This window comes from Arvicola amphibius, chromosome 2 (genome assembly GCF_903992535.2).
Source record: "Arvicola amphibius chromosome 2, mArvAmp1.2, whole genome shotgun sequence".
Classification (NCBI taxonomy): domain Eukaryota; kingdom Metazoa; phylum Chordata; class Mammalia; order Rodentia; family Cricetidae; genus Arvicola; species Arvicola amphibius.
In genome coordinates this window covers 12,793,154-12,937,332 of record NC_052048.2, presented here as the reverse complement: position 1 = coordinate 12,937,332, position 144,179 = coordinate 12,793,154, and the positions used below count along the sequence as shown (strand labels likewise).

Sequence of the window (144,179 nt, the reverse complement as noted above, 5' to 3'; positions counted from 1 at the left end):
GGCCTTAGCCAAAGTTGGTTGCCTCAACATTGCAAAACGAAACTTTGGGTGACTGCCCAGGTAGTTAGTTGTCTCTGTCATTTGTTGCACATTTTGGAAGTTTCTTGTTTGTACTTCCTGGTTGCTTAAGTAATATTACTTCCCTTCTCAGATCTTTGATGGGGTTGAAGATTAGATAATTGTAGTTACCCTCTACATTATTTAGACTCCTTGAAATAGAATGCTTAGTAAAACTTTTGTTATATGTTTCTTCTTAATATTGCTTGTAATTTTATATTTATTATTTGTTCCTATTGAATATAGTTGTATTTGGTTTGGTTCTGTCTTATTTAGACAAAAGGGGGAGATGAAGGGGAAGCCTAGCCCAAAACCTTGTTTTGTAAGGCGTGTCCCCCTTGGTTTAAAGGCGTGTCCCCCTTGGTCTAAAGGCGTGTCCCTCTTAGGCGTGTCCCTCTTAGGCGTGTCCCCCTTAGGCTAATATTGACTTATAAAATCTTGCGGGCCTGCGGCCCGCTCTCTCTTTTTGTTTTCCTGCCCTCCTCGCTGGAACCTTGGATTTGTAAGTTCCCTTTCCTTTCCTTTATTAAAACTGACATATATATATTAAAGCTTGTCTGGTGAATCATAACTGCCGATCAACCACGCACCTTCAAGGCCCAGAGTCATTCTATTCTTTCTGCCTGGTCCAGATGTAGAATTCTAGGCTTCTTCTGCAGTACCATGTCTGCCTGTGTGCCACCATGCTTCCCCCCATGATGACAATGGACTAAACCTCTGATATAAGCCAGCTTCAATTAAATATTTTTCTTTATAAGCATTGCTGTGGTCATGTTGTCTCTTCTCAGCAAGAGGAACCCTAACGAAGACACTTTCCGAACAGTTGATAATCCTGTGAGACTTCAGGAATATTCAGTGGTCATACCCACGAACACATCCTTTCAGAGGCATCTGGGAATCGCCGTGGCACGATGAGCGCCATGAAGACACTTCTCAGACGCACACCTTGCTTCCTACCCTCTTCTGGTTAGAACGACCCCTTAGGTTTCTGCCAGTACGGAACTGTGCACATAGCAGGAGGATAACCGTGAACGAGGGCTGAATCACTCCTGTTAGACTAAGTAGTTATGTGACTATTGCCTGAAAGCCTCAACGCCTAAGTCACCAACCCAAGTGAAAAAGAATTCCAGAGTGAAGGGAATTTCTGCCACGTTCTACGTGGCATCCGGGCCTAATTAGGTAGAAGTAGTTGAGATAGTATCAGTAAACAAGGAGTGTTTATTTAAAAATTCATTTCAATTCTAGTCATTCCAACTATTTTTCATTGTACATTTAAAAATTTTTCTGAATGTAAACAATGCATTATAAATTGTTAGTAAAAAATTGAAATATTTGTATAAATGTACAATGCCTTAGCAAATTATTGTATAGTAGGTGTTGAAAGATCGCCATCTAGTGGCTTAGGGAAAATTCAGTTTTGTTCCTGTAAAGTTTTAGTTCTCGGTATTGGAATTTCTCTCGATGCATTAACTAATCAAAAATTTCAGGAATCAAGTGAATTCGGATGTAGTAATACATGGTGTTTTAAAAATGGTCAAATAGTTTACATGTGATATGCGTTGGTGTAGAAAAGGTCTAAAGTATGGAAAAATACAGAAACAAATGTGTAACCCTCTCACCTAGATAGTCACATACAGCTAATTAAGTCTCTCAGCCTTTTTCATATGAATTCACATTTCATTTAATTGATATCAGAAAATTTTTAGTTTTAAGTAATGTTTTAAAGTTTTAATGGTGCTGGGCCGTGATGACGAACGCCTTTTATCCCAGCGCTTGGGAGGCAAAGGCAGGTGGATCTCAATGAGTTTGAGGCCAGCCTGGTCTGGTCTATAAAGCAAGTTCCAGGACAGCCATGGCTATGCAGAGAAACTCTGCCTCAAAAAACTAGAAATATAAAATAAAATTAAAATTAAAATATAAAATACAATTCAATAAACAATTCCACACTAGAGCATGGACTGAAACAATAGCTGTTGAATCTCGTTACACTCTTGAACAGCTTCAGGGGGTTAAACACACTCTTTCTGGGCTATTGGTATGTATTTTTAATTCTAGGACTTGGCAGGGGTGGGGGGCTAGGGGGTTGGGTGCAGCGCTGCTCTAAGTCTGAGGGCTGCCTGTTCAAGATCGTGAGTTCTAAGCCAGACAGGGACATAGGGAGATTCTGTCTCAAGACTATTTACCAGCACAAACCAGTTCAATCAAGATCTTGGGAATGGGCCGTCTGCAAGTGTTCCTCATATGCTGCAGTTACTTCTCCTGATGTGAACACCCCAGATTACGGAGAGATGAAACTCGAGGCGGAAATACCATTGAGAAGAGTGTAGCACTGCTCACCCAGGAAACGATGGGGCCAGTGAGGCGTGCGTATCGTAGCTACTTAATGACTGTGACTGACACAGGCTGGCAATTAATCCAACAGAGGGTTTGAAAAAGAAAAAAAAAAATCAAGGTTTACTCTCTCATGGTGCCTTGATAGAGGATGATGGTGCAGGCAGAAAGGCATCTGGGGGAGCTAGGCAGCCTGCTAAGCTGGCTGTGTGTGGGAGGCAGGAATGCGCAATAATTACAAAGCTGCTGTTTTCCTTTAGATCCATGCCAGTGGTGCAAACCGGCATGGATGTTTTCCCTTTGCGCCTTTGTAAACACCTGCAATAGGTGGAATTGTGGGCGAATCGCCCCACTTCACCCTCCTTTTCTCTGCGATGAAGTAGGCGGGACACTGCAAACCGTGCGAGCGTGCGTGCATGCGTGTGTGCGTAGGCAAGGGGTCAACCTTTTGCTGCTCTTCAGGGGCCGTCCACCTTATTTTTATGGAATTTATCAATTAGTCTATGCTGACGAATCCTAGGGGTCTGATTATCTGCTCCTTGCAGACCCTGGGATTCTCAGGCACACCTCAGCACACCAGTTATTTAAGATGGGCTCTGGCCCTCAAACTCAGGCCTCTGGCTCGTAGGCAAGTGCTCTACTGATGGAGCCGTCTCCCCAGCCCTGCAGACCTCCTTTGCCTCCTCTGGTTGTTCTGTTAGTCTCATAGAAGGTAGTATGCGGAAGAGGGACTTGTGATTTGCTTCCCGTGGCATCCTGTTTCCTTGTGTTCTACCCCAAATCCTTCAGGCCACCCTTTTTAAATCCCTGTAGCAGTTAAAACCAGTTTCCAGGTTTTTGTTCTTCCCCCCAACAGGTGCAGAAACAGCCCTCTCAACACCCTTCATAACACCCCACCAATTGTCTGTTTCACTCTGGGCTACAGACCCTTCCCAGTTCCTAATGGTTTTCTCCTCGTCGGGGGTAGGCACAGATCTGCTTACCTAAAGTTGGCATTTCCTCCACTCAAGGCCTCTTCTTCCATGTTTAGTAGCATTACCACCTGTGTGACTCTTGTCTGTATGAAATAGTCTCTTTTCAAAGCTTCCTGATCGGACCTCCAGGTCCACCGGTGACGGGCAGGGCCTTTCCGGTCCTATTTTAACTGACTGCCTCTCTGAGGAGTATGGCTCCATCTCTAGAAATAAAACCAGGGGTCACAATGGCAGGTTAAGAGTTGTTTCTACCCCAGGCTAAATAATCATTCTCAATTAGTATCAAGCACCTATGGTGGAATTTGCTTTCTTGTGGCTGCCATAAGACACTGACCAATACCAACTTAGGGATGAAAGGGTTCCGACCAACCCTCTGGGGAAGCCAAGGTTGGAGGCTGAAGGCAGGAACCATGGAAGAATGCTGCTAACTGGTTGCTCCCCTGGCTTGCTCAGCTACCTCTCTTTTATAACCCAGGTCCAGAGATGGCACAGCACACAATGGGCTGGGCCCTTCTACCTCAGTCAACAATAAAGACAATGCCCCACAGACATGCCAACAGGCCAGTCTGCTGGACATAGTTCCTCAGTTGAGAGTCCCTCTTCCCAGGTTTATCTAGGTTTGTGTCAAGTTGACAAAAGCTACATATAACAGCCTGGGAGTGGTGACTTCGCCTGGCTGTTTCTTTCTCTGTTTCTTCATGCTTTGCTGAGGTCACATACAGTAAGGGATGTATGCTAGGAAGAGTTCTACCACAGGCTTTGTTTCCAGTTCCTTTTGATTGGAGCCCTTCGTTTACTGCTCCTAAAGTCATCTTCTCACACCCTAAATTCCTGGGACCCTGCTGGGTGTCTACTCTTCAGGGCCCTACCGGTTTCCTCAGGCAAACTTCTTCTCACATAGAGAAAAGATAAATCACTCCACGTGACTAATTGAAGTGGCTTTATCCTTGGCCCCTGGATTACCTGAGAAGTTCTTGAGTTTGCCGGGGGATCCTTACTGGCTCTGCCTCTTCACTTGCTGAGCATTCTACCTAGATACTGGTCTCTTGCTTAGTGAAGCCTGCTTCTATTCCCACCTGACTTGTCGGAGTATCATAACTGTTAGGACTAATGAATCCTGGCCTTCAGCTGCTTTTCCTTCCTAGAACCTTCTAATTGAAGTTACTAAAAGCTGTACCTAGTTTAGAGGATCAGAGGATGGGATTTTTACCTGTTGGCCATTGACTGAAGTGTATTTAAGCCTTCATGGTGTTAATAAAGGGGGGCTTTGATATCAGTGTTTGAAGGTCTGTGTGTTGGTCTGTCTCTGCGTGTGTATTCTCAACTTCCAGCCCCTTGCCCAAAGCTCACGATCGGGATTCTAGCGCATAGAGTGCAGACACAGGGGCGCGGTGAGCGGCACAGAACAGTTTACCACCACAAATAATAATTTTCTTTCCAAAACATAGTCCAACCGTAACACATGGAAGGGGGTATAATGTTTATATGAATGACTTTGTTTCTCAAAGGCCATCCATGGAATGCTTGAGTAAGGCCCTCTTCTTCTCCTGAGCACATCTATATTATACAGACCGTCACTATGGTTAGAAATCACGCCTGTGAATCTTTCAGAAAAAGTAGTACAGGCCTCATGTGGATTCTTCCTGGAGATGTATTATTCCCTCTGTTACCCTTTTGCTGACCTTCCCTGTCATGTGGGCACCCTGTCCCTTTAAGAGACAAACTCCACCCACTCCCAACCTCTCCCCTTCTTCTGAGGCAAGCAGATACCTCCACCTCCTCTTCAGCCTGTTCTCTCTCTTTCTGTCCCTCTTCTGAAGAGATAACTACTGCCCCTCTCCCTTTTTCCCCTTCCTTTTCCCCTCTATAACCCACTAAATAAACTCTATACCCAAACTCTCTGTTTGTCTCTCACCTGCCATGGTCTCCCACCCACCAAGGGGACCCATAGAGGCCTCAGATGACCTGCTGCTGCCCAGCTAAGGCATTGGGTGGCCCACCACTGCCCCTGTGGGACCCATCCCCCACCATATGTTTATAAATAATAACATTGGTGCATGACTCCGCCAGGCTCTCTCCATGTTCCCTCCCACCCACCAGTAGGCTGGCTGAGGACATGTAGGGACCCTGGACTTGGACCACTTTCCAACATCCCATGCCTGCTCCATCACTGTAAATGCTAAGGTCCCCTTCTCCAAGTCAGCTTTCTCTCACATTCACCTCTGGTTGCTCCCCACAGCTAAAAACAGATTCAGTGCCACCGCTGTTCGGATCACTTGAAAGTCGTCCTGTGATTGCTGTTTGGGTTTTTTTTTCTTTTTTCTTTTTTTCTCTGGCCACTCAGAAGTGGTCCTATCACTGCCACCTCCATTTGGGCTGCTCAGAGCAGTCCTGTCTGGCCCCTGATTCCTGTGCCAATGGGTGTGAAATTGGCCTGGCCTAGTTCCTAACCAATGCGCTATTCCTGAGACGTCCCATTAGTTGCCTTGGGTTTTCACCATTCTCACATTTTTTTAACCATGGAAAACAAACTCTCAAAAACTATCTGTCCAACCTCCCCCCCTCCCGGTATGTCTTTTACAGACCCTAAACTCTCTGCCTTACTTACAGATTCCTAACCTTACCCACCTTTGCACTAATATGATGTGGGAGGTCCTTCTGTCCTGGGTAATGAATAAAGAAACTGCCTTGGCCTGTTGATAGGGCAGAACTTAGGTAGGTGGGGAAGATGGAACTAAATGCTGGGAAGAAGAAGGGCGGAGTCAAGAGACACCATAGATCCTCTGCCTGAGAAAGATGCTGTTTAGAATCTTTGCCAGTAAGCCACTGCCACGGGGACATATACAAATTAATAGAAATGGGTTAAATTAATAAAAGAGTTAGCCAATAAGAAGCTAGAGCTAATGGGCTAAGCAGCGATTTAATGACTACAATTTCTGTAATACTTCGGGGCTAAGCTAGCCGGGTGGCTGGGACGAACAAGTGGGCCCTCTCCTTGTAACACTAACAAATGGCCTATGTACCCTTAAATAACAGCCTAAAGTGGGATCCATCTACTAGCAAACAGGACTGCCGTGTACTGCTGACTCTGCTTTTCCTTTCCCTGGGCAGCCCCATGCCCACCCACCCATAAATGCTCCTTTTCTCACTAGTATTCCTTCTCTAGCCCCTATTCCTTCTATTCTATCTCTGCCACGACTACTGCTCATCAGGCAGAAACTGGCAAGATTAGTCAGATCCACGAGGCAGCTGTTTCCAGTTCCAGCCCTCTCTCCCCACCATGGCTGGTGGCGGCGACTCAGCGACATGGCAGCTCACAGTGCTGAGTAATTTTCCTGTTTCATGTATAAAAGAATGTGTGAATGGTGTGGCCACATGGATGTAACTCTGTCTTAAATGTATGCTCAACATGGTCTCCATGTCACTCTTATTATTTACATTTGTTTACATTTCTCTAAAAACGTGGTTTCTCCATACTACACATGGTTGCTACTATTTTGAATGAGGGCAGGTCAGATGACCTCACCACCATCTTGATTAAGGGCAGGTCAGATGACCTCATCACCATCTTGAGTAAGGGCAGGTTAGCTGACCAAGTCCCACTGTCTTTACTGAATTATTCCTTGCCCAGTCTCACAATTTACTTATGTTTTTGTCTCTAAATTCCTCTTACTGACTCTGTTGTTACATGTGAGTTTTGCACAGTGGCATGCTTTTGGTAGTGCCCACTAAAAGCACCCACTTCACCCAACTCCCATTTCATGGAGGCGGGTCTTCTATCAATCTGTTGATTTCATTGGTTAATTAATAAAGAAAACTGCTTGGTCTAATAGGTTAGAAAATAGGTGGGTGGAGTAGACAGAACAGGAAGAAGGAAGTGAGGTAGATGGCTCAGACAATTGCCCTGCCTCTACAACCAGATGCCATGAAGCCAGCCACCAGGACAGACATGCTGAATCTTTCCTGGTAAGACACCACTCGTGGTGTTACACAGATTATTAGAAATGGGTTAAAGCAAGAGATGTGAGAATTAGCTAATAAGAGGCTGGAACTAAGGGCCAGGCTGTGTTTAAAAGAATACAGTTTCCGTGTAATTATTTCGGGGATAAAGCTAGTCGGGCGCCACGGGAGCCAGGCAGGAATGCAGCCCACCGCTCCCATCACTACACCCATTTAATGTATATGTGTGCATACATGTGACTTGAGTTAACTATGTATAAACATAAGTTAGCTTTAAGTCTGTGTGCATGTGTATAAAACTTGGGTTCAACTGGGTGTGAATGTATATATATTTACTGTTAAATGTTATTTTTATGATTTAAAAGATACTGGTGGGTCCCCCACAGCTGGTGGTGGGAAATGCTGATGGGTCCCTGGTGCAGGTAGGCCCACAGAACAGCCAGTCCCAGGCAGAGATTCACGGGTCCCGGGAGAGCCACCCAAGCGGGCGGGTGTGAGCAGGCGGCGAGCTCACAGAGCAGAGGGTTGCTCGCCATGAGGTGAGCAACTGAGCTGGTTCCCAATGGCGAGCTGGGGGCGTGGGTAGGGACATGTAACAGACACATCGTATGGATCAGTACTGGACATTTATTACTTAGAGGAGAGAGAAAGAGGAGAGAGAGAGAGTAGGGAAAGAAGGAGAAGAGAAAGGAGAGAGACAGAGAGAAGGGCCAGAGAGACAGAGAGACATGCATGCTCGCACGCCAAGAGGGGACAGAGAGAAATCCAAATGGCAACGAGAGGTCAGGGGTTGCTGGGAGTGGGCGTGGCTTGCCTCTTAAAGGGACCAAGGACCAAAACCATAACATTTATAATTGTCTGTTCATTGTATCTCATTCCAGACTGGGAGAGCACAGGGTTCTCATGTTTTGGATTGGTTTGTGCTTCTGGGTCTCTTATGGGAATGCTGTACATGTGATCCAACCCTGCTTTAGGATGTGTTAAGCTCTTCTCCACTATTGTCAGTCCTACCATTGAGCTTCTATTGCAAAGAGTTTTTTCTTCTTTGTCTTTCACAAGACTAAATCTCACCTGTTAAGTCAATCTTACAGTCAAGCTTGGACCCAGCTCTCCAGGCAGATGCTACACTGTAGTCATCACTTTAAATATATACCCGATAAACAGCCCTCAAGTGCTAAGACATCTTGGGAATATGGCATTAAATGTTTAATTATTAAAATATTTTTCATATCAGAGAGACGGGTTGGCTCCCAGCAGCAGCACTCTATTTCCTCCAAAGAAGACAGAACACAGGTGGGCGCAGAACGATGTCCATCCAAAATTCACTTCATCAGGTGAAAGCACTAACCACTGGGTAAAACTGCCTTTTATCTGAACTGAAGATCTCCAGACGGTGGATAGACAGCCTGCCTGCTCGAGTCAAGGTACACTTATCTTCCTACAGATTTTCTAACACACAGGATCTTCTGGAGTCTGGCAGGCCCTGCTTCTAACAACAAAAGGCAAATATGACCCTCAATGACCATGGAGGACCCTGAGGAGGGGCTCTGGGTAGACAACTGAGGAAGTTCTGTCATTACTAATCAATCACTCAAGTAAAATTTTATCCTTCTCAAAGATCTCTGATGCAGTTTGGCAGCTGAGCAGTTTTATCAGTTTAAAAGGACAAACTCACCAAACAAATTTCTGTATAACTTCTTAGCATGTTCTAAATAAAGGATGTTTTAAAATATACAAATGCAAGTTATTAAGGTGTGTGACTGCAAGTTATAAAAGTGTGAGGACAAATACAAGTTATCGAAATTCTCTCTCACACTGCATTTCATAGTCTCAAAAATACTTTTCATTGTGCAAAAACATCTGTCACAGTCATTCTGATATAAATATGCTTCGGTTTATACAATGTATGTGTCTAAAACTTATGTTTACACAAACTTAAAAAATTCTTGTGAGTTCCAGGGAGCCTAATTGAAGGATCTACCTTAAACAGGTCAGATACACCCCTCTCAATTCCCTGGTCCTGAAAATATTTTCTTTGCTAGAGAGAGGCCACTCGTTCATTCCTGGTTGCCCAGACCACGAAATAATCACACTGAAACTATATTAATTAAAACACTGCTTGGCCAATCAATTAAGCATATTCCTAACTAGCTCTTATATTCTTGGTTAACCCATTTCTGGCTCATGACCTACCAGCAAGGTTCTGGCTGGTGACCTGCGTATTTCTCCTCTGGTGGCTCCATGGCTTCTCCCTGACTCTGCCTACTCTCTCTATATATCTCTTTCAACCTGGCTTTACCCTGTTAAGCCATTGTCCAAAAGCAGCTTCTTTGTTAACCAATGGCGATAGAACATATTCACTGCATACATCACCTCCCACATCATTTCTTCCTAAACTTAACTTTGTCCTCTGTTCTGCCAACACCTTGCCAGGTCCAAGAGACACTGGACAGTTCCATACTACAAACCTTGGACAGGAGTAAAGCAACCAGCTACCCCAGGATGTGACCAGCACCCAGCTTTCTCAGGCCCCTTCTCCCAAGATGACTCCCACAAATAAGCAGGAAGCAGTCTTGAGAATTCACCGTCCCAAGTCCCTCAATCTGCCATGCCTAACTCCTACCTTTTTATTATAAGAGAAAGATGGAAATGTTATCATTTTGCTGACCTTCCCTGTCACCTGGGTACCCTGTCCCTTTAAGAGACAAGTTCTGCCCACTCCCAACACCCCACCACTCCCCCCTTCTGTTGAGGCAATGGATCCACCCCCCTGCTTCCTCTCCAGCCGGCTCTCTTCCTGCCCCTCTTTTGAAGAGGTAACTACTGCCCCCTCCCTTCTTCCCCCTTATTTACCCTTGTCCCCTTTACCCCTTCTTTTTCCCCTCCATAACCCACTAAATAAACTCTATACCCAAACTCTCTCTCTGCATGATGTATCTGTCTGTCTCTCACCTGCCATGTCTCCCATCTGCCAAAGGGACCCACTGAGGCCTTGGGTGACCCGCAACTGCTCCACTGCTGCCCCTCGTGGTACTGCGCCCTACCATATGTTTACAAACAATAACACTCTCTCTCAGGAACATGTGAGGAATGCTGGTGAAAGGAAATCATGTTTAATCCCACAGTCTCTATTTCTGTCTCCATTATTTCCACAAAAACAAAAATGAGAGCTCATTTTTTTTTTTTTATCAAAGACACCCCATTGACTTCAGAAGTGGGTCAATAGGAATTTAATGGTGTTATGAGCTGGGGGACTTCAGCTCCAGGTTCTTTTCGAGTAATATCTATGAGGACTCTGTGCCCTTCTCCCCAGAGAGCGATGAGTGACCAGATCAAGCAAAAGAATTGTTTTTATAATGATTCTTTGCTAGCAACTTCAATATCCAATGCCTCAATGGGGTTTACAATCTTAATAGGCATGGGGGATTTATAATGGGCAACACACAAGCAATTCAATATCACAATTATTAATCCTACTAAACCTAATACATAAAACCAATTCATAACCTTAATCTAACTTATCATTTATTCATAAAACACTTCTTAACCTTAATACAACTTATCTACTACTTATCTATAAAACACTTCTTAACCTTAACTTATCTATTAACATTTCCTAATCTTATTAATTATCCATAAGATATCTTAACATTTCACATATGTATTAATACGTCTATGCTCTTCTCTTAACATCTCATACATAAATGAAATAGCATCATACGACCTGGTATTCCCTGGCTTAAAAGGGGCTTTTTGAATTTCTTCAAGCTGGGCTCTTGTCCGCACTGGGGGCTGGGTAGTGTAGATCGACTCTTGACCCCATAGTCTGTGCTCGGGAGATAAGGTTCCTATGTCCAGGCTGGTATCGGGTACTGGATCAGTTCTTGACCACGTCGTCTATGGCCTATCTCAGAATGTAGGGCCTTCAAAAAGATGAATTTGGTATATACTCACTCATAAGTGGATTTTAGACATAAATAAAGGTTAGTGAGCCTATAATTCCTGATCCTAGAGAAGCTAAATAAGAAGGTGAACCCAAAGAAAAACATATAGTAATCTTCCTGGATATTGGACGTAGAATAGATTGCCAGGCAAAAATTGGGATCTTGGGGTGGGGGTGGGGTGGCGGTAAGGGGTGATGGGGAGATGTGGAGAGAAAAGTGAGGAGGGGAGAATGGGGGGACCCTGGTGGAATGGGATGGTTGGGATGGAAAAAGGGTGGATGGGGTACAGAGAAGAAGATATCTTAATTAAGGAAGCCATTTTAGGGTTAGCAAGAGACTTCACTCTAGAGGCGTTCCCAGGTATCCATGGAGATGTCCCCAGCTAGTTCCTTGGGCAGCTGAGGAGAGGGAGCCTGAAATGGCCCTTTCCTATAGCCATACTGATGAATATCTTGCATATCACCATAGAAGCTTCATCTGGTGATGGATGGAGATAGAGACAGAGACCCACATTGGAGCGCAGGACTGAGCTCCCAAGGCCCAAATGAGGAGCTGAAGGAGGGAGAACATGAGCAAGGAAGTCAGGACCGCAAGGAGTGCGCCCACCCACTGAGACTGCGGGGCTGGTCTAATGGGAGCTCACCAAGGCCAGCTCGAATGGGACTGAAAAAGCATGGGATGAAACCGGACTCTCTGAATGTGGTGGACAATGAGGGCTGACTGAGAAGCCAAGGACAATGGCACTGGGTTTTGATCCTACTGCATGTACTGGCTTTGGGGGAACCTAGTCTGTTTAGATGCGCACCTTCCTAGACCTGGATGGAGGGGGGGTGGAGACCTTGGACTTCCCACAGGGCAGGGAACCCTGAATACTCCTTGGACTGGAATGGGAGGGGGAAGGAAGGGGAGGGGAGAGGAGGGAAATGGGAGGTGGGGAGGAGGCAGAAAATTTTAATAATAATAATAATAATAATAATAATAATAATAATAATAATAATAAAAGATCAAAAAAGAAAAAAAAGAAAAAAAAGAAAGTAGGGCCTTTGGACTCGGCTTTTCGGGTGACCGAGTCTTGGGAGACAAGGCTTTTAGTTCTCTACTCTCGAAGATGAAGCTTTGTTCTCGGGATGGTAAAGCATTCTGTCTGCTCAGAAGACAAAGTTTTGCTTTCTGGATGGCAAAGCAACCTGAAAGGCAGAGTATCTTGTCTGTTTTCGGGAGACAGACCTTCAATGTCCACTCCCAGGAAATGAGGCTTTGCATTAGGGATACAAGGCGTTAAATGTCTGTTTTCAGGAGATGAAGCTCTGTACTCGGGAGACAGAGCATTAAACGTTTAGGCAAGGCGTTTAATATTTCTGCTTTTCGGGAGGCAGGCTAGGAGGATCTCTTTCCAGGAAGGCCTGATGCCAGAGCCGTTGTGAGAAGTGAGATGACCGTCCTGCTTCAGCCCTCTCTTTTAAGTCAGTTTGAAACTGCCCCTAATTTGATCCTTCCGATAACCAGATGTCCTGGGTTATCAGTATCAACTGACCACAGAAGGGTGGGGGTCCCTCTTGTGTGGCAAGATTACTTTGTTACCACGGTTGTTGGGTGCAGCCCATGTTCTCTTAATATTTCACCTTAATAATTTTCCACACCACACACAAGAAGAAATGCTTTTACATTACACCAAGTTGCATTCATTCTTATTTTATAAATTTCCTGCTCTATCTACACTACAGATTCCCCTTTATTTATTCATTCAGAGGAATCTGTTTCCATGCTCATTACAAAAGGCCAACCTCAGTTACTCAAAAATCACATTTTTGACTCAAAGTTTAAAGTAAAAATTACACTAAACAATCAAAGATAAGAAGGACAAGGATGTACTATAATGGGCACAGCCTTTACCTGGCATGGATGAGGCCCAGGGTTCCTTCTCCAGATACTGCATAAACTGGAGGTGTTGAAGAACACCTGTGATTCTACACCTGGGAGGAAGAAATAGGAGGGTCTGAAGTTCAAGATCATCTTCACCATAGCATGTTTGAGTCAAAGCCCATGTACATGAGAACTTGTCTAGAAATCTAAGAATCTAGAAAGGGCTGGCAATATGACTCAGTGGGTGAGGGCACTTGCCACCAAGGATATGGCCGAGTTTGTTCTTTGCAAATGGTTGAAGGAGAGAACTGACTCCCTTAAGTTCTCCTCTGACCTCCCCATTAGTGTACATGCACACATTTACACACTAAATAAATGCAAAATATTTTAAAATTAAAAGATAATCCACTGAAGTTTAGAAAGAATACCTAAAAGGTCTATATTAGATTGTAGGGCCTATGGTTCTACCTCTGCTCCTGGGTTTCATCTTGAGGACAGTTTCTTACCAGCCAGCTAAACATCCTATTTGTTCCTGTGCTCCCTCTGCCCTGCCTAATGGTTAGCTATAGGGCCACTGTTTACTCCACCTTGGGCGTGGTAATTTCCCACCTGCCTGGTGTAACCCCGCTTGGCGGGTCAGCTATTCAGGGTCCTCTGAAGGGGTGCTACCTGAAAGACATGGGCTGGAGAGAGAAAGGAGAACGAAAAAGATTCTATTTGTCAAGGAATCATTTATTAGGGTGAAGGTTACAGCTTATATATCCCTTGAATGAGGAACTTGGCATGGGGTGGGGGTAGGGGTAGGAACTTCTGCCGGGGTAGTGAGTCATCAGTCAGTACCCCTGGTGTAAGCCGAAACATGTGATTCCATTAACATTTTTCAAGATAGTTGGAATATGGGGCGGGTTCTGTAAACAACTAGTTCTCAAGATAGTTGGGATGTGGTGAGGGTTTTCGCAAACATTCTTAGGGCAATGACCTCTGCTATCCTTTAGGACAATGGTCCCCGACAGCCTGGGGGGAATTCCATTGTGCAGCAGCTAGGTATATAAGCTTCTTTCTAAGCTTGAATAGATGGCCTTCAGCTGATCTCCTTTCCATTGCCCCAGGTATCTTGTGTGTTCTTTCTATCTCCAGGCCCTTGCCCAGCTTATGAATGGCATGCGAACTGTAGGTAGGTTTTTTCACTTCACTTGACAAGTAACTTGGAATTTTCCACAACAAAAGTAACATATTTGCAGCCACCATCATAGATGTGAATTCATTTTCCTAGGTGAAGTTATAAAGATATAGCCAAAACAATCCCAATGAGGCAGGGAAAAGAAAGCACACACTGTTCTGCTCCTGCATCAGTAATGGAGCAAACGGAGAGAACTGCTACAATCTAAGATGACTGGCATAGAAAACAGCCCAGTGATTTAGAGAACACCAGTGGGCATGGTGGCTCACACCTGAAATCCCAGAGTTCAGAATTCAGAAGGCTGAGGCAGGAGGATCGGTTCGAGTTAGTGACTAGCCTGGACTATATCTTGGGTTCCAAGCTAGCTGCCAGCCCAGGCTACAGAGTGAGCCACACATGCCACTACAGGGAGCTTCTACACTGGAGCCGGAAGAGCAGTGATTGGTCAGCTAATAACTGTTTACTGATGAGACACACCACTACATTGCTGGCTGATACAGTAGTAGTATGACGTTTTATTCTTTTTGGAGGGCCCACCACCCAGCTCCCAAATAAATCACATGAAGGCTTATTCTTAGTTATAAATGCCCGGTTTAGCTTAGCTTGTTTCTTGCCATCTTTTCTTAACTTATATTATCCTGTCTACCTTTTGCCTCTGTGCTTTTCCCATTCTCTTACTTCTGTAAATCTTACTCTTACTCCATGAATTGCTGTGTATCTGGATGGCTGGCCCCTGAAGTCCTCCTCCTTCTCTGGCTACTTCTCCTGTCCTCCCAGATTTCTCCTATATATTCTTTCTGCCTGGCAGCCCAACTAGCCTTTCTCCTTGCTACTGGCCATTCAGATCTTTATTAGACCATCAGGTATTCTAGACAAGCAAAGTACCACAGCTACACAGAGTTAAACAAATGCAACAAAAACAAAAGTAACACACCTTAGTATAATATTCTCCAACAGATTGAGGCAAATAAAAGAAAACCAAGAAAGCATAATTGCATCGGGGATGTTTTTACTGCAGTGACTTTAATTGTATCACACACATGTATTATGTTTTTCATGACTATCTTAATGTTTTTTTAGAATCACTTATTTCATGTGCCTCAATATTTTCCCTGCATGTATGTCCATGTGAAGTTGTAGGATCTTGGAGTTACAGACATTTGTGAACTGTCATGTGGGTGCTGAGAACTGAACTCAGGTCCTCTAGAACAACCAGTGCTCTCAACTGCTGAGCCATCTTTCCAGTCCCACTATCTTTAACTTTTAAAACGGTTTTCTTTCCATGTTTCTCCTTCCTTCCTCCCTCTTTTTCTTTCTTTTTCTTCTTTTGGATAGGGTCCCACCCAATATTGCTGGCTAGCCTGGAATTCACTAGGTAAACCAGGCTGACCTCAAACACTGAGATCCATCTGCTTTTGTCTTCTAAGTACTGGGATTAAAGGTGTGCACCACCACTCCCTGTGATTTAATTCGAATCATGTACTTGCTTGTGTCTGTATGTAGATGTGTGTACCTGAGTGCAGCTGCCCAGAGGCCAGAAGAGGGTATCTGATCCCTTGGATCTGGAATTACAGGTAGTTGTGAGGAGCCTGATATGAGTGTTGGCCGCCGAATTTAGGTCCTCTGCAAGAGCATCCTCAATTATCCCCGATGTTCAGTGTTTGCATGGTGGGGGCTATTCCTGTGATCGGACATAGATCCATGTCACAGGCCCCAGAGGGATTTTTCTGCTGTCCTAGAGTAGGAAGCTGCCATGTTGTGAGGTTCAACAAGTTTTTTTTTTCTTTTTTATCCAAATCTAGCCAGCACAATAAAAAATGTGTGGAGCTTATACTGTCATAAAAGTTATCAGAGGGATCTCTTACACTCCCCTGATCTATTTCAGGGGCATGCTGCTAAGGATCCAAAGACTTACTAGGTCTATTCCTTCATTTCTATCTCTTCCCCACACTACCACCTGCAGACAGCATTCAATCACAAGGCACCCCTAGAAGACACTAATGTCAGAGACAATGGTTATGCTCTGGGTTGATCTCTGATCAAAATATCACTGCATTCTATAATTGTGTGCAATGATTACATATCAAGAAAACAATGAAAAAGTAAAATAAAACAAAGGTTTTAAAGAAGACCCTAGCAGACTCCTAAGTCCTAAACATATGACTAACAATAATCAGAATAAAATCTCAAAACTTCATATTTCATGTAGTGAAGTAGGTATCGACTTTATTCAGTTGTCAAAGGAATAGCCTATTTGTGTAATCTCTTTCCATGCTGATCCACAGAGCATCTTTGTCACCAATGGATTTCTTCATTTAGAGATGATTAATTCTGGTTTCTTGTTCATTTGTTTATCCCCATGTCACTTGCAAATCTATTATAATGCCAACATATGTTTGATATCTATTTTAAAAGTAGTGTGTGCAATGCAGAAGTCAATCTTAGGTATTGTATCTCAGGAGCCACCCACTGTTTGGAGCCAGGCTGATTGATCCAAGGCTCTTCTGAGGCCCAAAAAAGGAGAAAGCGAATGCTAATTCTGTCTTTGCCCAGGGGCAGACTTGACAAGTTCCCATCTGAGGCCCAGGGTCTCCAAAGAGTTAAGGTTTCAGTTTCTGGGAAACTGACTTTTCTCCCACGAAGACACTGGAGTTAGTAGTCCCAAAGCCAGTGTGTGCTTGGTCTGTCCCACACATGAACTATATTCTGTGTTCCCTTTGTGCAACATTGCTTGACCAGCTTCCATGGTCTACCAGTTGACTCTGTTCTATCTCCACCCCTCTCACAGTGTACAAGGTGCTGTACTTCTTAATAAACTTGCTTGGCGTAAGACATAGCTACCTCCTAACCCCAACTTTCCTGTCTTTATTTACGATCCCCGGGTCCTTCCTCTTGGTAACCTGTCACTAAAGAATGACCTACTGGTCCAGATCCATCCATCTTGTCTTTTTCATTCTTTCTTCTTCCTTCCTTCCTTCTTTCTTTTTTTGAGACAGGACTTCTCACTGGTTCCTTGAACCCATTGATCATGCTAGACTTTCTGGCTAGCAAGCCCCAAGGATCTCTTGGCTCATTTTCAGTGCTGGATCGTAAGCATTCACCACCATACACAGTTTTCTCTCCCTCTCTTTCTCTGAAGTGGGTGTTGGGGATCAAACTCAGGTCTTTAAACTTGCACGGTAAGAACATTGCCTCAGTAGACTGAGGTCTCTCCCCAGCCAGTGATGGTCATTAGAGCCAGCGAAAGGGCTCCAGTTATCAGTTACATTCTCAGCAACACGCAGTGAGCACTGAATGAACCTATTTCCAAACTTAACTACCTGTGGTGCTGTTTTAACTTAGTATGTCTTTTATTTTCCTCAGCCAGCAATGCAGCAATTCCTCTCACTGGTTAATAACCATTTTCTTTTTTTTTTTTTTGGTTTTTCGAGACAGGGTTTCTCTGCAGCTTTTTTAGAGCCTGTCCTGGAACTAGCTCTTGTAGACCAGTCTGGCCTCGAACTCACAGAGATCCGCCTGCCTCTGCCTCCCGAGTGCTGGGATTAAAGGCATGCGCCACCACAGCCCGGCAAATAATAACCATTTTCTGACCACACACCAAATGCCAGTTACATGTTGGACACCAGGGTATAAATGTGGAAGGCCCAAGTTTTTCTAAGGGACTCATGACTGTGTGAGTTGTGGTGGTGGTGTGTGTAGAGAGAGATGTTCTGTAGTGGAGTGAGAGAGAATGAAGTGGGGTTGTTACTGGGTAGATGGTTAGATGTGACTAAACTATGGAACTATGGAAAAGTACGGCTGTATCTTGGTGGCAGTGACTCCCGAGGTCAGAGGCCCCTTTGTGCAGATCAAGAACTCCTAACTATATCAGAAGCTAAGACCCCAAAGCACTTCCCCAGCTCGCACGCAGAAAGCATGCTCTAGAGACCCCTACTTTATTAAAATGACGCTTACATGGTTTTGTTTCTCGACCCACCTGTTTTAGCCTCGTTCAGAGATTGAAAGACCCCCAGTGTGGGGAAGGCTCTCACTCAAGTCTCGGGATAACATGACCCCCCCCCCCCCCACCAGTAACTCACGAGAGACTGTCCTTGCTGCAATCACATGAGGTTTAATGAGATGAGATGGGAACCAGGGCACTAGGGCCGAGACTCATAACCCACACAGGGGAAGAGTTCGATGACAAGTGGCTGGGAGGAGTTTTTAAGGAAAGAAACCACAGCCCAGTGATCCAAAGGGGCAGGGAGGGTGTAGAATATTCCGAGAATACCAGTGATGATCACAAGGGGGCAACTCCCTGCCTCTCAAGACCACTCCCAAGGTCATAATCAGCTAGTTCCTAAAACACAGTATTCCAAAATATCAATGATAATCACAAGGGGGGAACTCCCTGTTTCTCAAGATTACAATCTAACTTTATCTTCAGCTAGTTCCTGAAACACAGTCACTGAACTGGCTAATCCTAGATTTCTGATTCTTCTCTTCCTGCTTAGATTTTTGGCTATTTTCTTCCTGCCGGGGTTTGGATTTATCCAGGGCTTTCTTTGGGGAGATCTGGATTTATCCAGGTCTTTCAAAATCAATGGGAGGAGTAGTGGCCAGAAAAGGGAGAGTGGATCCTCCATGATTTGTGAGAGCAAATGAATACCCACCACTTATGAGGTGGGTACCAAGAATGCTACCCACCACGTAAGGATTCCTTAAGGGTCTTTAGAATCCACAACACTGAAGCCTGCTGACTACTCCCAACCCCTCCTTCAGGGCGTCACACTCCACTCCCTTCACACTCCACTCCCTTTGGTGTTTACGCTTCGCTTTGCGAAACTTGGGCTTAAACTCTTCATTCAATTCTAAAGTCACGAACCTGGAGACCCGCCCCCACCATAAAAAAAAAAAAACCCATATACAGTAACTGCTGAGTTATAAACGAATAAAGAAGCGTGAAAGACGGGGCTGGAGAGCAGAGGCCACAGCCGCCAAGCCGGACAACAGAAGTTCGATTCCCGCGTTCCTCAGTTGTCTTCTCCGTCTTCCAGCTCCACACAGGACGGCGAGGGATGGGCGGGACACAGCTCCGGGTCACGTGGCCGCTCGCGGACTGCTGTCGCGCGAACATCCTTCGGACCCTGCACACCGAAAAGGAACAGCAAGAGTGGCTGCCAATTTGCTCCGGAGCAGTCTACAACTGGACACCGCGCAGCCGGCAACACTGGCTGGACCAGGACGCAGCGCGCGTAACGTCAGCACCGCCAGCCGCTCAGTCCCGGGGCTCGCGCCTGCGCACTCCGCTCCTCGCGGCTGCTCCCGGCGGTCCCGCCTTCCCGCCGCGCGTCACTTCCGTAGGACGCGGCGCGTCGGCGCTCCGTAACTTCCTGCCGCTACCGGTGTGGACGGTGGGTGGCGGCAGGCCGGCTCCGCGGCGTTCCCCTCCCCTCTTCCCTCTCTCCCTATCCCTCCCTCGGCGGCCGCGAGTCGCGGGAACTCCCGAGCCGGCCTCGGTCTGAGTGCGGGGCGCCGCGGCGGGCTGAGGAGAAGGACACCCGCGGTCCGCTCTTCGCGTCACCCCGCTCGCCGCCGCCATGGCCATGAGGCAAACGCCGCTCACCTGCTCCGGACACACGCGGCCCGTGGTGGACTTGGCCTTCAGCGGCATCACGCCTTACGGCTACTTTCTGATCAGCGCCTGCAAAGGTGAGCTGAGCCCGGCGCGGCCGCGGCTCGCGGTTGCCGAGCGGTGGGGGCGAGGGAATCGTCGCTGCCGGTTAGAGCGAGAGAGAGCTGGCCCCTCCGCTCGGCCCTGGTCAGGCTGTATGTCCCACCCTCCCTCCTCCCCGGTTTTAGTGCTCGTTCGGAGGACCGTGCACTGCGCCTTCGACACACAGAACTGCCCTGTTTCTCCGAGGGGTTTACTGGAAGAGGAAATTAGGCCAGGCCGAGAGGAGTGCCTTTTATGCCTTCGCACTCATCCCGCTGTTCATCCTTTGTGGTGGGAGCCTCTTTTCTCCCCAGAGGAAAATGTAATTAAGGCTTAGTTGGTTCAAAGTCACAAATGCCTGTCTAGATGGTTTTGACATAAGTCAGTGACTTCCAGCCTTCCGTTCATGTGTATCCGTGTGTTGTCTGCGTACTTGCTTGGACATGTGTGAAGGGGCACCCAAAGAGGTTCGAAGAGGGCGTTGGGCTCCCCAGAGCTGGTGGTCCAGGGAATCGGAATCGGGTCCTGGAAAGCGCTTCTCCGTACAATTGTTTCGTAATCGGAGTTTGCTAAGGTGAGGGAGGCGTCTGATCCAGTCCCAGAATCATTTATGCTTCCCAAGAAGAGGGACCAAAATTCCTTAGTCCAGTTATGAGGACCAGACCCATGCATCAGGGCTCCACAATGGGACCCCACTTCCCCCAGGTTGTTATTCAATATTCGATGTTATGTTGCAGGCATCTAAATCACATGTCTTAAAATGTTTTCTAGATGGCAAACCTATGCTCCGCCAGGGAGATACAGGAGACTGGATTGGAACATTTTTGGGTCATAAAGGTGCTGTTTGGGGTGCAACATTGAATAAAGATGCCACCAAAGCTGCCACAGCAGCTGCAGATTTCACGGCGTAAGTGTAACAAAGATGGCTAACTTGATTCTCTCTGACTTGTGACAGCGTCAGAATCTGCGACTCAGCTGGTGCCATAGAAAACACATGGTATTTGATCACCAAGATCCCATCCTGGTTCCCCAGACTTGAAGGTTTAAATGACTTACCTCTGTGTCTTTGATTGAGCCCAGGATTCTTTTATGATGCCTCCTGGATAATGGATGTTGGTGATGTCCTTTACAGATGTTTCTCTAAATTGAGTACTATATAGTGCTACCTACAGGTGCTTTTTCACTCAGTTTGATTAAGGGCTCTAGATACATTTAAAATTGGGTCTCATACTTAACTCTTCGTTTCCTATGGTTTTAAAGATGGCAGTCTGAAAGATGCTTGATCTTCCTTAAGTCCTCATTATCACCAGTTTTTGATTCTACTGGTAGTCGCTGTGTTTGCCACTGCCTTAGTTCATGCTCATCTTAGCTCCGCACTGCTGAGAATTTCTTCTCTGTTATTTCTATTTCTATTGCTGCCACTCTGTCAGTTAAATCATGTCACTGCTCTTCTGAGGATTTGGTCTCTCTTTACAGTTTTACTTTTACCTTGGGTGGACAGGAGCATAGTCTGGAGAGTGTCCGTGTCGTCCCCCCCCCGGAGAGTTTTTTTTTAAAAATATTCAAGTCTGTTCTATTTTGTCGGTCGGGGGATTAAGTCCTGTCCTTTTTGCTCAGGTAATGCTCTCTGGGTGACCTGCAGTCTCTGAACCACTGGAGAAATCGCCTCATTCTAGTTCACTGTGTCTTTTGGTACAGGTTTTGCTAAACCATTGCCACAACACACTTCACCTGTTTTTACTTGGGAATTGCATGTATTAGCAAACTGCGATTCTCTGCACTTTAGAAGCATGTGTTGCAGTGTATATACAATTTTGGTGTATAGTTACACTAGTGTTTGCAGTCACCTTTGTTTTTAAACCAATAAAGGCAGCTTTATTTGCTGTTGTTTGTGCAGGCATGTGCATGCCGTGGTGGGTGTGTGGAGGTCAGATAGTCTGGGAGTTGAGGTTCAGGGATCAGATTCAGGTTGTCAGGTTTGTGCCTACCGAGCCATCTTCCTGGCCCAAAGACAGTGTTAAGAGCTGCATTGTAGACAAGAACCTGGAGAGTAAAACTGATCTGTTGATTTCTTGTTTAAAAGGATTTCATACTAAGGAGCAATTCTAAATTGTGTTGCCATCTTTGCCTTAAGCATATTAAAACTATTAAGTTTTTTAAAAAGACAGCTTATAGCATATTACCATATACCCTTGTTGAAACCTAGACCTTTCTATACAGCCCAGTGAATTTTACTGTATGTACATTTGAAAATAAGCGGAGTTTTAAAGGACTTTCTGTGCCTTTGAGGACTCAGTTGCTGTTACAGCATTGTGTGTAACCATCATAAAGCTTTGTGTGCTGCCCTGTTAGATTGTTGCTGCATAAATCTGATTTTAAAATCTGCTATGAGTCCTGTGTTAATGTTTCTAGGCCAAAAATTGCCTTAGATGTCAGCTGCATACTAACTCACAATATACAACACTCTGTTATATAGCCCAGACTGGCGTCATACTTATCGTACATGTATAGCTAAGGATGTCTTTGCATTTCTGGTCCTCAGCCTCCTTCATTTGAGTTAAGCTGTCACAGGTGAGCTGAGAACCGCCACACTGGTTTTATGTGTGTTAGTAGGCAAGCATTCTGTCAGCTGAGATACATCCACAGTCCTGACAGAGCGCTCTGATGAGGTGAAAATGGGAAAAAGAGTAATGCTCAGATATGGAAGAGTCACAGTGGACTCCTGGAGAGCAAAGGGAAGCTACCTACCTGTTGTCTTGTTTGTGCACGAACTGTAGTACTTATCGTAACTAATGTACCTCTTAAGGTTGAGGCCATGTTTTTTTTTTGTTTTTTTTTTTTCCAGAAACTAAGCTCAGAGACACTTTTTTTTTTTTTTTTTTTTGGTTTTTCGAGACAGGGTTTCTCTGTAGCTTTGGAGCCTGTCCTGGAACTAGCTCTTGTAGACCAGGCTAGTCTCGAACTCACAGAGATCCGCCTGCCTCTGCCTTACGAGTGCTGGGATTAAAGGCGTGCGCCACCGCCGCCCGGCGAGGCCATGTTTTATATTCCTTTCTTTTTTATGATTTATTTTTATTTTATGTGCATTGGTGTTTTGCCTACATGTATGTCTGTGTGAGGGTGTCAGATCCCCTAGAAGGAGAGGTACAGATAATTGTGAGCTGCTGTAGGTTTCTCTTTTTTTCCTAGTAAAGTTTATTTTTCACTAAGTTCATTAAGAACATTGTCATTGGAGGTGAAATTTATTGATTTTTTTTAAATAATTGGTGTAGAATATTTGATCGGTGTTGTACAGCTAGGTATTTAAGAGGGAGGGGGCTTTATTTTCAGCTCTTGAAATTGAACCCAGGCTCTTTGTCAAGCACTGCACCACTGAGTTAAAGCCTCAGCCCCTTTTAAATTTCATTTTGCTAAGTTGCCCATCCGACTTAACTATATAGCCAGGGTGGTGGGAAATGTATAGCCTTCCTGTTTCAACTTCCCATGCAACTAGGATTGATGGGTGCATACCACAGCTTACTTGGAAGGTAGGCCTGGTGTGGGCACACATTCCTAAGATCACAAGTTCAAGGCAAGCCTGGAGTACACAGAATTCCGGCCAGGTGGGCTTTATGGTTAGACCCTTATCCCCAGCCCCCAATTTCATTGTGGCAATTAGGTCGCAATCTTTTGACAGTAAGCTAATGGTTAATAAAATAATAGTTTAGATCAAATATAATCTAATTAAACTTATAATTATGTATTATATATTGTATTATAATGTTATTTATACTATATTTAAACTAAATATAAATGTAAGATAATAAAGTTGTAAGTGTTGATATTGTGGACATTAGCATTCTCAAGGATGAGCTTTTAGATTGCAGTTTAAAGATACATTTCTGTTAACTTTGATTTTGCCATAACTAGGCCTTATCGTCAATTAAAGCAGACTGCTTTGCCGCTTACTGCTTTTGGTCTTATACTGGTTTTCTGGGCAGTTACGGAGGATCCTGTATTGTAGTGAAAGCTATGATGAATCTTACCAAATTCTATGCTAGCCCTCAGGAAAATAAATAAAAAGTGTACAAGAGTCCTCCTCATGTGGGAACTATTTTGAAATGGAGAGAAAATAGTGATAAATGTTTTGAAAACCCTGGTTTTGGATTTTTCTGCTGATGCAATAAAAGCCAAATCCTGCCTAAACCAGGTTTAATTAAACCAGGTTTAATAAACTGAGCAAAGCAACTCCGGGGTGATTCTCAGAGGGAAGAAAGCAGGAAAGAAATCACATGGCAGTTCTAGCTAGGGACCAGGCCTTAAGTACCCTGTAGATGTGGTCCCTAGCATCTCATGGGGAGGAACAGCTTCCTGAAGGTGAGGTCTGGAGAGAGGTAGATGGGGTTCAAACAGGAGGTCCCAGCTAAACATCTGGGCGGGGTTGGAATGGGGAGGGATACCTGAGCAGAGATTCTCAACAAACAGGTATGAAAAGTGTGTGGGCCACCCTCTCCCATCATTGAACTGACCCTGAGCATAGCCAAGGTTTTATCTTGCTGCAGGCCCTGTGTCTAGGTCATTTGGAGTATTGCTGACTAAAAGGACTATAGGCTTGAGGACGTGCCTATGCATAGTTGTATTAGTCAGGGTTCTCTAGAGGAACAGAACTTAGAGAATGAATCTCTCTGCATTAAAGGGTATTATTTGAATGGCTTACAGACTGTAATCCAGCTAATCCAACAGTGGCTACCTTTGAACAGAAGTTCCAAGTATCCATTCTGTCAATGAAGCTGGATGTCCCAGCTGGTCTTTCCACTTCAAATAAGGTGTGCCCAGTTATTGGAGTTTTAGTAAACTCTGGATGTAATCAAGGTCACAACCAAGAATAGCCTATACAATAGTGTTGATGCTTTCCTAACATTTCAGGTCCCAATATTTGCACTTGTAATTGATGGTAGGTGTGTGAACACAGTCAGGTGTCCTGGATTTGAGTCCTGATCAAAAGTTTCTGTGACCGCAGGTACTTTGACATCTGATCCTGTGTTTCTCAGTCCATCAAAGTTAGAGTAGTAGTAGCAAGCTTGCTGATAGCTCTGGTTAGTATTATTATGGTCTTCAGTGAATGTGTAGCATACATCGCAGTAAGATTTTGTTGTTAGTAGAGTATTTGACTTTTTTTTTTTTTTTTTTTTTTTTTTTTTTTTGGTTTTTCGAGACAGGGTTTCTCTGTGGCTTTAGAGCCTGTCCTGGAGCTAGCTCTTGTAGACCAGGCTGGTCTCGAACTCACAGAGATCCGCCTGCCTCTGCCTTCCGAGTGCTGGGATTAAAGGCGTGCGCCACTACCGCCCGGCAGTATTTGACATTTTTAAATTAACATTTCGAAGGGCATTAGAGATGGAGGATAACTCAGTCATAGAGTGCTTGCTTATCATGCAAGGATCTGTGTTCAGTCCTATGTATGACCCAAACAAAAAAAAGATTAAGATGGACATTACCCAGAGTTCTCTTGACACTCGTAAAATTAGGTAGATACATCAGGTGTTTTGACAGTGTGTTGCTTCTGATCCTAATCCATGTGAACTCATAGCTAGATAACCCTTCTCTGGCTAAGAATGAGCATGTATAAACAAAACCAAGGCAGAATCCAGTGCCATGGTCCTTGAAAGCTGAACTCTGGAAGAACTGAAACAAATGGTTGCTGGGTGTGGTGGCACACACCTTTCCAGTACTTGGGAGCTGAAGGCAGGAGGAGCTTGAGTTGGAGACTAGTTTGGGAATGTGTCAGCTCAACGCCAGAACTACATAGAGAGATCTTGCCTCCCCCAAAAGAAGAATTATTAATTATTGAATGAGAAGATCTAGTGGAGATCAGTGTTTGAAATGAGGATGCAAAGAACTTTGAGCATACAGATATGAGCAGGGTGTGGGAGCTGAAGAAAATATATGGGTCACAGTTATGATCTTGGGAGCCTAGGATCAGAAATAAAAGGAAGTTGGGGCAGAGTTAAACTAGAATCAGGAGCCGGGCGGTGGTGGCGCACGCCTTTAATCCCAGCACTCGGGAGGCAGAGGCAGGCGGATCTCTGAGTTCGAGGCCAGCCTGGTCTACAAGAGCTAGTTCCAGGACAGGCTCTAGAAACTACAGGGAAACCCTGTCTCAAAAAACCAAAAAAAAAAAAAAAAAAACTAGAATCAGATACTGGAGTGTATAAGAGAAATCACGGTGACATTTCTTGACATATTTTACAGCCATTCATAGAACTCCAAGTTTGTATGTGTAAGCTTGGATGTTATATCACTAATTCCTATTTCTTACTTTTGTACATTTTATCTAATGCTGTTGATTTAGAATGTTTTGTGCTCTTGGTTCCTGGTGTAGTTCTGTTTGCTTCTTAGGACCTCTAGCTCTCCTTGGAATCTCTAGACTTTGCATGTACCTTGCGTGCTTAGAGCAGGGAGAGTGACTGCTTGGTTTTATTTTTTTTCTACTTATGTTTGTGTTTTAAGAAAGATCTCAATGTGTAATTAAGACTAACCTAAATGCAGAATCCTCCTGCCTCAGCATCATAAAGTGAGTGTATAGGTGTACCTAGTAACACCTAGCCCTCTACCATCTTAATTTAAACTTGATCTGATCTGTATCAAGGTCTAACATTGTACAATTTTGAAGTAGTTAAATTCACAGAAGTGCTATGTAGTTTTCTCTGGCATGTGAGTAGACAAAAGGATGATCTGATGAACTGAATTGGTTAAAATATTCTTCAGGCTTGGTAAAAACAAATATGGGTATAAGCTGTTGGAGACCAGCCTGGACAAAAATACCACTTGCCAGGATAGAGGTGTGGGGGTTAGAAATATAAGTAAAAAGTACGAAGATGCGAAAATAATAAAGCAGAAACCATAGGAGAGTGCCGGGAAGGAGTTCTAGTGAATACTAAAATCTCCTGAGTTTAATTTTCCATATGGTTTTATGCCCTAACACAAAAAGGGGGGAGGGGAGAAGGCAGCAAAAGACTTAACTCAATACAAAGGACATCTCAGACAGTTAATTGCTTTAACACTTTGAGACCTCAAGGTCACCAGCATTCTGTTTAGGCACTGAAACCATTCTAGACCTAGCACCTTGAAGGCAATCATTCCCCAGGTAATCTCATATTACAGAAGAAGGAGCAGAAGTACACTTCCATGTCCTGACCCATCTGTCAGGATGGAATGGATCTGCTTGTTTGAGCCATCTTACTGTTAAAAGAACCTGAGTCAGGATATGTAGCTACGCTTGTTGCCAACAATTTTGAGCAACCTCCAAACTCTCTGACCATCAGACAAGGTAGAAATAGGCTCACATTTTTTGGCCTCCACATAAGCTAAAAAGTAGGCTGGGTTAATTTGTAATTCTTGAATAAATTACTCATTTCCAGTGTTAAAGAAAATTAAAAGTTGAAAAGTCCTATGGAAAAATTGCCTTTTTTAAAAAATTGCCTTTTTTTTAGATAAATCAAGTATCAAATTAAGTATCATAATAATGAGTACTTAGAGAGATACATGATACAATTACAAAAATATTATGTGTGTCATTATTTTGTATTGATTAAAATTACCATTATACTTTACCTTGTATTGATGTTGTGGAATATTTGTTTATGTTCCTTTTTTAGCAAAGTGTGGGATGCTGTCACAGGAGATGAATTGATGACCCTGGCTCATAAGCACATTGTCAAGACTGTGGATTTCACACAGGTGTGAGAAAATGAAATTCTGGCTAAGGATGTAGTTCAGTGTTGCATACTGTTTGCATAGCATGTGAATGAGGTTCTGAGTTACATTTGAGTTAAGTGTTACTCAGGTGCAGAGTGACAGTTTCTGTGCTATGGCGGGAGTGGGAGGGGGCAGCAGCAGAATGGCAGTTCTTGTGGTACAGTTTAGTATGTTTGAGAGGGAAACTTGAGCTTGGCCATTCGAAGTTTATAGTGTTCTCCTAGAAGTAGTTGGCTACAATTTCATCTTTGTTGGTGATTATATTTAATTAACTGTTAAAGTGGTTAATCATTTTTCTTTTTTGTTTTCAGGATAGCAACTACCTGTTAACAGGGGGGCAGGATAAACTGCTGCGCATATATGACTTGAACAAACCTGAGGCAGGTAAGCATAACTGTGTCTCACTTTCTGCTTTTCTATAAAAAAACTGATTAAAGAACCACAAACATTTGAAAGTTAAGATCAGTACCAGAAAGAAACATTCATTATCTCTTCTCCTTTGTTAAAATCTTAATTTTTGTTACAATATATTCTGTCAAGTTGTTTTCTTTCCTATGCCAATTTTATTTTACTTTTGTCTTAGTATACCTCATACAGCCTCCGGGCAATGTAAAATTTCATTATAGTAAAGTGTTGTGTGATGTTTTACTCTTGGCTTTATTGGGGCCCACTACTCAGCTCCCAAATAAATCACACAGAGGTTTATTATTACTTATGAATGCCCAGCCTTAGTTTGGCTTATTTCTTGCCAGCTTTTCTTCACCTAAATTACCCTGATTATCTTTTGCTTCTGGATGTAGGCCGAGGCTGCTTGTTTGTTTCCTGGCCATCCAGACCCGAAATGATCACACAGAAACTATATTAATTCAAGACTGTTTGGTCGATAGCTTAATCATGTTTCTAGCTAACTCTTCTGTCTTAAATTAACCCATTTAATTTATCACCATGTGTATCACCATGTAGTTAATGGTACACCATGTGTATCACCACGAGGTTGTGGCCTACCAGTAGGTAAGGTTCTGGGGTGTTTGTCTCCTTCAGCAGCTACATGTGTCTCTTTGAGAAGGTTTTAACATTAACATAGTAAAATTACACGTAACAGTAGTTATCGAACAAGAATTATAGTTACAATATTTAGTCTATTTACATTTGACAAATTAAGGAAAATATCCTATCTTTGTGAGTCTAAGGTTTTACAACTAATCTATCTTTTATAATTATAACTTACTTCAACTCCATCAGACTCCAGAACGATACAACATACCTAAGTAAACAGGAAATACATTGTAAACAACTTCCAAAACGCTAGAATTGATAGAGACACCTCGCTGCCTGAGCAGTCACCCATAGTTCTTCTGTAACATTGGGGCATCCGTCTTCAGCCTACAGGCCTTTAGTATCTGGCAGTTTTTTTCATGAAACAGGGAATATCAAAGACAGTTCTGCCTATATTGGCAGTTTGTCAGTTATGTAGAATGTCTGTCAGGTCCTTCCATGAAGCAGGAACCTTGAAGGACTGTCTCACTTCTTTAGGCAACTTCAGCAGTCATTGTTCTCTTTTCTGTGTGTCCAGTTTATATAGCATACCATCAAGCAGTCCAGGCAAGAGCAATTTCTTGCCCAAATTGCTAGCCAACTCCATAAAGAGCCTCTTTGATGCCTATCATCCTTTTGAAGTAGATAGGTGTTACCAGGAGCAGATGTATCTCATTGTCATGAAAAGTCTTAAAACATTTTAAATGCCCTATTCTCTTAGTCTTTGAAATATTTGAAGAATACCTACCTACCTGAAATAAATCTCTGTATATGTAGGAAACATGACTACAAGCATGACTTATAGATGACTATTAATCTGTATATTTTAATTATACATTACATTTTTATATGAGCTGCACAAACACAGTACCTTATTCAAGAGCAAAATTATACATATAACAAAATTGATCTTAGATTTGTATCAATAGACCAAGATCCATACCAATGCAAAGTATTCATCTCTATATCATATCTCCCTTCAAATGTAAACACACATTTATAAACAATATTTGGGAATTTGGGTGTAGTTCTCTCTAAACTGCTTCCTGCTGTTTTTTTGGGCAAAGTATTTTTTGGGGGGGGGTTCATGGAGACCTTTCCGGGGGGTCTTGTTCCATAAAACCACATTAGTATGGAAGGAATCCACAGGTTCTCATCCTCTGGAAAGAAAAGCAGAACCTATATTCATGTAAAAACCTAAGAGAGCTCTGGCTCTTCTTTTGGGGCTGATGCCCACCACCCACTTGGGGTCTGGATGCTTATGTGCTCACTCAGGGTCAGGAGGAAAGTAGCTGAGCCCATGGCTCAGCATTGCCCGCCTCCGCAAGTGGTGGGATTGGGTCTGCTAGGTGTGCACAGGCAGGAGGGCACGGTGGATTCCCACCGCCATACAGAGATATTTCTAGGCTGTGCACTGTGCTGCATGACAGATTGGGCTTTTACTCAGATAAAAAGGGTTTATGTGCTGTATGCTCCTTCTCAAGAGTTAAAGTGGTGAGCACAGCTCCTACTGGGCTGTCCCAGAGCTGGTAGTAACGGTACCTCTGCCATATTGAAAGGCAGAGAGAGCAGAGCCAGCATCCAGGGCTGCTGCAACCATACTGCTTACCATTTTAAAGTGCTCTTGGTCAGAAAATTATTACAGATATGCAATAAAGACAGATTCAGATAAAAAAAGACCTCTAAATGGATCACAGTGTTGGATAAATGTACGTAGGCTTGGGAGAGAAGAAAAAGTATAGACAATTATAGAAAGAAACAGTTTTAACATAGAGTAGGGAACCCCGATGGCTCCTTGGCCTGAAGAGGGAGGAAGGGGGGGTATGGGTGGAGGGGGGGAGGGAAGGGGGAGGAAGAGGGGAGGAGATGGAAAATTTTAAATATAAAAAAATAAACCAAAAAAAAAGAAGACCAAAAAATAAGACAAAATCTTAAAACGAGAACAGACAGTCATAGATTAAAGGAGTAAAGAAAAATAAGCCCCATAAAGATGAAATATATACAGAGTCTGGATTATGTATATTTTTGTTTTGTTTTATTTTTTAAAATTTTTTGACTGAGATAAGTACAGGGAGACATTTCATTGTACAGGCTGCTAAGCTAAACTAACATATGTACTTTAAAGGTATCTTGACTTCAAAATTTGGATGTAAGGATATGTTGCTTTGGAAAATCTGGTCTTTTATCTTTTTCTATTTCTGTATACTGTTCTTTCCTTCTTTTTCCATGACCTTCTGTGTAGCTGGATGGCTGGCACCTGATGTCCTCCTTTCCTTGTTCTCTTGCTCCTCTTTTTTTCTCATTTTTCTTTCTATTTATACTCTGCCTGCCAGCCCCGCCTGTCTCCTGCCTTGCTATTGCCGTTCTCTTTTTTAGGTGTTTTAGACAGGCACAGTAGCATAGCTTCATGAGTTAAACAAGTGCAGTGTAAACAAAAGTCACACACTCAAGTAATATTCCTCATCAATGAGGGTTTTTCATTTCATGATACTAGGTTCTGTAAAGGTATTAGAACAGTGTTACTAGATTTTGGGTGATGTGTGATATCACCCTCTGTAGGACAGGATGCTGAGACATCAGTGTGCCTCTGACGGGTGAGGGTTTCAAAATTTAGCTGTATTGGCTGTTCAGAAGAATCATCTGTAGGTGAAGGCAGTATTATTCATGAATTAACAAAATTGACACTAAGTTTAAAAAAGTATATTGTGATTAAGCAGTTATTCTATAGCGTTAATATTCTGTTTGGAAAAGCATTTCTAAAGTGATGGATTGTGCTCCTCACCACTATTCTAATTATCTGTTTTGCCTTTTTCTCTGCCTGTTTCTTGGTAGACTTAGGCTAAAATATGAAGTATTTTTGAACTTGTCTATAGGGTAAAGGTAGTTCAGGAGTTGGGTGGACTTTTCTTCATCTTCACCTCCCCAAGCTATTTTTTGAGGTTTTCTTTTCTAATGGATTAGCGGTAGAAGTGATAGGAATTAATGAAACTTTGACTGTATGTCAAATAGTATTAAGCACCTCAGGTGCATGTTTGTACTTAATCCTCATAGACTATATGTAACAACTTCTATTACCCCATTTTAAAGGTGAAGAAATGAAGTTTCTCCCCTGGGAATTGCTTATGCTACTTTAAATTTTCCCTTTCTCCTTCTGCCCTCTCTTCTTGACAATTGTGTGTGTGTGTGTGTGTGTGTGTGTGTGTGTGTGTGTGTGTGTGTTTTGCCTCATTAGTTACTGCCAGCAGTGACTTGGATAAAGATCCTAGATTTTTATATGAGGATTGACTTGGTATACCCTTGTTTCTGGGCCCATGTCTTACCAAGAAACATCACATTTGCTGTCCATTAATAGTATGTTGTGGTATGATAGTACCTTTGAATATAGAAGTCAGTGTAGAAAACTACACGTAAGGGGATGTGTCTCAGCTTCATATGGCAAGGTTCATTTGGGTTGAGGTTCATTGTCATACAAACGAATTACTGTTCTAGTATAGCATCTGATAGACATCAAATTTGGAATGGGCTGGGGTTTATTGTTTTTGTATTGCTCAGTTCAGAAAGCCAGATATTTATTATGCATTCTAAATTGTTTCATCTAAAGAACCTAAGGAAATTAGTGGTCACACTTCCGGTATTAAAAAGGCTCTGTGGTGCAGCGAGGATAAACAGATTCTTTCAGCTGATGATAAAACTGTTCGGTAAGTTAACTTTTTTCAATAATTGATTGTTTGAAAACATTTTACCTTGGAACTTATAAATACATTTAGTAATGTTGGAAAATATATGTAAGTTAAAATTTAAGTCAATGTATGTCACATTTACCTGGAGCTGTCTACTATTATTTACATGGGGTAGAATTCAGAAAGTCATTAAAGCTGCTGATGTGTAGTTGTTATGGACAGATTGGCTGAGGGAATTCATAGTGCTCTTAAAACTTTGTGTGTTAAGACCTGATGTATTTTCTTGTGAAAAGATTGGTAGCTGTTGGATAGACCAAAACAATTGTAAAAATCTATGATAAAGTTGATTTCATCTACAACCTAACAAAGGTTTGACTTGGAATCCAGAACTCCTTTATGATTTGTGACAAAAATTACTTTATTATAATTATGATTATTTTTCTCATGGATTTATGTACAGATAAAATTGGAGATATTTCTGATCACTGATGAAACTTTACTTTTCTTTTTGCAGTCTTTGGGATCATGCTACAATGACTGAAGTGAAGTCTGTGAATTTTAACATGTCTGTTAGCAGCATGGAATATATCCCTGAGGGAGAGGTCTTGGTTCTCACTTATGGGCGAACTATTGCTTTTCATAGTGCAGTAAGGTATGTCCAGGAAATTCCTGCATTTTACTTTGGGGGTAAAAGGGAGAATCAGCTTATTTTAAAAATAAGGGCTGGCAGGCTGGCTTAGCTGTTGATTAACTATAGTTGCTGCTCTTGTAGAGGACCAAAGTTCAGTTCTCAGCAGCATTAGGGAATATGACTCAGTAGTGTGGCTTGAGACCATAGGTATAAATTCCTGGAACCTAAAAACGGTGAAGGATGTAGTGCAGACCTGATTATTTCTTTTTCTTTTGTGTGTATGTGTGTACTTGTGGTTTTTCTTAATTAATAAGACTATGATGCATATAATTTTGTTTTTCTAATTAAAAATGTTCATATCCACTAAAACATTTTTATTGGTGGTATTTCATTAAGTTGTATGAGGTTATGTGTCTCTTGCTCTGCTCTATCACTGTAGCTAATATTGTGTTACATCTTTGTTTTCAATACTGGAATCCTGTAAGTACCATGTTGAGTTCAATCGCAAAACTGAGTGTGGAATTCTTAACCTTGGCACTTAAAGGATTTCTGTAAAAATTAGACCAATTGTATTCTGACAGTAGTCTTAGCATATATATAGTCTTAAGGAATATGTCCAGTGTTCAGCTTCATTGAATAGGAAACAGAAAAGTAACATAGCAGTTCTAAAAATGTAAGGGAGCTCCTATAAACACAATAACTAATAGTGGAATACTTTTGCCCGGAACTATCAGACTGTACAACTATAACTGCTTATTCCTGAACCATGTGATCCTGCTGTAAACTTTTGCCTCAGATCTCATTTGGTAGTACTGGCCTATTGAATGTTTCAAACAAGTAGTTGTCTGTAGTGCTAGATATGCCACAGATAACTTTAGTTTTTTGTCTGTTTTGTTGTTTTTTGTTCTATTTTGGTTTTTTTGAGACAGGGTTGTTGACAGAGGTTTCTGTCCTGCCCGATTCTACAGCCATTCAACCCCAAGAAATACAGAGGTTTACATTAATCATAAACTAGTTGGCCTATTAGCTCAGGCTTCTTATTGACTCTTTCTTACATCTAAAATTAGCCCATAAGTCTTGTCTGTGTTAGCTACATGGCTTGGTACCTTTATCAGTGAGGCAGTCACATCTTTTTTCCTCTGTGTCTGGGTGACTACTGCAGACTGAATCTTTTTTTCTTCCCAGAATTCCCCTGTTCTCGTTGCCCCACCTGTACTTCCTGCCTTGTCGTCCTGCCTATACTTCCTGCCTGACTACTGGTCAATCAGCGTTTTATTAAATAGAAGTGACAAATCTTTAGAAAGTACAAGACCATTGTCCCACAGCACCCCTCCCCCTTTTTTTCAAAACAAGAACTCTGAATCTAATCTTTGCTTAGCTTTCTTCCTGACCATTATCAAGAACAACTTGTGACCAACACTCTAAACAACAAAACAATCCATAACCCATTTTTGGGGAACGTGGGCATAGTTTTCTAGGCTACCTCCTGCTGATTAGGTGCCCTGATTATCTTATGGGGACCTAAAGAAAATTTAGAATTATGATCAAGTCCTGACTGGAGTATTCTGTGAAGCTTGATCATTTCAGGCAGCAGTCTTGAAACTGTTCTGGATGTAGAACTCAGACATCTGGGCCATTACTCCTATTGGAGATTTCTCAGGGTGTCCTCCTTGGTCAAACCTGTTTTTTCTTAACTCAGAATGAATCCACAGTCCCTCATTTCCTGTGGAAATGAAAGCAAAACCTCTTCTCCAAAGTAACATATTTAAAGTCAAAGCATTTTTAAAATATATATGATGTGTTAATCCAGCAGCATTTGTAATCAGATGTCTTTCAGCAGCTGTTGTTCCTTCCTCAGCCATCAAACAATCCAATGACAACACAACAACATACAGTATCCAGGCTGTATTTTTCATCTTTACGTGGCTTCTTTTTAAACTCAATTTCTTTTATTTTTAATTGTTTCTTTTTTTGGGGGGGGGGCTAAGTTTCTCCATGTATCTTTGGCTATCTTGGCACTTATTCTGTAGACCAGGTTGTCTGGACTCAAAAGAGATCCTCCTGCCTCTGCCTCCCAAATGTTGGGATTAAAGGTATGTGCCACCACACCCAACTACTCTCTTTTTTTATTTTAAGGGCTTTATCCTTTTTTTTTTTCTCTCTCAAGCCTATACATGTTTTTAAACACACAGTATTATCTCTTTTCCTAAACATATGAATCTTTAATTTACTAAGCTATATGGCTAGGATTAAAGCCATGGCTTTGACAGCTGGATCCACCCTATTCCTTAGCTTTCTGAGAGTTTAGCTTCATGGTGGAGGTACTGGCAGGAGCCATATTTATTGCCACAATTCTATGGAGTTTCAAGATCCCTGCCACCACCAAGAGGCATGCTGTTGGCTATTCATAGACGACATGTTGGCACCATTTGTTGATAGGTTTCTGCCTAGCTACTGACCAGTCAGCGTTTTATTAAAATACAAGTGACAAATCTTTACATACAAAGTACAAGACCATTGTCCCACAGCACTCCCCCACCTTTTAAAAAAAAAAACAAAAACAAGAACTTCTTATAATCCTGTCTGTCTTGGGACTCTCTTTATAGACCAGGGTGGCTTTAAACTCAGCGATCTGCCTGCTTCTTCATCCTGAGTGCTGCAACAATTTCTTGTTGCAGGTGGAGAAGACTTTAAACTGTATAAGTATGCTGTATGAGATTAAAGTCTTTCCCCACCATGGCCTGGCTAAGTTTAATTTGCATGTTTTATTTGTGGCATGTGGTGGTTGATGTTTTATATTAAAGTAATTTTCAGGATTGAACTGAAAAGGGCTGATGAGGAAACTACAGTTGATATTTCAGGGGAATCAGTTGGCATTGATAAATCAGCTTTTAATGCAGTTAACTTGAGTTTCTTTTCTATTGCTGTGAAGAGACACCATGACCAAGGCAATTTACAAAGGGAAGCATTTAACTGGGGGCTTTTCAGAGGGTGAGTCCACAACCATCAAGGCAGGAGGTAGGCATGTATGGTGCCAAAGTAGTAGCCAAGAGCTTATCTGACCCATAAACAGGAGATGGACAGAGAGCTAGCCAGACTGGGTCTGACATGGGCTTTTGAAACCGCAGAGCGCACCTCCAATGATGAACCTTCTTCAGCCATGCTAATACTTACCGAAATAGTCTACTAACTGGGAACCAAGCATTCAAATATAGCCTATAGGTGCCATTTTCATTTAAACCACCATATAGCCTGGTTAAAAACAGCTGTTGATAACAGTTTTGATAGCAGTTTCTTGTGTTGGGGGTAGAAGCCTAAATCCTCAACAATTGAGAAAACATAATCGACATTCATTTGCATTGTAGTGATTCTCTACTGTGAAGGTTGCTTTATGTTTTTATTTACTTTTTTTACTGTTGAGCAGTCAACCCAGGGCTTTCATATGTTGAACATTCAACCCACAGACATAAACATCTATGTCCCCAGCTTTGGGTTTTTTGGCACAGGCTTTTAAGACTGCCATTCATAATGTATTTCTGGCTGGGTCCTTCTTAGCCTCCTGAGCTGGTATGCATGTTTACATTGCTGTTCTTGGTCTGTATATAACCTTTTTCATATTCATTAAAATAATGCATCTTTATAGAGAAAAAATTTTGAATGTTTTTGCTCATGTTTTTTTAACAGTTCATTTATGTTTGACTGAATGAATACTTTATCTTGCATTTCAGAATTTAGGAATAATTTCACTGTGGATAGATTTGTATACATTTATGTTTCTATGTTCTTTTTCCCAGTCTGGAGCCAATTAAATCCTTTGAAGCTCCTGCAACCATCAATTCTGCGTCGCTTCATCCTGAGAAGGAATTTCTTGTTGCAGGTGGAGAGGACTTTAAACTGTATAAGTATGACTACAATAGTGGAGAAGAATTAGGTAAGGCTCGTGTCTGTCCCTTAAGTCTGGTTTTCAACCTGTAGGTCACAAGCCCTGTGGGTACCTATTCACAGGGGTCACCTAAGACCTGGAACTAGCTCTTGTAGACCAGGCTGGCCTCAAACTCACAGTCTGGCCTTCCTCTGCCTCCTGAGTGCTGGGATTAAAGGCACTTACCACCACTGCTCGGCCTACGTAAGACCATTGGAAGACAGATATTTACATTACAATTCATAACCGTAGTTTCACTATGGTTATGAAGTAGCAACAAAGATTTTATGGTTGGGGGGTCACCACAACATGAAGAATTGTATTAAAGGGTCTCAGCATTAGGAAGGTTGAGGACCATTCTCTTTAATAATTTACTTTATCAAAATATTCACGTCTATTGATAGTACCTTAGATATTGACCTGTAGTATGTTGAAAGTTTTGCAGCTAATTAAAACTTGACATTCAAAATGAAATTCAAAAATGAAAATGTTTTACCCATTTTGGATAGAAATATCTAGATCTAATGAGGGATCACTGGTTTATAGAGGTACCTTTAGAGAGAAATATTTTATATAATATACTATTATATATTTAATATATTTTTATTAAATTTAAATTAATTTCTAAAATTAAGTCAATGTAATTTAATATTGTATAAAATATATTGTATATGTGTAATTTTTTGAGTCTTGTTATTTCATAAGTTTCATAATAGTTCTTTTTTGTTGTTTTTTGCTTTAGTTTTTTGTCTTTTTGAGGCAGTGTTTTTCTTTGTAACAGCTCTGGCTGTCTTGAAACTTGCTCTGTCGGCTAGACTGACCTCAAACTCAGATCCAATTGCTTCTGCCTCCCAAGTGCTAGGATTAAATGCATGCACCACCAACCACATATCCTAACTTGATAGCATGTATAATAGTATGCTAGACAGTTCAAAGAGCAAGACTTTATTACTTACTTTTCTGTTTACTTACCAAGTCTAAATAGGTTTTGCTTCTAGTTTGAAAATTTTATGTTTATAAACTCCCCCTTCTTTATTTACCTGTATCTAACTGTTCGAGTTTCCACCCAAAGAACTAAACTAACTAGATTTGTACACAAAGAACAGGAGGCAGCTTTGTTTTGTTTTTTGGGGGAAACTGGTAGATTGGGGTTTGTTTTAGTGTTAAACTATTTCAGTCACATGTTCAATCCTTGTCAGTTTGAGAGCAGTGGCTGGGTCTGCACTGGAGGTGCTCAGCATTGGTAAAGCCCAGGCTGTGGTGGGAAGGAGAAACGGACAGGTGCTGCACTGCGGACCCAGCGTTCTCATCGCAGTCTCTGTCCACGCACCTTTGATTGTGTGTGTGTGGGGGTGGGGGCTTGTGGGACTTTCCACCCAATTCCTCTATTCTAGCATGCTTTTTATTCTCCAGCTAGTCTGAGATGGAGGGAAACGCCAGATTAGGATGATGGAGCATTAAATTATATGTGGGAGGCATTTGTAAGTAAGTGTTTTACTGCAGTAGAAAACCTTCCTGACTATGTATTTCCCATAAAATTTATTGTATTAGAATGTAAGGGTCAGTAGTAAGCATTGTAGTGGAATTAGGAAGCTTAGACTGAGTATGAAAAAGAGCTCCACCTGGTGGCTCTTTCTAGACATGGAAGAAATTGCTTCCTCTAAAAGCAGGTAATAAATTCAGGATATAGAAACTGGGATGAAGTTGACAGACTTCTGCTTCAATATCTACAGCTTTATTGACAGCTCCTCAATTCTCTATGGAATGTGAAACCTCATTTTCTTTTTCCAAAGACAGTCTGCCTCTGCCATACTGGATTGAAAAGGGCTAATCCTAAGGAAATGGCAGAGATGATCTCCCAGGAATGCAGACAGTGTCTCTTTTAGTAAATCAATACTTAGCCTAATAATCAGCTTTACATTAAGTCTCATAGCCCTGTTCTTCATCTTTTTCAGAATCCTACAAAGGTCACTTTGGTCCCATTCACTGTGTGAGGTTTAGTCCTGATGGCGAACTCTATGCCAGTGGTTCTGAAGATGGCACATTGAGACTGTGGCAAACTGTAGTAGGAAAGACCTATGGCCTTTGGAAATGCGTGCTTCCTGGTAAGGACGTTTATTCAAAGTTAAATTATTGTGCATAGATTTTGTATTTGTAAATTCTGCTTCATTGTGTCTTGTTTCCCTTAGATTTTGAATTTTGTAATATGGTATAAGCAGAGTCAAGCCATGATTCTAATTGAGCAATGTCCTTTAGGTGCTGAATTGAATTAACTTAATTCAGAATTTATCACAAAGGGACTAGGGAGATTGCCCAGTGGTTACTGGTGCAGATACACAGTAATATCAAATAATAATTGTAAGAAGGCAATATGAAGAATTTACACGTATTTGTCCAGTTTCCTCATAGTATTATATTACTTGATCTGTACCACTGAAAACATGTTTTTCAGTTAAAAAGCAAAACCACAAAGACTTATTACTAATCCCAGCATGGCTGTAGTACTATAAGTGACTTTGAGATGTCTATTTTAGAATCACAGTAACTTTTAAAAGAGGAACTGTGCTGTGTGAGTTCACAGACTGCTGTGCTCCTTGTCAGTCACTGCTTTTCTCTTCACAGAGGAGGACAGCGGGGAACTGGCAAAGCCAAAGGTCGGTTTTCAAGAAACAGCGGAAGAGGAGCTGGGTAAATACAAATTAGCTTTTCTAAGAGTCCTGGGGATGTAAAAATTAAGTGTATGTGTGTTTTGGTCAGTGCCAATAGTAATTTATTAAATGTGAATAGATTTGAATTAAATTATGGAACGCTCATACACGAGTGCCTAAACATTAGCTACAGAGTTCTGGGCCTCCTGTACGCTGGGCACGACTGGTGTCTTATTCTCGTAAACTTCAGAGACAGGTGCTGTCTTAACAAATTACTTAGTTTATAATTGTGAAATGAACTAGCATTTAAACCGGTGGAGACCTGTGGAGGGGTAAATGTGAGGTTTTAAGGATGTGGTATTGATGAGGGGTGGAGGAGTTCAGCAGAAAACAAAAACAGCAAGGCAGAGAAACAAAATGTGAAGAATAAGGGCAAATGAGATGGGAGAAGCTTGGCCACCCAGTGCCCTGATTGCTGTCTTAATATTTGAAATAAGAAAAATGAAAAAAAAACTTTGCATTTATTTTTTAAGTGGAGGGATAGGTATAAATATGGGAAATAGTAGAGTGGGGAAAGAATAAGAGTAGGGACATTAACATCTAGGGTTGTAGCCATGATATGGACAAACAAGAAGGGAGGTGAACTTGTTCTTCCTGGGAGGATTCGCAAGATGGGTCTTTGCTCTTAAGTAGTGACTTGGGATGGTGAAAAGGGGAGAGTTTACCACAGACTCTGAGGCTCCTCTCTCCCTGCTTTTGATACTGTTAGGACTCTCCCCTCCCTCCAGTAAAAGCAGTGTTTAATGCTTATGGTTTTGAATTGCATGGGCTTAAATTTAATTACTAAAGGAAAAGACAGAACTCAAAGAGACATGATTTTAATTAAATGCTGATTATGAGTTGGAGTCATTCTAAACTTACCCAGAAAGAACAGGGATGGGGTTAAAACTGTGAAGACAGTAGATGAAGATGTCTGGGTTCTGCTCGGGTGTTTGGTGGCCTGCGTCTGGTTGATAATGCCATGATCAGTCACTCTCTGTTTTGCCATCCTTACCACAACATGCTTAAAAACCACCTTTCTACTTACTTCCTTGTTATATAGAAACATTGATTTCCTTCTTTATTAAATTGACTATGGTTTTGTTTTTTAATTGCAGAAGAAATTGCTTCGGAGAATTCAGATTCCATGTATTCTTCAACTCCTGAAGTTAAGGCCTGAGCATCAGCTGTGTGCCATAGGTGCCATATAGTTTATGGACTAAACAAGCAGAGAAAAGCATCAGCCTTCAGAGTGACTCTCTGCCTGTGGCAAGGAAGGCAGAAAATATTGGGGAATATGAATTAGCTCCAGTGCACAAACAACTACTCGGAGTTCCTGTGAGTGAAAGTAGCTGCGTGTACGAGGTGCAGGCAGGAGGGTTATGCTCATGTAGTGCCACGGCCTGCTGTCTTGAATGAGCAAGCCAACGTACAATTTACGTTTTACACTTACATTTCTTGTAGCTGTTTATGTTATGGAGAAGAAAAATATATTGGCCTATTTTTGTGACTTTTCCCTTAAAGCAGAATGTCTTTTTTCTCTTAGTTGGGAAGAAGAGGAGTTACACGATAAAGTAACTGGTTTGGTCTCTTTCATTGTACACTGACTGCTTCTGAACATCTAATATTTTTTAGTTATCTAAATAAAATGCCTCTAAAACAAAATAATGTTCTGTTTCTTTAAGAAATTTTGATACATTTGAGTATTAAAACTGGAACTATCCAAAAAGCTTCTACATCATATACAGCATTGTGTAGCAGAAGTTTGGTTAAAGGGTCTGAACTGAACATTCCCTAATTTTGAAATTCAGTTACATAAACTTGATATTTTCATGACTTTCTGGGTGTTCATTTACCTCCTTCCAGATTGAAAGAATTGCTTTTCTTGCTTCTTTAAATATGCATGTTAGTTACTAAAAAAGAAAAGCAATTGGAAAGAACAGAAAAATAACTTAAACCCGATTCTTGTGAAAAATCACTAGACATGGAAGAACATCTGTGTTTGTACAGACAGCCACGAGTTCATGACTGGGATAATCGAAACTTGCAAGATTGAAGATGTATTAGACTTTTTTGTATCGCATCCTTTAAGTTTGGGTCATTCAACTTTCTAATAATTGGATCAGTTGAGTATATTTGTAGTTTATTTACTTTTTACTATGTGAAGAGCTTAAATTAGTAATTTGAAAATGCAGATGAGCAGTGTCTCTTAATTTGCTTTCTTGTAATTTGTCTTTTGAATGACCTTTAATACTTTGCTTAGAAGAAAGAAAAGTTGTTTTGACAGGTTTGTGACAACCGACTGGAAGCAGGCACTACATGCAATGTTGGCCTGGGAGAGTCCATTGATGAGCCTACCTAGGGCAGTATTGTTCCTGTGTCCGTGTTTAACATGCCTGGTCCTCTGCTCTGTACCAGTATTGTCAATGTATCAAGAATTAAACTGAGAGTTTGACCCTAAATAAAAATTTACATGCATCTTTTGGAATGGAAATTACTTGGTGTTTATGAAGTTTTTAATAAATTGAGGGCATTTCTTAGTTTTGTGCCATTTGCTTCCTATTGCTGGAGCACGTTTGTAGCTTGGACTGACATGTTTATATTAATAGATCACAGTGTCCTGAGGCTAGAACATGTCTCACTTGACTAAAGTCAAGGTGCTGGCGAAGCTGTGTCCTGTCTGGAGTTAATAGAGACTTCCTCTGCCTTCTAGCAGCTAGAAGATGTTTGCAGTCCTTGTCTCTCTTCAACTGAACTTGTTTCTCAATTTCTTTGATGACTTAGCACTCAGGTGCTCAAATGAGCAGGCATGGATGACCCTGCATGCATGTTCTGCATCCACTGGGGCTGTCCTGGATCTGTTCTTTGCCTGCCTAATACCACACTGGCCCAGCAGTCCACACTTCCCTTGGGTGTTGAGCCTTCCTGTCTACTTGCCCCTGTGTTTACCTGGTCCTGATCCTTCCTATCTACACTGCAGGAAAGGGGAATCTTTAGAATTTGAACATTAAGGAACCTGGGTCATTTAGCTTGGATGCTGTCCTTGGTAGCATGCCTCTTGTATTGAAGTGAGGCTAAAGAAGTGAGGGCCTACTGGAGAGTTGGTTTAGTCAGTATAGAATGCTTTGCAAGTACGTTCCCTCAGCACCCACACAAGGTCAGGCATGGTGGTGCGTATTTGTGAACATGCCTACATCCATATGTGATAGTTACATATTAGGATACAGGATTGCTTGGTCATGGCTGCTAAGGTAATGTATGGGTTCTTGTGTTGGGACATGAATATTTTGTCCTTGGCTGTTGGCACTCTTGGTGTTCTAGTGGGTTCCAGGTTTGTAGTGCCTGCTTCTCTTTTTTGCAAGGTTAAGTAGACATAACAGTGGTGGTGTGAATATGATCTATATAAATTCAAATTACTTAGAAGTAGCTGTGTGTGGACTAGACTAGATGTGCCTCCGTGAATGGGAACAAGCCAACTACTATTTAGCTGTGAATCATGACCTCAAGTATACGCAAACCATACAACTCTGCAAGACAAACTTATTCTGGTCACCCTGTTCTGTAGTAAGTAGATGTAATAGTCCTAAAACCTAGTCATTAAGTAAAGTTAAAATTTGGATGGGTTTAGCTCATTATAGCCCCCACTACCTAAAGCTGCTCAATTCTTAATTTTTGCTCTTCTTAGTATACATTTCTGGCAGGATTTTCCAGAGATGAAAATGCCTTTGTATATCTGGAAACACCTAGAGCAGTTGATTCATGCTAGACAAACGCATAGCTGAGACGTTTTCAGCTGAGCAGAGATGAATCCATGTGTGAATGCAGATTAGATGGGTAGCAGCCAGGCTGGAGAAAACGTCAGCATCACAAGATTTCAATTTTAGAGAGCCAAGAAATTGTCAGGTAAGGAAAATGAAGTTCACAAAGGCCACAATGTGTCCTAGGTCACATATTCAATTATCCACAGGACTAAGTTTAAGAGAAAACCCTTCTGGGCTGGAGAGTTGAGCAGTTAAAGAGTGCTTGCTCTTTCATAAGAGTAGTTTGGCTCCCGGCTCATGATTGCTTTTAACTCTTGGGCCAGAGAATTCTGTCTTGTCTGCAGGTACCTGCACAGATGTACGTGCGTCTGTATGCACACGAAAACAAAGTCGTGCCCCCCAGCATTTTTTGTTTAAATGAAAGACCAAGTCTTTCGTCGAATGTGATAGCATCCCCCTACATTCCCAGCAGTGTGCAGTATGGAGCAGGAGCATGAAAGTTTCTGGCTCGCTGGTTCAACAAGGGCAGCCATGCTTACAGATTCCTGTCACAGAAATAGAAGAAGAAACCGGGCTGCGGTGGTGGCGCACGCCTTTAATCCCAGCACTTGGGAGGCAGAGGCAGGCGGATCTCTGTGAGTTCGAGGCCAGCCTGGTCTACAAGAGCTAGTTCCAGGATAGGCTCCAAAGCTACAGAGAAACCCTGTCTCCAAAAAAAAAAAAAAAAAAAAAAAAAAAAAAGAAGAGGAGAGACCAGGTCTTTCCAGGCTCATGTTCTAGCTGCTCTTACTGAGTCTAGACTAGAAATCACCGTGTGCACTAGGGCCTAGACCATGCCTTGGCAGCCATCTGAGGGCTATGTTCAGGCCCATCTCGTGTTGCAGAGCCCTGCCCACTCTAGAACAGCTTCTCTTGGATTAGATGGGTAGCAGTGAACATACCTAGGACTCATTCTGTTTAGCTCAATTGGCAATGTAACCATTTTAAAATGGTTCCAGGAGACTTCCGGGAGCAGAAGCGTGCTCAGGTCACGCGCCTGGTCAGGAGGGCAAGGGCAATGGGTGTGAGGTCATGGCTGGGCGCCACGCCCTGGAGCTGCCAGGGGAAAAGGAGGTGGCCAGCTGGGCCGGAGGGGCGTGGCTATGGCGGGGCGGGGCGGGGCTCGGGGCGGGCACTTGGCAGGAAGAAGGTAGGCCGGTGCGGAAGGCGGCCTTAACCCGAGTTGGTTGTTGGCGGTTTTCACGATGGCCGCGCACTGTCGGGGCTCAGAACTCGGTAAGGGCCGGCGGGAGGCGCTCCCCGCTTCGCCCGGCCGCGTGCTCGGGGAGGAGCGGGGACGCCTAGGGCGGTCCCTGGCGGGCAGAGACCTGAATCAAGGCAGAGGACGTCCCTGCTGCCTGGCACTTTGCAATCTTACCCTTTAAGCAGAAGCAAGGAAGGTTAGACCTTCCCACTTTCTAGCTGGGTGGTCGCAAAGAGAACAAACCGCAGAGAAAATCCTGACTAGAGTGCTGCTCGATCCACGTAGCTATACCCAAAGTTAGCTGCGCTGGTGGAGAGTTGTCATAACCTGCTTAAAGTGATTTTAGATGGCTTTCAAAATGTCCCTTTTAAAACCGCGTTTCATTTTACTGTTAGTAGTTCAGATATTGCTGGGAAAGAAAACTTAAAAATCTGTTATTAAAACGTAGCAAAGAGGTAACCGAGCCAAATGCGAATGATCTAATTTTGTATAACAGTTTTACATCCTGGATCCTTTTAGTCGTGTGGTTTTGGGTAAATTACTCACTTTGTGCTTAAGCATCTTTATTTGTAAAACTTATTAGGAAGCTACTGCTGTCTGAAGGCGGTTCGGATATTGCGAGGATACCGTAGCCTCTGGTCGATTTCTCTGTATAGTGTTGAGTATGTAATAATATTGAATAAGTGCAGGAAGTTCTGCTTGTAGGCACTGACTTTGAGAAAGTGGCTGTTAGTGATACACATGGCTACTTTTTTCCCTTTAAAAGGGCTTTGTTTGAACAGTCTAGACTTGAAGTGTTTATAGTTTTTCCTGAATGGAAAGTGGTAAGTGTACTTGGCAGCTAGTTCCTGTGCCAGGCTTATTTCATTTCAATCCCTGCCCTCCAGATGATGGCTTCGACTTTAGTTCTATGTCTGAAATGTAAACTTTAGCAATGGCTGAACAAATTGAGCATACCCTGAGTTGGAAGATCCTTGAAGATGGGAGTAAGGGGTGAAGGTGGGGTGTGTCCGTGTCTGTGCACATGTGGAGGGGATAACATAGTTTCCCCCAAACATTTACTTAAAAGCTTCACATTTTCCTTTCAGGAGATCCATTTTCACTTCTTTGTTTTTGAGACAGGGTTTTAGTGTGTAGCTTTGACTGTCCTGGGACTGGCTCTGGATATCAGGCTGACCTCACACTCACCAAGATCCTTCTGCCTCTGCCTCCTGAGTGCTGGGATTAAAGGCATGTGTCACCATGCCCGGCTCATTTTTACTTTCGTAATTTGTAAATTCAGACTGGGCACCATGACACACACCTGTAACCTGTAACAAGTATGCCAGGCCAGCCTTGACTATATAAGAAGATCTTTTCTGTTGTAAAAGGTGAGTGGGCTTCTTTTTGTCCTGCCCGGCTCCTGGCCGCCCTGCTAGCTCTACCCGAAATAATTACACGGAAACTATATTCATTTAAATACTTTCTGTCCCATTAGTTCTAACCTCTCATTGGCTAACTCTCACATATTAGTTTAACCCATCTCCATTAATGTGTATCGCCATTTAACTGTGGCTTACCTGCATGAGTCTGACCAGCGTCCATCTCGGAGAGCAGAGCCATGGCGTCTGCCACACTTCCCTTCTTCCCAGCATTCTGTTCTGTCTATTCCACCCACATAAGGGCTGCCATATCAAAAAGCCAAGGCAGCCTCTTTATTCAACCAATGAAAGCAACACACAAAGAAGGACCTCCTATACCAGTTTTCTTAAAAAGCCATTAAAAAGCACCTCTCATTTGTTGAAGAGTAACAGGGTAGAAAGAAATGGCTGCCATAGGAAATGTGCTCTTATGCCCCCATGTAAAGGTTATATTTTTCTTACTATTTTTGTAGGTTAATGCCGTATCTGCAGTGGCATTAACCCTTAGGAATGACAGCTTTAATCTAAAACTGCTCAAGTAAATCACATGATATATATATATATATACATATATATATATATATATGCCCTAGGGAAAAATTGCTTTCTATTAATTTCAACATTGCTTTAATTGATGATTTTTGCTGGTTGAAGGCACTTTAATATTTTTATTGAACACTGTTAATTTTTAAAAGAAATTAACTTTATTTAAACACATTTTTATTACAAAAATTTTAGAAAGTGTAGTTATCACCAGAAAGATTGTAGAATTCATTAATCAAAGGTTTTTTTTCTCTTTTTTCTTTTAATTTTATGTTCTTGTTTTGCCTGTGTACCCTATGCTTGCACTGCTTGTTGAGACCAGAAGAGGGCATCCAATCCCCTGGGATTGATGTTTCAGATAGTCTGGTCCTTTGGAAGAGCAACAAGTGCTCTTAACTGAGTCCAGCCTTTAATCCAGATTCTATAAAGTGACATTTATCTATGTGCTGGGGCATGCCCATACCACTGATCACCTCTGGCCGTCAAAGTGCAGCTTCCGGAGTTGGCTCTCCTTCCTCCATTTGCCACCTAGGATTCAAGCTTGGGATGTTGGGCGTGACCCTAAGTGTCTTTACCCACTGAGCCATCTGCATTGAGCAGCTTGATTTATATGATGAGAGCTCTTGCAAGGAATGTTGCTTCGTAGCCTAGCATGTGACCGTGTGAAGGTTCTCCAGTGTCAATGCTGTGATTGTGTTAGAAGATGCAGGGAGGCCCAGCCATCGGAATCTGGGGGTTCTCCATGCCAGCTGCCTCTGCTAATTACTCTGTTAGCATGTTCTAGGCTTTTCTGACTTTGCCTTAAAATGTAGGTGTCCATAAACATGGCTTTTCTTTAGCTCCCTGAGTGACCTAGGCAGATGGAAGACCCTCACAATGAGGAATAAACAACTTCCTGTTTCGGGGAACTTGTCCGTACAGCTTGGTTCTGTGTTTGGACATGTGCTATGAGTACCGCGTCTTCCTAGTTTTGGATGTCATTCAAAGGCAGTTTGACGACTTCTCTATTTAAAATATCTCACACTTACAAGGGTGGTGGATAGTGGCTTTGTCTTAGGGTTTCTATTGCTGTGACAGACCATGACCAAAAACAAGTTGGGGAGGAAAGGGGTATATTTCCCAAGTCAGGACAGGATTCAAAGCAGTTGGGAATCTGGCGGCAAGAATGGTGCTGAGGCTGTGGAGGGGTGCCGTTTATTGGCGTGTTCCTCATGGTTTGCTCAGCATACTTTCTTAGAGAACCTAGAACCACCAGTTAAGGGTGGCAGCACCTCAGATGACTCTAGCTAATGGCATGTTGACAGAAAGCTAGCCTGCATGATCTTCCTTTCAAATTTGGGCATCTTTGGAGGCTTCTGGAAAGTGGGAAACATTTTAGTAACAGCTTGCTGTATGTCTGTCTATTTCTGTTAAGGGAAAAATTTCAATTTTGTCAATTTCCAATATCCAGGATGATAACAATATGTTCTTCTTCGTAGGCAGTGTTCTTAACCCTCGCCAGTGTAATACAAAATCTGAAAGAACAACAAAGACTGTAAATGTGATATCAACTTATCTTTCATTTATCTTTTTTTTGTTTTTTTTTGTGATCTATTGTTGGGAGTTTTATCTACATGTGTGTTTGTGTACCACATGGGTTCTTGGATCCCCTTGGACTTGCGTTGCACACAGTTGTGAACTGACACGTGGGTTCTGGGAATTGAATTCAGGCCCATGCCCTTAACTGCAGAGCCATCCTCCAGTCCCTGAGATGGTCCAGTTTGGCCTAGAACTCTTTGTGGTTGAGTGTGACTTTGAACTCCCAAGCCTCCTGCCTCTACCTCCCAAGTTCTAGGATTATAGCATGCCTACTTTAGCCGGTGATGAAATGAGTCACCGTAACAGAACAGTCTGGTTCCTGTGTATCTTTGGCTTTTCCTTTTGTTTTTATAGGCGCCTGTGTAAGAATTAGGGGCCTAGGGAGCTCGTTTCTTCCTTCCTGTTTCTGGACTCAGGTCTGTTGTTTGCATGGTGTTTTGTTTACCTGCGTGGACTCGCATGCTCCACTCTGGACTTGTGCCCTGTCTTAAAAAGCCATTAAAAAGCACCTCTCATTTGTTGAAGAGTAACAGGGTAGACAGAAATGGCTGCCATAGGAAATGTGCTCTTATTCCCCCATGTAAAGGTTATGTTTTTTCTTATTATTTTTGTAGGTTAATGCCATACCTGTCTTGTGCGCCTCCTTTGTTGTCTGTACTCTGGTGGTTTAGGACAGTTGTCTAAGGAAAAGCGGAGAAAGAGCCAAAGTGCACTTTAAGATCTGTATCCGGATGCACAGATGTTTGGAGAGTCCTGTGCAGAATACTGGTGTTCTGTAGCTTGTGAACATCTTGCCCCAGGGAATGGATCCCAGGGGCAGCCTGGCCTGCTCTCTGATCTCTCAGAGCAGGCAGGTCACTCCGGTGTTTGCCTGGCGCATCTAAAGCCCTAGGCTTAGTTCCAGCACTGCGACGTGATCTCATTTCTAGGAGGTGGGGGCTAGAAGATCAACAATTTAGAGGCCAGTCTGGGATTCATGAGACAATGTCTCAAAACTAAACTAAACAAAACCGCCACCAACAAAATTGTATTCAAGGGGGTGCAGTAAAGAAACTGCCAGCATGACCGCTCTCCTATTAGGCGGAAGGTTTTTATTGTGAATAAGGGAGAGAGAATACCCAGAGGCATCTGGAAGAGCCTAGAGCAGGGAGAAGAGAAAGCAGACTGGACATGGCCGGGGCTGGGAAGCAGGAGAGAATAGTGGAGATTCTGATATAGCAAGAGATAGAGAGCAGAGCACAGGAGAGAGCAAGGGATGGGCAGAGCGTAGCGAGAGAGTTGTGAGCACAAGAGAGAATAATACAGTAGCTGGGTTATAAGAAGGATGAGTAACCCTGGTGAGGGAGGCCAATGGCAGAGGAGGAGGTGAGAAGGTTAGGGTGCTAGCTTGGACCTTGGAATGTCTAACAGGTTCTTGTGATATTGAGGGAGCCTGGAGGCCAGCATAGCTTTGATGCTGTATGTCCCTTCTGCCAGAGGTGTGGGAAATGGCTCCTTTTGGAGGACAGAAGACCTGTTTAATAAGTTCCTGCTGGCTTTTACCTAACTGCTGGACATTGGACATCCTTCTGTAGTCCAGCTTGAGCTCATTTCTGGACATTTTGACTGGCCGCGACCTGCCAAAGAGACTTCAGAACCTCAGGAGGACAGGAAGGGATGGATTACAGCAGTCCGGGCTTCCTCCATGAGGCTGTTTCTCGGCATGATTTGTGCATAGGAATGGAGAGACAGCAGGCTAAGAGTCTTCTTCAAACACAGGAACCCAAGTGTTCAGATTTCTTGTGTATCTTATTCTGCTTGAGTAGATGTGGCTAATATTTCGAAGAAGACAGAAATGCTCTAATTCTGTATATGGGTCACACAGTCAGGATGGTGATTGTCCATTTCTGCATTTTTAGTGTGGTGTCCTTTTATGAACACTTTGATTTTGCTTTTGAAATCTGCTCTATTTGTTTGTAAGTGCACACATCAAGACTGTCTTTTATTATTCTGCTACTGTTTTGATAAATAGAAAACTATAAAATAATCATTGGAGTTTGTTGTGTAATTAAATAATTAAAAGTCCTCCGTGGTAGCTGCTATGCTGAAACACAGTTTTTATAGACGTATCTAAGCCCCGTGGATTTTAATTATTAGGAGGGAAGACAAACTTCAAGCCCTCATTGAACATGGGCTGCCTCTGCCTGGAAAGAAAGACTACTAAATGAGCGGCAGACGGAGCCCTTGAGGACGCGATTGAAACATGTCACTAGAAATGGTTTAAGTGGAGAGTTCTGGCCCTTTTAAAACACTGTCTGTCGCTTGAGGATTGGGTCACCTTGAAATGTGTTCATCTTTGAATTAAAGGCATGAAAAGGCACTTTGAAACATTTCAGTAGACTTTGTTGTGTGCTGTGAGCATCTGTGGGTGTACCTCTCCTCCGCCCGCCTCACTGAAACCGTCAGTTCCCTGGAAACCAAAGTGGCCGCCAGAGGAGGATAAATGTTTAATCTCCACACCAGCAGCCATACATAGTTCTTAAAATGCTGAGACGCTCACATCCCAACTCCTTGCTCTTTGTGTCTCTGGCTTCCCTCCACAGAAATGGCAGGCAGAGGAGTAGCTGCTGGTAATTGCTCTCTAAAATGACTCCGCGTGGATAGTGCCAGGGTTGTTTTGGATGCTAGTTAATGATGCCAAGTCGTGGTCTTTAAAGGAGGGGAAAATACTGAAATGATCTGACTAGAATCCTGATTCCGATGAGCTTTCCGGTAGAATACCTAGGGGACCTACTTATGTGCTCGCAGTTCAGAGTAGCCGAGTGAGGGCGTGCAGTTCCTTCAGACACCTAGAGTGGGCCGGGAAGTGGCTCCGCGAAGAGAAGCCGGGACACAGGCCTCAAGGCTTGCGTGCCGGCCTGGGAACCTGCCTGAAAACCTAGCAGGCATGTGTCTGTAACCCCAGCGCTCCCACTGTGTGATGGCAGATGGAGACAGGGCATTTGCCCAGAAACCCAAGGGCTGTCCTTAAGAATTTAGCATGGCAGAAACAAGCACCTGCTTCAAGGCAGAAGGAGAGAGCCAGCTGTTCTCCGACCTCCACTCTGAGCCACTGTACACATGTGCCACCCCCCCCCCCCGCCCCCTATACCCCTCATTGGAAAAGATGAAAATGCCTGCAGTTTAGCAGGGCTTTCTGTATTTTGTTATGAATGTTTGAGATGGCTTGACTAGCCCAGGCTAACCTGGAGTTTACACTTTCCTGCCTCAGCCTCCTGGCTGCTGAGATTACAGGCCAGTGCCACTACACCGGACACTGGAGACATTTTTAAACAGTAGAAAACCAATTACTTGAACACAAGCAGTCCCAGGGTTGAAGCAATGATCTGATAACAGAGACAGTTCTTTGGCAACTTAAGTGGCAAGTAGTGTGTATGATGCAGTTAATGCTAGGCAGAGAATGGCATTGTGTCCCCTGTGTGGCCAGCTGCAAATGGCACTAACTGGAAGACTTCTGGGCTTCTGGCACTTTGGATCAATACTCTGGACCAAGGATGACATGAAGTATGAGAATTAGACTTGTCTTTGTGGGAACTCTCTGTGTCTCTCTTGTTTATCTGCTCTTAAAACAACCTTTCATTTGTTGAGTAATTTATTAGTGTAGAAAAGAATGGGTCTTGTGGTGCCATTTGCATATCTGGGTGTCATCACCCTCTCTTATGTCCCTTTGCCCTCATTACTCTTCCCTTTCCACAGCAGGCCAACCTGAAACCAGGTACCCTTGGAATGGTCGTCAGAGAATCTCTGTTGGCTTCATGTTTTCCTGGATGCACTGAAGTTTCTCTGTGAAGGACAAAGGTGGCCTTAATCTTGAACAGGGACTTCTGTACTTGGTTTGTCCTTTCTTAATTTGTAAGGCCAGGGCACTTGGTTTGAGGTATACTATGGGACAGTGGTCTTGTATCCTGTAAAGATTTGTCACTCGTATTGGTTTAATAAATTGCTGATTGGCCAGTAGCCAGGCAGGAAGTTTAGGCAGGGTGAGCAAAACAGGAGAATTCTGGGAAGAGGAAAGGCTCAGTCTGCACTCGTCACCCAGCACAGAAGAGGCAAGATGAGAAGGCCTCACTGATAAAAGGTACCAAACCATGTGGCTAACACAGACAAGAATTATGGGTTAATTTAAGATGTAAGAGTTACTTAATAAGAAGCCTAAGCTATTGGCCAAGCTATGTTGTAGTTAATATAGTTTCTGTGTGATTATTTTGGGTAGACATGTGCTACTGTGGTGGCGGATGTTGATAATGAAGGAAGTTATGCTTGTGTGGACATGGGCATCTTTGTGACCTCTGCTCTGCTTTTGAAAACCTAAAACTACTCTAAAAACCCTCTTCGAAACAAGACAAAAACCAACATATAATCTTTGAGACTTGGAGAATCTGTTAGGAGCCATGTGTTCTCTTCAGTGGCTGTTCACACAACCGTGGTTGTGCCTAAGTCTCCCTATAGACTTCCCCTTCCTTGTCTGGCTGGCTCAAGTCTCTCGGCTTTCAAGCCTAAGTTTCAGTGACACAGAACTGCATCGCTCTTCTCTCTAGGCGTCTCATAAATGTCAGTGTTCGTTGTTTTCCTTAGTTGCTCTCTACCTTATTCTTTGAGACAGGGTCTCTCACTGGACCTGGCCTTACCATTTTGCCTAGACTAGAGGGGCAGTGAGATCCAGGAAGCCTCTCACCTTTGCCTTGAGTAGGATTCCTCAGTGCACGTGATTGCAGGTGCGCGACTGACTGAACCTCTGAGCACAGAGCCTTTATTTTGTGTTTATTGCTCTGCCTGACAGAGCATTGCTTTTAGTTGTAACGTCTGCTTCCATTCAGTCCTCCCCTCTCTGCTAGTCCCAGGCACGCTCATTCTGTGACAACTGCAGCACATGGTGGTAACACTGTGGTGGGTCCAGGACTTTTGGTCCCCTCCAGGAAAAGCTCCATCGCATTGAACTCCTTGTTTTTTGTTCTTTTTTGTTTCCTGGTTTTTTGAGACAGGGTTTCTCTGGGTAGCCTTGACTGTCCTGGAACTCACTCTGTAGACCATGCTGGCCTTGGACTCAAAGATCTGCCTGCCTCTGCCTCCCAAGTACTGGGATTAGAGATGTGTACCACTATGCTTGGTTTGTTTTTATTCAAATAGAACAATTACTTTTTTAAAAAAATTTGGTTCCTTTATAATATACTTCCATTTCATGTTAGGCATATAATCTTTATTTTTTTTAAAGTGTGTGTGTGTGTGTGTGGTTGTTTGTGAGCACGTGTGCAGGTGCCCACAGACACCAGAGGCATTGGATCACCTGTGGAGACACAGGCAGTTGTGAACCTTCTGACATGGTGCTGGAACTCAGTCTCTAGTTCTCTAGAGCAGCAGGACACACTGTTAACTGCAGAGCCATCTCTCCAGCCCCACTGGAGGGATTATTTTTATGACTCCTTAGAAATAACTTCAGCTTGGGAATCCAGTGGCCAGAGTTTCCCTTGTAGTGCTGGCAGACACTGTGTGACCTTGAACTTGTAATTGAGTCTCTGGTTTTCAGTGTCCTCAATCTGTAATTCTACCCTAGAAGATTAATTTAGGTCACCCCCAACTTGATGCTGCTTCTTTATTTTCCTCTGAAATATCAGACCTCACGATCCCCAGTCACTGTCTCCAGTCGGCACTCTTGGTCTCTGCTGGTCTCCTGGACTCTCCGTGGTCCCCAGTGTGTGTATGTGGTAATGACGTTTACCTTCCTGAGGGTAGACTCTGGGTTTGCTCGGCCTCTCTATCTCTCCCATCACATAGAACACTGCCTTTCATGACACAACTTTATGTGTGTGCCCAGAGTCCCCTATATCCCAAATGAACCTCAAACTCTGTTCAATAGCTGAGAGACCTCCAAGTTCAGATCCCCTCTTTGCCTCCCCAGTGCTGGGATTCCTATGTGCAATGCGTGCCCAGTTTTGTGGTGCTGACGTCAGAACCTAGGCTTCCTGCATGCTAGGCAAGCATCCTACCAGCTGAGCTACAACCCCGTCGTCCACCGCAGCCCCCTGGCTGGTGATGTCACTGGGCCCCATTCTCGCTTCCCCACTTGCACACCATGGCCACACGAGCTCTGTACTCGTCAGGCCATCGTGGCCTCTGCTTTGACTCTGGGACTTGCTGTCACCATTCAACACGCCTAGGGACCTCGTCAGCTCTGCAGGTGGAGCTGTCCCTGCCCTTGGAAGCTAAACTTAAAACCCCCACTTTTATGAGCTTTCATTCCATCTTTTTCTTATTCTGGGGCTGGAACCCAGGGCTTCCTGTGCGTGAGGCAGGCATTCTACGTACTGAGCTACGTCCTTGGCCCTTATAAAGAGTCTCAAAGCTAAGAAAGAGAAAATTACTTAAAATTCAACTATTTTTATATTTAGCTCTTGGGTAAAGTGAGGAACATTCTGTGGGTACACAAATGAGGATGTGTGGGTAGTCCCGTTTGAATTGCTAGCTGAAGTTCAGTCAGCTGATGTTAAGGATGGCCCTGGGTGGGGGTGGGGGGTTGTTTTTGGGTGCACCAGCGTTTTGTCACCTTATATTCCACCCCTCAGTAACCGTGTGGGAGGATAATAAATGTTCAGTTCCCACCAAAGGTGAAAGTCTGACAGCCTAAGGAGCTACTTTTCCTTGACGAAGCCAGGAAACGCTGTTAACAAAGAAAGAATTGACAATTGAGTGGCACAGCTTAGCATATTTAACTGAAGGGGGTGCTGGCATGGGGGACCCTGCCTGCCTGCTCTCTCTGGAGCTTACATTCTCACTGGCACAGGCGATGTTAAGGACTTTCCCCCTTCAGCTTTCTGTCTCCGTGCCTGTTAAACCCTGCCTTGCAGACCACAGCAGGTTTCTCTGTGAGTGTGGAACAAAACCCAACTGGTCACATGACCTCCCCCCCCCACCTTGGGGTTCACTGGGTCAGTGGGGCTGGCAGCTGGGAGCCAGCATTCTTTCAGTTATTGTCACAACAGCGCAAGGGGACTTCTGAGCGGCCATGTCTAATGACTTCTTTTGGAGGGGCATGCTTTAAGGTTTCTGGTGATTGTCACAGAGCATCTGAAAGCTCGGGGAACCAGCCCCCCTTGTCAAAACCTTTGCCACAAAGAACTTCCTTCCTCCTAAGGAGAGCTGTGGAAGATCAGGTACTTCGGGAAACAGTGTTTTGAATCAGCACCCAGCAGGTGGCGATTTCCACTCTAATCCAGTCCAAGAACAGACACTTCCAGGCAGCCCTGCAGTCTCTGTGCTGGCAACGCAGCAGGAGCTGCTTGGTTTGTTTGGGGAAATATTATTTTCTCAAGCCTTGTGCGCTTGCAGTCAGGATGTTAGCTCAAGTTAGCTGCCTCCGTGTTGGAGGGGTAAACCTACAATCTAAACTCCTTCTGCCTGCGAGTGTGCATTGGGTGTGTGTATGTTTGTGTGTGCATTCACATGTATGTGTGTATGCATGTGTGTGTGTGCATGCGTATGTGTGTGCATGCCTTTACGTGTGTGTGTGCATGTGTGCGTGCATGCATATGTATGTGTGTATCTGTGCATGTGTGTCTAACTAAGCACAGATCAAGGCATTTCTGTAGAGCATGAGACTGGTGAGTTGATATCTAGACAGCATTCAGTTATTTCTTGTAAGTCACAGGGTAGTGGAAGACATAAATGTGCGTCCCATGTTCAGTAGCTGCACAGCTCCTCCTTGTCTTTCAGAATGGTGCTGAGTTTGGTTTATAGGACAGTCTCGTACCCCAGTTTGAGAACTTGTTTGTGTGTTTGTAGACTGCTCTGTTTAAACTTTTCTGTGAGTAAAATATATACTTTTGGGTGTTGGCTCAGTTAATTAAGTGTAGCCCCAGTCCCTGTTTTGAAAGGAAATTGGTGTGTGTGTGTGTGTGTGTGTGTGTGTGTGTGTCTGTGTCTGGTGACGTGCATACTTGTGTGTGAGTCTGTACTTTGATGTATTTAGAAGGATGCCAGAGGTTGACATCCGATCTTTTGCTAGATCCTGCTCCATGTATGTCTTGAGACAGAACCTCTCCTCAGCTGACTGATGGGCCTACAACACTTCGGCTTCCTCCTGACTCCTCCTCCCCAGTGTTAGCGTTATTGGCTCATGCTGCCAGACTCAGCTTCTTATGTAAGTGCTGGGAATCTAAGCCTGAGTCTTGTTCCCAGAGATTGGGTTTTGAAATCCGATGGCCTAAGATCCTGATTCTTCTGCCTATGTTCTTTGAGGCTTTAAGACTTGGTGAATGAATGCTCGGTTGTAGGTAGCCATGGGCACGACAGGTAGTATGGACAGGTACAAGCTGCCCAATGTCTGAGCAAGGAACTCCTTCCTTTATCCAAATACATAGTGCTCTGCCCGGCAGGGTCAGAGTAGGGAGCTGTGGACGAGGATGCGTGGACATGAGCTTGGGAGGGAGAAACCCCATAAAATGCTGGGATGCAGTGGGAGTTCAAATTAGATGTGTATGTAATACCTTCAAATGGGTTTGCTTTCCTTCATGTGGAAATATTACTAGTGGTGGATATTGTGGGCCCCGCCTTCTAGGATCTTATCCACCTCAGTTTTTTTTTTCTTGATCAGCAACTGTGTGCCTTTTACATTTCTATGATCAAGATACCTGGAAGAAACCACATAATAAACATCTTGGCTGGTCATTACAGTTTACTGTACAGTGTAGAGGATATGACAGAGTGTTCTCTGTGGCTGCATGCTTTTGTGAGTTAGAGCCGGAAGCACGCATGGGTGCAGCCTTGGAAGGCCTGCCCCCATCCACTCTCTTTAGCCAGCCAGGCTTTACCTCCTTCCAAAATAGCTCCATGAATTGGAGACAGAGCACTCAGAACATAGACTCGTGGGGGACATTCATGATTCAAATCCCAAAGTTGAGTGTCTTTGAAAATTGGCCAATTTTCACATTATAGTGTGTTTATTCAGTTAGATTCACTAGTGCCATATTGTCACCTTTTAAGGTAAATAGCCAGGGATTAGATAATAATGTGTTCTTACTTCCTTTCTGTGACTGTGATAAATACTCTAGAAGCAGCTTTGGGGAGGAAAAGGTTTATCTCAGATTACAGATTATAGTCCGTCATGGAGGATGACAGGGCAGGAACTGGATTATAGTCCGTCACGGAGGAGAACAGGGAAGGACCTCAGGCAGGGACTTGAAGCAGAAACCATAGAAGATGCTGTCTCACACAGGCCCATGCTCCGCTAGCCTTCTTATGTAGCCCAGGGCCATTAGCTAAGGAATACCAGCACCCACAGTGGACTGGGCCCTCCTCCATCAATTAACATCATCTTCCCATCGACTTGCCCACAGGCCATTCTGATCTGGGTAGTCCCTTCATTGAGATTCCCTTCTTAGGTGAGGAGGCTGTGAGAAGTTGACAGTTAAGGCTAACTAGGACATGGTTATTTGTAAACAGCAACTTTGGGGAGATACCTAAACAGATATGATTTCAAAATGCAAATTTTGAACATGAATTTTAATTGAAAAGTACTAGTGATTCTCCATTGATCAGTTAACAGCTCTTTGCTGGGACTGTAAGGTGTCAGGGTTAATATGAAGTTGTAGCTGTTAGGAAATGTAAGATAACACCCTCATAAGATCTTATTCATAGTCCTATAGAAGATTCTTCCGTGGATCTTCAACTTAAAAGTGCTTGCTTCTGGGAGAGGTTATTAATTGCCATAAATTCATGGTGAAGAATCATGGCGGTTTCCTGAAATGAGATTTACTTGGGGCACAGTGTGGTCAGAGCAGGGCCTCGAGTACTAGGTGCTGGTCACACATCTCATGAGGAATAAGTGCAGATGTCTATGATCAGTAATTTCCACCAGTGTGCTGAATAATTTCTAGGGGCCCTCCTTCCCTAAGTAGGCCACTGCTATTGCTAACCCTACTCGGGGGCATTTAAACAGGAGTTACAGTATTTTTACAGGATTAATTTATGTAGGTCTGTTACAGTACGTATCTTAGCTTGCAGGACTTGCCAGCATTATCGAGATAGCAGCTTCATGCATGGTCCCTGTTGGGTGGTAGCACTGGAGGCATATCACGGCCACACTAGGAAACACCGTCCAGTCTCATTGTGGAGTCTCTAGTGTGAAGGAGGCTTTCTCTGCAGCTCTGTGCTCCTAGAACAGCCATCAGATCTTTCCAGAGTGTTGACTCTGTACCCAACAGGATGCCAGAGCTGAATTTTCAGCCACGTGCATTTCACTGTGGTATAATGATTCACTCTCTGTCTCTGTCTCTCTTCCTTGCTCTCTCTCCAGAGTTTGTTTCTATATCCCTAACCAGCCTGGAACTTGCTGTGCAGAACTGGCTGGCCTTGAACTCACAGAGATCTGTTTGCCCCTGTTTCTCGAATACTGGGATTGAAGGATTGTACCACGAACTTGACCTGGCCACTCACCATATTTAGGAACTTGGGAAAGCTCCAGTCAGTAATTTTCCTAGAGTACATTTGTGGGAAGATTCCATATTTTGGCTAGGGGTGTAGCTAGGGGTAGAGTGCTTGCCTTATATACCAATCTGCCACATAAGCAACAAATCCTTCATGCTTGGAAACACAAACATGGTTTAGTAATTCTGTTACTACTGCTTTTTACATGGTCACTGGAATAGTCACATGTGAAAATGAGCATATTTTAAATGGATCATTTAGATGAAGGCCGTACTTTAGAGTTTTATGTAGTTATTAATCTTGTGCAGATGGGTTCAGTTCTTTAGACTCCATCTTGACGTAACAGGCAAGTTTTGAAGTAGCTGCCTTGCTTTTCAACAGGTTAAGTCTTTCTGTAGTCTGTTAGCCCTTTGCTTTCTGAGGTACATGCTTGCAGAATGTGCAGATTACAGATAATCAGTCTTCCTGAGCAATGGAATTACATTTTTCATTAAGCACACTTTTTGAGGCTGCTGGTCGGGGTGCACGTGTGTATTGGATGTTAAAAGGCCTGGAGGAACTGCTCACAGGCTTGCAGAGTAGATGGGTAAGGAGCATGGCCTTTGCTCGGCGGTGCTCACTCATGCTTACACTTCCCACACTCAGTCTGTCTGCTTGACCCTGCTCAGTGGGGGCTTCATACATGTTCATCGCTTGTATGATTGGGCTCAGGCCGGGGTATGTGTATTGAATGCTTGTCCTGTGAAGGCTGGGATGGTGTCCGGGGCAACTGCTGTGACATCTTGTTCAGACAGCTGTTAAGTGCTGGTGTCGTTCCAGTTGATTACTTAGAGAGAAGGTTTTGTGTGTCTCAGGACCCAAGGATGACTGTAGAATCCTGACCCTCCTTGTCACCTCCACGCTCTGAGTGCTGGGGTGGCAAGCTTGCACCATCATACCTAGCTTTATGCGGTACTCAGATCAAACCCAAGGGCTTCATGCATGTTGAACAAGGTGAGTTACATCTCTGGCTCATTCTTCTTGTGGGGCCCTCTGTTGAATGGCTCCTGGCTGTTTTTCTAGCTTGATCTTGCAGTCTCTGTTCAGCTATGAGCCCTTAGCCCCCCCTTTCTGCTCTAATCACCGAAGTAAGTTGCCATTATCTATTTTCAAGTGAAAGAGTTCTAGTGAAAGCCATGGCACCAGCTGGGAAACGCTGGGGGACTGCATTGATTTGCCCGTGTGTGATGTCCCATATTGTGCTTTCCCAGCCTTCTTCATGTCTGCGATTTTTCTGCGTTTCCTGTAGTTTTGGTTGGGAGCCTAGCCTCTAATGGCTGAACCATCTCTCCAGCCCTTTCTTGTGATTGGTCACACCCTTGCTATGCCACTGTGTTTCTCACATCATTTAGCAAAGCACTTGGCACTTAGGAAGAGCTGACTGGAGAGACAATAGGATCTGCTCCTGGGCACTCAGGTATGTTCCCCATTCTGCCAAGGAGCTGTGTTGCTAGCTGTATAACCACAGCCAACAACTGCGGCTGCAGATGGGGGTGGGGGTGGGGGTCTGGTCACTGAGTGATGTGGGATGTCCATCCTTCTGTATATTTATTGGATAATGAATAAAGCTACTTTGGCCTATGGCAGGGCAGAGTAAAGCCAGGCAGGAAATCTGAACAGAGATATAAGTAGGCGGAATCAAAAAGACACTATGTAGCTGCTGGTGGAGAAAGACTCCAGAACAGAACCTTACCCAGTAGGACACAGCCTCATGGCAATACATAGATTAATAGAAATGGGTCAGTTTAAGATGTTGTAAGAATTAGTTAATAAGAAGCCTGAGCTTAATAGGCTGAACAGTATTGTAATTAATATAGTTTCTGTGTGATTATTTGGGTCTGGGAGGGGCAGGAAATGAATGTGCTGTCTCTGCCTACAACTGAGTGAGCAATCCTCAGTATCCTGGGAACAGGTGGACCTGAAAACCAGCTCAAGAACTGTCCAGAAGTTTCTAGAATAAGAGACTAGGTTCTTTCAGTGCCCAGCTCACCTCCTGGTAATACCTGATAAATAGAGAAAGGCAGTTTTCTGAAATGGCAGCTGATTATTACAGAGCAGCAGCAGGTGGGAAGTGGCTAGCATCTTAAGGATGGATGGAGGATAAAGGGCGGTGGGAAAACCTTAAGTTCAAGATACGATTCTGCCAGGCAGAGCAAGGTGCAAGACTGCAACCACTGTGCGATATGACCCGTGGCTCTCTTCTACTGTGATGGTATCCCCAAAGGGCTCTAACCCATTTAGGTATGGATGCAAGACACCCCAGACATGACAGCTCAGTGGGAGAGGACAGATGTCTGGCACAGAGGCAGAACTGGGATTTCGTCAGTCTTTATCTTGGTACAGACCACCTAAGCTCCTGATGGAGCTTACCTGCCCCCAGTTAAGGACGAGGCTCACAGCAAAGCTGATTTCGATATTTTGGGGGGCTAGAAACTGGTCAAGGTGATGTCTTCTCATTTACTGTGGAAGTTACATTTGAAATTAGCAGTAGCGCTCCAGTGTCTTTGTTTCTAGCCAGTCCACCCCTTTCCAAGGTGAGGGTCGACAGATCAGACATGCCCATGACATACTTCACCCATTTCAATGAGTGATAATTGCACTAACTTGCCAGGATAAGAAGGGTACAAGCATTTAGTGGCGAGCTCTTTCTGTGTTGTACACCTGCACAGCTGAAAGGGTGTGGCTGATTCCTGGGAAGATGCAAATTAGACCTGAAAACAAACCATACTGAAATAACAGACAACTGTGTGGGCACAGCTGAGAAGGGTACCTGGGAACAAGAATGTGTTAAATACTCAGATGCACGTTAGAAAGCGAGGCACTTGGAGACAGTACCAGAAACAGGTTTAGGTGGAACCATTAAAATGAATTGAAATTCTTCACTCCTGGAGAATGTTGTGTCTAATAAAGTGTCATGATTTTTGTCCCTGAGGAACAGAGGCGAAGTCAACATGTTTCTCCTCATGGAGGGTTGTTATTTCATACCACATGGGTGAGGAGCTCTGTGAATGACCGAAACGAACGAAAATGAGGTGCTGGGGAGACTAGGAAGCTCCTCTGCCCACTGATATTCAAACCAGAAAAATGGGAGAAAAAAGAAAGACAAATATTTGAGAGCAAATTAATAGCTGACAGAGGGCCTGCATGTCACCAAAGTGACATTCTGAGAAAAACAGTCGGGCTTTTGTCATCAGAAAGTGTGAGGAGGGCACCGCTGCCTTCCAATTATGGTTTCATGTCTGTTCTCCCCAAAGACCCGTGAACTTGAATCCCCTCATGGCCTCTGGAGCAGAGGATTCTATGGTCCTGAGGAGAGTGTGTGTTTTAGAGTTGTGTGTTTCTCCTGCTGAGGAGACGCTAAAGGGTCCTTGAGTGGAATCGTAAGAGTGATAGAGGACATAACAAAGGTCACACAGTCCTTTCTCCCCCAGACCCCATAGTAGGAGATCAAGGGTTATTTGATGAAATTAAAGAGGAGCAAATGAAGTGCTAATAAAATGAGATTGTCACTTATATAATTCACCGCTATGGGAGGTCACAGAGGCAAATTCTGTGGCTGGATTAAATATGGGGCCGGGTAATTTTATGACCATTAATGATATTTTTTGCAGCCGAAGCTGATGCTGGGACAGGTAATTCTTGCTCCATTCTCCAGTCACTGCCTCACAGGGACCTGTGGCAAGTGGTCGCTTCAGTGTGAGCACTGGCCTCATGGGCTGTACCCTCAGGTGGGGGGCGGGTACATTGCATTGGAAGTTAATTTTTAAGGAGAATGTGCCCAAGCATCCTGTCCAGACTTCCACCATTTTTCTCTCCTTGAGATCCAAAGTGCTTTGTGAGCTGGGAATGGGAAGATGAGCCAGTGTCTGAACTTGGAGAAGCCCTCTTCGTACTTGAGTGCCACCCACTGTCACATACTTTTCTTGAGGTTTTAAACACCTATGGGAGGTAGAGTTTAACACTGTCAGTGCTATTCCAAATAGAGGGGTGGGCCTGACGGTAGAAGGCAAAACCACCTAGAGGAATGGGACACAAAAAACACGCAACTTGTAAGCATTAGAAAGGGTTCCTAAAGAAGGGGACCTCCCCTCCCCTTCCCTTCTCTTTGGGGAGGCTTCTTGTTCATTTCCTGGCCACCCAGACTCCTGAAACAATCACTCAGAAACTATTTGAAACACTGCATGGCCAAAAGCTTAAGCATATTTCTGGCTACCTCATATCTTAATTTAACCCATCTCCATTAACTTGTGTATTGCCACGTGGCTGTGGCTTACCAGGTAAAAATGTTCCATCTGGCATCTGTCTCCAGTAGGGCTACATGGCTTCTCTCTGACTCTGCCTACTCTCCCTATATGTCTTTTCCAGCCTGGTTATATTCTGTTAAGCCATTGGCTGAAAGCATCTTCTTTATTGACCAATAAAAGCAACACATATACAGAAGGACTTCCCATACCATCCCTCCTCCTTTCCTCTCTTTTCTGAGACCGGACTCTTGTAGTCTACGCTGGGTTTGAATCTGCTCTTTTGTCTGAGGATGACCTCATCTACTTCCATCCTCCACATACTAGAATTACAAGTATTTCTCACTGTAGCTAGTTTACTATGGGCTTCTGGCCTGCTAGTCAAGGACTTGACAACTGAGCTATGTTTTCAGTCCCTGACCTGAGTCTTAGCAGGTGGTGGGAGTTTACTGTTCATACAAGGAACAAAAGGACATTCTAGGTCAAAGGAACAGATAGGACACAAGATCCAAGGAGAGAACATAAAATACCCAATCAGGAAACTGCTGGTTGTTTAGGAGCAGTGGAGCCCAGTTCTAGACGAAGGAAGGAGAGGGCAAAAGGGATGGTGGACTCTGTGGGTTTGCGAGAGATTTCCCACCAGCAGAGAACTTAGTGGGAGTCAGGAGTGAAGAGGAACTTGGAGAAAAGAGCCCCAGGTTGGCTGGCTTCAGCTTTTTGGGCATGAACCTTACGATTCTATACAACTCTTGGCTTTACTGTCCACCTGAGACAACCATGAACTTAATCACCCATAATCGTGGTCAATATTGGTTGTTTTATTTGTTTGTTTAAGCCTCCCCTCCATTTGGGTGGAGCCTGGCTCTTTTAAGTCTTAAAGGAGCGGTGTGCATCCTCATCTCTGTTTAGTATCCCCCCCCCCCCCCCCCCCGGGACTCTGCCTCAAATCCACTCTATCTTTGGGTAGGAGGAAGGGGCATCAGTCTGCCTGACCCAGGCGTCTGTTTTCTATCGAGTTGGCTCAGCGAAGAAGCAAGACAAAGTGATATTTTAAGGAGCAGAACAGATGGATTGAAATGTTGAAAATCTGTTTTATTAAATGATTTCGGCTAACAAAATAATTTAATCAGAAATGAAAAGAAAACTAAACCTGGTTCCTACTTTAGTGATATTGAATGTTTCTGTAAGTCATTCTTAGTCAAATTTGGAATTTCTACACTATTAATATTGATACCTGTAAGATCCCACAATGGATATGGAAAAGAAAGCATCTTTGATGAAGGTCATTCATTGTCCTGGGGTCCCAGTACACTCTTTAGGATTGTGCTACTAATTAGCATGATGCCCAGTGTGGTTGTCAGTGTGATAGGATCGAGGGATGCCTGCAGGGCTGATGGAGTACAGCTATGGGCATGTCCGTGTGGACAGCTCCAGAGGAAGGTAGATCATGAAGGCTCTGACCTAATGAATGAGTTCACTTGATAGGGCCATAATTCATAGGATGGCTTTAATGCCAGGTGGTAAAAAGTCGCAGGTGGATCTCCCTGGTGGAAGTGGGTCACTTGCAGCTAAGTATCGTGCCCTGGCCCCATTCCTTCCCCTTCTTTCTTTCACTGTGGTGTGTGTGCTGTGTGTATGTGTATGTTGGTGTGTGTTGGTGTGCGGGTACTTATGTATAGAAGTATAGAGGACATATCTCCAGAGTTCATTCTCTTTAATACCATGTTTGTTCCAGGGGTTGAGCTGAGGTTGTCAGGGTTGGCGGCAAGCCTACCCTTACCCTCTGAGCCATCGCAAAAACCTCGGGTCCTTTTCAGAGTTATGCTTTATCTGTTTCCTGGTTGACCATGAGGTGAACACTTTTCCTTTGTTACAGAGATCCCACCAAGATGACATTATTTCCAAATGCACAGGGCCGTATGACTATGGGCTAAACTAAGCCGTCTTCCCTTACCAGTTGTCTCTGGTAGGTATCTGGTCACAGAGACAGCTCACCTGACTGGTACACAGTACAGCCTGCAGTCAACAGTTCTCTAGGCATATCAGAGAGCTGTGTGATGAGCACATATCTCCTAATGATTACATATTGCCCACCATTGTCTAAATAAGACTTTTTCAAAAACATAAGGTTCCTGGAGGAGGGGCAGGGATGTAGAAATGAGGCCAGCTACAGTAGACAAATGGATGCATTTCTAGCTTACCATGGTGAGGCTGCTTGATGCTGGAGCTCCATGGGCGGAGTTGAAAGTCCTGGGCACCAGACACCTGACCCCAAGGGTTAGACCGTGACTCACATTAAGTACAAGAAGCTGTTTACTAAGTACAAGAGATGGTTCTATCTCTGCTCTTTGAAAATCCCATCTAAGTTCTGTGGCAGAGATGCATCCAGATGTTACATCTTCTGGGAAGGTAGCTGACTTTGCACTAACGTCATTAGCTGCACATAGCCAGTGTCAATCAATACAGACAGCACAGAAGAGGCCAAGACAGCATCGAAGCAGACGTGCCAGCCATGTCTTGTGCAACTTCTGAGTGCCTTTTTTCCCCCTTCCCTGTTTTGAATGTCTGCTATACCGTTGTTATTTCTAGTGCATTTTGAAAAATTCTCTTTTGATGGGCTGTATCATCAGCATCTAGCAGGTATTAATCTTGTCAGTAAGTGGGTAGAGACCAAAGATGTCTTTAAGTATTCACTAATTCACTTAAGTATATATTAATCATTTGCTTGCCTGGACTGGACACTCACAAATAAGTCTTCTCTGTCAGAGGGGAGACGTGTGCCACGGGAGGAGGGCACACCCACTGCTGTGCTTATGTGTGTAATTAATCAATATGGCTTCTTGTAGCTCCAGATACACTTGAGTTTGCATGAAGTATATCTTGTGATGACCAGCTTTACTACAAGGCTGTGTATTTGTTATTGTATGTAAAAGAAGCATGACTTTACAAATACGGTTGTTGTTTTGTGCATGTGTATCGTGTGCAGGCTCGTGCATGCCACGGACAGGTTAAAGGACAACTTTGCGGAGTCACCTCTCTCCTTCCACCTGCAGTTGGTCCCGGGGATTAAACTCAGGACATCAGGCTCACGCAGCAAGCGCTTTACGTCTTGCCACTCATAAGATGTGCATGTTTTTAAAAAGAATAACAATGAAGGAAGGCTATGTTCTTCCACTAAAGATGATAATGGAACTCTTAACACTTAGAAGTGTCGCTCTTTCCCTTCTAGACCTTAGCTGGATCACCAGAGTTCAGGTGAACCAGGCGGCCGTTCTGAGGCGGGCAGAACAGATCCAGGCTCGCAGAAGCGTGAAGGAGGAATGGCAGGTACAAGCCCTCTTGAGCATTCTGTCCCAACCCACACCTCACCGTGCACGCCTCTTCCCTCAAGGCCACAGTATTGAATTTCGCTCAAGATGCATCTAAACTTAAAGGATTGCAGCTGTCCATGGCTTATTTTAATAATTCATATATGATGATGATGGGTTGGAGAAAGATAATGCATTTATCCAAACAAGTTAAGAATCTTATCATTCTTGAGTGGCCAAACCGCAAATGAATTTGAGGCATCTTTATTCATGAGTGAATTAAATGGCACATTTCCTCAACACATTTATTCAGTTTCTTCACCACACTTTCTTCAGCTGTCTTCTTTTTAATTTTAAAACCGTAAATATCTGTACCTGGTATGTCTGCTGCTGAGGCCTGAGGTAGGCGTTTTCTTCACTACTGCTTTTCATAAAAATTTCCAAAGTGCTGTCTGGTGGCACATCTTCCAGTTAGCATCTTTAGTGCCGGGAAGTCCGAGGTGTGCGGTGCAGGCCCAAAGGACTCGGGAGGTTCATGTCCCAAGAGGAGCAGACCGTTGTGAAGGAGGCGTGCAAGCAACGCTTCCTGTCCTGCCCATCCTGGCTGAAAAGAGAAGAGGAAATGTTTTAGAGTGGGTTAGGAAGTATGGGGATTGTTTTAATAAGGAAATTGGATTGGAAAAAAAAAAAAACCCAAAGAACTTAGAGAGTTCAGAAAATAGTTCATCACTGTGTGTGCATTCCACAAAAGAAAGTCAGACGAAGGTAGATCTCACGGTACCACAGGTGTGGCTGGTTCCTGGTGGATGAACTGGAGAAGTCAGAAATGGCAGGAGGTGGTGGGGTTTCTGAGAAGAAGTAGATTAAGTCTGTTCTTTTGTTTCATTCTGGGTAATGTTCATCTTGATTGCCATTCTCTTAAAAACATTTAAAATTTAAATTGTTTGTGTGTGTGTGTCATCTACATGTGTGTTTCCACCCCAGCACACATGTAGAAGCAGAACAAGTTCAAGTTGTTGGAGTTGGTTCTTTGTGGGCCTGGGGACAGAACTCAGGTCCTCAGGCTTGGCAGCAAGCTCCTTTCCCTGCTGAGCTATTTTGCTGGCCTCTGTTGGTCATTTTTGAGCTCCATTTATACCCCGTATCAGAAAATGCTTTACAGCAGCGTTGACCTCAGCTGGTAACACTTGTATTTGTCCCGCATTTCTCTACTCTCTGACTAGGTTCGAGGTTCACCTTAGTTTTGGTTTTCCTTGTTTCTCCTCATCTAGGCTGCATGGCTCCTGAAAGCTGTCACGTTTATAGACCTTACCACACTTTCCGGGGATGACACGTTTTCTAACGTTCAACGGCTCTGTTACAAAGCCAGATATCCAATCCAGGAAGACCTCTTGAAAGCTTTAAATATGCATGACAAAGGTGAGGAGCTTTGAAGTGTGGCTGCATTTTCCTGGTTATAGTGGTGATGGTTGGAGCCCGGGGACTAGATGTCCACCTGCGGATGCGCTGTGTGTGGCCACATTCCTGGTGGATTTCTGCTCCCATGTGCAGACAGAGCACTGAGATTCCTCTTCCAAAAACTGAAGAGATTTCAAGCCATGGATTCAGGTCAGATTTTGCATCTATGATTGAAGTTGTTGGCTGAGTTTCCTCAGTTCTTCGGTTTGGGAACTTTCCCAACTAATGACTGAAATACAGGCTCTGAGTCCCTAGCCAGTCCCATTACTTAATGATCATATCCACAAATTAAATGAATGCATTTGAGAATAAAACACAAATGGGAAGTACTGTGTATTAGGTTAGAACTTAAAACAAAATAAACTTGAAACAAAAAAAAAAAAAACTTAAAACAAAACCAGAAACCAGAAACTTCTGTCACTCCCAGTGTACATGAGAGAAATGTTGAAAAGCCGCCCCGAGTTTTGAGCTTTCAAATTTGAAACGTGGAGGCGCCTGGAGGTGGTGGGGGTGGTAGTGGTGTTAATATTTCTATTTTCTTTTCTTTTCTTTCCTTTCTTTTAAAATGTTTATTTATTTTATGTATATGGTGCTCTATCTGCATATACACCTGCTTGCTGGAAGAGGGTATCAGACCCCATTACAGATGGCTGTGAGTCACCATGTGGTTGCTGGGAATTGAACTCAGGGTTTCTGGAAGCGCTGCCAAGGCTCTTAACTGCTGAGCCATCTCCCCAGCCCCAATCTTTCTATTTTCCAAGTAAGAAAACCGAGACCTGGGACCCGGAAGGTGGAGCCAGGGCCATGTGTGCTGTCGCCTGTCGAGACAGCTTTGGGAGGCAGAGCTCCTCTCTATAGATGCTCCTTGTCTCTGGAGTGCCCACCTTCTGTGCGTGCAGAAAAACACTGCCGAGCTAACCCCGTGCAAGCATTGCAGATAATTTGTGGGCAATTAGTAGACCTAAGCGACTCCATCTCTTTAGGAAACTGTTTATTACGTTTCTTTTCAAGTGATGTTAGAACGTGACCTTTTTAGAGCTAGCGATGTAGCTCACTGTTGAGTACTAGAGGCCCTGACTTCCATCCTCAGTGCTATAAACAAAGCACAAACCACACACACCCATCTTTTTATGGCACTAAAGTAAGACATTTTATGGGATCTTATGTTCCTTGGTTTTGTACTAGCTATTTGGATTTTTGAAACTGTCATTTTATTCTCTCTTTCTTCTCTCTCTCCTTCCCTTTTCTCTCCCTCTCTCCCTGTACCTCCTACTTGCCTTGTAAATGGTCTCTGTGTAGCCCTGGTTGGCCTAGAACTCACTGTGTAGACCCGGCTAGCCTCCAGCTCATGGAAATCTGTCTGCCTCTAACTTCTGAGTGTTGGGATTAAAGGTGTGCACTACCACTGCCTGATTATAACAACTCTTATAAAGGAAGACATTTAACTGGGGCTGGCTTACAGGTTCAAAAGTTTAGTTCATTATCATCATGGTAGGAAGCATGGCAACATGCAGGCAAACATGGTGCTGGAGAAGGAGCAGAGAGTTCTACATCCAGATTGATATGCTGCAGGAAGAGAGAGACACTGGGCCTTCTTGAGCGTCAGAAACCTCCAAGCCCACCCACCCACAGTTACACCTTTCTCCAACAGGGCCACACCTATTCCAACAAAACCCACACCTCCTAATGATGCCACTTTCTATGAGCCTATGGGGGCCATTTCCATTATTTTCATTCAAACGACCACAGGATCTCAGTGTTTCTTATAAAAGAGGAAGTTTAGACCCCATTTTATTAGGCTACCCTGAATTTCCTTTGTATTTTTCTTCATGTGCTGGCTGTTCGAATGCCATGTAAAGCTAGTTTTTGTTATGTGCATGAAATAAAATATTTTTAACTAAGTAGACTGTGCTGTGGGACAATGATCTTGTGCCTTGTAAAGATTTGTCACTTGTATTGGCTTAACAAAATGCTGATTGACCAGTAGCCAGGCAGGAAGTATGGGTGGGGCAACCAGGACAGGAGAAGTCTGTGAGGAGAAAAAGCTCAGTCTGCAGTCATTACACAGACACGGAGGACACATGATGAAAGTGCCTCGCTGATAAAAGGTATCAAGCCACGTGGCTAACACAGACAAGAATTATGGGTTAGTGTAATATGTAAGAGTTAGTTAATAAGAAAGCCTAAGCTAAGAGGTCAACCAGTTTATAACTAATGTAAGCCTCTGTGAGTTTCTTTGGTACTGAATGGCTGCAGGACCAGGCAGGACAGAAACCTTTGTCCACAAATGGCACCAACGTGGGCAACTATATCCACATAAAACCTGAGAGAGCTTGGGAAGTTATTCATGACACAAAAGAACAGAGTTAAGCACGGCTTCATGGTAGCATCATTTTTTCGGGTGAACTCTGTTTGCTAGAGGCCAGGGCATCTCATTTAAGAGAGGCTTCCTGACTCAGCTTTAGCTGCAAAACCTTGCAGCTCTTTTTTTGTAATTAAATTATTATTATTATTATTATTATTATTATTATTATTATTATTATTATTATTGAGCTCTACATTTTTCTCTGCTTCAACCCTCTCCCATGGTCCCCATGCTCTCAATTTACTCAGGAGATTTTGTCTTTTTCTACTTCCCATGTAGCAAAAAATTCAATAAAACACTGGAAGCTCTTTTAAGAGGCCCCACCATCAAACACTTAAAAGGTGTTTGTGAATAGCCAGTGACATGCCATTTCAAGGCAGGGACCTTGAAACTACCTAGAGTTGTGGCAATAAACATGGTTCCCTTCAGTACCTTTGCCATGAAGCTTGACTCTCAGAAAATTAAGGAATGGGGTGGATTCACTGTCAAAGCCACAGCTTTAATCCTAGCCATATTGCTTATTAAATTAAAGACTCATGTGGTCAGAAAAAGAGAGATATTTAATAAAAATAGATTCATATGGGGAAAAATAACCTCTAAACAGTTTACAGTGTGTTTAAATATATATGTAGACTTGGGAGAGAAAAGAAAAAGGATAAAATATTTAAAAAAATAAGAAAGAAAGAAAGAAAGAGAGAGAGAGAGAGAGAGAGAGAGAGAGAGAGAGAGAGAGAGAGAGAGAGAGAGAGTAGTTGGGTGTGGTGGCACACACCTTTAATCCCAGCATTTGGGAGACAGAGGCAGGTGGATTTCTGTGAGTTCAAGGACAGCCTGGTCTACAGAGTGAGTTCCAGGACAGACAAAGATACACAAAGAAAACCTTTCTCAAAAAACCCAAAAATTAAAAGTAAAAATAAAGGAAATAGAGTTGAAAATAAAGCCATGTAAAAATGGAAAATAGACAGAAAATATGGATACTATATGTTGTTGTGTTGTCTTTGGATTGTTTGATAACTGAGGAAGGAGCAACAGCTTCTGAAAGACATTTGATTATAAATGTTGCTTGATTAATCCAACATATATACTTTGAAAATGCTTTGACTTCAAAATTTAAGTAAAAAGATATGTTACTTTGGAGAAGAGGTTTTGCTTTTGTTTCCACAGGAAATGACAGGCTGTGGATTCATTCTGGGTTAAGAAAAATTAGGTTTGATCAAGGAAGATCCCCTGAAAAAAACTCCGATAAGAGCAGGTGGCCCAGATGATCCACCATTTTAGATGACCTCTGTTGGAGTTTCCTCGGAGTTCTACATCCAGCACAGCTTCAAGACTGCTGGATGAGATGACCAAGCTTCACAGAATATTCCAGTCAGGATTTGACCATAATCCTAAATTTTCTTTAGGTCCCCATAAGATTATCAGCACCCCCAATCAGCAGAAAGTAGCCTAGAAAACTATGCTCACATTCCCAATAAATGGATTATGGATGTTTGTCTTTGTTTAGAGCATTGGTTACAAGTTATTATGGGTAATGGCCAGGAATAAAAGTAAGACAAAGGAGATTAGATTCAGAGTTCTTGTTTTAGAAAAGAGGGGGAGAGAAGTACTGTGGGGCGATGATCTCGTACACTGTAAAGATTTGTTACTTGTATTGGCTTAATAAAATACTGATTGGCTAGTAGCTAGGCAGGAAGTTTAGGCAGGGCAACCAGAACAGGAGAAGTCTGGGAAGAGGAAAGGCCCCTCCTGCAGTAGTCACTCAGACACAGGACACAAGATGAGCATGCCTCACTGATAAAAGGTACCAAGCCACATGGCTAACACATATGAGAATTATGGGTTAATGTAGGATGTAAGAGTTAATAAGAAGCCTGAGATAATAGGCCAACCAGTTTATAATTAATGTAGACCTCTGTGTGTTTCTATGGTACTGAACGGCTGCGAGACTGGGCGGGACAGAAACCTATGTCAACAGTTGGGAGAAAAATATTCAAATTCTGTTAGATAGCCTCAAAGAATGATGTCTCAACTTTTCTATGACTAGAAACGTCAACAGTTAGTCTGTGTTTTCAGGGGTTAGAAGGAAAAGCAAAGGAGAACGTTTCCAGGGGTGAGAGGACTTAGGAGAGAGACTTGCTGCCAAGGTTAGGATCTGAGTTTGATCCCTGGAACCCACATGGTGGGAAGGAGAGAACCAACATTTGTGAGATGACCTCTGACCTCCACATATTTGCTGTGCCCTGTGCACAACAGAAGATAAATGTCAAAAAATTAAACTAAATCCTTCCATTTGTGGCAGCCGTGTGGGCAGCGTCTTTTCCCCTCTCATTTGATCTCTGCCAGGTTTGTCCAAGGAATGATAGTTCAGGTGTAGTCTGAGCCGAGCTCCATGTTAAGGGGCTGCTATGCTTTCCCTCTTAGGCATCACCACGGCTGCGGTCTGTGTTTATCCCGCCCGGGTGTGCGACGCCGTGAAAGCCCTGAAGGCTGCAGGCTGCAACATCCCTGTGGCATCAGGTAAGACTTGTGGTGACTTTTACAAGTTCTTTAGCACAGCCAGGATGCAGTGCCCTCCATACTGTGATTGCATTGACTTCATATATTCAGTTGTATTGACGCATGATTTTAGCATGTCTTAAAATTACGTAGAGTAGGTATGGTTTCACATATGTAGAATCCCATCGCTTCAGGTGCTCAGGGAGAGGACTGTGAGTTTGAGGCCAATCTGGGCCACATAGTGAGGTCTCAAAAACAAACAGGTAAAAGATACCAACCCCAACCCTTGACATATTAGGTCCTAAACATATAGAACCATATCTCCATTCCTAAGGAAATCCTTCCTTTTATGAGGATCATAAAGTCATGGTGTCAGCGCTACCATGCACACACACACGTCTATGCATTCTGTTGCATGTGTGTGATATAATGGTGATTGAACAGGGAATGTTTCCCTAGAGTAAGAGTGCATCCCAGCATCGGTGATCATTGCATTGGGCCTCAAGGTATTAGGAGGAGCTAATATTGTTGCCAAGGCAGGGATTGATATTTAGGTAGGAGCTAGCATATGTATAGGTTCAAAAACACATTCGGGGAACAGAAAGGCTTGTAATTGTAGGGTCTAAAGGCAGGATGGGCTGGAGTAGAAGTGGAAGATGGAGAAGCTGCTGAGAGCTGGTGGCATGGGGCTCTGTTCGGATGACAGTGTTAGCTCTGCAGAGCTTTAAGCAGAGCATGACATGATCAGTCTCATGCTGCAGAGTTAGCTGATGTCAGAAGAAAAAAAACTAGAAAAGTATGGGATGAGCTAGGGAGAGAATCAGCCCTCAAAACCCACTAGTGAAGGGCCACTAGTGAAATAAAGGTACCTCTTGCCAAGGCTAGCTGCCGAGTTGGATCCCTGAAGCCCACACAGTGGAGGGAGACAGCTGATTCTGACCTTACTGTGAATGCACACACACATTAAATGAATAAATGAAAAATGAACAGACCTTTAAAAACCTCAGTGCTTGTGTCTGTGGCTAGATAGTGTAGTGATGAGGAGCTGTGGGCCGCATTCCCGCCCGGCTCCCGGCCTCCTGGCTAGATTATGCCCCGAAATAACAACACACAAACTGTATTCATTTAAACACTGCCTGGCCCATTAGTTTCAGCCTCTTACTCACATCTTGATTAACCCATATCTAATAATCTGTGTAGCACCACGAAGTGGTGCCTTACCGGAAAGATTCTAGTGTATGTCCATCTTGGGCCGGAGCTTCGTTGCATTTGTCTCCCTGAGGAGAAGCACGGCGGTCTGACTAACTTCCCAGCATTCTGTTCTGTCTACTCCACCCACCTAAGGGCCGGCCTATCAAATGAGCCAGGCAGTTTCTTTATTAACCAATGAAATCAACTTAGACAGAAGACCCTCTCACATCAGGATAGATGGACAGATGGACAGATGGACAGATGGAGACAGATAGTATTAGATTCTAATTTTTAAAACAGCTACGAGAATGTCCTGGTACTTTAACTAAACAGTCTGTTAATTCTAGCATTTAGGAGGCTAAGGCTAGTTCAAGACCAGCCTGTGCTACATGGAAAGACCATGTCTCAAAAAGAAAGGAAAAGAAGAGAAAGGAAAAGTTTATAAAAAGCAACCACTTATTTTATTAATGAAACGTGATTGCTGTATTTTCTTTTAAGATTTATTTTTTATGTCTGTGCTTGCATGGGTTCTAACAAATCAGGTTCCTAGGAGTGCTCACAGGAGCCAGATGGCATTAGATCATCTGAAATGAGTTACAGATAGTTGCGAGCCACCATGTGGGGACTAGGAGCTGAAATTGGGTCCTTTGCAAGAGCAGTCATGCTTCTAGGCACTGACATTGCTCCAGCCCCTGTGCCACATTTGTCTGTAGCCCGTTTGAGAGGATTGCTGATGTGTTTGACAGCCATCCCTTTGTGGTTCTTCCTTTTCCACCAACTCTGTGCATTAGCTGGGAGTGTTCTCATTTACATACAGGGCAATGTTTGGCTTACCATAGCAGACCCGAGGAGTTTACACCTGTAAGAAGGGACAGTAGGCGTGGTTAGGATCAGAGATGGGAAGGCTGAGGGAAAATGTCTACTCAGAAACATAGGTCTTTGTTCTTTCATGATGACTTGGCCCTTTCCTGCAGTGACAGGTTCTTACCCTCCCCTGCAGTGACAGGTTCTCACCCTCCCCTGCAGTGACAGGTTCTCACCCTCCCCTGCAGTGACAGGTTCTTATCCTCCCCTGCAGTGACAGGTTCTTATCCTCCTCTGCAGTGACAGGTTCTTATCTTCCCCTGCAGTGACAGGTTCTCACCCTCCCCTGCAGTGACAGGTTCTTATCCTCCCCTGCAGTGACAGATTCTTATCCTCCCCTGTGGTGACAGGTGCTCACCCTCCCCTGCAGTGACAGGTTCTTATCCTCCCCTGCAGTGACAGGTTCTTATCCTCCTCTGCAGTGACAGGTTCTTATCTTCCCCTGCAGTGACAGGTTCTTATCCTCCCCTGCAGTGACAGGTTCTTATCCTTCTCTGCAGTGACAGGTTCTTATCTTCCCCTGCAGTGACAGGTTCTCACCCTCCCGTGCAGTGACAGGTTCTCACCCTCCCCTGCAGTGACAGATTCTTATCCTCCCCTGCAGTGACAGGTTCTTATCCTCCCCTGCAGTGACAGGTTCTTATCCTCCCCTGCAGTGACAGGTTCTTATCCTCCCCTGCAGTGACAGGTGCTCACCCTCCCCTGCAGTGACAGGTTCTTATCCTCCCCTGCAGTGACAGATTCTTATCCTCCCCTGCAGTGACAGATTCTTATCCTCCCCTGCAGTGACAGATTCTTATCCTCCCCTGCGGTGACAGGTGCTCACCCTCCCCTGCAGTGACAGATTCTTATCCTCCCCTGCAGTGACAGATTCTTATCCTCCCCTGAGGTGACAGGTGCTCACCCTCCCCTGCAGTGACAGGTTCTTATCTTCCCCTGCAGTGACAGGTTCTTACCCTCCCCTGCAGTGACAGGTGCTCACCCTCCCCTGCAGTGACAGGTTCTTATCTTCCCCTGCAGTGACAGGTTCTTACCCTCCCCTGCAGTGACAGGTTCTTATCCTCCCCTGCAGTGACAGATTCTTATCCTCCCCTGCGGTGACAGGTGCTCACCCTCCCCTGCAGTGACAATTGCTCTCCCTCCCCTGCAGTGACAGGTACTCTCCCTCCCCTGCAGTGACAGGTGTTCTCCCTCCCCTGCGGTGACAGGTGCTCTCCCTCCTGTCTGGCTTCTCCTTGCTGGCTGCTGCTGCTTGTGTTAGACATTGCGGGAAATCTGTTGCTGTAGCTCACTGTGTCCACTCGTGAGTATGTGGAAATCAGATTGGGGCAAATAGGTAAGTCTGGGCAACCAGCTGTACTCAATCAGTGTCCGTCTTATAAAGCCCCACCAATGGTTTTATTCCTGTCAGCTACCATAGTTAGTTAGATGCTAGATACTAAGTGTGCTGTGCGACATCACTGCACTTCTGGTCTCCCAGAGAGGCTCATGGTACCATTTCCCCTAAACTGGGTGTGCACTCGCATTCTACCCTGTGCGTGCGTTGTCTTGTGTTGCATGAGTGGTGATAAACCATTTATGTTTTCCTCTTTAAATGCTGTATTTTTGAACTGACCAATTCAAGTTTGTTTTCTTTCTCTGCTTATTCTCCCCCTCCCTGTTTCCTTTCTTTTTAATCTTCCCCAGTGGCCACCGGCTTTCCAGCTGGACAGACTCATTTAAAGACACGGCTGGAAGAGATCAGACTGGCCGTGGAGGACGGAGCCACCGAAATCGATGTGGTCATTAGCAGGACCTTGGTTCTGACTGGCAAGTGGGAAGGTAGGTGCCGGCACTTGTTCCCAGGGGCTCCAGCCCCTCCTGGTGGGTCACATGGGGATCTGGAAGGGAGGCAAGTTCCAGGTCACAAGTCAAAGGTCAGAAAGCAAGGCTAAGAGTATTCCTTTTGAGGCTCTTCTTAGTCTAGGCCATTCCCTGTTTGCAGAAACTTAGGTCTGTTTGTATAATTAGGAGCGTAGTTATTCCATGCAGTAAAACCAGCAAAAAGCTGTGTTAAACTCTCTCTCTCCTTTATTTAAAGCCTTCTCATGTTTTTAAGTGGATTTAGTCACCATATTGGAGTGCCAATCTGTAGATGGAGCGATGGGCTGTGTCCTGCCACCCGGCCAGCTTTACCCAAAATAATTACACGGAAACTGTATTCATTTAAACACTGCCTGGACCATTAGTTTCAGCCTCTTATTGGCTAATTCTCACATCTTCCTTTAACCCATATTTAGTAATCTGTGTAGCACCACGAGGTGGTCGCTTACCAGGAGAGATCTTAACCTGCGTCTGTCTTGGAGAGGAGAAGCATGGCGACTGCCTATGGCGACTGCCTCGAGCATCTGTCTCACTGCCTTCTACCCAGCATTCTGTTCTGTTTACTCCGCCCACCTATGTTCTGACCTATTGGGCCAAGCAGTTTCTTTATTAATTAACCAATGAAAGTCCTCCATCATCAAGTAAAAATTAAAATATATATTTTAAGTATGGAGGATCAGTGGGGAGTCACTGTGAATTTTTACTTATTTATTTGTGTGTGTGTGTGTGTGTGTGTGCGTGTGTGCGTGTGTGCATGCTAGGGCTCAACTGTGGAGATTAGTTACTTTTGAGAGTAAGTTCTCTTCTCCTCCATGTGTGTTCGGGGATCACACTCAGGTCATCAGACATGGTTGTTGGCATCTTTACCACCTGAGCCATATTGCTGGTCACTATGTGTTACTTCACTGAGATGTGTCAGTCTGATAGCTGAGATGGCTTTGCACATACAGTGTGAACATACTGGACAAAGATGTCCCACATCCAAGGCAGGACAAAGTGGGGCAGCATGAGATTTCACCACCAGTGCCATGTAAAGCCGAGGAATTGCTTATTTCTGGAATCTTCCAGCTAGTAATTTCAGACGTCAGTTGATCCCTGTTTGTTGAGACTACAGATATTGAAAGCAGGTCTGAGCGAGATGACCATGTTTATCTGTAAATGTTTGTCTGTTTAATCTAACTCCATCGTTCAACACCTGTGAACCATTTGTTTCGTTAGGAAGTAACAGAGATTGAGTCAGCGAATTACATGGTGCTCAGAGGGACGTGTTTCGAGTGTTCTGCCAGAGACCTTGACAGGTGGCATTGTCCCTTCAGAGGCATGCATGTCTACTACCGTAGTAGGGTACGCCCATCATCTCAGGTGATTTCTGGAGGTCCAGCCTTCACACCTCCTCTTCCAGGGCAGAAAAGAAGGGCCTGTCCCATCTGAAAATCTCCACACCCTGTTTATTTGCATCCTGCAGGCTTGATCTGGTTCACTTACATGGCCACCATGAGTGACTGCAAGTGAAGTTGGGAACAGGTCTCAGCTTGGAGCGTTCGCTGCACTTCAGTCTTTCCCATCACTCCCCATCTGTGCTGCCATTTTTGACAGTTCACAAACATCTTTTTTTACTTGTGCCCCCTTTTGTGTTGTTGCTGACATGTGTTTTGGGTAGTCTCAATTCTTCTTAATGGTCGTATTTTATATATATTCTTGTTCCCGTGTATTCTGCTGATCTGCTTTTGGTCACGGATTTCAGAGTTGGGGTAATGGAAATATGTGTTGTAGTTTAAATTAATGTGGAACTGTATGTCCTTATGTCTTCTAGAAACAGGTGGAGACATAGATGTGTAGTTTATATTATAACTTGTGCGCTTGTCTCTCAAGTTCTGCTAATTGAAAAATAAAATCCAATAGGAAATGGGTTTCGATGTAGTTGGTTATCCTTTAAGAGACTTAGGAATGGCTGTTTTTGAGATAATAATTTCCCCAAAGTAGGCGTTTCCACAAAATAGAATAACACATTTTTCTCCTAGACCGCACTTTTCCATTAACTTATTTTTATGGTGTTAATAACCTCTTGACCCAAACCAAATTGAAAAGGAACACTTAATGCTAGAAATTCATTTCTAAATAGAAGCCAGCAGTGGCTTAAGCCTTTCCCCCATTGCAGTATTTTGTCTTCGTTTTGATTCTTAGCATGATTACCCGCTGTGTTATTCACTGCCCTGTTTTCAGACTAGGTGTTTATGAATTAGGAGTTCCATAGTAGTTTTGAGGAAGGCAATGGTGGGAATGCCCACCAGGCTCTTACCTTTCTATGTCTTGGGCTCTTTTCCCCATGCTCTTAGTTTTGCAGGTTATTTTGTGTGTTAGCTGCTTTTCTTATTACCATAACAAATGCCCGGTGAAAGCAGCTTAAGGAAGAAGTGACTTATCTTGATGCACAGTCTAAGAGATGGTCCATATTGGCAGAGCGATCACAACACAATCTAAAGTTGTGATTCTGAGAGAGATGAATGCAATGCCCACCTCACTTTATCCTTTTAAGTCAGTCTGGGACCCCAGAGGAGGGCTCCTGCCATCTGCATTCAGGGTGATTCTTTTCCCCTCAGTAACCCAGGCTAGACCTTCTCTTACAAATGTGGCCAGATGTTTCTTTCTAGAATGATTCTAGATTCCAGCAAGTGGACAAATAAAGATGAACTGGTGCTCTTTGTAAAGCACAACAGAAGTAGACCTAGCCATTTAGAATGCCTCCCTGCCCCCAACTGCGTCTCTTGGCCCAGAAGTCGATGGGGCCATCTTGGAGCTTCGAGCTCTGTGAGGAGACAGCATATGAGCTCCCTGTGTTAGTTCACACTCTATTGTTGTGAAGAGACGCCATGACCATGGAAACTCTTATAAATGAAAGCATTTCATTGGGACTTCCTGTAGTTTCAGAAGTTTAGTCTGTTGTCATCGTGGCAAGGAGAATGGCGGCACACAGGCAGGCTTGGTGCTTAAGTTGTAACTGGAACCATGTGGATGTATGGAAGTAACTTCATCTGGATCCCAAGGCAGCAGAAAGAGAGAACCACTGGGCCTGGCTTGGACTTTTGAAACTTCAAAACCTACCCCCAGGGACACACTTCCTCTAGCAAGGCCACACCTACCCCAGAAAAGCTACACCTCCTAATCCTTTTAAAGAGTACCACCACTTTAGCATTCAGATAAATGATCCTATGGGGGCAAGTGTTTTTTAAAGCTTCTTTATTGAATCTTTGGGAGTTTCACATCATGTACCCCAGTTCTATTCATCTCCTGTTCCTCCATGATCCCCCTCATTCCTGTTTCATCCCCCATGAAAGAAAACAAAACAAAGCGAGCAAACAAAAACAAGAAGAAAAACAAAAACAAACTCCCCAGTAAACCAAAACAGAACAAAAACCATATAAGAAACAGAAAAATCTCAGCTTCTGCTTCTCTCCTGACTCTCTGTCACCTCTTCCTCTGTCCTGATGGCACTGGAGGCCTCGGTGTGTTGTTCAGTGTACCCCTTTGTTCCATCAGCTTGACTGGCAACTGTTCATTGCAATGATTCATTGATCTGGATCCTCCCTGGGGCTCTTCTGGGTATCCAGTGTCTTAGAGATCTTGCAGGTATTGTTCTGCAGGGCCAGATTCTTCATGAGCTCCAGCAGGACCTAGATGGGGTAAATGCTGAGGTGTATCAACCCAAGGTCCAGTTGTGGACTTGGGTGTTAACCAGGCAGGTCAGATTGAGCCACTGGGACCACCCGCTTTGGGTGCGGTGGCAGAGTCAGCTCCCCTACATGAATGCCTCTCAGAGTAGGTTCATCCTCGCTTGTGGTGATGGGTAGGGGCCCTCTCTCCCAAGTACAGTGGCCAGCTCTTTTATTGTAGTGCCAGCGAGAGACAAGGCCAGGGCAGTAAAGGACGTGACTGGTTCAGGATAGCTCTCTGATTTCATGTCACATGATTCCTAAGGCCTCCTGAGGTGACACTGGCCACAGACATCAACACAGACCCCAGCTGCAGCTGAACCATGGACCCAGACGTGGCCCTTGACAGCAGCTTAGGCCCGGACAATATCCTGGCTCTGGGTGTCTGCATGGCCTTTGATGGTAATAGGAGCATGGGACATCAGGACAGACCCTGACTGCAGTGAGACCATATAGGGGGATCTTATTCAAACCATCACATTCCCATTTTTTTAAAGATTTATGTATGTATGTATGTATCTATGTATCTATGTATGTATCTATGTATATAGTGTTCTGCCTGCATATATGCTTGCAGGCCAGAAGAGGGCACCGGATCTCATTACTGATGGTTGTGAGCCACCATGCGGTTGCTGGGGATTGAACTCAGGACCTTTGGAAGAGCTCTTAACCACTGAGCCATCTCTCCAGCCCCCACATTCCCATTCTTATCTTCTTGTTCCTTTCATTTATTTTCTTTTATCTACATCATTGTTTTGCCTGCATTTATATATATGCCTCACATGCATGCTTGTTGCCCAAGGAGGCCAGAAGCAGGCATCAGATCCCTTCTCTACCCCTGTAGAGAGCCATGTCCAGTTCCACTGTCTTCCATGTTGGCTACCAGACCTCTGGGCACTAGCGTCCTCATCTGCCTGGCTGTTCTGTGTGTTCTAGGCTTCTGTCCGCTTTCCTCCTCAGCAATCTCACCATCATTTTCAGAGAAGCAGAGACTCAGAATCAATGAGTCCTCTTGAAATCAGGGAACCTAGCCACATGGGAAAGACATGCATTAAAATAGTTACCTTTCTCTCCATTAACAATTTAATAAAAGAATCTTATTTAGATTTAGTGCTCTCTTGATTATTCAGGATGATTTTGTTGGTGGTTGTGTTGTCTTGAGTGTGGCGATGTAGTCAAGAAATACTGAAATCCCTGAGTTCACCCCAACTGGAGCAGCGCTGACTGCGGTTCTCTATTTATGTAGCTCTTGTTCAGTTCCACCCCTGTCCTTGTAGCATGATCTTTTCTGTTAAGCTTTTTCTATTAGCCATGTTTAGCTCATTCACCCTGTCCTGTCCTGACATTACTTCCTGGCTCCTGCTCATGCTGACAAGTGTATATCTGTTGGTCACCTGGAACAGAGCAAGGAGTCTATTGTTAGCTGTCAGAATTACCTGACGAGCATTTCCCCAGTTCTCAATCCAGCTCCCTTCTGTTGTGGAATAGAATGTTTGTTTAACTATATAAAGATATGTTGCATTTGTTTGCCTATGTAAAGAGGTGTTGCTGTTTCACCTTGCCTGCCCAAAGCACCTGATTGGTCTAATAAAAAGCCAAGCAGCCAATAGCTGAGCAGAGGAGGGATAGGTGGGGTAGGTGAGCAGAGAGAAGAGGGGAACCAGCCAGCCCGCCAGGCCCAGCCAGCTAGGGGCTAGCCTACCAGGGGCCAGTGAGGCAGGGACTAACCAGCCAGACATGGAAGTAGGAAAGCAGAATGGACAGTATGTGGATGAAGTAAACAAGTCTCTGGGCAGCACGTAGATTAATAGAAATGTAGACAGAGTTTCTCTATGACTTGGCAGCCACTCCCAAATAGCCACACTGAGACTTACTATTTATAAATGCTCGACTGATAGCTTTGGCTTGCCTCCACCCAGCTCTTACAAACTTAAACCAATCCATTTCTATTAATATGTGTGCTGCCCTTAGGCTTGTTTACCTCATCTGTGAACTTCCCATATTGCTTCTTCTGCATCTGATTCACAACTCCTCTGACTCCACTCTTCTTCCCAGCATTCTCTCTTTATTAACAATGAGAACAATACACATTTACAGTGTACAAAGATTGTCCCATAGCATAGAAATGGGTTAATTTAATTTAAAGAAAAAAGCTAGCCGGGCGGTGGTGGCGCACGCCTTTAATCCCAGCACTCGGGAGGCAGAGGCAGGCGGATCTCTGTGAGTTCGAGGCCAGCCTGGTCTACAAGAGCTAGTTCCAGGACAGGCTCTAAAAAAGCTGCAGAGAAACCCTGTCTCGAAAAACAAAAAACAAAACAAAACAAAACAAAACAAAACAAAAAAAACAAAAAAAAAAGAAAAAAGAAAAAAGAAAAAAAGAAAAAAGCTATCTAGAAACAAGTGTAAACTAAGGCTGAGCATAGTAAGTCTCTATGTCATGATCCTGCTATGCCCTTCCCACACATTCCTGGGCCAGTTCTGGTATAGTCAGAACTGAGGATGGATGCAGTAGGAGAAGAGACTCCTGGTCCTGTGAGAGTCTCCCAAAGGCCTCTGGCGTTCTTAGTGTCAATAATACTCCATGAGATATATATGTCTATGTGTAAACACACACACACACACAGATTAATGTTGACATTGACACCTAAATTGTATTTCTTGGAGAACTTGTCTGAAGAAAGCTTTTGCCACAAAGGGCTCATCATCCATATACTTTGTGAGCGGGCTTTGATAATTGCATGCCTTCTGTAGTTGATATGCATGGGGTGCTCTTGATTCTGCTACCCAGATACACCTGATATATTAACCAGTGACTTGGAGATGGCCTCAAATTTGGACTTTGTTTGGGAGTTCAGTTCTGTGAGCCGAGGACCAAAGCTGCCTCCTCTGGCCTTGAGGACCAAGTATCCATGGAGCATCTCTCGTTTTGACTACTGAGTGGTCCAGACACTGCCATTTTCTGGTACAGTGTGTTCAGCGGAGCATTTGGGTTATGGTGTGTGTCCTGGGACCACAGCCTCATCATCTCCATCTTTCACTTGCTCACCGTGTTGCTCTATAGGCTTAGTTTATAGTGCACACACTAACAACTTTCTAGTTTCAGAGCGAGGGAATGATATTCCAGGAGCAAAGCCAGCATGTCTTCCATTTCCTCACATGATCTGCACCCGAAATACTGGGAAGCTGGTCAATAATCTGCCTTTTGTTATTTACTTATTTTTGTAAACACAAGAAAAATGGGAGCTCTCCCAAAAGAACTTATTTTTGTTTTCCTTTATAGAACTATTAATAATAATAGCTCATCAGAAAAGCTATTTCTAAATCTATAGATACTTTCTGGGAGTGGAATCACATAATCCATGATCTAGTTCCGCTGTTCCCAGGTTGTTTATTACAGAGAGAGTCCAGAGACACTTACAGCAGCTGGGTGCTTTCATGGCTTTTGTTTTTAGGCTATGATTCTTTAACACTTCAATAGTATTGGCAAAAATGTGTGTGTTTTATTTCTTGTGGGTTATTTTACTGCTGGGTGATTTATAAAGCCCATCTCTATTTTACCCTTACAAGTTTAATTAATTGCTCTGGCGAATGAAACCACGTTCTTGAACACTTTGTGACTTTTTGGTATGAAAGGTTGCTGTACAATTTTGTATTAAGTGTTTTACTGTACATATAATTATCTTAAGTATTATTTTCAGGACATCCTTGTGCAGTGTTGAACATCTCTGGCACTCAAAAATAATTGCTTAGCTGTGTTCGCTAGCAATTATTTTTAAACTGCTTTTGGGTAGCAAGAAACAAAGAGAAATTGCTTTATGCCTTAGGCAGGAGTCATGGTGTCTGAGGACTTGGTACCTCACTCAGATCAGCTTTCTACGTGTGAGATATACTAGCGTGCTTTTCTACAGTTAGAACTGTGCTTTTCCAGAAAATGCTGTGCACGCCCAGCTGCTGTGAGACGGACAATAGAAGAGCAGATGCTCCAGGTCCTGGTGATGGTGGGGGGCGGGGGCAGCACTGCAGGGTTAGTCTGTCACCGGATCGAGGGAAGGGTTTGCCCCTGGTTAGGGAGTTATGAGCAGGAAGCTGTGGTAAGCTGTTGCGTGGGAGGGAGCCTGTAGACAGCAGTTAGGAGCCGCGTCTCGGAAAGCTAAAAGAGAAGTTCTCAGTGCTTTGACTGTAAGGAAATGACAAGTGTCTGAGGCGATAGCCATGGCTGCTTTACACAAATACCGAACAAAACATACGTGCCTCGGAATATCTCAGGGTACCCCGTTAACTGCTGCAATTTTTGTATTTTTATTTATCAGTTTAAAAAATAGATATAAAAAAGAAAAAAACCACCAAAACCACAGTTTAATCTGACTCCTTCTGCTTCTTGTCTACCCCTTGGGCCCAAGCTGTTGGTGCACACAGGCCTCTGCTGGTGTGTGAGACTGGGTTCTCTGAGCGCGGTTGTAGACACTCAGCCCACACGGCCTCACCTGTTCTCCAACCAGGAATGATGGGGAGGCTGGGTTCTGACTTCCACTTCTCGTTAGCATGGTGGTAGTGGGAGGGACCCCAGGGACAGGCTGGAGACGACTCCTGTGAGTCGTGCGAAAATATTAAGTACCTGCAATGGGGTCCATCCCGAGCTTCTGGAACACCCCCTTCAAAGTCCTGAAAGCCTCATTATAAGTCAAAACATTTATTATCAGATTTTTACATGGCGTCACCCCGCCAGCCGCTTCTCGGGTGCATGTTTTTTGTTAAATTTTGCATTATTCTGACTAATCCGTAGCTGTGGTGTTTGAATTCCACTTCATTTGTCAGTCATCTTTTATAATAGCCTTCCGAATTATTATTTTTTCTGGTACGTGGTTAGAATTGTTTTTTCTTCCTTTCTCTTTAAATGAGGAATTCTCAGTTTTGTAATGTTTGAATTTTTAACAATGAACATATATTACTTGGAAGTGTGTGAGCAGAAAAAACATACCAAAGACTCTAGAGTGATGAGGTCTGCAAAGACCTGGCGTCGGGACTGCGCCGAGGACTGTTTATCATAGCCGAAGTCTGCAACCTTAGGCCTCACCAACAGGGAAATGGTGGAGTACATTTTTCATCTGTATGATGGAAGATTGTATGGCCATTAAAAATTGTGTCATAGACCTATATGTAAAAACATAGAAAGCTGTAACATAAGGGCATATAAAATATGTTCCATATAAAACCATGCTTTAGAAGCTTTTAGCACCATAGACTGGTTGGTGGTCACAAATGCCCTCCCATAAGGAAAATACTTAGATTCTAAACAGACCATTTTTTTTTATATTTGGTATAAAAAAATACCAAATTCAGTTTTAAGTTTTAGTTTTGAGTAATTTTATTAAACTTATAGAAAACTGCAAAAATAGTGTGCTGAACTCATGTTTATGTATCATGCAGATTCTATTGGTATAAAATTCTATTACTTATATTTTGGGCTTTTTTTGCTTGTGTACATACATACACATATGTCTATGTAAATGCATACATATATACATATATTATTTATGTATAATTTATAAACTATTTGAGACTAATTTGAATTTCTGTTGACTCGTTACCCTTGAATATGTATCATGTATTCTCAAGAAATGAAAGCAAGATTACACCAAGCCAGAGTACTGTGTTATGTCCAACATCAGATGAACGGGCTCTGTATAGATTTTTCAGGTGCCCGATGGTATTGTTAGGTCTACATCTGTCATTATGTATCCCTTTTACTTCTTCACTGGAATGGTCCTGGTCTTAAGAGTACAGCCTCTGTTATTAATAATTTCTAAGCTGTATTTCAGGGCCTTCAGATGTAGCTCCATTGATAAAGTGGATGTCCAGCATGCATGAAGCCCTAGATTTGATCTACAGATGTAGCTCCATTGATAAAGTGATTGTCCAGCGTGCATGAAGCCCTAGATTTGATCTACAGATGTAGCTCCATTGATAAAGTGGATGTCCAGCGTGCATGAAGCCCTAGATTTGATCTACAGATGTAGCTCCATTGATAAAGTGGATGTCCAGCGTGCATGAAGCCCTAGATTTGATCTACAGATGTAGCTCCATTGATAAAGTGGATGTCCAGCGTGCATGAAGCCCTAGATTTGATCTACAGATGTAGCTCCATTGATAAAGTGGATGTCCAGCGTGCATGAAGCCCTAGATTTGATCTACAGATGTAGCTCCATTGATAAAGTGGATGTCCAGCGTGCATGAAGCCCTAGATTTGATCTACAGATGTAGCTCCATTGATAAAGTGATTGTCCAGCGTGCATGAAGCCCTAGATTTGATCTACAGATGTAGCTCCATTGATAAAGTGGATGTCCAGCGTGCATGAAGCCCTAGGTTTGATCTCCAGTATCTCACAAAGCAAGAGTGGTGATGCTAAAGTCCTAGCAATCGGAGGTGGGGGCAGGAGGACCATTCTGTGCTACACAAGATGATTTCACACACACACAGAGCCTCAAGTTCTGATTGGCTTGGAGTTTTCTTCTACTAGGTTCAAGTTATGTGTTTTTGGTGGGAATACATGCTGAAGTTTCTCCCTGTTCTTGAGGACATTAAATCTTACTGGGCTAGGATGACTTCTGCCAAATTTCTCCAGAATAAAATGAGGAAGTTTTTTTTTTTCATTTTAAGAGGTAGTTAATATAGATTATGAATAGAGATCTTTTCAGACTGCTAATATCCCAGTTCTAATCCAACTTTTATCCAGAATTTTACCATCCATTTGTAATTCTTCAGTTATGATTCCAGTAGTTGTTGCCATGTGGCCATTCATAGTTACATCATTTCTTCTAAACTTATTATTCCTGCCTGCTTCGCTCCTGTCCTGCTTCTCTCTCTTTCCCCATCCCTCTCTCCTTCTTTTTTTTTTTTTTTTTTTTTTGCAAGAACTCATAGATTTCTTTTAAACTTACTTGGCAGTAATCTTTTCCTATCACTATGACATTTTCATAATATACACACTCCCATTTTTCTCATATTCACACACAATATCCCTCTATAGGCTGCCCTTCCCCTTAGTCTCTCTCTGCTTTCCAGACATACATATGTCTCTATAGAGAGACCCACGTGCCTTTCTCCCTGTTCCTCGCCTCCCTCTTTTTTCCTCTAGTCTTCCTTCTGTGTTTATGTCATAATATCATTGCTGGTTTTGATACCGTCTAATATTTGATTAGTGGGAGCTACTTCCTGCCAGCTCCTGTGTCCTTTCAGTGTTCCCATCATTGAACTTTCCTTTGTTATAAAAGATAATCTGGTCTTATTTTGACTTTCTTTAAAACCTTTACCCTATTTTCCAAGGAACTGTGATCCTTTCATTGAAGAAGCTAAGATCTGGATGCCAAATGCACTCAGCACTGTTAAGATGCTGTTGTTGCTAGGTGCACTCAGTGGTCAGATCTCGCAAGTATGCTAATGTAAGCGTAGACACAGCATTCGTGAACACATCTATAGCTGTGCCTCTGTCTGCCTGCCTGCCTGCCTCTTTCTATGTGTGTGTGTGTGTGTGTTTTAGAGCTCTTGAATTCTCTATTATGATCCAGCACCTCAGGTATTATCCTCATACCCCCTCCCATGTTTGTGTTCTTCTTTCACGTTACTGAGAAATTGGTTCCCATGAATATATGTTTGGTCAGTGACCTGTTTGGTCAGTGTTCACATGACACATGATCAGATCCAGTGTATAACACTTCTAAGACTCTTTGAACACCTCCCTGGCTCAGTACTGTTGGCTCTACTCAATAAATTCTGCCCCGGAGTTCCCAGCAATCACTGGTTAGGGTGCCTCTCACTTTCCATGGCAGACTAAGTCCCTCCTCATCCTTCAAGGGTGTCCCAACCCCACTGTGACATACGAGTTCCCTGCCTGTCTCTGCTCCTCTGCCTTAGAGATCTGCCACAAGACGGTTTCTGGGTTGTCTTTCTAAGTCAGTGGCAAGGCCAGCGCTCTCAGCTCTAACTGCTTGAGCTTTTAGAGTAAAGCAGCGCTTAATCTTCATTTTCTGTGTGCCTGTTATTAAAGGTGGATATGAAAGAAACATAATTAGTTGATTACCTTCATAATCATCCGAATAATTGCTTTTACATCTATTCTCAGAATTTGAGAAATGGCTGTGAAATGAAGAAAAATGGAGGAGCTTGGGAAGTTGGGGAACTTTGTCAAGTGACATGACTGATTAGCAGACCCAGGGCCTGGGAAGGCCTGATATAAACCTGGGAGCGCTGTCGTGCCTTGCTCTGCCAGAGGGCTGCAGAGGAGTTAAAACTTGTGTGTATGCGTGTGGGGGACACATGAGAATGAAGGGTGTGCATGCGTGCGTGTGTGTGTGTGTGTGTGTGTGTGTGTGTGCATGTGGAGGCCAGAGGACAACCTGAGGTATCATTCTTTGAATGCCATCCACTTTATTTGTTGAAAAAGGGTCTCTTTCTGGTATTGACTTGCTAATTCACCCAGGGTAATTGGGCAGCAACCCTAGGAACCCTCTGGTCTCTACCAGTGCTAAGATGATTATTGGCGAATGCCACCACACCTGGCTTGTTTTCTCCGTGTTTTCTGGAACTTGGTTCCTCATGCTTCTGTAGCAAGCACTTTATCAAATAAGCTATCTCTTTAACCCTCAAAAATGTTACTATATGGAAGGATACAAAAATAAGTACTTTTAGGTCTTGAATGACCTTTTAACTTTTCATACCTTGGGATGAAAGCCAGGATCTGAGTATCCGAGTGCAAAGTGAATACTTAAAGCTAGATGAGAGCTGGCCTCTTTCTAGAGTCTAAGGTTTGATTACCTTGTGAAGTTCTTCCACATGTTTCATTTGTAGTATGCACTTAGTATTGTGTGTGTGTTTGTGTGTGTGTATGTGTGTGGACACATGTGTACTGGACTTGCTACCAGAACTATTTGAGGATGTATATCTAATCATTTATTTTTTTATTTTTATGTATTTGAGTATTTTGCTTGCACTTGTCTGTGTACCGTGTGCCTGCCTGGTACTCATGGAAGTCAGAAGAGAGCATCAGATTCGCTGGAACTAGAATTATGGATGATTGTGAGCCCCCATGTGGGTACTTACACTCAAATTTGGATCCTCTGCAAGAGCATGCAGTGCTCTTGATCACTGAGCCATCTTTCCAGCCCGAGGAAGTACAAGCTTATTTAGAATCTGAAGATACATATGGATAGGGACAAGATTTTAGGATCTCACCACATTGTGTCTTTCACGTCTGAGATACAATGTAACCAGCAGCTGTGTGACAGAGGTGATTCAAGCGATGTGCAGGAAACACTCAGGACTTTGAAGGGAAGATGCTTTGAAAACTTATGGCTTCTTTATTCTTTGAGTAATCACACCCCAGGGAGAATCATGTTGGAAGGGGCATCTCTTCCTTTATGTCGTCATTGGTGACATCATCCACCCAAATAGTCCAGCAGCCATACAGTAGAACCATACCATATTGTCCTTTCCTTGGGAGGTGGTGAGGGGGAAAAGGGGTGGAAATCTACTCGGGTTTCCTCTTGCTTCACTCATTTGTACCCTGTGGCATCTGTTGAGTGTGGTAAGGCATGATTTGGGTGTGGTTGGGTTGTATGTGAGCCATCAAGTTCTTTGACCCATGTGTGTCATGGTTTCCCAGAGTCTATCGCTAATGTCAAGGCGCAGTACATAAAGCTAGCTGAACATTACTACTGCTTCTCTGTGGTTTCTTTGGCTTAGGCTGTGCTGAAGTGGTTGGTTTGTCTTATATGTAACATTTCTTAGGTTTTATAAATCTTAGGACAATTCTTCATTTGTTTTAGCCTGTAAAGTGATTTTTGCCTCTCTGGAAGGATGTAAGAAAAATATGGGAAACTATTAGTAAAGAATAAATACCTATGAATTGCCCCATTCTCTTGCAGTCACATGGATTATTTAATTGAACCTTCCAGAAACACACAAGCAAACTAGCCCCTCTACATAAATAGTTTAGAGAAAAAGAGTAATGGTAACACACACAACTCAAAAATTACAGTAGCTGTGCCAGCTCCAGAGTCTTTTCTGTTTAGAGGAAAAAGAAAAAAAAAGAAAAGAAAAAAATTATGGGCAGAGTGATGCCTCAGTAGTTAAAGGTATGTTGTTTAGGCTGATAACCAGTTCAGTTCCTGGGCACACAGGATGGGAGGACCAACTCCCTTAGGCTGTCTTGCAGCCTCCACCTCTGCATAGGCATGCAATAGATAGAAGCCTGATAAACAAAGGAAAAAGGAAGATTTATCGCAAACTTCCTCCAAGGAAGTTTTCTTGTGTTCTTTCCAAAGAGGCTGTATTTTAGGCTCTTGAGGGATTCAGATTGGAGTGGGAAAGAAGTAGGGTTCATGCAGTAAAGCGCTTGAGTACAAGGGTTCGAGTTTGAGTCCCAGAATCCATAGACTAAAGCAGGGCATGGCGGGACTCATTTGTAACACCAGCCTTGGAGAGACAGAAGCATGTGGGTACCTGGGATTCACTAGCCAGAGAGCTAGCCGATCGGTGAACTGCATGTTCCTTGAGAAGCCCTGTTGCAAGGGAATAAGGCACAGAGTGACAAAGAGGGACATCCAGTGTCTTCCACCATCCTACTCAGCCACCACACGTACAAAAATTAGAATAAAATCAAGCTATAAGATGTTTGGTCAGGAATATATGCTATTGTTATTTCATGAAATTAGTAAAATGATGTGGCAAATTAGGCCTTGAGAGTGGGAGGGCACCAAGGTGCAGATGACTCTTGCAAATTCCTCCATTTGGGAAAGAACGTACGTACCCTCCAAATGGTGACGTTATGAAACACACCAAGGTTTTCTGGTTAATTTAACTACAGGTAAATAAATCCTGTGTTCATTAAAAATTGTATATTTTCAGCCGGGCGGTGGTGGCGCACGCCTTTAATCCCAGCACTCGGGAGGCAGAGGCAGGCGGATCTCTGTGAGTTCGAGGCCAGCCTGGTCTACAAGAGCTAGTTCCAGGACAGGCTCTAAAAAAGCTGCAGAGAAACCCTGTCTCGAAAAACCAAAAAAAAAAAAAAAAAAAAAAAAAAAAAAAAAAAAAAAAAAAAAATTGTATATTTTCCTATAGACATGATCATAATCAATGGTTTAAGAATTTTTATTCAAATCAAAGTTCACTTCAACAGAAGCTGTAATTAAATATTTTTCAAGATTTTGACCATACAGCAGAGTTTCTGGTCCCTACAGGGAGTGGGAATAAGATATGATGTTTGACATCACAAGATGGAAACTCATCTACCAAAATACCAAAATTCTAAATTTCATAGTGATGTTTAAGCTGTGTTTGAGAATTCACATGTCAGGTAGTATGCAAAGTACTACACACACACATACACACACATATACACACACTTACACACACATACACACACACACATACACCTTTAATCTCATAATAACCCTGTAAGGTATGATTTACACGCTGAAGACAGAACTATGATGGAGAGAAATGTTGCCTGAGGTCCGACCGGAAGTGACGCAGCTGCTTTTCAGCACAGCTATCTGCTGTGAAGCCTGCTTCCCGGGTAGTAGCTTACTGTAGAATTTTAACTCGAACGTTAACTTTGGGTTGGCGTTTTTGGATTTTTTTAGGCTATAAGTCATTTTACTTGTTGCTCCTCAAAAGCAATGTTCTCTCTTTAGATTCAGTGTCACGAAACATCCCACAGTCACTTTCCTGAGTTGTAAGGATGTCATTTGTTACTGCCTGGTGTGGGGTTATGATTGAAGACATTCCTATACAGGTGTCATGGTGGGCTCTTAGGGCGGACGGCTTTCCCGCAAGTCAGGCGAAGTGGGCAGGGGGCTGGAGCTCCATGGTGGTGTCACCTCAGACCTTCTGTGGGGACAATCTGGAGGTAACAAGCCTTCTGTCTTACCACGTCCCTGTGTGTAAAACACCCTCCCCTAAGACGCACCACCTTGGCCCTTGTGGTAAGATTTTCCATTTCCTGAGTTTTGCGAGTCAGGTGGGCCATATGATAGGGAGTTACAGCTAAAATCCCCACTGCCATCCTCAGAAGACTGTTACATAGTTTTTCTGAAAAGTTTGATACCTATATTGGTTTTGTCTATCAGCATTTTTGTTTTTTTATTTTGGGTTTTATATATTTTTATATTTATATTTTGTATTTATATTTATCTGATTGTATTTTGTTTGCTCATTGGTTTCTGTCACCTTGAACTGCTTCCCTCAATTTTATTTTGTCATGTGTCTATGTACACGTCTTTGTCTATCTGTCTGTCCGTCTAATCTACTTAGCAGACTGCTTTCAGGTACTGTTTGGAGCTCTAGAAGTCCTGAAGGGATCTAGGGTTAGGGTCAATTGAAGGCCACATCAGAGCACACCTCTGCCAATAGCTTTCTTCATATGCATGTAGTTTTACCCTGCCGGGCGCTTCACCTCTTGGTCTGGAATATGCATGTGAACTTTCCTCAGTAGTGGGCAGCCTGTTCTTTCTGCGTCATTGATAATTTCTCTAGAAGGATCAGCTGTATATCCTAGCAGGAGCCTCTGTCTCCTCTAAGTGGCATTAGTAGGAACCCCAGGGTTCTTTTCTCTAGCTTGCAAACTGCTATAGTAACCATATGAGTAGCATTTATATGAGATAAATTTGGTTTTTTCTCCCTCAGGTCATAATCATATGGAAAAGGTAGAGATTATTTATAATTTGCATGTCCTTATAATGATGTTTAAGAAGCTTTATGACTCTAGACCCCTAGGCCAGCACTTAGAAACAGGTTCACGGTGGCAAACTGGGCATTCCTTGTCTCAGGGTGTGAACCGTAGCAGAATGCTGTAGGTGATATTAAATTGGGGTGGTGGTTAGGAAGGGACAAGCGTTTTACGTCTCCTCAATCTGAAGTGGGTTCCTCTGGCTCTGAAGGCTTGCCAGGCTCTTGCCTGCTTTCTAACCACCTCAATGATTTTCTTCTCCAGCCCTCTACGACGAGATCAGCCAGTTTCGAAAGGCCTGCGGGGAGGCTCATCTCAAAACCATCCTAGCCACAGGAGAGCTCGGCTCTCTCACTAACATCTACAAAGCCAGCCTGGTAGCAATGATGGCAGGTGAGTTTTATGGATTCAGATGGGGTTCCGACTGGATTGATGGTTTCAGGAGAAAGGAGCAAATGAAAGCACTTGCGTGTTATTGAAAGTGCTAACCCCTTGGGGGCCAACTTTTGTGTGTGTGTGGGAGGGATGAGACGTTTTGTGAATGCATACACAGAGTGAAGTGGGCAGAGACTTCTGGGCTTTTCTCCACCTTTCTGTTTTTTGTTTCTTATTTGTTTGGCATTTCTTTGCTGCACTATCCTTATGTAGCAGTAGATGGCGCTCTTGTTAGCGATTTGCCTTTTGTGTGATTTGATTATTCCTTCATCAGCACAGGCTGGGCAGGAGTTCTCTGTGACTTAAGAGATGAGTTTTTCTCCTAGATCTGCCTCTGTGCTTTCTGAAGCAGCCTCTGCTTTTGTCCCTGCACATATAAAGAAGAATTACTGTGGTGTTGGTTTTCCTGCTTCCACATAGATGTAGACCTGTTGCTTTGCACGCATACCTGATGTAGCCACCTGTGGGCCTTCTAGTTGGAGCTGGGCTGTACTTTCTCACTTCCACAGCACCCGCGATTCTGCCGTCTCCCCCGTTGCCATGCCTAATGTTTCCCCTGTATCTGCAGAGATGCCTCTGTCCTGGGCAGACGCTCCCTACTGGATCACCTCAGCTCAGTTCTCTGTCCCTACTTTTGGTCCCTTTCAGTCTTCCCGCCTTTTTGCTGTTAAATGATCTTTTCAAAGTGATGATTTGATTATGGCCTTGCTTTGTTAAATTCTTGCTGTCAGTTCCCTTCGTGTTCCCGATGGAGTGGAACTTTCCTGGCTGCTTACTTGTCTGAGCCTTCTGCTGTCTCGTTTTCCCTTCACCCCTTAGAATCCACCGTGTAGGGTGACTTGGAGCTTCCTCAGAGTGCTGACATTCGGCTCCATTTCATCTTTATTTTGGGCCCCCTGCCTTGAACATAGCTGTCGGCCAGCATAACTGCCCTCAGCATGTTTGGCGTCAGTAAAGCCACACCAGTGTCCAGCAAATTCTCCACATAGTTCATCCCCTGAGCCCCATATCCTTTTGGTTAAGTCTCCATTAGGCAGCATGTCTTACTATGCTGGGGTGCGGACTGAATTTTGAAGGGCCCTGCACTGGGATGAAGACGCCAGGTTTCTCTGGATCAGGCCATCCGTTGTGGTCACCCTGTATGTGTCTATACTCCATGTGCCTTTCGATGCCCTGTCGGGCCTAGTGGATGGCCCCCTGGAACTCACTGACAATCTGCCTGGAGGCATCAAGGGTGCTGCTAGGGCCTGGTCACTGCTTCTGGATGCTGTTGAAGTCGGATGCTATTTGTGTCTTTAAGCACGGAATCTCTAACATTCCAAGGCTAAGCAGGAATAGACTGTGCAGTGGCTCACTGGGATGCTGGTGTTCAAAGGTCCACAGCAGCAAAAGGCTCGCTGTAACTCAGAGGGACTGTGTGAAGGCCTCAGTGTGTGAGCTGGGCATGCGGCTGCCTTCTGTATTCTTTGACAAAGCAAGAGACTGTTAGACCTGACAACAGAGTACAAGTCGAGGCCACCTGCTGGGAACTGCAGTCAGATAGGCCAGCAGACACTCGTGGTACGCCTCTTGAGGGTGCTGCGGTGTCAGCACAGGTACGAGGCACAAACACTTAATGGGGTCACAGCTGAGCTACCCTTGAGGTGTCTCTTACCCCAACTGTGACACCATCACAGAGAAAGTATGTGAGTTCTAAAAGGTCAGCCAATGTCCTCTCTGCACCTGCCGCTCACAGAGGGAAGGTGGCATTAGGCCAGCTCCATCCACTCCACCCAGGGAAGACTGCCTAGAAAGCCGCCTTTGCCACTTTCCCCTTGTTTAGTTGTCCGCTGTTGTCTGTCTGTCTCATTCCAATGTTTACCTAGTCTGTTGAGGACATAGCTGTGGGTTCCATCCACAGGCTCATCTCCGGTTTATTCTTATGTTCGGACCATAAGAAGAAGAATGTCCTTTAGCTGGTGTAGAACGTAATGGAATTCAGGATGGAATTTTCAGACAGACATTGTTGTTGGTGTCTGTTCCTACTGGTTTTCTCCATTACTCTCTTGTTCTCCCTCCCCGCCTGCCCCTTTCCTTCCTTCTTACAGTTCATTCCCCTCTGCCTTATTTAACATACACACTCACGCACACACACACGCATACACACACACATTCTATACCTGAGAATTGCTGTCTCTTCTTATTCTCGTCCTTTAGACCTTTCCGCCTCCCATGTGTTAATAGTTGCTCTTTGGCTTTTATAGGAGAAGGGCATGAGTCCCTCCCATAGGAGAGGGAACGTGTGGCTGAGTAAAGTCCCATTGTGCATATATACTGCTTTTTCCCACCTAGTCTGGCTCCGTTCTTTGGCCGTCATGAGTAAACATGAACGTGCTGATGTATCTGTTTGTGCGACTTTGATTTCTTTGGGTGTGTACCCAGGAGTGATACAGCTGCCTTGAACAGTAGTTCTGTTTTCAGTTTCCTGAGAACCTCCTTCCTGGTTTCCATGGGGAGACCACACTAGGTTTTCTGTTTTGTGTGTGTGTGTGTGTTTGTTTGTGTGTGTGTCTGTCTGTGTGTGTGTATTCCTGGGACTTGAAACTGGGTTCAAACTTCGCACATTCTAGACAGGTGCTTTTCCATTGAGTTCTAGCCCCATTGTTGACACACCAGTTTAATACCCTTGTCTTCACATCATCTCTGGGCTCCATGGAGAAACCTGGAATTCACTGATTTTCCTGAGATTGCAAAGCTCACACACACCTGTGGTCAGTCGTGAGCTCCCATTTACGGACTTCTCACTTGCAGGGCAGCTGTTTCCTAAGACTCTGTGCTCGCTCTCATGAAGGACACGGCTTTCAGTGGTATAACATTTGCCAGCTTCTAGCCTATTTCCTAACCTGTATTTTTCCTGTCATTGTATATAAATTAACTGTTTTTCAAACATTTTAAAAATTTAGTGTTCTTTTGTATTTTTGCTTTAGTTTTATTACATAATGCACAAAATAATCCCAAATAAAAATAAGTTATCTTTTTTTTTTTAACCTAAAAAGTTAACCTCACTGAGGTAAATTTATAGTAATTGAAATTTGGGTGTTAAGTGTACAGCGAGAGAAGTTTTGACAGTATGCGATTGCCTGAAGCTACCTACACAGTCCAGAAGCAAAACTTCACCATCACCCAGGTGGATTCTGAGTGACTGTCTTAGTGTCTGTTCTATGGCTGTGAAGAGACACAGGTTCATCCTGGTTGGGAGCATAGTGGCACCAGGCAGGCATGGAGCTGGAGCAGTAGCCGAGAGTTCGAGGCAGAGAGGGAGCGCAAAGGACTGGGCTTGGCAAGGGCTTTTGAAACCTCAAAGCCTACCCCAGTGACTCACCTCCTCTGACAAGCCACACCCCCTCTGACAAACCACACCTCTTCCGACAAGGCCACACCTCCTCTGACAAAGCCACACCTCCTACTCATTCCTGAACAGTAGCTGGCGTCGAACACTCAAATCTAAAAGGCTACTTACTAGCTGGACCATTCCCCTTCAAACCACCGCAGACCCCTCAGAGTCAGTTCCCTGCTTTCCACCGGCTTCCTCAACAACAGAAGCATTAATCTGAGTTTATCAACATCCATCGGCTTTGTCAGTTTAGAGCATCGCGTAGTTCACATCATAGGTGCCCTCTTACGTGCTGCTCCCCAGAATAATAACCGCAAGACTGTAAGTTTTCATGCAGGTGTTCCATTGCCACATAAATCTGTTGAGCTGCTGGAATTCTGGTTGTAAAGCTGTGTATGAGCTCGTCTCCGTCTGATGCTGTGCAGTCTGTAGTTACAGCTCATTCTTCAGCCTGACGACGTCTGTTCTTTTCCCATGTCGTGCTTCTCTCCGGACGGAGTCATGCAGGGGTTTTGCCAATTTTATTAATTAGTCTGTTCAAAAACCTAACTTTTGACCCTGTTTTCTTTCTGTTCATTGTTAAAGCATTTTCTACTTTCCTTTGTAAGTTTGCTTGTCTCTTAGAGTGTTAAAGTGCCAGTTAGATTGAGCGCTTTAGTGTCTAAATGTTTAGTGCTTTTCTAGTACCTGCATTTGGGTCTTCTGTAAGAGCAATGTATGTTCTTAACCACTGCGCCGTGTCTCCAGCCCCCACAGCTATTTTGTCAGATACATTTTCTGCCCCATCCTCTCTGTCTTTCCTTCTAGGACCCTAGAAGTGTAAGTGTAAGACTGCTTGATCCTGTCCCATAGGCTGCTTAAGTTCTTTCTCCTTAGTTATCATCCTCACCCTCCTCACTCCCTCTCCTCAGTGGTCTTAGTAATGATGTTCTTCAAACAGGAAATTAGGAATTAAGATGCTATTAACATGGATATTTATTTAGGTCCCTTATTCTTTATTTTGTATCTCAAGTTTGCTTTTAAACCCACTCAGTAAAATTTATGCCACGGTACACATTTGGGTATGGAATTTTGGTTTGTTTATTTGAGATTGTCATTTAATTATAACATTGTACTCTGCTACTGAGTCTGTAAGCTATGTTTTCCTGCATGTCTTTGAACATATTCACAACAACTGATTTAAAGCTCCTATCTGTTAACTTGAGTTTCTGAGTGATTTCAGGTCTGTGTTTTCAGCTCCCAGTTTTCCAAAGCCTGAACACATTTCATGCCACTTTCTAGTTATTAATAACCAGTAAGCAGTCCACCAGTGTTCTGATACATCTGGAATCTTTGCCCCTTACTTTAAAATTAAATTGTTACAAGTCTGTGATTTACAGTCACCATAATTTTATGGTTTTGATAACTGATTATTGCAAAAGCAGTTCTTCTGGAGAAAGAATGACTGGAAAAGCCTAAGTGTGTTAGTGTGGTACTGTTGGCCACTGTAAGCACAAACTTAGCTAACCACGACTTTTGCATGCTGGGTCAGCACTATGATCCAAAGGTCTTCTCCAAAATTTGGGCTAAAGTAGAGTCTCCTAGATACTAGTATTAAGTGGTGGGGCCTCTGAGAAGTTTTCACATCTGCCCCTATGTGTAGTTAATGCCATTCCCACAGGTGTGAGCTAGTGTGGTGTTTGTTCACCCCCTTGTGTTTCCCTCTCTGTCTCCCGTGTGCTGTTGTGCCTTTCTGCCTTGTGGAGCAGCACAGAGGCCCTCACCAATGCTGTGTTCCCGGACGCCCAGCCTCCAGACCTGTGAGCCAAGTTCACTTGTATCTGATAAGTGCTGTATGCAATATCCCGTGACAGCCTCAGAAAGCAGAAGGAGAATCAACTAATATTTCCGGTGAAGGAGCACAGTCAGGAAGATCTGGGCTCTTGTTCTTTCCCTGCTCTACTTGACCTTCTGCGGTTAATGTGATAATCAAACAATCGAATTAAGGCATGAGAATACATTGTAAACTATAAGTCAATAACCTTGCAAGTGATTGACATCTCAGCACGGCTTCTATACTGTCCTGTTAGTAAGAAAGGAGGCCCAACTGATCTTTCTACCAGGCTGTTACAGGCATTCAGAGTATCGCTTTTCAAAAGGCGCTGACTGTGCCTCTGGAGCATACATGATTTTCAGTTGCGCTTTTCTGTACCCGTCCCAGAGCTTGCATTTAGAGGGTTGTTCAAATTAATTTTGGATATGGACTCATTAGAAAAGAGAGCTACAGGAATCCGGTTAAGAGTCACCATTAGTTGTGATCTGTTAGTTATCTTTCTGATGCAGTTCCTGGCCTGTGTACCTGTCGGCTCTCTTAACTCCTGTATTCTGAAAGCCCTAGTAGACATACGAGTCTTCCAACAAGCGGCCAAATGAAATTATCACACAGCTCTCCATCGATCGCCAGGCACCTGCTAGAGAAGTGCGAATAAACTTTTAAAAGGCAGGTAAAAAGAGCAGGTGATTTCCAGCTGCTGTGGAGATTCCTCCGCATTCCGGGTGCAGGGCCTGAAGGGTGAGAATTCAGAGGTCCTTCTGGAGGGGTGGTTCCTATGGGCCTCTGATTGGTGGAAATCTGTTGCGAAAACAAACAAAAGAAGAGCTGGGGAGGGGTAGGCAATTGGAGGGGAAGAGACTGGGGGTGGGGGAAGAGCTGCATTTGTGTTCATCAGGCTCCACAACGATGACGTGATAACAAGCGAGGTCCGCTTACCGAAGAAGAGAAGCACAAAGTAGGCTTGTGTCCTTACTGCGAGAGCCCAGGGGCTGCGCACTTGGAGAATGCGGAGGTGTAGCGCTGCCTTTATCTTTGGGAATGTAGGGCTGTCCGCACGCACACAGGCAACAGCTAACAAGCTCTCCAGGTTACTCTGGACCTTATCTTCAGGAATAATACAGGGGTGATAAATAAGTTTGGAGTGGCGAGGCACGGAAGATGCAATCGTAATGTCATCGGGTTTGAACTGCTGATGCGGATCAGTGCAGAAAGCATTTGCAAAAATATGGGACCAGGAAGGGTGCGCCCTGAAGGAATGCAAAATGAGTTCGAGCTTGGCCAGAATTTTGCAAGGTAGAGGAAATAAAAGTGAAAAGGAAAAAAGAAAAGTAAAAGCTGGAACCAAGGAATGGATGATTCGAAATTCAGCCTAGTAAGATTAGTAACGCAGGGACAGCGAGTGATGCAGAAAAAGAGGAGACTGTAAGTGTGGACATTAAATGACGAGAGAAGGGGTGAGCCATGGGAAACCCACATGGACCACAAGAAGCAGAACATTGAAGCTATGCAGTGATTAACAGTAAATTAATACCTAAAGCTTAAATATGATTAATATGATTCAAATAATAAACGACACCAGAAGATTGTCACAAGTCATACTGAGTCCCTTGTCACCCGCTGCAAGTCTTCCTTGCTCAAGGAGTATTGATCCAGATGGTGCATTCTGATCCCTGTGGTGTGCCAGGCTGTTTTTTTTTTTTTTTTAAAATAAGATCTTGTTTTTTATAAGCAAAAGTGTTTAACTTATGAAAAGATGAGCTATTAATGCAGTCCAGCACTGGAGAAAGCATAAGAATGTGGAGGTGTGTTGGGTTAGAAGATCATTTGTGGAAGTCTCTGGTTTGGGGCTCAAGGGGGACACTGAGGTAAATTGCCCTTTGGGGCAAGAGATTTGTTAGAAAAGTTACATGGCTGTGGGCAGACCTGCAGCAGCATTGCAGGGGCTCGCAGGGAAGTTCAGGACCACGTGGCAAGCATTGGGACTGCCATCTTACCGGGTTTAGAGGAACAGTAAAGGTTCTATGTAGGTCACAACCCTTAGTACCCACTGCATCTGAATCAACCATGGGGCCGGGACCAACAAGAATCTAGAAAATTGCTGCTTTAGTTCTGGGTCCTAAATTATTGGCAGTGGTCACAGTTCTGTTGAAGTGGCGTGGCCCTGCCTCTCATCCTGTAATCGTGACCCAGAGCTTGTGTTCCAGTGCAGGCCTGAGGCGTTGCGAGGCAGTGGTGTGGCATGGATGTGTGTAAGAACTCACAGGTGGACCTAGAAGGGAGCCAGAGCGCTGTGGTTTTTTTTTTTTTTTTTTTTTTTTTTTTTTTTTTTTTTTTTTTTTCAAAACAAAAGGGAGCTGCTGCCTGGCCCAGAGGAAATTCCAGAGAGGCGCGGAAGCACTGAGGGGCCTGCGTAGTCAGTGAGCCTTTATAGTTCCTTAAAGCAGGCCCGAAGTTAGACCACTTACAGGGTGAAAACTGATTCGCTATCCCATCCGGGGAGGAAGCTTAAGTGCAGGCCCCCAAACAGACACTTCAGAATGTTTACCCCACCCACTATCCACCCCACGAGAGATATTTCAGGATACTGCATACTGTCATTCATACTGCCGTGCTGTCCTTTGCTGAGTGTGGAATACACGCTCCAGGAAACAAAGACGGCAGCTTCTGGCTTCCCTTGGCTGGTGGGCACACCGTGCCAACCTCGGCCTCTGCCATCACATGGTGTCTTCTCTGTGTGCCTGAGTCTCTTCCGCGGACTGCAGTCAGGCGATGTACACCTTCCTCAGGGTGATTTCATCCTAACAGATTATAGATGCAGTCGCCCCATTTCCAAGTAAGCTCACTTTCTAACAAATCTAGGGTTTTAGTTTTGACATTCTTTGTTTGGACATAATTCAATCCACAGCAAAAGAAGTAGGATTTCTTGCTTCCGAGGAAGACATGTCGAATCAAACTGGCAAACTTGAATTCAGGGACAAAAGATTGATTTCCCTCCCCTTTTAGCAATATATGTTATGTGGAATGGAGAAATCTAGTAAACATTAAATATTTTTATCTGCAAAAAGCACTTGGTAAGAGAAATGGGAGATTAATGGATAAAATAAAGAATGAGGCATTAGGAGATAAATTTGCTTACGAGCAAGCGACAGAGAATTCCGGGCGGAGGAAATACCTTGCAGATTGGAAAGGAGTGACAGCCCAAGCCAGGAATCAGTTTTGGGACCTGTGGGTTTTGCACTTTATTTTTTATTGGACTTTGTAATAAAAATACAGACCCTCAAAGAGTCCAAGACAGAGTGAGAAATGCTACGAGCGTCAGTAATCAAAAGTTATTCTCGATCATAAACTAAATGATTGGAAATAAATACTGACACGGACTGCACCACGGACCGTGATGTTATAAAGCGGAGCCAGATTCCCTGTGTTCTCTCTTCTTCTGAGTGGATGAATATTTCTTTATTTGACTTTAAAAAAAAAAAGCCTGAAGATTTCTAGGTTTACTTCATAACAAATAAATGAAAAAAGATGTGTTTTTAAATGTGGAAAATTATGTTAATGAAGGAAAAACTGGCTGGCACAAGCCAAAGGTTATATTGCCTTTTCTAGAAGAAAGAAAAGAAGGGCCCACCTTGTTAAATTGCTCAGCAAAGACTTAGGTAGTGAGGAGGACATTCTGGAAATCACCAGCTTATTTCTGTGGCTCTGGCCCTAATGGGAGCATGCACAAAAAGTCATTGTTCTATTGCTGAAGCTGCAGATAGGAATGGGGGTGTGGGGCTGAACTACAGCACGGAACTCCTCTTTTTAAATTTTAACATGGCTTTCAAAAAGTCCATAAATGTCAGTGATCTCATATGTAATTTCTATCTTCCGAGCAGCTAGTTGGGAAAATGGGAAATGTGGTCTTCAAGTTGGAATTGAGCCTACAACATTTTTGTGTGTAAGTCACTGAATTTGTCTTTCTTTCTTTGCCGGTTTCCCTGTGGTTTGCCAGTCAAATTGACGACATGAATGTGTTAACTGTGGGGTCTGGGGATATAGCTCCCTGGTTGGAGTGCCTGTCATATGCAAGGCTCTGAGTGGGTTCAAGCCCTAGCCAAAATTAAAGAAGTAGCTAGAGAATTTAGGTTGAAATGCTTAGAAAACTGTTAGGATCCTCAACGGTGTATAAGAAAAATAGGGCGGGAGGGATGGCTCAGCTGTTAGGAGCACTTGTTGCTCTTGCAGAGGATGCTTGTTCTGTTCCCAGCATCAGCATGGTAGTTTACACCATCCGTAACTGCTGATCCGGGGATCTGATGCTGTTTTTTGACCTCCAAAGTCGGCACATAGTTCATAGACATATATCTATTCATGTGCGTAAAATAAAAATAAATCCTTAAAATGGAAAAATATTCACCAAGATTATGTTTTTGTTTGATTTTAAAAGAGTTCATCAGCCCTTCGTTGTGTGGTGAGAAAACCTGAAATGCACATGGCCAAACTCGCGATGACTAAGTATTTATAAAATGGCCTGGGTGCAGCTGTTGGGCAGGCAGGACCTTGAACCTCTGACCTAGAAGCCAAAGAAGACAGGACAGGAGTCTTTCTTCCCAGCCCTGCAGCTCAGCAGCTGTTTAGAGAGGGTCTCAGACTTGGACAGGGCCCTTGGTAGTTAGCATAAAACAGTCTATTTCTGTAAGTTGTTTGCTTGGCAGACTAAACCTGTGTTCCTTGAGATCTTGTGGGCCCACTGTTCTTTAGACCAATCCAAGGACTAGGCCCGCATCAGCCATTCTGTAGTGCAGTGTACAATCCAAAGGCTGGGCCCACATCAGCCATTCTGTAGTGCAGTGTAGACCCTAAACAACACAGACAATACTGATTTTTGTTTTCTTATTGTTGGTTGTTAAGGACACGATTTTGTATTTCTAGTTTTTCAAAATCATTTGTTGGCCTTCATTGCAGTAAAGACAGAGCAATGTTTCTCCTCCCATCTTCTTTTTGTTAAAGATTTATTTATTAATTTAATGTGCACTGGTATTTTGCCTGTATATATTCTGTGTGAGGGTGTCATATCCCCTCGAACTGTAGTCATTGACAGTTGTGAGCTGCCATGTGGGTGCTGGGAATTGAACCCGGGACCTCTGGAAGAGCAGCCAGTGCTCTTAACTCTCTCTGGTCATCTCTCCAGCCCCTTTCTTCCCATCTTCTACCTGTTAAATGTGGAGTTTGTGTGGGGTCTTGCCGAGTTCTGAGCTGTGCTGAGGAGTGGAGGAAAGAGAGGGGTTGTTCCTGTAAGGGGCAGAGTGGAGACTGAGGAGGAAGGAACGCAGTTAGTCAAGGGTGGACGGACACCTATGGTGGTTTGAAAGAAAATGACCCCCGAAAGGAGTGGCACTATGAGGAGGTGTGGTCTTGTTGAAGGAAGTGTGTCACTGTGGGGGCAGGTTTCATATATGCTCAAGTCATACGCAGTGGGATAGTCTACTGTTGCCTACAGGATGTAGGATTCTCAGATTCTTCTCCAGCACCACATCTTCCTGCATGCTGCTGTGTCCACTATGATGATAATGGACTGAACCTCTGAAGCTGTAAGCCACCACAATTAAATGTGTACCTTTATAAGACTTTCCATGCTCATGGTGTCTCTTCACAGCAACAGAAACCCTAAGACAGCACCCTTCTGCCACCTCAGCACCCAGGGATGCTCTTCCTTCCACAGGCTTCTCCAGAAAGCATCTAACGAAGGTACCATGTTTTCTAGATGCTACTCTGGGACTGAGAGAAGGCACATAAGAGAGAATGGGGGTGAAAAAATGAGCAACTAGGCAATTGGCAAGATAGCCCATCTCCTAGTTTGGTGTAGAAGTTAGAAGCAGCGTGCTTGATCTGCTCTGTGGGAGCGAAGGGGCCCCAGGGACGCTGTTTCCTTGCACCTCTTCTAGCTAGCCCATTGGAGGGAGTGAAAAGAGCTCACAGGGCTGGCGGCACCTGTGAGGGCCCTAGGGGACAGATGTGACATGGGACGGATGTGAAGGAAGGCCTTTCAGGTGGAAAGTCACAGGATCTGTGTTGTAGCCATGTACAGAGGCTGTGTGTCCCAGAGCCGGAGTTGCTCCAGTTGTATGGGAAAGATTTGGGGTGTGACTGGCCAGGAGATGGCACCAGAAAGGCCCTGCAGAGCAGGGGTGACTGTGGGCCATTGTCCTGTTCCATTTCTGTTGTGATAAAGAACCCTTACCATAAACAACTGAGGAGAGTAGCTTTATCCAGTTTACAATCCCAGGTTGTAATCCGTCACAGTAAAGAGTAGTGTCAAATAAATGTATGTAGTCTCGTGTAATCACCTGCCTAGGAATGGTGCTGCCCACTGGGGGCTGGGTCTTCTCACATTATTGAACACTCATGACAGCCCCCTCCAACCCCAGGACATGACCACAAGCCAACCTGACTTAGACAACTCCTCACTTAAGATTCTTTTCCCAGGTGGGGAAAAGAATGTCAGGTTGACAGTTGAAAACTAACCCCACAGATGTGTTAGAAACGAAAGCGATAGTGGTTGAGAACAGCCACATGCTGGGTGGAGGAATGGGAGGCACCACAACACAGACTGTGGTTTTGTTGGGACATGGAATGTGTTTGCAACCCAAGAACCGGGACCCCTCCTTCCTTCCCTGTGTGAGACCTTCACTGCCCACTCTGGTTGGGTTCATTACAGAACATGGCATAGACTAGCCATCCTTTTACTTTTCTGTTCATGTAACAGGAGAAAACAATAACAGCTTTTTAAAAATCTACCAAAAGCCATGAGGGTAACTAGAAAGCCATTTTTCTAGTTGGAACCCATGAGCCAGGCCTAGCATGTAAATCCAGATGAGGACCTGGTACCAGTGTTCTAGAGGGGAAGACAGAGCTTGCTTTCACTTCAGTGCTCAGGATGATGTTTTCTCACTGTTGTCCTGACAGTAAGTAGTGTACCCGTTGGCTTTGTGTGTACAATTTATCACCAGCTGGGACATCAGAAAGTAAGTTTCCTGTGCTTCGAAGCTGCTAAATTGGGCAGGGATAATGGCAGAGGCTCCAAATCATCAGTGGGACAGGAGGGACTGTAGATGGTGTCACACTGAAGTAGCAGAAAACTGTGGTAGAGCCTCCAGTGTCATCACACTGGTCTGATATTAGCATCCTAGTGAATAATTAAAATACGCCAGTTTGCCGCGCACCGACACCACCCGCCCCCATCTGCACTCTGCGCTAGAATCCAGTTCTAGAGCTTCGGGCAGGGGCTGGAGGTTGAGGAAACACACACAGAGACAAACAGACACATGGACATCCAATCACTGGTACAAAGCCCCTCTTTAATAGCACCATGGAGGCTTAAATACCCAGCAGTCAATGGCCAGCAGGTGAAAATCCCATCCTCTGATCCTCTAGGTAGGCACAACTTTTAGTAACTCCAATTAAGATACTCTAGAGAGGGAAGAGCAGCTGAAGACCAGGACTCCAATTGGTTCCAACACCTGTTTATTTTTTTAATAAAAATGGAAAGCGCAGAAGTTACCTTAGTTTGTGCAGCGATCCCTGCCATTACATCCCTCACGTGCCGAGGCTTTTCCTCAGCCTGGACAGCTGGTGGCTGGAAAACGGTCTGCATTCTTCTTCTGCAGTATTCAGTATTATAATGCCTTTTCAAGCCATAAAAAAATCTTTTAAAACTGCTTTCGGGTATTTCCAGTACAGTTGGCATTTCCTAAATTGAAAGGTTATTAAGTATATTTTTCTGCTGAAGTTATTTTTGAAGTTCATTTCTCATTTCGTGTTCTTGCCAACACCACACATCCAGACGTGGTTATTGCTTATCCTATTCCTGCCTTGATTTTAAACTCCAGACTCCCAGGATGTGATCGAGTTTCTTCCTATAATCAAATATGCTTTACCATTAATCTTTGTTTGGTCCTTCAAGGCTAGAGTGAAAAAGTACGATGATTTTTCATTGTTTTTTTGTTTTATTATTATTATTATTATTAATTTGTTTATTTAATTTAAGACAAATGGCTCAGAGAAAAAGAATGGCCCATATAGAAGCCAGAAAAGAATTTGTGCTTACCGACACAGAGTGAGACAAAAATATGTGTTGTAGCCTATAGTCTGATCCTCTTGAAGGTGCTCGTACCCTGTTTTAGGAGCTCAAGGCATGTAGGCCTCAGCGGTTCCCAGCAGTTTCTGAAGGAGCTGTTCATATGTGTGGCCAGTGAGAATAGAGGGTGGGAAAGGGGAGGGTGGGGAAGGGGGAGGGTGGGAAGGGGGAGAGTGACAAAGGAGGTGGGTGAGAAAGGGAGGGTGGGAAGGGGAAGAGTGAGAAGGGGTGGGTGAGAAAGGGGAAGGGTGGGAAGGGGGAGGGTGAGAAAGGTTGGTGGCCTCTCAAGGAGGAACTGGCTGAGGAGGGCAGGGCAGTGTGGAGAGGATCTTAAAGATGACATCTCCTGTTTCCTGTTCTCCAGAGCCAGAAATGGCTTGCATACTGCAGGAGAGGTGTGATTTAACGTGGACTGGCCTTGACCTCTCCTTGGTCTCTCAGATGCTGGAATTATGAAGCTCAGAATGTCTCTTCCCCAGCTTTGTAGGGGACAGTGTTTTGATGAGATGCAGAGAGGGACTCCACTGACATTCCTGTGTCTTGAGGAAACTCCTTTTTGCTGAAAGCTTATGGGTGCTTGGAGGCCCGAGCATTGGATTCTGTGGGAGTAAAGCTGGGATTCTAGGCTTGCCTGACATTTGTTGTTGTCCGCAAACTGGAGAAATACATTTTGATTTCAGCCAACCATGCATTTATGAACTTTGGAACACAATCCATTTTTCGGTTGGAGAACTGCATTATTAAACTGTTCAACTTAATAATTAAAGATAGAAAAATGCAGTTGGTTCATCTGTGCTGTCAACCAGCAGTTTAATGTGTGCAGATAACATGGATCTGAGTCTAACACCAAATATTCAAAGATACAAATAGAGAGAAGATAAAACAGCTCGCATGATTCCCCCAGAGACCTCACATACGATGAAGGGTATCGCTGCAGAAAACCAAACCAAATCAAATAAAAGCACAAAACTCTTTACCGCTCGCTGTGTGACATCCTAGTTCCTACCAAACCTCATTTCCTCCCTTTCTTTATAAACCCGGAAGTCTCCTCCTTCCTGGAACCATTATTAGAAGATTACAGGTAACTCTGCTTCTCAGTTTTTGTTAATACATTTAAAAGGGAACCTAGAAGCCAGTGAAAGTAAGAGAGACCCCGCCGTGTCCTCTGTGCTAAGAAAGTGAAGGAATGTCAGCCCTCCTTGGGGTTTATTGGCAGTCATTTCGACTTTGGCAATCATGCCTGTTTTCCTTTAAAACAAGAGGATGTCTGGAAATACATTGTTCTTATAATGACAACAAAGAAGGGGCCTTCCTTCATAAAAGTCCTGCTTCAGAAATTCAGAATTAGAGAGAATCCTACTGTAAACGGAGAGCGAGCTGCCTCTGGAGTTTGTGGAATCTAGATTTGAACCATTGATTCATAAAGATAATTTGTGCATGTGTCTCAGTGCAGGGGCGAGGGGACTTTTGATAGTGTAATGAGATGCACGAAGTTGTTTTAAGAATTAGTGCCTGGGGATAGTTCGTTAAAGAAGAAACAGGAGAGCTGAAAATTTGGTTTCCTCCTCTGTGGAGCTCAAATTAAATTTGGCTAAAGACAGATCCAAAGTTGAAAATACCAAGTTTTCTTTCCTTCCCTTCCGACTACTTAAGAATGGATTTACGTAAATGTGACATAGTAAAGCCAACCACTAGTGTCTGGGATGGCCTGGGGTTGCTCCCGGGAAAGCACAGGCAGAACAGGAGAGATTCTCCTGAGGATTAATGCTGCACGATCAAGGGAAGAAGGGAAGCTGTGTGTTTGAGGCCCCTCCAGCTGAAATCTGATTGCGGCGTTGTGTTCGGTTAAGCAGTGTTCCAGCAACCATCCTTTCCAATAAAGGTTGTCAAGGTCAAGAACTTTGGGAGGGATACTGAGTACCATATGCCCCTGCCAGCCAGGATGCACTCGCTTCTGTGAAAGAGTGTGCTTTAATGGGACCGGTGAGAGGGCTCAGTGGGTAACGGTGCTTGATGCCAAGGCTGATGACCGGAGTTCAATCCCCAGAACCCACGGGTTGGAAGGAAGCAACCAATTCTTGCAAGTTGTCCTCTGATCTCCATATGCACAATAAACAAACAAACAAACAAGTAAATGTAATGAGACTTTGAAGAGTGAACATGCTTTATAGAAATATAAATCCGTGGCCTTCTCTTTAAGCCCATCATTCCAACTTACTGTAGACTGACAAAGTTTCTATCATCCTCATTATTAATACCAGACCCACGAGTAGAGTAAAAACTCTAGATTCTGTCAGGCCCTATAGACAGAAAATTGTGCTCCGTGGGAGGATAAACGTTTGAGCAGACACGATTACAATGAGCTCATAACTCTTAAGAGTGTAATGTAGATATAAGTGGGGCAATTTGAGAAAATCTCCCCTGTAGTAACTTTGAATGTTGTTCCCTATTCCCGTGACTGGTGTCTGAAGTTCTGTGTGTCAGAGCCTCCCAGTCGAAGCCCGCTAGGTAATAACTGATGGGGGAGGCGGCATACTCGGCTAGTGTGCAGCAGTAGCTCTGCGAAACTCAAAAATATTTTGCTAATAATTTTTTAAAAACTCCAAGCTGGGCAAGGATGGTGACTCAACTTGTCTTGCTAGGATTTGGAAGACTGATGCAAGAGGATTGTCATAAGTTTGAGGCCAGTCTGAGCTACAGTAATTAGCTCCAGGCCAACCATTGATACCTGGTGAGACCGGTCTTATAAGACAAACATCTGTTAAGTGGAGACCCAAGGTTATGACCCTTCCTTCTTCTCCCTGCCCCTTCTTCACCCGTGAGGGTAGGTTGCAACATTCATCTACCGAGAACAAGAGGAAGAGAACATTTCTCTTTGGTCTGAGCACAGCTGACACTTGAGATAGTCTGGTAGCATCAGGGAAGAGGAGCAGAGATTTTCCCAGATTTGTTCAGCTCTGTGGACTGAAACTGTGCTGAGGGTCAGATCAGAGTGAGAAATGTCCGGGTGGTTGTGTGTGGAGCCATGCCAGCCTTCCTCAGGAGCTCCTGCTGGCCCTGGTGGGTCGGGAACTCATCATGGTACCCTGCTCGTGTCTCCTGACTTCCCCTTTCCAGCTCTTCACTGTGTGGCCCTGCATCCCTCGCTCCTCTCCCAGAACAGCCTCCAGCCAGGGCCAGAGGCCTGTTGATCATAACTGAGTACACAATTCAAAATGTATCACAGTTCACACTGGCTAGTAGGACATGAAATGTCCCCAAAGCTGGGGATTGTCACCTTCTACTGACATCCAAGATTTCTAGAAATTCCTTCTTGGCCACTTTAGCCTTAAAATATGACCTCTCCTTGGGGTGCTTGCAGACTTTTTTTAGGATGATAATCTTAGTAGCGTCCCAGTGTGTCACAGGACTTGTTGAAGGACGCCAATCTGTTGTGGGAGGCTGCTCATTCATTCCTGGCCACCCTGACTCGAAACAATCACACAGAAACTATAATATTTAAATCACTGCTTGGCCAATCACTTAAGTGTATTGCTAGCTACCTCTTATATCTTTGGTTAACCCATTCTATTATTTTATATTTTACCACAAGGCTTGTGGCCTACTAGCAAGGCTCTGGCTGGCGGCTTACATCTTTCACCTCTGGCAGCTCCTCGACTTCTCCTGACTCCGCCTACTCTCTCCTCCTCTATCTCCTTGGAACTCCTGCCTTTCCCTGTTCTGTTAAGCCGTTGACTGAAACAGATTTATTCATTAACCAATAAAAGCTACACAGACAGAAGGACTGCCCATATCGAGGACTGCTTTTGCTGTGTGTCCCTGTGTGTGGCAGGACTGCTTTTGCTGTTGTGTCCCGTGTGTCACGGGACTGCATTTGCTGTTGTTTGCAGGTGTGCCAGGCCACTTAGAAAGCTTCTCAGACAGTGCTCGCTGCCTCATGAGGGCTAAGTGTTTAATAAAGAAAGTAATGAAAAACTCATTTTTACATGTAAGCATACAGCAGTACCTACAGAGTGGTTCAGGAAGTATATCCATAATGCCCATTCTTTTTTTTTTAAAGCTGGTACCATGTACAGCATTTCACCGTGGCATCTTCACTATACTTTGTTCTTATTTCCTCCCATTTTTTGTTTTTTGTTTTTTTTTTTTGGTTTTTTTCGAGACAGGGTTTCCCTGTAGTTTCTAGAGCCTGTCCTGGAACTAGCTCTTGTAGACCAGGCTGGTCTCGAACTCAGAGATCCGCCTGCCTCTGCCTCCCGAGTGCTGGGATTAAAGGCGTGCGCCACCACCGCCCGGCCTTTTTCTCCCCATTTTTGCTGTCCTGTCTTCCTTGCTTCCTAGTTCCTCTCCCCAAGTCCCCCCCCCCCTTTGCTTTCACATTGCTTCTTTTCCATTGTCCCCCCAGACTGCCTTTTCATTTAAGCTCCAGGCTACATTCAGGTCCTGAACACATAAACACGGGTATATAAATTCAAGTCTAGATCCTGTGTACTTCCTTCCATGTCTGACTCACTTGGCTCAGCATAATGATGGAAGCTGTCCCAGTATGAGTCCCTTTAGACTCTCCCTGCCAGTGTTTGCTAAGGCCACCCTGTCCTCTGGGCTCCCTGTGCTTCACAGCAGGATGGGGAGGAATTACAGCTTTCAAGAGTTAGGTGGCACAGTTTCAGCTCTTCAGGTCTAGCATCTTCTCATTTGGATTCTGCAGATGTGAACCTACTTTCTTCCTTTATTTCCCTCTTGCTCAGCTCCAGTGGCTCTGGGTACTGGCATCTTCATTGGTGATGGCTGCTGAGGCACCTCAAAGATTTAGTGAAGAGTAGGTGTGAGGCACAGGTAGGACGCCTGACTCTGGGGTAGGTTTGGATCAAGCGTAGGGGACACCTGGCTTTGGAGTAGGTGTGCAGCATGCATAGGCGATGCCTGGCTCTGGGGTAGGTGTGGAGCATGCATAGGCGATGCCTGGCTCTGGAGTAGTTGTGGAACAAGCGTAGGGGATGCCTGGCTCTGGAATAGGTGTGGAGCATGCAGAGGGGACGCCTGGCTCTGGGGTAGGTGTGGAACAACTGTAGGGGTCGCCTGACTCTGGGGTAGGTGTGGAGCATGCAGAGGGGACGCCTGGCTCTGGAGTAGGTGTGGAGCATGCAGAGGGGACGCCTGGCTCTGGAGTAGTTTTCAGGAAGCTCCTGCGTGTTCAACCCTTCCTGTTGCATTGTCATAGCTCCCTGGGGTTTGTGATGCTGTAGTGAGAGGCAGATCAGAACAGTAGACTGTCAGGTAAAATTCATGTCTCAGAGTGTGGAGATCCCAGGTGTGTGTGTGTGTGTGTGTGTGTGTGTGTGTATACATCTGTGAGGGTGTGAGGGTGTGCATGTGTGTGAAGGGCAGAAATAGATCACGAGCATCTTACTCAGTCATTTTCTACCATGTTTTTTTGAGTCAGAGTCTCTCATTCTTTTTACCTGTATATCCCCAGTTCAGCTAGGCTGAGTGTCCAGCGGGCCTCAGGGATCCATCTACCTGCCTCTGCCTGCTCAGCACTGAATCACAGGTGCAGGCCAACACTCAGGTAATTTTAGTGTGGATGTTCAGGGGTGGAACTAGCATCGTCATACTTGCACATGAGCACATCACTCTGTGCCGCCTTCCTACCCACACAGCTGAGGGTTTTACAGTGCAAAGGTCACCGCTGAACCACTCCATCTGTCATCTTATGGTGCTCTCTAGATCTTCATGTTTATAGAAGTTTATAGTCATTAGTTTCTAGATGGTAGATATATAAAGAAAGTCTCTGGACCAGAGAAACACAGAAAACCTTCTCAAGACATTTTGTGAGCAGAGGAAAATCAGTGGGTTTCCAGATGTGGGGCAGTCCTGCTTGTCTGTCATTCCAAGTGCCCTTTTCCTCTACAGGTTATTGCTGCAAATCTTGCTCCCCATCTTCATTAAGATGCTTAGCAGTTGAGATGTTTTCTCTTCAATGGATTTTATATTTTTAAGTTATCCATGGATACTGTTTGGGTCTTGACATCGAATAAACCACTGAGATACATGGGACTTATGGCTCTGAGTACAGGGGCTCTGGCATGTGCCCTAGAGGAAGAAATAGTGGCTGTACTCAGCAGCAGTCCCACAGGTGGTATTCAAAATACTAAATACATATCAAAAAGTTCAAGTAGGGACTTAATCCTCTGGAGCTGGAGTTACAGGTTGTGAGCCTGGGTGCTGGTAACTGCTCCTGGGTCCTCTGCAAGGGCAGTATGTACTCTTACCCACTAAGCTAGCTCTCCAGCTCCATCTTCAGGAAGTTTTGAACGATTTTGAATGGACTGGGCAAATGTTACAAGTTTCTGGTGACCTTTTCCGATTGTACCAATCCATTAGAAAAGATTTTCAGGGCCCTTCTCCTTCTCTTTTCTGGGAGGACCACAGTCTGGTCATAGCTAAGTGCAAAGGAATACAGATAAAAGAGAAAGTGTGACTAGTTGGGAAATAGAGACACCATTTTGACTTGAAAATAAGTTGGGATCAGCATTGTCTTTGTAAATGGCTGGTGAATGGGACCCAAGCAGATGTCCACTGGGGAGCTCTCTACAGTAAAGACTTTGTACCGAGAGCCCTTGCAGGGCTCCCCCATCTCCAGATCTGGGAGGCCTATGAGTTCTGTAGGTGCCTCAGAATCATCGCCTGGAGATAAAGCTCCCCACAGCAAAATTAACACTGCGTCCTTTGTGAAAGGCAGGCCACTGTGCAGAGTAACTCTCCAGACTCATCATCAATTGTTGGGGAAAAAAGATTTATGATGACATTGAGGTATGATAATCTCAAATATGTACTGCATTGTTTTTTAAAAGCTTTGTGTTTAAAATTCATAGCACTTTCTAATCCTGATAAAGTAGCCTAATTTTCCAGCTTGCTTTGTTCAGTAAAATGTATTTCTAAATCCATTTTAAGCAGCTATTTCTTCAATTTGAGTAATTTTCTCTCGAGTTAATAGATTCCACACAAGCATACCTGACTTTTAATGTTAATATATACTATACATTCCAAACTTGCTCATGACAATAGAAAGCACAATCAAAATGAGATTCAGTTGTTTAAAGCATACCCTACCTGTTATTTTGTTAAAATGCGCCTTCATTTACTCTTCTTTGCCAAAGTATAGTGATAACCCAGCTATTTTTCACCTCGTATGGAGGTTCCTTTTTCCTCTTCCCTTGCCACAGATGTGAGGGGGGAAGAAAGGGTGCACTAGAGATGTATGGTCTTGTCATTTTAAGTTGTCTTCAAAATCACCTTATCACTGGGGACATCATCTGCCCAAGTCAGGTCTTACAACTGGGTAGGTCAGCCCGAGAGGGTTGGCCAGGGACAAAGCACTTTGATTTGGATATATTCGGTATTTATAATTTGGTGTGTATAGATCAGTGTTTTTATTCTGTGATGGTTTAAAACATTTTATTGTTTTTAAAGAATTATTTTTTTGTTGTTAATCATGTGTCTGTGTGGGGGTATGTGCACATGTGTGTAGGTACCCTCAAAGCCAGAAGTGGGCGCCGGCTCCCCTGGAATCGGCTTTAGCGGGCAAACTGTGGGTGATCGACATGGGTACCGAGATCAAAACTCAGGTCCTTTGGATGAGCCGTTGCATCTCTCCAGCCCCCAACACTTTAATGTTTCAGCCAAGCTCTCGCACCTGTATAATAAAGCTGTGGGTATTTGGGCTTTTTCTTATAATCATGGGGTACTGCTCTGCCTTGCCATGAGCTCTCTGCAAACAAACAAACAGTGGTAACATGGTGGACACAGAGAAAGGTTCTTTCCAACCTGTGTGGTTAGTCCAAGGGAAAGCATAATTTATGCTGCTTGAGTCAGGACCCCTGCTAATGGAGTAGGGTCCTATAAAGAAACATCTTGTGGGGTTTGTGAGATGGCTCAGTGGGATAAGCCTTGCCTCTCGTACCCAAATTTTGTCTGAAAACTCATGGTGGAAGGAGAGAAAGGAGAGAAGCAACTTTCAGAGTTATCCACCATCCTCCACACTTGTTCTGGCAAATGCACACCTATATACACACCACACCTATCCCTCCCCCTCCCCAAATAGTTTTTAAGAAAGAAGAGGTCCTGGAGAGATGGCTCAGCAGTTAAGAGCATCCCCTATACTTGCAGAGGACCTGAGTTTAATTCCCAGCACCCATGTTGGATAGCTCAAAACCGCCTGTAGCTCTAGCTCCAGGAGAATTCGATCCCTCTGACCTCTATGGGCACCTACAGTCATGTATATGAATCCTCCACACACCATAATAAAAAATATAAACAAATTAAAAACATGTTTTTGGTCTTGACTGTTTCCATCAGTTTCCAGGCCTCTATGATTTGAAGTAGAACCCAATTCTTGGACGGAGAGGGTAGTTAGATAGTGTCAAGAGGTCTTAGAGAGGCAGCTAGATACTGTCAGGGGGGTCTTAGACAGAAAGGACAGTTAGATACCATCAAGGGGTCTTGGTCAGGACAGTTAGATACTGTCAAGGGGACTTATTCTCCTATATCTAAACCTTTTCAACTTCCAACTCCTTTTTACCTGGAAAAAAATTACATAGCTCCAAATATCTAGGTCTATAAAATAGATAAATAAAATCAAACATTTACTAATTTAATTTTTAAAAAATTGAAATTTGTCTTTAAGACAACTTGTAGTATACGTGTTTTATAAGTGTTTAATACAAAAATCACATTTGTATATTAACTATTTAGATGTGCTTTTCTCATTTTAAAGAATCAGTTCTTAGGTGAATTAGTTGATGCTGCAAGACACAGTATTCTAATGTTTCTTCAGACTTGATCCATGTTTGGATTTTATAGCATAAAATTGTACAAGACTTTTTAGAACCATTTCAGAAATGGTTGGAAATTCTGTCCTAAACTGTTGTAAGGAGGCCATTTGTTGGGTTCCATCTGCTCAGCCCCGAAATAATCACACAGAAGCTATATTATTTAAATCACTGCTTGGCCCATTAGCTCTCACTTCTTATTGGCTAACTCTTACATCTTAATTTAATCCATCTCCATTAATCTGTGCATCACCATGAGATTGTGGCCTACCAGCAAAGTTTCAGCGTGTCTGTCTATGGTGGAGGCTCCATAGCTTCTCTCTGACTCCACTTTCTTCCTCCCAGCATTCAGTTTAGTTTTCCCTGCCTAGCTAAGTTCTGCCCTATTGTAGGTCCAAAGCAGTTTCTTTATTCATTAATGGTAATCACAGCAAAAAAGGGAATCCCACATCACCTCCCTTTTTCTGTTTAAATAAAAAGGAAGGTTTTAACTTTAACATAGTAAAATTGCTTATAACAAAATAGGTATCAAGACAGAGTTATAGTTATAATATTTATATCTACTGTATCTTTTATTATAACTAAGGAAAACTATAACTATATGAAGGGGCATGGTTTATCGGCAGTTATGATTAGCCAGACTAGCTTTAATATATAATATTCAGCTTTAATAAAGGAAAGAAAAGGGAACTTACAAAAGCCAAGGTTCCATCGAGGAGCGCAGGAAAACAAAGAGAAGGCGGGCTGCAAGCACACAAGATTTTATAATTTTAGCCTAAGGGGGACACACCTTACAAACAACGTGATTGGCTGGGCTTCCCCTTCAACTATATGTTCTTCAACTCCATCAAAGACTCCAGAAGGATGTACTATTACCTAAGTAATCAGAAGGTACATTGTAAGCAACTTCCAAAACTCTAGAATTGACAGGGACATCTTGTTGCCTGGACAATCACCCAAAGTTCTTCTGTACCATTGGGGCATCCATCTTCAGCCTACAGGCCTATAGTATCCAGCAGACTTTTCCAGGAAATTTCAAAGACAGTTCCACCTATATTGGCACTTTGTCAGTCACTTTCTTCTGTGTCCTGCAGAATGTCTGGCAGACTGTTTCATGAAACAGGAACCCTGAAGGATGGTTTCACCTTTAGGCAAGTTCAGCAGTCATTTTTCTGTGGGTCCTGCATATTTAGTTCACATAGCATAACATCAAGCAGTCCAGGGAAGAGCAGTTTCTTGCCCAAATGGCTAACAAACTCCATGAGGAGCCCCTTTGATGCCCATCTTCCTTTTGAAGTAATTGGTGCTGCCAGGATCAAATGTGTCTCACTGTCATGAAAAGTCCTAACTTCTTAAAACATTTAAATGCCATATTCTGTAGGTCTTTGGAAGGTTTGAAGAATACCTACCTAATTGAAATATATCTCTACATATCTAGAAAACCTAATTAACATGACTAGAAGCTTGACTATTATAGATGATTATTAACTTATATTTCTTAATTATATATTAAATTTTTAAATGAGCTGCATAATCACAATACCATAATCAAGAGCAGAAATATATATATATAAATATAATAAAATTGGCCTTAAATTTGTATCAATAAACCAAGATCCATACCAATGCAAATCTCTATAGCATATCCCCCTTTAAATGTAAACAAACATTTAAAAACAATATTTGAGAATATGGGCATAGTTCTTTCCATACTGCTTCCTACTTTTTGTTGAGCAAAGTAATTTTTTGGGGTATTCACAGTGACCTTTCAGGGGATCTTGGTGCCTCAAACCACATTAGCCTGGAATGAATCCACAGGTTCTCATCCTCTGTGGAAACAAAAGTAGAACCTTTTTTTCCAAAGCAACATGTTCTTATTCTCATATTTTGAAGACAAAATACCTTTAAAGTATATATATTGGTTACTTAGCTCCTTCACAGCCCCAAAATAAAACACAATAATATACATAATTCAGACTCTCTGCGTATCCTTCATCTTTACATGGCTTATTTGTTTTAAGTCTACTACTTTTTAATATTTATTATTTTTACTCCTTTAGTCTATGACTTTCTGTACTCTGCCTCTTTAAAGACTTTGTTTCATTTTTTAATAAACCATTTACTTCTTTTTATAACTCTCTATATTCTTTTTCTTCTCACCCCCAAGCCTGTGTACGTTTTTAAAACATGGTATCTTATTTAGAGGTCTTTTATGTCTGAATCTGTCTTATTGTGCATCTGCAATTCTGTCCAGAAGCACTTCTTAAAATGCTAAGTGCTTCTTATGAACTTAAGTGGCACCATTGCTAGGGGAAATATGGCACTGCCTGCTTGCCCCGCCCAGTCCAGCATGACACAGCTGTTTGCTGCCTTGGAGAGCAATGCTCACAGTCCCATTTTTAGGCACACAGCCAGTCTGTGTTGTCCTTAAGCAACTTGTAGCACTCTCTTCACAAACCTCATTTAAATGCTCCATAGCTGGACCTCTCAAAAGAGCCAGAGCCATTTGTACTGGCAAACCAGGAAACTACTGTTCAAAACAGTGCAGCTTTTTTTTCTAAAAAACTACTGCTGAATCAGGAAAGCCTCACTTAAAGGAGCTGCAGCTGCCAACAAAAAAAGCCTATTTGGGGGAAAATGTGGCTAAATTTTGTTTTTTAGTATCTAGAATTTTTTTCCAAGTTTTCTTAGGCTTTACATGGATTTATCAACCACATTGGCACCAATTTGTTGTAAGATAAGCTGCTTGTTTGTTTCCTGGATGCTCAGCAACTCAGACCCAAAATAATCACACATAAACTGTACTAATTAGATCACTGCTTGGCCCATTAGCTCTAGCTTCTTATTGGCTAACTCTTACATCTTAATTTAGCCCATCTCCATTTATCTGTGCATCCCCAGAAGGTTGTGGCCTACCAGCAAAGTTTCAGTGTGTCTTTCTCCAGCGGCAGCTCCATGGCCTCTCTCTGACTCCACTTTCTTCCTCTCAGCATTCAGTTTAGTTTTCCCTGCCTGACTAAGTTCTGCCCTGCTATAGGTCCAAAGCAGTTTCTTTTGTCATTAATGTAATTACAGAATACAGATGGGAATCCCACATCACTAAATCCAGTTTTTAAATTAAATTAAATTCACTTAATTTTTAAAAAATGAACCCCAATCATCAACTAAAACAACTTTTAAAATAAAATATTCTAGCACAATGTAATGTAAAGATATGTTAGGTTGACAATTTTATGCTAGGAATGAGGGCAGAAAAATATATAAATTCTTTGTTTTCTGTTATTAAGCCATGATGTATCTCTAAGGGTGGAAAATTGGATGTTTGTAGTAAAAACACTGTAGCTGATAACATCAGTCATCTCCAATCTGAGCTGAGGTCTTCCTGGCAATGTTTGTGGGTGTTCTGTAGCACAACAGCATGCACAGGGTGAAGTGCATGTATTGTGTATTCAGACCTGAGGTTTCAGTGAAGTCACATGATACAGCATGGCTGCATGCTGCCAGAAATACTGGAGATAAATTACACATTTTATTGCAACTAACTTTTGCTTATAGAACATTCAGAAATCTCCTATCACCACAAATTTTTATTGACTCCCGTGTTCTCTTACATTTGTTTTCTTTTCCCAATTACATTTGTGTGTGTACATGTTTTTGTATGTGGTGGGTAGGCATGCATAGGTGAGCACTTGCATGTGAAGGCCACGGCTTGATGTGTCGAATCATCCCCCATCACTCTTCCATCTTATGCATTGAGGCAGGGTCTCTCAGTCAAATCCAGAGCCCCAGTGGATGGCTAATGTAGCTCGCTAGTCTGCTCTGGAGATCCCCTTTCTCTGTTATCCTTTGGTGCTAGGATAACAGGTAGACTGAGCATACCAACCACATGACAGGATGCTTGGGATCCAAACTCCAACTGTGCAGCAAACACCGTAACCACCCGTCCTTCTCTCCACAACTCTGAACAATTTTAAACAATGTTTACAGGATATTGGCCTAATAGAGCAGCACAGCTGTACCCTTTAGAGAGAGTCCATGCTTAGGCAACTCACTGAGGTCTGAGACTGGTACTGTTTAATGGACACAACAATTGTAACAGTTTTTTTTTTATAACACTCACTAATCAAATGAGAAGAATGGTGAACTAGATACTGTTAGGGTTTCTACTGCTGTGGAGACACCGTGACCACAGCAACTCTTCTAAAGGTTTAGTCCATTATCATCATGGCAGGGAGCACAGCAGCGTGCAGGCAGACACGGTGCTGGAGCAGGAGCTGAGTGCTTTCTCTCGATATGCAGGCAGCAGAAGGAGACTGTCACACTGACCGCACTTGAGTTTGGTCACACACTGCGGGCACACCACAGTGACACACGTCTTCCAATAAGGCCACACCTAATAGTGCCCCTCACTGTGGGCCAGGCATTCAAACACGTGAGTCTATGGAGGCCTTTCCTGTTCAAGCCACCACAGTCATTACGAGACTATTTTCCAGTATTGTTACAGTTCTGAAATGTATTTAAACCACCAAAATGTAAGCAAAGGGAAGCCTCTGAGCTAATTCACCATCTTATTTTAGTATGTGATCAGTTTTAACCCTATTGAGACTTTTTTTAGTATATTTTTGGTACTCAGTTGTCACATTCAGTGTGGATGAACTCATTTTAAATGCTCAGTAGCCCTAGATGGTGAGTCGTCCCATTGTCCGAGACAAGGCGGTCCTCACAGGGAAGGGCCAGGAAGTGGCAGCCATGAGCTGGCCTTGAGAAGGTCTTTGACCACCGTTCTGTCTTTCTTTGTCTTCTCATTTCTCCCCATGAACTCACCTTTTCCTCCATTTTTAAATTTGTATTTTAAAAACTTTAAATAGTCCACATAGGGGGAATGTCCAGAAACAGGGAGACTTGCTGCGTTTTGAGGGGTCTGTTTTTTGTCACAGACTTTCTCCTTCTTCAGCAGCCTTATTCAGAAGGGGACAAAGACAGTGAGACCCTAGAATGGCAACGTTTGTCTGGAACTCCAACATTTGCATTTGGAAACTCGTTATAGATCTTTAACATACTTTCTGGACAGCTAACAATACAAGAGACTGTGTGCAGCAAAGGCAAAGTCTGAGGGACAGCTGGTGTTTGCCATCGCAAGTCTTGGTTCAAAATGCTGAGTTGAGTAAAGCTTTCCTTCTTTAGAATTTGTAAAACAACAACAAAACTCAGTGCTGTTTGCATAATTACGCAGATGAAACCATTCTTAGGAGTTACTTGTTTTGGTTACTTACTCATTTTCAATGTTGTTACAGTCCTGAAATTTATTTTGAACAAAGCAACTATTTTAAATTAAAAGACACTTCTGGCTTATAAAGCTATTATTTAAAGCCCCCACCCCCAACCCCTTAAGTGGGGCCGGATATCAAGATTTCAAGTTAGCCAAAATGGCTATGACATCAGAGAAGGCCTTCTCCTCTGGATGTTGCTGCCTCTGACTCCTGAATGATGGGCTGTTGGTGTGTGCCACCATTTCCGGCTTTATGTGGTGCTGGGGACCAAACCATGCTAGGCAGTCACCCTACCAATTGAGCCACACCCCCAGCCAGCCAGACTGTTGTTGATATCAATATTCTTTGAATGGTTAGTGTTGCTGTTCAGATGACCTTCTACAACATTCCTCCTGTTATCAAGGATGAGTAGTCAGGGTCTCCATCCCACTGCCCATCTTGAATCACATTTCCTTGCTTTATTCTAAGTGGCCACGCCTTTATTTTTATTCAGTGTAAACCAACTGCAAGGAGTGTGGGTACTATGGGCATACCCTTGGTGTATTAGAGGCATTTTTTAAAACCGTGATGTAGTGGTTGCTTTCCGATTGCCATTCTGTTTGAATATTCCTTACTACTTACTGTGTTGCCTCATTCCTGTGATGGACTAGGCACAGTGAGAAGCATTACCACTGCTGTGTATTCAGGGAGAAAGAATGAACTAGAGAGAAAAGATTCTCCTCCTTCTACCCTTTCTCCCCCCGTTTTTCTCCCCTTTCTCCACCCTCCTCCTTGTCCTCTCCTTCCTCCTCCTCCTCCCTGTCTTCTCCTTCCTCCCCCTTCTCTCTTCTCCTTCTCCTCTATCTCCTTTTCTTTTTATCCCTGTCCCTTTCTCTCCATATCTTTCTCTGTTTCACTCTCTCTCTTTTAAAACATCTCCTTTTCTCTCATGAGAAGATATATGAATCATTTACCCATATCTTTGTGGAGCAGCTGTTCTTAGATGAAGACGAGCATCCCATCGTTGCTTCCAGCTTCCTTCTTTAGACGTTCTTCTACCATGAAACTGGATCTTCATATCTCGCCCCAAATTATTTTTAAGCTCATATGGAACAAATGAGTCTAATAGGTTTTAATCTGGTGCCTCATATTTTTATACATTCTGTTTATTTTGAAAAAGTATCTCATTGCAGATTGTAAGCGTGCATTAGTGTTAGAATCACCATACAAAACTTTCCCACTACCTCTAATGGGTAATTTCTCAGAGAGTAATAGAAAACACGGGGCTAATGAACAATGTGCTTGGGAGCTTTTATTCTAGGGTCCATGCGACTTCCACTTAGGGACAAGCTTTCTCCGGCAGCAGCCGAGTTTAAATTCTATTTTTCATTAGTAAAGCATACAATGTTAATAACAGCTTCCATTGTGCTGTCCTTTTGTGCATTGGAACACATTTTCCACAGTCACCAAGGCTTTCAGATCTTACTAGAAACTGCCTGTATCATAAATAAGATTTGTTCAGGAAATAAAAATGTATGTTTTTCCATTGTTAGTTATACTTTAAAATATAATCACATCTGAAGCTTATTATGCAGCAATAGCCCTAAGATATTATTTTTGTAAATGTACTACTTTGGTCTTAATACTAGTTTTTAATCTCTTCTTGTTTCTATGAAGTCTGAATGAGATTTTGAAAATTGAATAATAATTTGATCCGTTAATCTTTTGAAGCTAGTAATTTTATTTTCCTCTCTTTGCAGTCTCTGAGGCTCGCAAATGAATAGGGCTTCATTACTGCAGTCTGCATTTAATAACCATTATCCATTATCTTGTAATTAAGACTCCCTGTAACGAATCATGAGGACAATGCAAAAATACATAGTACATTTCTTTAATGAACTAGAAAATGTTCGTCTTGTTCTATTTAGTAATGAGTTGCTGAGTAGTCATTAAACCCACTGGAGAATAGAGTTAGATGGATTTTGAAGACTGTCTTGAGTTTGTGGTTAATCTATTAGAATTAAAATTTCATCTTCTATTTTTATCAACAGCTGATTAGAAGTCATTCTGTTTGACCAAATTGATTAGAAGACCATATACAAGGGCAGCTGTTGTTTAATGAAAGTTTTTAATGAAACTGTACCATGGAGACTTGTAATTACAGGCCACAGAGAAGCTTTGAGTAGCCTTAGACCACAAAAAAAGAATTGTGCTAAAGGTGCCAAATTAGGAAAATAAGAACTACAGTTTTATGTAAAGCAGCACATTTATTATTAATTTTAATTCCAACTACTCACAGTTAGTGCTAGTCTGTTTATTGTGGTCCTTCTGACTTTCTCAGGCCTTTCCTCACCTAATTTAGTCATTAGCTCATTCCATCAAATGTGTGGACCGGTTGTACGGCTTGCTTATGCTGATGGTGAACTATTTTCTCATTAAGGTTTTATCCCCTAAGCTGAGCACACCAAGGTAGGGTTGGCTACAGCTGGGTTTACATGTGTTAAGGTAGGGTTGGCTGTGGCCTGGTTCATTTGTGTGAAGGTAGGGTTGGCTGTGGCTGGGTTCATGTGTGTGAAGGTAGGGTTGGCTGTGGCTGGGTTCATGTGTGTGAAGGTAGGGTTGGCTGTGGTTAGGTTCACATGGTGTTAAAGGTGGGATTGGCTGTGCCCAATGAGTTCACATGTGTTAAGGTAGGGTTGACTGTGGCCAGATTCACATGTGTTGAGGTAGGGTTGGCTATGGCCAACATGCGGGTACACACATGCAGAGGTAGGGTTGACTGTGGATGGGTTCACACGTATTAAGGTAGGGTTGGCTGTGACCAGGTTCACACACTCTCTGAGGTAGGGTTTTCTGTGGCTGGGTTCATAAGAGCTTGAAGAGAGGCGGCAGTGTTCTGTGCTTTTGGTGATTCTGAAAGCAGCATATATTTCTGAGGTAAATTTTGTTTTAGTAAAGGGCAGGAAAAGAAATATTAAAATGAGAAATAAGATAAAAGTGTGGCTCCCTAGTCCCACCAGAGAGTCCTGGGTTTTCCAGAAGTAGTAAAGCACAGATGTGATACATTTCCTAAACTATTCTGTGATATCAAATCTTATTTTTTTTTTAAATTTAGTGAAAGTCAGTATCTTAAATGCCTGAACTATATGATTCTCAGTTGTTCTTCCTGATACCCAAAACAGACTACAAACGTAACATCTACAAACTGGAGTCATGTGGTCAGACCTCATGGGGCTCCAAGGACAGAAGCCAGATGTTTATGGGTCCAAAACTCTCCATAGTTTTTAATGTAAGAAATGTTAACAGTAGCTTTGATGGAACCCAGGGCATTCCATATGCTAGGCAAGGACTCCAGCCCTGAGTCATCTCCAGACCAACAGCAGCATCCCCTGAAGTAGATGTTTACATAATCACTGTGGCCCCTAATGACTTACTTAAGTAGAGGTTATGCCTTATCCTTTGGGCAGTTGATGTTTCCGTCTGATGACCAGGTTCTCCCATGTACCTTCTCATCTTTTGATTTTATCTGTCTTTTGGGGTCTGTAACAAATTGCACTTATGCATTCCCCCATATTCATCTAGTTCAGTGGATCAGTTTGAACTCTGCAGTTCTTTCTTGTCATCATATTTATTGGGAATACATCCACAATATTTCTTTACATATACCATTAGGTATTGATGTGGGATGCTCCTCTATATGCTGAATATATTTTATTACCATTGGTTAATAAAGAAGCTGATTTGGCCATTGGCCAGGCAGAATAGAGCCAGGCAGGAAATCCAACCAAAAATGAAGGGAAAAATTAGGTGGGGTCATGGAGATACCAGCCAACCGCTGGAAAAGCAAGATGTGAGGGAATAAGCCATAAGCCTTGTGGTAAAATATAGAATAATAGAAATGGTTTAATTTAAGTTGTAAGAGCCAGTTAATAATAAACCTGAGCTAATAAGCCAAACAGTTTGTAAGTACTATTGAGCCTCAGGGTGGTTATTCAGGAATGGCCGGTAGGAGAGAAACTTCCAGTTACAATGTATATTCTGATTTCAGTTAATATCTGATTTCTAGGAAGCTTGCCTTGATGCGTAATACTTTGAGGTCTTTCTTTGCCATTTGAGCATGACAATAGGTTGGTGGACACTTCCCAGACTGAAGCGTAAAGAGGAAGAGTGGTTAGGAAAGACAGAACCTCCAAAAACTTGAGGAGAATTTCTCGTTATAATACTTGTATAATTTCAATACCAGAGAGAGAGAGAGAATAGAGAAAGAGAGAAACTGTACAAAGGGAGTACAATGGCCACACTTAATCCTAATCCAGGGCAAGCCATGGATTCAGGAAAGTCGGGAATGCCAAGGAAGACTGAAAAGACAATTGTTTCTAGTCGTAGCATCTGCAAATAGGAGAAAGCCAAAGACAAACAGGAAATCCTGAAAAAAAAAATAAAGCCAGAAAAAGAAAACACATGACTGCCCTAGGACAAACAAGGGAAATGACGCTGTCAACCGCCCCTGAGAAAGCAGGTCAGCAGTGAACGAGGGAGAGATTGCAGCAGCAGCAGCGCTCTGTGGCGTGAGCTCGTCCTTCTCCACAACCAAAGCTGATGGAGGCAGTGTTAGGGATCCTGCCCCAGGGGAAATGTTTAAAGAAGGCCTCTAGGGGGAGAGACTGCAAGCTCTGAATGAGGGACAGCAGGTCTTTGACAGGCAGAAGAAACAATCTAGGAGCCTTCCTTAAAAAGATTAAGGCCCTGGCAGCACCCACATAATAGTGTAGTGTTATTTTAAGATGGACTGAGATGAATTGAAAAAAAATATGTATTAAAAACTCCAGGGACGTGTGTGATAGTGTGTGAGAGAGTGTAATTGCTGTACTCAGAGGAGATGAACTGGAAACATGCAGGAGTCTCAGATAAGTCCAAGAAGACCCCAGGGCTGTGAAAATGAGCAACAGATGCAGCAGGTGGGAGAGGAGTAAGCGTGGTGGATACCAGTCCCGCAGAATCAATAATCTCTTCCAATTTTAATGGTCTAAATATACCAATTAAAAGAAGAGTCTTATAGAACCCACCAAACCCCTACTGAATGTTTATAAGAAATCCACTCAAAGGTATAGTGATACTCATTTGTATTTTAATAAATAAAGCCTGCCTGAAGATCAGAGAGTAAAACAGCCTTACAGACTAGGCAGTGGTAGCACACACCTTTAATTTCAGTAGCCATACTAGTTTGCCATAGAAACCAGGCAGTAGTGGTGCATGTCTTTAATCCCAGCCCTAGAGAGGATTATAAAACGGGAGGAGACAGCTCTCAGTCTCATCCTGAGAATTCCTGGAGGCAGAATCGCCATTTTGGACTGAGGTAGAGGTAAGAGCTAGTGGCTGGCTGTTTTGCTTTTCTGACCTTCAGGCTGAATCCCAGTTTCTGTCTCTGGGATTTTATTAATTATGCTACACAAAGGTTAAAAGTAAAGGGTTGGAGAGAAAGACCCCATGCTAACTCATAGGAGTCGCTATATTAATTCCACACAAAACAGACTTCAGGAGCATCGTGAAGGCTTAAAGAAAAGGCATTATATACAGCAAATAGACTATTACTTCAACAAGGCATGAGAGTTCTTAATAAATCTGTACTTAGGATGAGGCTCAGGGAATAGGGGTTGAGTCAAGCCAATCCCAAGAACCTGCATGGTGAAAGAGAGAACCACTTCCAACAAGTTATCCTCTGACTGCCATATGTGAACCCTGGCATATGGCAGGCACACACACACACACACACACACACACACACACACACTTCCAGCTGGTTTGTAGACTCAGAAGAGAAGACGCCTGGTGATTTCCTTGGATGTGTCATTTCTGCGGTATTAATGCCCGATATAGGAGCACGTGCTACTTTTCTCTTTGCTGTCACCAAATGTCAACAAAACAACTAAGAAAGAAAGGATTTCTTTCAACTCATGGTTTGAAGGTCAATGCCTTTGCTGGGCAAGGCATGACAGGAATCTCCTCAGTTCTGGCTGGTACTCCTCACACCTCACATTTTGGTGAACAGAAAGCAGAGACAAGACAGGAAGCAGTGACCCCAAGTTTTGCTCGCAGTGACCATCTTCCCCCAGTGAAGCCCAGCCCAGCCCTGTCTCCTTATAAAACCCTGCAATCTTCCAAGGCAGTGCCCCAACCTAGGCCAAGCACTCACAATTCTGCTCCTGGTTCCATAGGCTCATGGCCCATCTCCTGATTGTCTCAGGGTAAATCTCCTTAACAGAGAGTTTTAATTGCTGCCACCTTGTTTGCCACTGTCCTCAGTTTTAAACAGACCCATGCTCTTTCTTGCCAAACCTTTTATTTCCGCCGTACTTCGTGGTCTCACTGTAAATCTGAGTGAACCCAGTGAACGTCAGCCGTGCCACGCTCCGCATGTTAGACTGTCTCAAAATTTCCTCCACCCAAAACATCAGGCAATTATTTTGGAATTCAGCCTTCCTTGGACTTTCAGGACACAATTCCCGAAAGCCTTTGTGATCCTGGGAACCCTCATGAGCATGCTTTCCTGTGCCTTTCTCTCAGCATTCTGGTTTTCTGAGTTGCCTTCAGAATGATCTCTGCTGCTGCTTGCAGTACTGCGCGGCTTCTAAGGTCCAGCCCCAAACTCTTCCATAGAGGCCCTACCTGAGGCCTCTGCTTCATATAATTTGGTATAATCCTTGAGGGATTTAGTTGTTTTCACACAGATTTTCCCTTTTGATTCTGTGAAGCACCTAGGGTTTTTAAGACGCTTTCTAAAAAGGTGGAAGAGTGAATTCGCGTGGCTACCATGGGAGCTGGAACTGGATACCAGGCCTATTGCCACGGCTTGACGTTGTTCCTCTAGGGTCACCATGACTTCAAAGGAAAGGGCGTGCATTTGCTGTGTCTTCACGGCGTATGAAATAAAGGTGTATCTACCTGAGCCTTTCGGTGCACAGAATAGTCGTGGAAGTATCTTTTCAAACTGACACTATAAGGGAAAATTTAGGTGGTTTCTGTCTTCATGTTCGGTCCTACATTTTTGTGATAGACTCTGAGAGACTCAAATTAATTTTAAGAATTACTCCACAGACTTCTTGATGGCAGCTGTGAACTTGTCCCTAATGCACCTGAGAACCTTGTGTATGTTTATTAAGTCTGAGTCAGTTAGCCTGTTGTGGGTTACATGGACTTTTTTCATCCAAAATGCAATTCCTTCAAACCGATAAATAAAATTGGAACATATTGATAGGGTGAACATGGGATGTTTCAGTAGATCTATTTCTTGGGTAATATCCAGACCTCTGTGAATATCAGTTTTCAGTCCTTTGTCATGTCTTCGTGGGGAAAGCATTCAGGGCTCATACTCCATTTTAAAGCCACGGGTATGTGATGTGGCATGCAGCGTCGTGATCGGTTCCACCTCCCTTAAAACTAGACTCCAGAAGTTTCTTCTTTAGCAGTGTCTGTGGTCCGATACTGTGCATGGATGCGGGGGGGGGGGGGGGGGGTTTCGAGCACTGCTGGACTGCTGGGCTAGGTACCACCTGAAGGAAGGCTTCTCTGTTTTGGCTGATGGTGTGTGACCCCAGATAAGTGGGGCTTTTTTCTAAAAGGCAAGCTAAGGTAGGATGCCTTAGCTGAAATCACACGGACAGGGATGGGGAAGGGGGGGGGGGACACTGTGTCATGTGACTTCATGAAAGCTACATAACTTTTCTGTGCCTAAGTGTCCTCTTTGAGGATAGTCAGCACTTGGTACCAGCAGTAAAGATCAACTGTGCTGACACCCCTGTAGCACCTAGGATCGAGTCCCTCCCTACCGCCGTTCTAATAATCCACATAAACAGACTTAGATGCAAAAGCAGGAAGCTGTTGAAAATATCCGCAGAGTGTGAAAGGGCACAATATCTGTCATGAGCCTCATCTGGTTGGGTGGCCTCCTACTTCATCAAGGCAACAGAAATCAGCATGTGACCGTGCTGGGGTCAGCACAGCTGTGCAACGGGCTTTCCACTGCGTCAGGGTGGGGGGAGGGGCGGGGCGAGGGGGCGGGGCGAGGGGGTTGGGGGAGGGGCGGGGCGAGGAGTAGGCACTCCACACCTCTGTGGAAAGTGTCAAGATTCATGGTAGTGAGCACAAGGCATAAAATTGTTTTTATTCATCTCAGTTATGCATTAAACAAACCAACTTGATTTTAATTGGCTGTGAAATATAGAGACAAGAGTACCAGAGTCTATGAGACTCCATCGAGTGGCTAATTTAATTTATCTGATGGTGAAGAAAGATAAAATTCTTAACCGATTTTTTTTCTTTTTTCTTTTATACGTGTGTGATGTGTTCTGATTACCCTCCCCCACCCTTCTTTATAGACCACCCTCCCTTCCACTCCGGCTTCTTCGCACCCCTACCAGCCATCTGTGCCTCCTTAAGAGCCCCTTTCATACATTTGTGCCTTTGTGTTTCTTTTAGTCACCCGTAGATTTTAATCAGGGCCACGCAGCTATGGGTTCGGAACCGTCCCTTAGAGCCTGGTGGGTTCCGCCATGGGTATTCAACCAAACACAATGACTGTTCCTCCCCAGAACCCACCAGCAGCAAGAAGTTCAGCAGGGAGGGCAGAGCCCCATCCGTGACTGATGAGTGGCCGGCTCAGTCTTGTACAGGCCCGGTAGTGACACCCTCTGCTGCTGTGGGACATGATTGCAGTGGCTGTGCCCAGAAGACGGCAATTTGCAACACTTCTCCCTTTCTTCTGGTTCTTATTTAGGAACAGAAATCTTTTAATGGTAGATTTTCATTTGAGTTTTTTCACATAATTACCAAAAAGTAAAGTCGAGTCGTCCCTGGGGAGATGCGGTGGGAGGGGGCAGGCAGCATTGCACGCAATTCACTTCTTTCAATGACTTAAGTATAAAAGTAAGTTTTTAATTAACCTGGGATTTTTCTTTGCTTCTGTTTTAGGGTCAGATTTTATTAAGACTTCTACTGGAAAAGAAACGGTAAATGCCACCTTCCCGGTAGCCATCGTAATGTTACGGGCCATTAGAGATTTCTTCTGGAAGACTGGAAAGAAGGTACGTTACTGCCAGCAAATCTTCCCTCAAAGTGAAGAGGAGACTATTTATAACTCTCCTCGCTGCCCGAACGCACGATAACGTCTCCCTATGCAGAAGGTGTGAATGAGTCGCCTTTATTAAGATAAATGTTTAATTTACTTTCATTACAGAAGAACGCCTCGCTGGGGAAACGTATGCGGTTAGCAGAGCTAGCGTGAGTGTGGAGCGTGTGTGTGATCAAGATGTAAACTCTCTGTGTCCTTTTATTAACCGAAGACAATTTGATCACTGACAAGAGATTCCTAAATGGGTTCTTTAAGAAACTAATTGTGCTGCGACACAGAGGTTTTTCTGGCAAGGCGTTGGCCGTTGAAAACAGGTTAATGTAGAAATTTAACTTCCTTGCGGAAGGGCAGAGAATCGCGGAGTAACATTTATTGAATGATGAGCTGTGCTGGCGATATGAAAAGTAGGCAGCATAATGGAAAATAATCTTTTCCTGTCATTATTGAAGGACACACATAAATTGGTTTTTCTGTTGGGAAACCCCCGGTCCAGAAAAACTTATTACTTTTAATAATATGAGGTGAAGAGAAAATTCTCGAGGAGATGAACTTATTAAACAGAATAATGAAATACCACGAAACAGCAGGGAAGTGGTAGCTTTCGGTCCTATAGCTCTTGAATTAAATATCCATTTTTCTTTTTCTTTTTCTTTTTTTTTTGCGTTTTATGGCAGTTGGATGTGCTGTTTGGGAGAGTGTTTAGCTGAGGAGGGTATATGCTAACTTTTGTCAGCTTTTCGAAGAATAGCATAGAATTCTTAGAAACACACAAAGTTAAAAGGAAAAATGCATATAAAGTGTTTCTTAAAAACTGGATTTGGATTTTCCACTTCAAGTTGCTTGTCTAACCACAAATTACCTAAGAAGGATTTTTTGTTTTGCATAGTTGGAAAGGTGTGTGTGTGAGAGAGTGTGTGTGTGTGAGAGAGTGTGTGTGTGTGAGAGAGAGTGTGAGAGAGTGTGTGTGAGTATGTGTGTGTGTGTGAGTGTGCATGTGAGAGTGTAAGTATGTGCATGTGAGAATGTGTGTGATGTGTGTCTGAGAGAGTGTGTGTGTTAGTATGTGTGAGTGTGTGTGGGTGTGTGTGTGAGAGAGTGTATGTGTATGTGTGAGTGTTGTGTGAGTGTGTGTATATGTGTAGGTGTGTGTGCATGTGGGTGTGGGTGCGAGTGTGTGTGAGAGAGTGTGTATGTGTGAGTGTGTGTATGAGACAAAGAGAGAGAGCTCATTATATTGAACACACTCACACATTCTCTCTCTATGAGAGAGAGAGAGAGAGAGAGAGAGAGAGAGAGAGAGAGAGAGAGAGAGAGAGAATGTGTGAGTGTGTTCAATATAATGAGACTTCTTTCTCTTCCTGAGGGGCATCTTTTAAAACCAGTGTCTTGATTTCTGCCCTTTGGAACCTTCCTCATAAAGACCATTGATGCTTTGCCTGGAGGGTGGAATGTCTTTATGAGTGACTGTAGCTTAGATTTATTTTGGGATCAGAGACTTACCTGGAACGTGCTTCTTGTGAGAGGAAATAATCTCCCAGTATTTCTCTGAATAAGTTCACAGTGTTGAGTACAGATAGGAAGAATATACATTGTTGCCTTCAAATGATGCTGATCCACCATGAATGTCTCCTGCTTGATGGTCTTTTTGCATGGATACAAGTCTGACAATTTAAAAACACGTGTTATCAAAGAAAAGTCGTATAAGGAGAAACTCATCTTGTTCTTTCAGTTGTAGCTGTCACCACTAGTTAGGCCATGGGATTCATGCCTAAAGTCATTTACCAAACCGACTGTGCTGGGTCCCAGAAGGTTATTGGTAAGGCATTGGACTGAGATCATCAAGATCAGATACTCAACTTGCCATGCATGTGGGAGATTCCCTTGGCATCTGTGTTTCATGAGCTCCACTGTTAGGGGTAAAGCATGCTGTAGGGGACCAAAGAAATAATAGTTTTCGGGTGGATGATCATGGGCCGCACTAGCCTGTGTTGTTCTTGGGTGTAGACATGAACATGCCCCTTCCTAAGACAACTCTTGGACAGCAAGAAACAGATCTCAAAGAAGATCCATGCTCAGCGGTACAGGCTGGAGTTCTGCTTGTCTTTGTTCCCTTTTTTTATGGTTGTTCTTTCTCCCACTTAACAGCAGATGCCCCACTTAGTGTTAAGCAAAAGTTGAGTGCAAGGCACACCCTGTTTAATTTATCACATTTTATTTTCAGCAAAGAGAACCTGTGTATATTTGTGTGTGTACCTGCAAGCCAGGCATGGCCTGTAAGTTGCTGACAGCAAGCCCAGGAGGCCGTAGACTGTGGTTCTTCCTTCACCGCTGTAAGCCATGCTATATGGTGCAAAAGCCCCCCTTTCCAGGCCACGCTTGGTACCACCCCTGAGAAGCCGCAGTTTAATATATCATAACTGATTCCACTACAGATTTGTTTTCCATATTCTCTCCCTTAAAAATGTATTAGCTTGGGCTGGAGAGATGGCTCAGCGGTTAAGAGCATTGCCTGCTCTTCCAAAGGTCCTGAGTTCAATTCCCAGCAACCATATGGTGGCTCACAATCATCTGAAATGAGGACTGGTGCCCTCTTCTGACCTGCAGGCATACACGTAGATGGAATATTGTATACATAATAAGTAAATAAATAAATAAATATTTAAAAAAATGTGTTAGCTTACACAAGAACTTCTTTTTGGAATGGAGTTGCTGACACTGAATTGTATTTGTAGGAAATCTTGATGAACTGACTGACATGCATGCCTCCTGTCAGCTCACTGCCGTCACTTTAGTTATTTATTTGCCGTTCCTCAACAGTGGCTAGTAGTGTCATGCTCTTCCTGTGCGAGCTATCTCGTCTATGATTAAGGCAGGGAACCCTCTTAGGAGACTGTTCATGCACTGCTCCGTGAGAGGACTGAGGGCAGAGAGGGTTGTTGTGGGATATCCTGGAGTCAGGAGGTAGGTTTCGCAGGAGCAAGACCGTGCGATGGCTGCAATGGCTAAGAAGGCCGACAAGTAGCCACACGAGGGCAGTGGCCGGGCTCACAGTGGGGCTTCCCGCTTGCTAATAGGACCTTTCATCCATTTCTCTATTCTGCTCACAGTGCCTCCTGCTAGTGTGATCTATCTGAAAAGAGTTCTGAGCTCTTGGGCTACAAACCGTGTGGTGTGGCAGCTTGTGTGTATAGACTTGTCTACTCCTCCGGATAGTTCCATTCTTAAGACTAGTGAATCCAGGGGACCAGGAGCTTCTGCACATGGAACCTGTGCTTTTCCTAATGGATATCAGACATTGTGTAGAAACAGCATATATTGGCTGATTTGGATTGTGTCTTTTTTTTTTTTTTTTAGGATTTATTTGTGAGTGCATGCATGCATGCCTATGTGTGTGTGTGTGTGTGAGTTTCTGTAGAAGCCAGAAAAGGGCACCAGAATCCCTGGAGTTAGAGCCCCTCAACATGAGTGCTGGGAACGGAACTCCAGTCCTCTGGGAAAGCATGGGTTCAAGGTGGCTCGCAGCCCCTCAGTCACGAATTGGCTCGTTTCTCACCCTCCCTATAAACTTTTGAAAGCAGTATGACATTTTTCTCCTATGCTTACATTAACAATCTGCCTGCTTTGTAGAACTCTGTGTGCCTACCGCCTCAGAGAATAAGCCTGCAATTAAGTTGATTGAAGCCAGGGTCAGCTCTCCTTGTTGGACAGCTGCCAGCTTGATTAGGTTGACCTCGTGGCCACACTGATCCACTCTTTATTACACCAGTGCCTTGCACCTCAAGATGAGGGCTCATTTGAAGCAGTGTAGACGGGATGGACACTGTGGTGTATTTTCTTGTTTGTTGACACTTTCCTTACAGATTTAGTCTAGATGGTGGAGGTTTACTCAGTGAGATGTGCCCTCATTCTTGTCCCTTTAGAAGCGACCGCCCAGTCCCCATTTATGGTGGAAATGTTGTCTTGGAGTATAGTCAAGTAAGGCTCTACTGAAACTGGTACCTTTGCTGAAGTGATGCAGACTAGGGAGGGACGTGTGACTCAAGACTGGTCATTCACAGTGTCACTTTTGAAATCAGCCTGCTAACATGGCTACCCTTCTCTCCTCTTCTTAGGTAGGCTTTAAACCTGCAGGAGGCATCCGCACTGCGAAGGAGTCCCTAGCCTGGCTCTCTCTTGTAAAGGAAGAGCTGGGGGACGAGTGGCTAACCCCTGACCTCTTCCGGATAGGGGCCAGTTCTCTGCTCTTAGACATTGAGAAGCAGGTGAGTGGGAAGACCTTGGCCTTGGGGGGGAGTGGAGACTGAGCACATCCGAGCCATGTCTCTACCTCCTTCAAGCAAACCTGCACCTGCTGTAGATCAGCTGCAAGATCTGCTGAAAGACTTGCTGGTCAGCGCCAAGTGAGATTATTGCACTGCGGTGGGGTAATTACTAGCTTATGTGTATGGTTGCTTAATTATTAATTTATAATACTGGTTTTCTTCACAGATATACTACCACGTGACTGGACAATATCCAGCTTATTATGATCTTCCGATGTCTTAGGCCAGCAGCCAGCCCAGAAAAGCATCTCACAACAAGTTAAAAAAAATGTCTTTTGCATAATTGCCAAGGTTATGTAATTTAAGAATATGTAACTGACTTTTCCCCATTAAAATCTTCCCTGAAATTAACTCAAAAATAAGAGAAACAAATCAATTGAATCTATATGTGGAACTCAGATCAAGTAAGACTGAATGCTCTTATTAGGAGGTCCACATGTATTAATTTTATGAAGGTTTTCTCTAAAAAAACTCTGAATAAAGTGTTCCTAATAGCCTATATTGCAGCAATTTCTGAGGAGAAAATGAAGTTAAATTTCCCTTGACTTGAGATTCTAGGACAGGCAAGAGGGCTTGGCACAAAAGGTGCTTGCTACCAAACCTGACCACCGGTTCAGTTCTGAGTAACTGCTTGGGGGGAGGAGAGGGCAGGCTTCCGGAAGTTGTCTTCTGATGTCCACATATGCCGTGCCCCCTACCACTGACACATAGTAAATAAGTCAAATGCAATAAAAATGAAAATGTGTCACTCAGCCTCCCTCTGCTGCCTGGGGACGGGGCCCCTCCTGGATGTCCACCTGGATGTCAGCGTTGGATGGAACTCTTTCATTGATTGTTTTCTAATGAGATCCTGATGTTGTTATAAGAAAATGTGAATACCACTGAATTTTTAAACACAAAAGTCTCTGCTTGTATATTTATTTTGTTTACTTTGGGGGGGGGATAGGGTTTCTGGACTGGAGCTTTGAAAATGCTGGGGATGCCACCCTGCCTGACTTGGCGATCATTGTTTTTTTTAGTCTCCTTAAATTATTAAAAAGAAAAGAGAAGAAGAACTGGCAGCATCTGCTTGTAACTCCAGCACTGAGCATGCGTCTTACTGTGCAGTGAGTTACGGGCTCGTGTCCAAAACCCAGGCTGACTGCATCTGAGGAACCACACATAGGCCGGTGTCTGCTTTCCGCACGTGCCCATGCACTGACCTGCACACACGTGTGCGTGTGCACATACACAGATGAATCCAAGTTGGAGAAGTAGCCATGGTATAGGGATGGCGTGCTTGTGTAGCTTGTGAGAGAGGCCTTGGACTTCATACCTGGACTACACAAATAAAGAAATAATCAGTAAGCCGGGTGGGAGGCTGCCTGCTGAGCCTGCAGTCACTTCTGTGGGTCACCTTCAGGCAGCTAGGGACACACAAACAGGGCTGTAACTGTGACTGCCTTCACTCTGTGTGTGCTCCTTTGCTATGTGGCTCCTCCCTCCCACCAGTTCCTTTGCTTGCTGACACCTCTACCACGAGAGCTTCTAAAACCTGAGCTTTTCAAAATGGTGCCTTTTCATCAAGAATCAACCAGTTCTTCTCTTTCTTCTCTCCCTCCCTCCTTCCCTCCTCTGAATACTCCCCTGTTAATCGGGAGCAAAATTGCCAGCCTGACTGGGTCCTGAGCATCGTCTCGTCTGCAGACGTCTAGCCCAGCCTCTGCCTCTGTCTCACCTTGGGACTTTGGTCCAGTCTCTGTGCATCCTTCGACCTCTGTGTTGGCCTCTGTGAAATGAAGGGCTGAGGGCAGGTGACGTAACAGTGCTTTCAGACCCAAGATCACATCACCCCAAGGATAATTAGAACAAATCCAAGAAAACGTTTTATGGCTGGAAAGAGAAAACACTTTGTACCGATCTAAATTAGAATTTGCCTCTCGGGAGTCAATTAAGCAATTCCCGCAAAGCCCTTTGCTAACTGTAAAGGAAACAACTAAAATAAGAACAGAAAAGAAACCCTGCTTTCCCTGGTGCCATAGCAAAATGCTGACTCCTGCCTTGTGCCTGAGCTCTGAGTGCCGTACCCAGCTTCATAACGTGTTGGCCCTGGTGCTCACGAGCACAGTGGCCAGTCACCTTTGGAGAAGAAACATTACTGGGGAACAATGACACCCTGTCACCTTCAAAGCCTTTCTAATTTCAGTGGGGTTTCTGCTTTCCTCCCATTAAACCCAGCTGGTCATTTTAGTTGATCAAGTGAGCAGGCATCATTATGTTCAGTTTTAATTGATATGAGGCATCCCCTGAAATGGACCTCCATGGACAGTTACAGATGCATGCAGGAGATTAAGACTGGTGAGTCTCTCAAACCCATTAGGAGCTGGTGAGTGTGGCCTGATCCGAAGGTAAATAACGTTTTATTTTGAGGGACAATTTGTCCCAAGGACTTTGGGGTTCTTCATGACGCGTTCCTGGCCCTTCTTTCCTGAGCCTTTAGCTACATGCCACACAGATGACTCTAATGGCCACATCCTGTCTGATGGAAGCAGTCATTTCTGAGGTGACCGTGTTTTACTCTAAGGAGATCTGAGTACTTCATAGCATTAGGGACAGATGTTTTACACAGCAGGAAATGAATGGCCAGGTTCTGTGTAAGAAGATTCAGTTAACAGGGGAGACCTTCTTCCCCCCACATGGTTACAGTGTGGCAATAAAGCATGGTAGGCTCAAACCTGACTCTTAAAATCATCCTATGAAATAGGGACCTGAAGGGACTTCAGAGGATAGTCTAGTTCAACCCTGTCATTTTGTACAGGGGAGCAGAAAAGTCTCTTTCTTGAGGTTACATTCCAGCCAGAGCTGAAGCTGTGTGTGTTGGGGGTGGGAGGTTGCACACCTTTAAGGTGGGTCCCAGTAACTTCAAGGCCATTCTGGTCTACCAGGAAACTTACACAGAGAGTTCCAGGCCAGTCTGGCTACAGTGAGATGCTGGCTCAAAGACAAAGTCACAACTGAAGCCAGAATCCACATTGCCACATCTTATAGTATTTGACAGGACAGGGTCAAGTTTTTGAAACTGAAATAGTCTTGCCTGTTGATTGGCTGTACCAGTCAAAATTGTGAACTAAAGGGAGTCTGTGATTTAGTGTTTTAGAGGCCACCTCTACCTCGCCATTCGATTATGTGCTAGTGTGGTTGAAGTTTTCTGTTGATCATAATGTCATAATCTTGAATGACCTATAGATCTACATTTTAAAAGAGATTATATGTTATTTTAAGAAAATTATGCATATTCTAATTTGTGTATGCATGGGAAGAAAATGACTTGTGTAACCACAGCAGTTTAATAATTGTGAATTCTTTGCCCCATTGTGAATCATTTCAACACTATTGAGAAATGCAGATCAATTAGCTTCCATGAAAAATAGAGAGAGTTGTAGAAAACTGTTGTGATCTCCAGAAGCATGTCTGTGTGATAAGTAGTTGCACCCAAGGTCTTGAGTGGGCCAAATCTTTACTATGGCATGTGTAGACAGCATACAAAAGGCAAATCAGTCCTTTGGAAGAAGTACAGTGGGAAGCTGATATTCATTTCTCTTCCATCAACCAGATGGGTTTTGTTTGTTTTCTGTTTCTGACACAACACAAACAGGGCCAGAATGCAGAGATGCAAAGAAGGAAAATTTGAATAGATCTTTGCCTGCATAGGTGGTGAGATGTTAGGCCAGTTCTGTCCTGGGAACAAGCATACAAGAGTAAATTAGTTGCATGTGTTTTCTTGATCACACTCAGAAGTCCAGTCTCCCAAAGGAAAATATGTGTTTTGTAACCTCCACAGAGTGATCCTTTCCAGAAATGACCACAGATAACATCTGGCTGACACATAAAATACGTAGTAAAAATAATCATTTTTAATTGCCTCAAACCTGCTCAGGAGAGAGAGTAGAGCAATATCCATCTGGTCTGTTCTTATTTAATAGGACAAATGAGGATCAAATGCTTGATGCAATATATGTGAAATATGGTGACCTTTCAATGAACTAAAACTTTTTAAAACAAAAGCAGTAAGAGCAAGGAGCAATCTGTAGGAAAGACAAACCTAAAATTTAATTTGAAAAAAAAAATAAGTCTTGGGGCTGGAAAGATGGCTTGACAGTTAAGAACACTTGCTGTTCTTGCAGAGAACCCAGGATTTTGATTCCCAGCATCCACATAGTGACTCACAACCATTTGTAACTCCAGTTTCATGGAACCCAATGTCATCTTCTGGCCACCATGGGCACCAGCTGCACTTGTGCACAGATATTGTTGTGCTTGTGTCAGGGGACCTGGTGCAGGAGAATTGTCTGTATTCTGTCAATCATGTTTTAAATAAATGCTGATTGGTCAGGCATGAAGTATAGGCGGGAAAACCAGACAGGAAGTAGAAATGATGCAATGAGAACAGGAGAATTCTGGGAAGGAGGAAGTTGATTCCTCCCACTCCTGCCCAGACTCTGAAGAAGCAAAATGTGAGCTACCCTGCTGAGAAAGGTACCGAACCATGTGGTTAGCATAGATAAGAACAATGGGTTAATATAAGATAGAAGAGCCAATAAGTAGCCTGACCTAATGGGCCAATCAGCTTTATAACTTATAGAGATCTCTGTGTGATTTTCTTTGGGGCTTGCCAACTGTGGGGTACTGGGAGGGACAGAAACTCCAACAAGCAGACCCCCTCATTGTTACAGGGACCCACAAAGACCACCACAGAGTCAGTATCCAATGCAAAACCCACGTGGGTTTATTGATTACAAGTTAGCTAACATGGGCCATAATCCCGCAACAAGTGTGGGAGATGGGCCTAGAGGCTTCAGGGTAAGGAGATTTTAAAGGGAAAACCACATGGCAGGGTGGCACAGGTCCTGGTGTGTAAGGACAGGATAAAAGTATACAACTTTTGAATTCATTGGATGGGATATAGGGGAATTTCAAAACAGCCAACACAGTGGTTAATCAGGTACCCACAATGACGTTCGAAGCAAGCAGATGTTTTTGGACACCATGGTGGCTCACTGTGACCAGGGCTGGCATAGTTTCTTGGGAATGTTTATGACTTTGCTGGGCTGCATTCACCCCCTAGTTAGATCCTGCCTAAAATGGAGTTCTCTCTCAAAATGGAGTTTGTTCTGCTCCTTCAATATACATTAAGCAAAACATCCTTACAGATGAAATTTAGTACAAACAAGCCAAAAACATTAGTTTTGTGGGGAAATGCTTTCAATTCATTAGAGCAAGAATATGATGCTGTAATAAAATAATGTTATACATTCCTCCTGTGATTGACAGGAATGAGAAAGAGCTTGAAAAACTGACCCTAGGTAAAGGAGTTGAGTGTGTAAACAAGTTAGCATCATGTTTGCCTAGCAAGTATAAAACCCTTGATTCGGTTCCCAGCACCTCATACACCAGGAAGTGCTGTGGGACAGTGGTCTTGTACTCTGTAAAGATTTGTCTCTTGTACTTGTTTAATAAAACACTGATTGGCCAGTAACCAGGCAGGAAGTATAGTCAGGACGACCAAGCAGGAAGTAGAGGCAGGGCAATGAGAACAGGAGGATTTTGGGAAGAGGAAAGGCACAATCTACAGTTGTCACCCAGATGCAGAGGAAGCAAGATGTGCCTGCCTCACTGAAAAGAGGTACAAAGCTAACAAGACAAGAATTATGGGTTAATGTAAGTTAATAAGAGTTAATAAGAAGTCTGAGCTAATAGGCCAACCAGTCTATAATTAATGCAGGCCTCTGTGCGTTTCTTTGGGACTGAACGGCTGCAGGACTGGGTGGGACAGAAACTTCTGTCAACAGGGAATGGTGGCATGCAGCTAGTACTTGGGAAGAAGAGGCAAGAGGCTCAGAAATTGAAGGCTGTTGAAATTGGAGTGGCAGGCTGCTTCCCGCCACTTGGCTAGCTTTACCCAAAATAATTACATGGAAACTGTATTTGTTTAAACACTTCCTGGCCCATTAGTTTTAGCCTCTTATTGGCTAATTTTCACATCTTGCTTTAACCCATATTTAGTAATCTGTGTAGCACCACGAGGGGTGGCTTACCAGGTGAGATCTTAACCTGTGTCTGTCTCAGAGAAGAGAGGCATGGTGTCTGCCTGAGGCATCTGCCTGACTCTGCTTTCTTTCTCCCACAATTTTGTTCTGTCTACTACGCCTACTTAATTTTCTGTCCTATTAAAGGGCCAAGGCAATTTCTTTATTTACCAATAAAAGTAACACATAGATAGATGACCCTCCTCCATCAGAAGGCCATTTTTGGCTATACATGGAGTTTGATGCTAGTCTGTATTACATGAGACACTGTCTCAGAACAAAGACAAACCTGGGAGATTTTTTCCTAAGATTCTGGTTTCCTTCATATCTGACGATCCCAGGAGACAGCTGTATTCATTTTGAGCAAGGGGAATGAAGTTAGATAAGTCTGAAATGTGTCATCATGAAGATTTTCCTTGTTCCTGTCTCCCCAGTAGACTGCCCATTTATTGGGGTGTCTTATGCTGCAAAGAGAGTGATTGTCAAATGCTAGTATCGGAAATACTGCTCTTTCACAAAACAGGGCTGGGAGCTCCACCTAAAGAGTTTGCAGTTCATGACCAGAAACTGAGAACTTGCCAAGAGAAGCAGACAGTGATCCTGGAACCACACTGAGAACCACTGGCCAAGAGAGCTTGCCCTTAACTCTAAGATCCCAAAGTAGTGAATGCATCCTTGAACCAGTCATACCCACTGGCTGTGGGCTTTATCTCCCAACTCCAGCAGTACTGTGTATATTTCCCTGTTCTTCCTAGCTAAGACTAGGAGAAGGAACAATGGTAATGACATCATCCCTTAATCCATTCCCAGTAGGCAATGAACTTGGTTCCACTTTGGGCTTTGAAAGCAAGCACTGGAGCCTAGAATAAACACTTTAGACACGTTTCGAATCATTGTCCTTGAAATCTCCAAGGAATTCCAGCATGCCGGCATAGTGAGATTCAGCTGCTTCATTCTCCCAATTTGGACTGCTTTCGCTTTTGATGAGTCAAGTGTAGTCAAGTGCTTAAAGCTGAGCTTTGTTCTAACAGACACCATTCTTTAACTTACATTTGGGATAGCTAACACACTCTTGGGGCAGCACGCTTCACAGACAGTTGGCTCTTTGTTCAAAGGTTCTGGGTAGGGAACCCCTTAGAGCTTATGGAGATATTAGGTGCTTAGCGTGCTCATCAGTTGAGAGTTTCTCATTTGTCTCTTGCTCTTTAAGCATGCGTTCTGTCAGTCCTGTGCACAGCTGTGAATGGTTCCCAATTCTGAACAGCAGAATTCTACCCTAGTGCACATGCGGAAAGGGAACTTCACGTTTGCTGAGCATTGTAAAGAATGCTGGCATGTAGGCAGGCAGCTAAAAACAGTGCTCAAACCACTCCTAACTGCAGCGGCTGCCTTGAGCACTTGACCCTAGAACTTCTGCCATGGTTACCAAAGGTGGCTTTCTCATATTGTTCTATTCGGTACCAAGTTTCTGGGTAATCAGTCCAATGGTTAGGGATTGAATCACCTGCCTGTATCCTGGCAACCCAGGAGGGTGGGGAGGTGCATGTTGGCTGCCGTTCTGAGGATGACACACATTCTATTTCTGATGTTGATCGACAGTGGTGCTGGGCAGAGGCTCGTGCTTTTAGTAGTCAAGAGCTAAGTGTCACACAATTGCATGGCTGTTTGCTGAAGTGGCGCTCTTAAAACTGCCTGCTGCTCATCTCGGCTCCACGCAGTAAGTTCTGAGAAGTCAGTGGAATACTTTTTAAGGGGACTTTTATCAGTGATGTTTACATTTTCGTTTCTTTACACAACTATCTGTTGGCCTTCTGACCAAGGGTAACAGTTTTTCTGCAATTCCCCTTCCCCATGTTTCTCTTAAACTCACCAGACTGTCGGTTGTTCTGTAGGTTTTATGTTAAGTTCATTAGTCTTGGAAGTGAGCTTCAGCTAAACTTTATGACTTCTTCATATTAGTGATGATGGCATCACCTGCCCCGCTGGGTGATGTTTGAGTCAGCACATCTAGCCATTGCCCTGTCTTCTTTCCCTCCAAACCTTTGCTATCATATTTCTGTATTATTAGTATGCCTTTTAAAGATGGTTTATCACTACTGCGATGATGATGATGTGAGAATGTGTGTGCGCGAGTGTTCAGGAGTACCATGGTGCACATTTGGAGGCTAGAGTACAGCTTTTAAGGGTAGACTCTCAGTCGGGCGGCAGAGACGCACGCCTTTATTCCCAGCACTTGGGATGCTGAGGCAGGTGAATCTCTGTGGGGTCGAGAAAAAGAAAAAAAAAAGAGAAAGAGTATGTGTCCTCCACCATGAGAACTCAGGTCATCAGGCTTTTATTGCACGCATTTTCACCTGCTGAGCCATCTTGCTGACCCCTCATTATAGTTTTTAATGTTTACATTCTGTTCTGTGATCATAATTCCCATAATTGCTTATACTATGTCCTAAAGTTCAATAGAGTCCCTGATATTCAACTCTGTATTGCATTGCACTCTGCTTTTCAAGGGTTCCTCAAGAAGGGCTCAGTCACATGTCCTCACTGTCTGCCTCTGTACTCAAGTGGCCATTCCGTGTTGTCCAGTGCTTGATAGTTTCCATGACGACTTCATGCCATGCCTCCGATGCCTTCTAATGTTCAGAACTGCTACAGAGAGAATGCTCAGACCTAGGCTTGGTACCTTGGCTAGCAACAAGTTTTCCTCTTTGTTCTCAGTAAAACCTGATTCAGGGTTGGATGTTTTGTGTCATTTTGGTTGAGATTCAGTGACTTGCATTCTGAAAATCACTTTGAAGTACATATTTAACTTTCCTGTTTTATTCTTTTTAACCTCTTAGGGATGCTAAGTGTGGTGGATATTTAAGTCTTTTAAAAGAAACGCACGGGCGTGTGTGTGTGTGTGTGTGTGTGTGTGTGTGTGTGTGTGTGTGTGTGTGTGTATGAGATGTTCTGGTACCTATGAAGGCCAGAAGAGACCATCAATCAGATCCCCTAGGACTAGAATTACTGATGATTGAGAGTCACCTGATGTGGTTGCTGGGAACTGGATTTGGTTTTTCTGTAGGATCAGTACAGGCTACCGAGCCATCTCTCAGCCCATTCAAATGTTTCTAATCTCTCCCCTTTACTATTCACCCCAGTTCTTTTGGATGATTGGGCATTGGGGGGTATTCTGCTCTTTTCATTCCTGTCATTCTTGTTCCCTGTGTTTATCACGGCCTGTCTGTTGCTGGTTTAATGCTTGTTCCCTGGTTTCTACCAAATTGTATTTCATTTCCCGATGCTCCACCGTAGCTTTCTTTGACCCTTGTATACTTGCTATGAGCTCTTGCTTTTTTAGGTAAGGTAGCTTGATTTGGGTTTTTGTTTGTGAGGTCATGTCAATATGTTTGATTTATAATTTTATCTTCTCTATGGAGATGCCTTTTCTGATGACTATTCTTCTCACCTTCTTTTTGTTTCTTATTTAATTTACTTGTAGTGCCATTGCACAGATGTCCATTTTTGACATTTCTTTCCAGCCGCAGTCTAGAAGTTTTTGTATGGGATGCATCTCATCCTAGTGGGAATTCTTGTGTTCAGACACTCTCCTTCTGACACACCATGATGTGGTTTTGTGCATTCCTTATACCTTATCTGGTCCCAGTGGCCAGAGACCAGCTCATGACCACGTACCAACCCATCCTCAATGACTTAACTGTCCCCAGCTGCCAGAGAGCAGCTCCTGACCACTTACCAATCCATCCTCATGACTGGCTGTCTCCTGCATGCACAGCTTGCTAGATGACTTTCCTTGTAGCGTCCCCTGTCTCCTAGGGTACTGGTCAGATACAGGAAAACTCTCGGCTGCCAGCCCTCATAGGCCTATTCAAAGCAGAGCTGGCTCATTGTCACAGTGTATGTCACATA

The 144,179-nt window shown here is 43.6% G+C and overlaps 2 protein-coding genes across 2 annotated transcripts; both read left to right on the top strand.

Annotated features, from left to right (window-relative positions):
* The first annotated feature begins 19,670 nt into the window (after positions 1-19,670).
* On the top strand, positions 19,671-42,187 carry LOC119807952 (serine/threonine kinase receptor associated protein). The gene is made up of 10 exons (XM_038320205.1): positions 19,671-20,000; positions 20,776-20,911; positions 27,639-27,720; positions 28,050-28,122; positions 32,375-32,471; positions 32,968-33,105; positions 36,879-37,015; positions 38,962-39,111; positions 39,629-39,694; positions 40,812-42,187. The coding sequence occupies exons 1-10, from the start codon at positions 19,889-19,891 to the stop codon at positions 40,871-40,873; spliced, it is 1,053 nt and encodes a 350-aa protein (XP_038176133.1). The 5' UTR covers positions 19,671-19,888; the 3' UTR covers positions 40,874-42,187.
* Positions 42,188-44,628: 2,441 nt separating this feature from the next.
* Positions 44,629-135,106, top strand: Dera (deoxyribose-phosphate aldolase). The gene is made up of 9 exons (XM_038318932.1): positions 44,629-44,729; positions 66,186-66,283; positions 67,536-67,683; positions 72,509-72,604; positions 76,325-76,459; positions 93,201-93,329; positions 129,724-129,836; positions 133,996-134,145; positions 134,372-135,106. The coding sequence occupies exons 1-9, from the start codon at positions 44,699-44,701 to the stop codon at positions 134,426-134,428; spliced, it is 957 nt and encodes a 318-aa protein (XP_038174860.1). The 5' UTR covers positions 44,629-44,698; the 3' UTR covers positions 134,429-135,106.
* Positions 135,107-144,179: the final 9,073 nt, after the last annotated feature.

Excerpts from the sequence above, each read along its gene's own strand:
- LOC119807952 (XM_038320205.1), top strand. The coding sequence starts at position 19,889 with ATGGCCATGAGGCAAACGCCGCTCACCTGCTCCGGACACACGCGGCCC. Across the intron at positions 32,472-32,967 it reads GCTGATGATAAAACTGTTCG|TCTTTGGGATCATGCTACAA; the intron begins GTAAGTTAACTT and ends TTCTTTTTGCAG. Across the intron at positions 37,016-38,961 it reads CAATAGTGGAGAAGAATTAG|AATCCTACAAAGGTCACTTT; the intron begins GTAAGGCTCGTG and ends CATCTTTTTCAG.
- Dera (XM_038318932.1), top strand. The coding sequence starts at position 44,699 with ATGGCCGCGCACTGTCGGGGCTCAGAACTCG. Across the intron at positions 67,684-72,508 it reads TTTAAATATGCATGACAAAG|GCATCACCACGGCTGCGGTC; the intron begins GTGAGGAGCTTT and ends TTTCCCTCTTAG. Across the intron at positions 76,460-93,200 it reads TCTGACTGGCAAGTGGGAAG|CCCTCTACGACGAGATCAGC; the intron begins GTAGGTGCCGGC and ends TTTCTTCTCCAG.